Source organism: Salmo salar, chromosome ssa06, assembly GCF_905237065.1.
Source record: "Salmo salar chromosome ssa06, Ssal_v3.1, whole genome shotgun sequence".
Taxonomy (NCBI): Eukaryota; Metazoa; Chordata; class Actinopteri; order Salmoniformes; family Salmonidae; genus Salmo; species Salmo salar.
In genome coordinates, this window is record NC_059447.1 from 62,003,713 (window position 1) to 62,147,891 (window position 144,179).

Here is a 144,179-nt window from a genome sequence, read left to right on the forward strand (position 1 = left end):
TGCGAACTCCATGACCGTTGCTAAAGCAAGGGGCTATTAGCAGCACACAAGTAGACTACAAATGCATGCTGGGCCGGGCATGCCCTGAGCTCTGGAAGTGAGCGCTACTGGAGCAAAATTGGAGCGGGCAAGAAGGCAGACGCTCCAGCCTTTGGGAATCTAGCTCCACGCTACAGTCAAATTGGGCACGCTAAGCTCCTCGCTCCGCTCTGCTCACATACGCTGGCCCATACAAACCAATGGAAGTATGGAGGTAGTTTTGTGTAAAAAAAATTTTAAAATACAGTACCAGTTAAAGGTTTGGACACATGTACTCATTCAAGGGTTGCTGTTTGAATAATCTCAAATATAAAATATATTTTGATTTGTTTAACACTTATTTGGTTACTACATGATTCCATATGTGTTATTTCACAGTATTAAGGTCTTCACTATTATTCTACAATGTAGAAAATAGTAAAAATAGAGAAAAACCCTGGAATGAGTAGGTATGTCCAAACTTGAGACTGGTACTGTATATATATATATATATATATATATATATATATATATATATATATATATATATATATATATATATTACATATATACATATATACAGTGCATTCAGAAAGTATTCAGACCTCTACACTTCTTTTTACTTTTTGTTACGTTACGGCCTGATTCTCTGGTCTGATGAAACCAAGATTAAATTCTTTAGCCTGAATGCTAAGCGTCATGGCCTGAAAAAACCTGGCACCACCCATACAGTAAAGCATGGTGGTGGCAGCATCATGCTATGAGGATGTTTTTCAGTGGTTGGAACTGGGAGACTTGTCAGGATTGAGGGAAAGATGAACAGAGCAAAGTGCAGAGAGCTCCATGATGAAAACCTGCTCCGAAGTGCTCAGGAACTCAGACTGGGGTAAAGGTTCACTTTCCAACAGGACAACAACCCTAAGCACACAGCCTTGACAACGCAGGAGTGGCTTCGGGACAAGTCTCTGAATGTCCTTGAGTGGCCCAGCCAGAGCCCGGACTTGAACCCGATCGAACATCTCTGGAGAGACCTTAAAGAAGCTGTGCAGCGACGTTCCCCATCCAACCTGATAGAGCTTGAGAGGATCTGCCGAGAATAATGGGAGAAACTCCCCAAATACAGGTGTGACAAGCTTGTAGCGTCATCCCCAAGAAGACTAGAGGCTGTAATCGCTGCCAAAGGTTCTTCAACAAAGTACCGAGTAAAGAGTCTGAATACTTATGTAAATGTGATATTTCAATTTTTTATTTTTACTACATTTGCAAAAAACAAAATCTGCAATTTTAGCATTAGGCTTTAACATTACAAAATGTGGAAAATTGAAGGGTGATAACTGAAATATTGATAACTGAAATATTTTCAGTCAGGGAAAATTGTCCTGTAGATGACATAAAGTAGTTATTCTCAACAGATTACCTTCACAACTGTTCCTAAAAAAGGATTTCATCAAACAAAGCTAACAATCCAGGCTCTCTTGGCTGAGAGTTGAGGAAAGACAGTCTGCACCGCTTCTTTTTTTTATAAGAAACAATAATGTGTTGGAAATTCCAAATTATTTGCATAGTCAATTTACACACAGCACTGACACACATGCCACCAGACATGCCACCAGATGTCTTTTCACAGTCCCCAGGTCCAGAAGAAATTCAAGGAAACGTACAGTATTATACAGAGCCGTGATTGCATGTAACACCCTTCCATCTCATATAGCAAACCTGGTTTAAAAAAACAAATATAGCAACACCTCACAACACCTTTCCCCATGTGACCTACTGTTTGTGTGTATGTACTGACATGTATGTGTAACTGATAGATAACACACACACACACACACACACACACACACACACACACACACACACACACTACATGTTCATATTCTTAAATAGATGTAAATTGTAAAGTCTTTGGCCTGTAATGTCTTTTTCGTTGTGTCAGACTCCGGTAAGACTTTCTGTTGCCATTGTCTTTGGCTAATGAATCCCCAATCCCTTTCCTTTCCTAATGGGGATCCATTATATTTTATTTTTTCCAAGTTAATCGCCAACCATCTATCTCCACCATACTGTGGGAGATCAAATGAAATGGATACCAAATGCTGTCACGACTGCAGTTTGGTGAAAGCCAGACAATTGCCCTTTACTAAACTCCATAAAGCTCTTATTTTCCCACTGTAATCTTCTGAAAATGACACATCAGTTTGACAGCCTTCGTCATAGTGAAATGAAGAGACCTTTTTTTTCTGCTGTGTGATGCTCCAACAGTCCTAGCTGCTCTTCAGCTTCAGCCCTGCTAAACACAACAGCTGTCCTCTGGAGCCCCAATCCCCCAGCCTGCACATTGAGCCTGGGCTTGGATCCATGTGACTCACTAAGAACTTAACACCAGCCAGCCTTCAGACCCAGGCCCTCAGCTGAGGCTTCAGGGGGAGAAGAGAGGACAGGGAGGTGGAGAGGACAGACATCTGCGTCCAGATGCACCTCGACCTGGGCCTAGACAAGTTCACAACCTTGGATGCCCTTTGTGTCATGAAAGAGCTGCCAGCTGAGGTTAAAGAGGTAGTCTATCATTACTTAGGGTTGTATTAGAGGCAGTTTGGTTCCAGAAGCAGTTTGGAACTTGGTAGTGAGTGTTGCAACTGAGGACAGATGATTTTTATGTGTTACGCGCTTCAGCACTCGGCAGGCCCGTTCTGGGAGCTTGTGTGGCCTACCAATTCGCGGCTGAGCCATTGTTGCTCCTAGACATTTCCACTTCACAATAACAGCACTTGCAGTTGAGCTCTAGTAGGGCAGAAATTTGATGAACTGACTTGTTGGAAAGAGGACATCCTATGACAGTGCCACGTTGAAAGTCATTGAGCTCTTCTGTGAGGCCATTCTACTGCCAATGTTTGTCTATGGAGATTTCATGGCTGTGTTCTTGATTTTATACACCTGTCAGCAACGGGTGTGGCTAAAATAGCCAAATCCACTAATTTGAACAGTTGTCCACATACTTTTGTCTATATAGTGTATGTTGATGTTGGGGTGGTGCTGGAGATGATAAATATGAAGATTAAACATTCTGAAATTTCCCTTTTACATCTTCCTAAAATCTACTCTGAGCTGGGAGTTTTTTTTTTCCTAAACAGTTTTTTTCAGGATTCCGAGGACATTTTCTGAGATGCTTTGTGTTTACAGGCCCCGTTCTTCTGTCTCAGAGAAAGACCTACAGATAGAAAATGATGCCTTCAGAGAACCAACTTCGTATTTCTTTCTAATATAAAATGTATAAAATATACCCACAATGAAGAATACAAACAGCGCAAGAGCTGTTACTTAAGACACCGTTATCTCTCTATTTGTCTGTTGATGGATGATGCAATCTCAGACACTCTTGCTGGGTTTTCTTCCTCTCACAGAGACTTGGTAACTCTATTGACGAGGAGCAGACATGCCTTCATATAGGCTGGCCACTAATTTAAAGCCACATAAACTTTCCACCAGACTTAATAAACTGAGCTCACTTACATACTCCTTGTTAGCAGACGAGAGGTGAACCAGTACAACACAGCACTATATCACCATTTCTACAGCAGCTGGGTCTATACGGAGTGTACAAAACATTAGGAGCACCTGCTCTTTCCATGACGAATTTAGACTGTTCTGAACGCAAAACGGGGTGCAACTCAATATTAGGAAGGTGTTCTTAATGTTTTGTCCACTCAGTGTATATCATACAGTCATGTTTTGGATGGGCCTGAGCCCTTTTTGGTATGGTGAAAATGGCTTTACACATTACGACCTGCTAAAAATATCCACTCCACCCTCCTAAAATGTTGGCTTACTTGAGAAAGCAAAAAGGTTAGGGATTGGTGTCTACTCTACCTTACATGCCGTTTGAATGGGACGGACACAGTGCACGCCTACTGTAAGTTCATCGTTTTCCACTAAATCTACTTCTAAATCATCACACCTTTCTTTCCAGTTGTTAATGCTGGGATTATTAATACATTTTGTTACAACTTTACAGCCACTCCATTTTGAAGAAAGTGACTCATCTGCGCCTTAAACCATCACCCAGGTGTATTAGTCTAATAAAAAACGTTGAAATGTAAAACTCAGCTAGGGCCTGTGGTGAGGGTGACATGGGGGCTGGAGGGTATCCTCTTGTGGCATAGCCACGCTGTCCCTGGCTGGCCCACTGTCCACGGGCCAAGCACACCCAGCAGGTGATGCTGGTAGCTACTGTTTATGAAGCTGTTTTGTGGGCAGTAAAACCCAAGAAGAGGGTTATTAAGCCCTGTCTATGTCTGAGAGACCCAGGCCAAACGGTTCAGTAATTACAGCATATAAATGTTCAACTGCTTTAATTTTCATTACTTATTGCTGAGCCCCAGCAAAAAATAAATATTGTTGGACAAACATACCTAGTATGTAAATTACTGAATGGCTGTCCTCCATCTATATTGACTCAACTGACTCTGATACAGTTCCAATGTGGGAGATTGGTTTTCCAAACCAATAATGTATGATACTGAACCAGGATACTGTGATTGGGTGACACTGTTGCCCCCCAAAACATGAAAGAATTTGTTTGGAAGAGACTTGGCCAAGCCCACCTGATTGACTTCCTCTGAAATACCGTGGGAACATAATGGTGGGAATGTTCAAACTGAAAAGGTGAAAATAATAATTTCCTCAGTAATTATGTTTAGGCAAAACAAACCCGAACCATACATAGAATCACATGATGCGTTGACAGCATAACATATGATTTCATAATCATGGAGTAAACTTTGTCTGGGTTCAAGTTCATGAACATAACATCATTTTATTAAAAACTCATGTTGTGGGCAAAGAATGAGCTTAGTCTTCTTGAAAAACAAAAGAATGCCAAATTTCAAGGTTTGATGTGGGATTTGAATTTCAGATCTTTAAGAGAAGTGTACGTGGTTGGTAGTGTAATCCTATTTTCCACAGATACAGTGTTTCTGTTCTGATTAAGTCCAGATCAGTTTGTGTACCAATTGTTGCTGTATTGCTATTGTAATTAATTATCATAATGCTCCTGGTTGAGGGGGTGTGTCAGGTCGGTGGCGATTCTCGCTGCTGCTCTACTTGACAAGTTTAATGCTATATCACATTTTCCTCTTCTGCACACTTTTTTATTCACACGTGGTGAGAAAACACTATTTTTATGATCTGAAGTAAATCATGAAAAGATGTGCAGGTCTTTCCTCTAGACTAGACCTAAAGGCTATCAGAACATTGTGCGAAGAGTGTTTGTACATACAGGAAGGAAGGATATAACATTTGATGAAACGGACAGCGAGCCAAATTAAACACTTCTCTGATTTGCTATGGTTACCGTTCTTCACACTTTTCTATTGCCTGTGGAATATATTGGTACAAAGGGGTGCAGACATCAAGAGCTTAGTGCACTCACCTCTAGTACGTGGAGGGATGAACCCAGTCTCCTGGAGTGCACTTTCTGTCCATTAGCTTAGTTAAATGGTACTTAATCTTACTCTTACATTACTACCATAAATCATTTTCCATCTGAGAAACTATTTCAAAGTATACATACATGTATGTACTACAGCTGAAGTAATTATTGACCATAAAAATGACAGAAGCATAAAGATGTGGCCATGCCCTAATTTATATCCACTTCTCTAGAAGACATGAGCTCATTGCTTCTGCTGTGCATTTTTTAAATCAACCCATAGAAATGATAATTGCTGTATAAATACATACAGTACTTTTGGACTCAAAGGTGTTTCTTTTAAAACCTTCATAAAAAGCATACAGAGCTTGGCAGTGCATTTAAGTATGTGTCCAACTCTTTGTTGCCAATATCCCAAAGACTGACAGCAAGGCATTCGGAGGCGTGCGAAGCAGAGGTGGGGTTGCGTAGGGAAAAAATTCCTGATTTGGGCTCATGCGGGGAAAATTTGAAAAAGCAAAACACATTTAGTTGCGGATGTGGGAGGGTGTCTCTGCAGTTGTGCGCCATTTTGTCTTTCCATCAAACACATTGAGACTAAATCTTGCATTTCTTAGGTCTGTCACTTTACATGCTACTGTCAAGGGCAATGAGAGCTCATGTGCATGAAGTATAAATCCTGAATGTGTGCCTGGGTACACAGCTCCATTGTTAGTAAATAGACTTTGAATGGGCCTTCCCTTGAGTAAGGGCTTGGTTTTATTTGTCAGCATCATTTTGAATCAGCATTTTCAGCTGATTAGTTCTGGCAGTGGGATTGGGTTGGAACGTTAGACATTTGCCAATATACTTTGGGTGAGGAAGGATCTCTCTCTCTCTGGCTGTACTCAAGTCAAAGTGAAGGATTTGACGTCTCTGCTGAATCCTGGAGTTAGGTGCATTGCTTGCAGTGGTACCTACTCCTCTGTCCCCAATCCCTGTGCATATTAGCCGTTACATCCAGGTCTAATCCAGTGCATATGCTTGGAGATAATGGGGGTCGCCAAGGTAACACCTCATTAGCTTCACTTCAAAATAACAGAATAATTAACAGATTAGACATACACTACCGGTCAAAAGTTTTAGAACACCTACTCATTCAAGGGTTTTTCTTTATTTTGACTATTTTCTACATTGGAGAATAATAGTGAAGACAGCAAAACTATGAAAAATAACACAGATGGAATCATGTAGTAACAAAAAAAGTAATTTGACCATGAAGGCCTGGTTCACACAGTCTCCTCTGAACAGTTGACGTTGAGATGTGTCTGTTACTTGAACTCTGTAAAGCATTTACTTGGGCTGCAATTTCTGAGGCTGGTAACTCTAATGAATGTATCCTCTGCAGCAGAGGTAATTCTAGGTCTTCCATTCCCGTGGCGGTCCTCATGAGAGCCAGTTTCATCATAGCGATGGTTATTGCGACTGCACTTGAAGAAACTTTCAAAGTTCTTTACATTTTCCGTATTGACTGACCTTCATGTCTTAAAGTAATGATGGACTGTCGTTTCTCTTTGCTCATTTGAGTTGTTCTTGCCATAGTATGGACTTGGTCTTTTACCAAATAGAGCTATTTTCTGTATACCCCCCTACCTTGTCACAACACAACTGATTGGCTCAAACGCATTAAGATGGAAAGAAATTCCACAAATTAACTTTTAAGAAGACACACTGTCATACGATTCGCCTTCTGATGAAGAGTAAGAAATATCGGACCAATACGCAGCGTGGTAAGTGTCCATACTTATATATTTATTCATACGTGAACACTGAAACAAAACAAGAAAACGCACGACAGTCCTGTAAGGTAACCTTGCCTATACATGGAACAATCACCCACAAACACAAGAGAAAATAAACTCATATAAATATGGCCTCCAATTAGAAGCAACGAAAACCAGCTGCTTCTAATTGGAGGTCGTTCCCCAAACTAACATAGAAATACAAATACTAGAAATACGAACATAGAAATACAAAACATAGAACAATACCCCAAAAAACCCAACAACACAAAACAAACACACCCCTGCCATGTCCTGACCAAACTACAACAACAAATAACCCCTTTTACTGGTCAGAACGTGACACACACCTGTTAATTGAAATGCATTCCAGGTGACTACCTCATGAAGCTGGTTGAGAGAATGCCAAGCGTGTACAAAGCTGTCATCAAGGCAAAGGGTGGCTACTTTGAAGAATCTCAAATATAAAATATAATTTGATTTGTTTAACACTTTTTTGCTTACTACATGATTCCATATGTGTTATTTCATAGTTTTGATGTCTTCATTATTATTCTACGATGTAGAAAATAGTAAAAATAAAGAGAAACCCTTGAAGGAGTAAACTTTTGACCGGTAATATATCTAAACTGCTTTTATTGTTATGACAGGACACAAATCCTCAATTATTTTCACTGTGTGATTGACCTGATTGAGATTTGATTTGGGAAGATGGCTGGCCAAGAGACTACCATGGGTAGTAATAGGGTGGCAAAGTCCATTCTGCAAGAGGTTGTGCCATTTCCAAGCCTCTTCAAAGAGTTCTCTGTGAGTTGATTACTAATTAGCGTCTTGTTGGTTCCCGGTTTAACATGTCTGTTGTTTTTGTTGTTGTTTGTGCCTGGCTTGGTTGCTGAAGGTATTTGCCTTGCTTGGCCTTCTCATCGTGCAGTACGTGTTTAGCTCTTGTTCATACAGTACCTTCATACATTTCTAGAACTCTCTTTCCATAACTCTCAACCCAACCCACTTGGCACAGACGTCAATTCAACGTCTATTCCACTTTGGTCCAATGTAATTTCATTGATATTACATGGAAACAATGTTGATTCAACCAGTGTGTGCCATGTGGGAAGTTTTTTGTTGTTGTACTTCCGTTTCGTAATTCCACTGCAAGATGCTGTGGAAAAGATGACAAATTATTGTCTAACAATCCTTAATGAAACATTTGGTATTTGTTGATGTTTTAGTACACAAAACATTCCATATGGTCATTGTATGTGCAGTGTTTTGGAAAATAGCTTTGAGTTCATTTAAGAACATAAACCAAATGGATTATCACATTAGTCCTGAGTACAATTACCATTTGTCTAGGATGATGGAGAGGAAATATGGCAGTATCTCTGATGTTTGGAGATCTCATCACTGTCATTGCCCCAAGGTAGTGGCACTAGCATCTTACATTTTTTTGTCCTCTGTTTTAAATGCCATTTAATCCTGTTCATTTGTGCTGCGTCCTCCTTCCTTCCCTCTTGAACATAATAGTTTGTTCCACATTGGGTATTTTTTGTTCTGTCCAAAAACACTTGGGATTGTCTCCTTTCTATCACAGCGTGAACATTTTGAGAGTCTCTTTTTATTGAACAAAGGATGTTGAGGGTTCCCAAAAACTGTCTGGATGGTATGCAGGAACTAGCAGGATCAACATCCTCTGTCTTCTTTCATTTTGCTTTGCAAAACCTGTCCAGTCCCCATTGTTGGAAAGCACACGTACCCTCCACTTCCTGTTCAATTTCCGCAGTGGCCTGTCTCCTCCTTTTCTACATGAGTTGCTTATGCTCTTTTCCTCTCTTTTCATTCTGCTTCATCCAGCTAAATGCCCACGTCCCCAGTGTGCAGGTTTGTATGCTAATAGAAAAGCAGTATGCTCTAAGAATGCGTGACTCATTACCAGTAGCAAAGACACTGCCCCGGTAAATCTACTACAACTACAATCGCTTGAGAGGCAAGACAGTAGCCTCTCATCTTTACATTTCATATTCATTACATCTTCAACATAATCAACTGCTTATGTACATAGCCTTATATTGCGTAATAGCTTGCCAATGAAAACAAGTTCAGTTTTGAAATTGGTGGATGTGTTCTTCAACTTGTTTGTTGATTGCGTCCACAGCTTTAAGGTGGTGCTATGTCATACTCAGCATGTTGTATTGGCCTCTGAAAGTCATTTGTAGTCCTCACTAATCTACTGAATCTAGTTAGCACTTTCTTGCAGTCAATGACCAAAAGCGCTCTATTTGGCCTCATGGGTGGAATGTTATTAATGTTTTCATAATTTCATAGTTAATACATAATTTTTTTAAATGGTCCACAAAAATCCAGTGTTTCTATGTTACACAGTTTTGTTATATTTCAGTCTCAAAATGTAACAAACTCAAAATGTAACACATTTCAAGTGTAAATCTGACATTGTACAGGTGTCTTCTTTTTTAAAGCCCATAACCATGTGTGTGAGGTGTATACTTGTGTTTCAAAGTAGATTTGTTTAAGACTACCAAGAAACACTGTGTGGCCCTGATTTAGCCCACTGCAGTAAAAGGCTAACTAACCAGCCTGGCCTCGGAGCCATACAAAGCATACTGTATATATTTGTATGTACCTTCAAGACGAATGAAATGTACTAATGGTCTAGTTAATTTGGTAGGGAGGTCGGTTGGGGAGGATGGGTGGGCGTATACCGTGACAGTCTAGCAATCCAAACATTGTGTGTTCGAGTCAGGTTGGAAACAACTGTAGTATTTTTTACCTAATTCTCCTTTTTCATTTTAGTTCTCCTAACCTTTTACGTAAGTTATCCCAACCTTTGTTGTTAGTTCTCCCAACCACCAACCTAAATTGTTCCCCTTTTTCTTCTTTGTTGTTATGATGCAACAAGCAACCTGGTCTCAGAGAAATATGTATAATATTATACGTCCTACAAGATGTATGATACATCGCTTCATCCAATTCATATGCTATTCTCGACCAGGTAAGACGAATGATACTATACATCCTCTAATTATTATGATATTATATGACCGCTATTACCTTCATAATGTAACCTAACGTAACCTAATACAGTATTACATACTAACTGGAGGTAGCAAATTTAAAAGTCCTACAAATTGCCCTGAGACAAGGTTGATCTACCATGTTATGGAAAACTCCAAAGAGTAATATAAAAATAAATATAAATGTCAGAGGGTTTAAGGGTTTGCATTCTTGGTGTGATTGCAAAGTGTTTATGAGTTGTATCTTGTGATATAAGCTACTGTGGTGATGAATACTTGGGCAAACTAAGGACTGTAGTCATTTGGGTGAAGGTAAGCTTTAGCTATTGCTATGAGTTAGTGCAAATCCAGATTTAGCTTAAACACCGGACTTAACTGGTTCTGATTATCAATCATAACAGAATGATAATCAGAAAGTTTTTTTTCCTAAAGGAGATTTGGATCAGTTTACAGTGAGTAACAGTTTCCACTGGGCAGTCTGTTCTGCTCTGTACTCCTCCTACTGTCTTAAGCCATCTCACTTGCTTTGGGATTAAGAATTATATGTTACTACCAACTGGTCTTGTTTCGTTTCATTTGCATGAGAGGCCAGGTGGTATACAGTATGTACTGTAGGGTCTTTATTTTGTTATGCAAGTGAGAGGTTGACTTTGGGCCTGACCCAGTGACTCTCCAAGCCATTAATCACACATTACCTCTGGTTATTTCACTCTGTTCCCTCAGCGAGAGCAAGCGTATAACTGCTTACAGACCTCTCCCGGTGAAATTATTGCTTTGGCGAATATGTACAGCATTGCCAAAAGAATCTTGTGCTTCAATGTGAAAGTGATTCAATCTCAAGCATATTAGGTATGTGAAATATAATGTAGAACTCGCCATTCCTGGCTTGATTTTTGAGATTTGGATCTTTCCATGGAAAACCAGGACCCAACTGGCTAAATATAGACTAACCAGCATTGCCTATGCACCAACCAGGCTACGTTGTTAGCGACTGCTGATGTGGAAGTGTTAAGAAAGTATACAGAACAGTATTTAGTGAGATGTGGAAATACTTTGTGTGTGCCAGTAAAATTAGCTGAGCTTAACTTTTTTTGTACATAATGTCTCCGCCATAAATTCCTACGACCGAAAACAGCTTCTGGACATCAGAACAGCGATCACTAAACTCAATTTGGATTACAATTTCTACTTCAACAAGTCGTCAGCTCTGGACGATCTGCTTACTCTGGACCAGGTCCTAATCCCCGGGACTAGAAAGAGAAAGCGACGGCGCAAGAGAGGCAGACGAGCCGGCATCCTGACTTGACTACGTTGGTGAGCAAAAAAGACCCTTCTACCCTCCGTTCTATTGGCAAACGTACAGTTACTAGAGAACAAACTGGACGAGCTCCGTTCAAGACTATCCTATCAACGGGACCTGAAGAACTGTAATAGTCTATGTTTCTCAGAGTCGTGGCTGAACAAGGACATGGATAATATACATCTAGCTGGTTTTTCCATGCATCGTCGAGACCGGTCGGCAATGTTCCCTCTAAACTGCACACGGGCGCACAGCTCCTGCCATGCAGAAGAAATATAAGCCAGCGCAGGGAAGCACGAGATAGAACTTCACTCAAATTTCTAGAGTTTTCCCCTTTAGTTAACACTATCAACATTTCCCTTTACAGTGGGAATTAGGATCAAATCAACACAATATTAGCCACTTTCAATGCATCAAACCGAAACAAAATGAACTCTGGAACACTTAGTATGCAAACTAACTATGCAAGAGATTTTGTAGAAGGCCGAGAGCATCGGAATAGGATTCTATTGCATTGACAGGCTCAACTCAGGCCTCAACTCAGGCGCTATAACCAATCAGAGCCAGAATAGGCCTATATGCAAATAGACCATTGCCATATATGGATCTGTGCCATTCACTTTGAACTGGACTGTTTTTACAGCATGACCGGTTGTGATTAGATGCATTTGTTTTGAGATCAAAGTGAGAAATACATGTAGCCACATGTGCACATTTGTTCATATCCTTTGCTAGTTAGTGAGTTATTATCCCAGTTATAGCGAATTTGTAGTCAGCAATGTGGGAGTGATTGCTTCCTACAAAAAACACAAAACGTACATTTCTAGCCGTCTTTAAAAAGCGAGTCAGGTAAAGATTTTTTTTTTCTTAAAAGGGCAGTGGTGTATTTTGAGACAGGCTTGAATAAACTAAGTAGCTAATAGGCAGAGGGTAGCATAATTTGTCAGATTTTCTGTAATAATGGTATTGGAATAATAATGAATTGTATTTTGTAAAGTGGTTTCTTGCATCAAACAACACAACAAAATGTTCAGTCACCTCGTTGTCGGAAGGACAAGTGGATAAACAAGTTCATGTCAAGACCTGCATGTTTTTTTCAAAAATCTCAAGTAATTTGTCACGGCTTCCGCCGAAGTCGGTCCCTCTCCTTGTTCAGGCGGCGTTCGGCGGTCGGCGTCACCGGTCTTCTAGCCATCGCCGCTCCACCTTTCATTTTCCATTTGTTTTGTCTTGTTTTCCTGGACACCTGGTTCACATCTCCTCATAATTACTATGTGTATTTTGCCCTCTGTTCCCTCCATGTCTGTGTGGGGTATTGTTTATTGTCAAGGTTGGCACGCTTCCGGCTGGTTTGCATCGGGTTTTGTTTTGTACCCGTGCTTTGTGGCAGCCGGTACTTTGTACTTGGTTGTTGTTCTTTGTGCTGCCACACTTGTTCTTTGGGCATTTGTTTTTGTGACGCGGTTGCGTGTGTTCTAATAATTGCCTCAGTAAAGTGCTTTGTCCACTCATCTCTGCTCTCATGCGCCTGACTTCCATGCACCAGCTACACCCACCGTTTGAACACCACACATGGTAGGCCTACATTATGATCAAATAGCCACAGTAGCCTACTTGGCCACAGTTAAAACACTAAATTAAAAATGATAACGCACGTTGGAAGTTGCATAGAAGTTTGCGCTCAGCAGACCTGAAATGTTCTCAGTGCCCGAATTTTTTTGGGGTGAACATTACCAGTCGGCAGCCTTTGGTAAGATGGAGTGGGGAGAGGTGGGTCTCTTTGTTAAAAACAGCTGGTGCGCAATCTATAATGTTAAGTCTCAAGTTTTTGCTTGCCTGAGTTAGAATACCTCATGATACGATGCAGACCATACTATTTACCAAGAGAGTTTTCATCTATATTTTCCGTAGCTGTCTATCACAAACTGATGCTGGCACTAAGACTGCACTCAATGAGCTGCATAGGGCCATAAGCAAACAGGAACATGCACGTCCAGAGGCAACGCTTTTCGTGATCAATGATTTTAATGCAGAGAAACTGAAATTTGTTTTACTTCATTTTTACCAGCATGTCACCTGTGCAACTAGAGGCAACAAAACTCTAGATCACATAGATTACTCCACAGACAGAAATTCATACAAGGCTTGCTCTCACCCTTCCTGACAGGCCACCCTCAGGTGGTGAAGGTGGGCAACAACACATCTGCCACACTGACCCTCAACACTTTGTCCCCTCCTGTACTCCCTGTTCACCCACAACTGCGTGGCCGTGCACGACTCCAACACCATCGTTAAGTTTGCCGACTACACAATGGTGGTAGACCTGATCACCGACGACGATGTGACAGCCTAAAGGCAAGATGTCAGTGACCAGGCAGCGTGGTGCCAGGACAACAGCCTCTCCCTCAACGTCAGCAAGAGAAAGCTGATGGTGGACTACAGGAACAGGAGCACGCCCCATCCACATTAACAGGGCTGCAGTGGAGTGGGGAGAGAGCTTCAAGTTCCAAGGGTTCTACATCACTAAGGATGGAACATGGTCCACACACACCAACACAGTCGTGAAGGCACAACAATGTTGCTTCCCCCTCAGGAGGCTGAACAGATTTGGCATGGGCCCTCAGATCCTCAAAATGTTCTACAGCTGCACCATTGAGAGCATCCTGGCTGGCTGCATCACCACTTGGTATGGCAACTGCTTGGCCTCAGACCGCAAGGCGCTACAGAGGGTAGTGCGAATGGCCCAGTACATCACTGGAGCCGAGATTCTTGCCATCCTGGACCTCTATACCAGGCAGTGTCAGAGGAAGGCCTTAAAAACTGTCAAAGACTCCAGCCACCCAAGTCATAGACTGTTCTCTCAGCTACTGCACTGCGAGCGGTACCGATGCACTAAGTCTGTAACCAACAGGGCCCTGACCAGCTTCTACACCCAAGCTTTAAGACTGCTAAACAGTTAACCAAATAGCTACCTGGACTATCTGCATTGACCCTTTTTGCACACATTTGTGTAAGGACAGACGCTAGGAGATGAGAAGCAAGTGCAGGGAGTGAACATTTCATAAACAACGGACATGAAACAGAACACGGACAGTGTCTGGACAGGGGGAACAAAATAACATTAATGCAGACGCGGGAAGAAACTGACGAAGTGACAGATATAGGGGAGGCAATCAATAAAGTAATAGAGTCCAGGTGAGTCCCATGAAGCTCTGATGCGTGTAACGATGGTGACAGGTATGCGTAATGATGGGTCTCCTGGCGCCTTCGAGCGCCAGTGAGGGGGAGCGGGAGCAGGCATGACACTTTTGACTCATCACATACGCTGCTGTTACTGTTTATTATCTATCCTGTTGTCTAGTAATTTTACCCCTACCTATATGTACATATCTATCTCAATTACCTTGTACCCCTGCACATCGACTTGGTACTGGTACCCTGTGTATATAACCAAGTTATCGTTACTCATTGTATATTTATTTCTCATGTTATTACTTTCCTTTTCTTCTCTATGCATTGTTTGGAAGGGCCTGTAAGCATTTCACGGATAGTCCACACTTCTTGTTTACCAAGCATGTGACAAATAAAATTAGATTAGATTTGATTTTGATTTGATTCCAGCTACCTGAGAGATCCTGTTTTTGTCCTCAGTGCTTCTTCTCTGCATATCTCTCTGCCTTAGGCTCCAGTTGTGTGGGACAAGGAAGCTCATTAACCATATGCCTCATATGCTGTTCACAGACTTCAAAAGCAAAAATGTCTGGGACACAGCTTTCTGCAATCTGTGGTTTATGTGCCTTGAAATAAAGGCACATAAAAATATGAATGTGTGTGTGTGTGTGTGTGTGTGTGTGTGTGTGTGTGTGTGTGTGTGTGTGTGTGTGTGTGTGTGTGTGTGTGTGTGTGTGTGTGTGTGTGTGTGTGTGTGTGTGTGTGTGTGTGTGTGTAATGTAATAAAAAAAAGAATGCATTAAGTTTAATGAAGTGATGTTTTATGGCTGATATTATGGTAAGAACCCCTAAGAATGCTTTTAGCTTTCAGTGTCTGGTAACTTTTCAACAATTATTCAACTCTTCTATTTAAGTCAGTTCATAAAAAAAGGAACTAATAAAAACACATAGTTCAGATACAGAACTGTTTACCTTGTGTTTTTGTGTCCTTTTCCGTGGGAGGAAACCCTGGGGGCACATGCTCTTATGCTCTGGGACCCCACATTTCAGCACATACATCCTGCTATGGCTCCACTTATGGTGGACACTTCCAGGGCAGATCCCTAATAGATTGGGCATGGTGGTGTGTGCTTGTCTAACTGACAGTAAAAGTGCATTAGCACAAACCTACTTTGACTCAGTGCATGTCCTCGTGTTCATTAGACATGTTCGGAGCAGCTTTCCCGTGTTTAATAAAACAACAGTGCTCTGGTTGGGGGCCTCCGTCCGGCAGAGGAAAAATTCTAAGAAAATGTATTGGGTATGAATCCAATTTGCAACCACAAAGAAAGCGGAGACCATTTGAGATCTGCTACTCTTGCCATTTAAAATTGGAAGCATCCTAATGTTTTCCTTTCCTTATGCTTATATAAACAGTTAGGAGTTTGTAGACAGCTCAGGAAACATGACTGAGCATGATATCTGCACTCACTGTGGATCTGCCCATTAAAGAAGATCTGAGGTTCCAGTACACAGGTAGCACATACAGTGACTATGTGATCTCCTACATTTTTCTCACATACATGTGGAAGGGTTGGGTTTATCCAGCCTGGGTTTATACTCTCTGTGCTCGGTTTGAGTCTGATGAAAGACCTGCTTGAAGGGATGAAACATGATGTTCTGTTTCACCTATAATCCCTGCAACTGCCAGCTAGCAGCAGGTGGGATATTTCCATGCTGTGATTTTGAAAGAGCTACATGTCGAAGTTTGTTAGCTGACCCAATAACGGTGACTGTAAAGTAAATAGGGTCAAGTCTGTGTTGTGGCCACAGCTTTGTCCTAACAAGAGATGGGAAAGTGAAAGGCATGTAAAAAAAAAACTCCATAGGTCAGTTAAGAGGTGAATGGTATACTGTCTAGTCAGTTCCATAATTATTGGCACCATTGATAAAGATGAGCAAAAAATATTTATACAAATAATGAGCTGTATTGTATGCTAAAATATATATATATATTATTTTATACTAATACAATTGCTCAGAGAAAGAGATTTTGTTGAACAAATAATGCAAAATCTTAAAAAAGAAAGGGGTCACAATTATTGGCACCCCGTTGTCTATACTCCAGAACCCTCTCCTTGCCTTTTCTAAAATCTTTTATGAGATTGGAGAACGCGTTGCGAGGGATCTTAAAACCATTCCCCCATACAGAATCTTTCCAAAATCCTTAACACTACAGTATCACTCCCGAGACCCCAGCAAAAATTGTATTTTCATTCATCTGACTTTAATTTATCTGCATGTCCAGCTCTTATATTTAGCCTCACAATTAAGTGTTTTACCATTTTATTTTCAGGACAACCAGGGCTACAAGTACAATACAAAACTATTTGACATAAACAATAAAATAACGTCTGCCAGAGCAAAAGCCTGATAAAAAGGAATTTCTATGAATGCTGTAAGTACAGAAATGGTTTGATCAGTGGGGAAATGAATATTCAACTAGTCAATGACAACTGTGTGGAGTTTGGAGTTTGTGACAACCACTATGTGAGCTTAATACAGTATTGTAGGGATTTCCTATGACAATCTTCTATGTAGAAGAACCCTTTATCTTCTCACAAATCTCGTGTAGCTTGTGAGCATCACAGAGGAAAACATACAGTATGTGTATTCGTGGGATTCTCAGCTTTTCATAGATAGTTTTTAATAGTTTGTAGCTCAAACCATTCAGACTCTACAGATGATTTTATAAAAAGACCCAGCCACAGGCCCCTTTGGGATACGTCCTTGTCTCACAAACACCGCTTTAGCTAAGCCCCCATTAATCACACTGACTAAGGCAGAGGTAACCAGGTTTTTGTCCTAGCACTGGGTAGAATGTCCTAGCACTGGGTAGAGTTCATGATGCCCTTGACCTTAACAAGGGCCCCAGGACCAGTGGAAGCAAAATATCCCCATAACGTCAAAAATTCATCACCATATTTTACCGTAGGTATGGGGTACTTTTCTACATATGATTCTGTTTTTCAACGCCAAATCCACCACTGGTGTGCGTGGCCAAAGAGCTCTATTTTCATGTCATCTGATCATAGCACCGGTTCCGATCGAAGTGGTGTATTTGGCGTAGAAAAACAGAAGCATATGCAGAAAAGTACCTCATACCCACTGTAAAATATGGTGGTGGATCTTTGATGTTATGGGAATATTTTGCTTGCAATATGCAATACAGCTCAGTATTTGTATTATATATTTCATACAGTCTTTTTTGCTCATCTTTATCAAAGGTTGACAATAATTATGGACCGGGCTATATCTACCATAGACAGTACAGTAGATAGTTTATCTCACTTTTTGATGTGTTGTGCTACCCATTCATCTGTAGTTTTCCTTTAGAGGACAAGGGAATGGCTAATCTGTCAAAGATGCCTAATAAAACTCATTTCCACCCCACTGACATGATAAAAGGAATAAATAACTTTTAAAAGCTTATTTTGTGACGTGAAATATCACGTGAGGTCTACACCAGGCACCAGCTGTTTCTATTAGCTTTACTACAGTATGTATTGGTAGCACCGCCCTGGCCTTGTGGTCTGAACGGTTGAACAGGCGGTGGAAATGTAACTCAGACGTTGAGGTTTACAGTAGTCTGTGAAGAAAATAAAGCTTAACGCGCTGTAAAGCTGTTCTCATTTGAATCCTTGTTGTCTAAAAAGAAGCATGCATAAACACAGTAAAATGTTGTCTTTCTAACCTGACCACTGCACCAAGTGCAGTTACAATCACAGGACTTTATTTGACATTTATCAAGTATGCATGTGGTTAGCATCTGCACCAGAGAGTCAGAAGTTGTAGTACTATAGATTTCCATCACCTTCTGAATGCTTTCAAATGTGCTAGGACGACTGTTTGAAATGTGAAAATGCTGTGATTTAGTTTTGCTAATTTTGTTTTACGTTTGAACTATTTCTGCCATTTAGTACTCAACAGTAATGTATTTGCTTTTAAACAGAGAATACAGATTGTTGAAACACATTTTAGATAACTTTATCTTAATTGAGTAAACTGCTGCTCTGTTACTTTTCAAACTCTGGCAATAGTTCTTAATTGGTATCTACTGTTATGTAAATGCATTATGTAATAAATATTTTTCTTTTAAATGGTGTGTTTCAACTGTTTTTGTGTCTTACAGTGACATCTTGTTTAAAAGTCCTGATAAAAAAGTCATTGTTAAATTAAAAATGTAGATTAATTAGCATTGGATCAAAGTCGAGCTTTTCTCCTCGGCTCCAGCCACATGTGGTCTACAGACTGGATCCAAACATGTGGTTTTATTTAGCTTTGTGGAAAGGTTAAATAGGAAACTTGGATAAGAGAAAAAAGTGCTGAGTCTTTGCATATTATGAAGTTTTCAAAGTCTCCAAGGCATTTTCACTACATATACTATATAGTACTTATCATTCTCTTAATATCCACGAGCAGGGGATCATATATGATCATTGGGGGGGGGGTGTTACCTATGATAGAAGAAAGGCTACTCTGTAGTCTCAACACATGACAAATGTATCTTTTGACCATAATATCTATTTCATACCTATTTTTAAGGCACTTAGGTTCTGGTGGCCCAATGAGTCTAGACTATAGACACATACTGAATCAAGAAGAGGAAAGGCAGAATGAGGTGCATATGATGCCAGACTTGTAAAGAAAGAAAAAATCTTTATTGGTTAAAAAAAGCCTTTCACAGATATAATTAATATTTTTTTTTTCTTGCTCTCATGCACTTACACACTGTACAACAGTGGATTTCCATGGAATGACATTAGCTGACCACATTATTAAACAAATGTACACCGAAGTGTGTCTTGTATTCTGAATGGAGGCCCTTTGCTTTAGCCTTTTGAGATCATTGAAACCAGCGGTCACAAAAAAAAAAGCCCTGTCTGAATGTATGTACTCTAGTGATTTCTGCCTGGTGTATAGTAAAATAAATTAGTAACATGCATATCAGAAAACATTTGCCACTTTTTTTGCCTCATATTACACCGTAGTCAAGATCTCAGTGCAAACACCATTGTAGCTGAATAACCCATGAAACTCTCTGTTGACGTACCGAAATACCATGATGCAATATTGGGAGAGAAAAAAACACAGAAAACATGAAAATGTCCAATTGAAATCCCATCTACAAGTGTTTGGTAGTTGTGGAGCTACATTGGCATATACCTTTTAATATATTTGACTAAATATTAGTCCAGCTCTATAAGCAGTCTTCTAAAAACTCACATTGGTGAAACAGTTAGCTTGATTTACAGTACTAAAAATCTATCTCTCAAGCAGAAATGATTAAATTGAGTTAAAAAAAAAGAAAAATGTCACTCCAAAGGTAAAACACAAATAATCATTCTACTGCCCTCCTCTACCATCCTACAGGAAAGAAAAGAAAAAGCAGACATACACTTTAAAATGAGAAGAAAATAAAGGTTTCTTTCAAAGATGCTTCGAGACCCAAAATAAAAAACTGTTGCTCTGTATTTCTCTTACAGCAGCTTGAGTCCACAATCTGAAAGCAACCACTTTCCCACAAAACCCAAAACAACAAATATCAAATAAAACAACCGACACCACATAAATTCAAAGTTTATCAGGAAATGACAGTCCACGATAATAAAAGCAACCTCTTATTTGTTGAGAAAATGGTATTGTATTAATCATTTTTTATTATTATCAATAAATATGCAGTTGGGTGTGGTGACTTTATATCATTTCTATGGATATGACCTTGGATAGTAGTACATTTTTTATCTAGTGGTGGATGTACTTTTACTAATAAATAAATATTAATTCATGAAACTGAGCATCCTTCTTACAATCCTGTTTCACAAGACAGACTTGGAAGTCATACAGAAGATGAGTGTGACGGAGACATACAAGCCAAATGTTTTCAAACTACTTGCAAAGCATGGAAAAAAGACACATTGCTGTTATACTGAAGTGCAATCTTTCTAAATGGAATGTAACTGTGTGAGGCCATATAATGAAACCTACAGGTAAAAACATGATAACTAACACATCGCCAAGGCATATTCTTCTAAAGTGAAACGTGGGCACAGTTATCGGAACAGGGTCACGTGTTCTTCGCCCACTAGATGTTTTTGTTGTTAAAGCTTGTTAGCTCCACTAGTTTCAAAGTCATCAATAAATGTATAGTACCTCCAACAGTGTAAGTATTTTAATGTCTCTTTATTGACTCTCTAGTTAGGACAGTGAATGGGCTATGCCCCGCCCTGCCCCGCCCTGCCCCGCCCTGCCCCCGCCCCCCTTGTACTCTCTGTTCTCTGGCGCCAAGGCCACCGACAGGGGGGGCTGGGGAGGGGCTAGACATCTAGATCGTCTGGCCTTGGCCGACTGCTCATGCGACTGCTGGCTCGACTGCAAGGCCTGGGGTCCATCAGGGCCAACGGCTGCAGCTCGTGCCCTGGGGTCATTTTCTTACTCTCCTGGGTGTCGTCAGGGAAGTCAAAGGCCTGTGCGTGGGAGTTGGAGATGGTGCTGCCATTATGGCCCAGGCGGTTCTGCTCTGTGCTGTAGTTGGCCCAGTTTTGCTCGTTGGCTTGCTTGTTGTAGTTGCGAACGGAGTTGGTTCTCTCCCCAGTGGCCAGCTTGTACCCCGGGGGTGACATGGGTGACAGGGGGGCAGTGGGAGAGGAACAGCCATTATAGTATGCATACTTAGTGGTGGACAGATCCTTGGGAGTGGGGCTTAATGTCCCAGTGCCAGGGTAGTGGACGGGCGGTTGTTTCCCTTTCACGCGGTCTTTGATCCTCTTGAACGTCACGTAGAAGAGCTCAATGACATTCAGAACCAGGGAGACCAGAGAGACTACCAGCATGAAGATGATGAAGACGGTTTTCTCAGTGGGTCTGGAGAGGAAACAGTCCACTCTGTGAGGGCAGGGGGACCTCTCACAGGTGTAGACAGCGGCCAAGCTGAAGCCGTAAATGTACCACTGTATGACCAGGAAGCCCACCTCAAAGATGGACTTAAAGAAAATGCTGACAATGTAGGTTCTCAAGAGGGCTCCCTTCATCTTAACCTTCCCATGCTCCTCCAGCCCATGCTTGAGCTTTTTTAACTCAATCTTCTTCAGAGGTACGTCCACGTCGCCTCCGTCGTTCTGGATGGTTTTCAGCCCTTCCTCTTTGCGGTTAATCTTCTGCTCTATTCTCAACAGGTAGAACACATGGGCAAGGTAGAGAAGAGTCGGCGTCGAGACAAAGATAATCTGTAACACCCAGAACCTTACATGTGATATAGGAAAGGATTTGTCGTAGCACACGTTCTCACAACCAGGTTGCTGGGTGTTGCACTTGAAGGCGGACTGCTCGTCCCCCCAGGCAGACTCCACAGCCGTCCCCAGCACCAGGATCCTGAAGATGAAGAGGACAGAGAGCCACACCTTCCCTCCAGCCGTGGAGTAAGCCTGAACCTTGTCCAGTAGCCTCCCCAAAGCACTCCAGTCACCCATGATGGAGTTTTAGCTGCAATTAGACAGAAAATAATGAATATACTGTAAGTGTTCAAACATATTCCTATATACAGTAAACACGGTTATATAGCACTATATCTCAAGTTACATTTGTGAATTGGATCAAATCAAATCAAATTTTAATTGTCACATGCGCCGAATACAACAGGTGTAGACCATACAGTGAAATGCTTACTTACAAGCCCTTAACCAATGATGCAGTTTTAAGAAAATACAAGTCAAAATAAAAGTTTCAAAAAAGTAAGAGATAAGAAAAACAAATAATTAAAAAGCAGCAGTAAATAACAATAGCGGGGCTATATACAGGGGGTACCGGTACAGAGTCAATGTGTCAAACACATCTCAATGTTTGAGGAAAATCTTGTGATGGCTGTAGTGACGCACAGAACAAATCCAATTGCCGGAAAAGACCTGAACAAGACCGATGTCAAGCGCCACCTTTCACTATGCTTAATGAATCGTCAATCCGGAGAGCCATTTTAAAGGCTATTGTCTTCCTATTGGAAGTAACGAGAGGAGGATCACATTGTGTGGTCCTACCAGTGTTGATGGAACTTTTTAAAATACTAAGTAAGTGAACAGTGTAATGGTAGATGATAGGACCCAGGTTGGGGAAACACAAGCGCAGACATTTGTTTCCCCTTCATCGGCAGGGTATGAAAACATGCGCCGGGGACCTGTTTCTCATCAAACCATTGTTTGTTAACAACTGTAATAAACATGAAACAACGCAGAAATAAGAGACGCCGACCAAATTAAAAGATGTCAAATAGCGTGTATGTAAGCATTTGTCAATGTTAAATTGTGCCGTACTGTGTAATCTAAGGATTGCTATGTAAATACCCCCCCCCAGTCTCAAAGAAATGTCGTGCAGTTGTAGACACAGTTACTGTTCCTAACATAACACATGCATTTACTAGTCAGCTGAGAAAATAACTATACGGTCTTCAGAATAGATGCCATTTTCTTATCCTCATTAACTATCATCCTCAGTAGATATCATTCCCAAAATCTGGTAGAAACTCTACCTATACAGCCTATGAAGGAAGTGGACAGTGTACTAAGGCGCGATACTGTACTAAGGCACGATACTCTCTGCTCTCAGTGCAAGCCTAAGACTGGGGACCAACAGCTCTCCTGCTGGGGAGTGTCTGGAACACGCTCTCTCTGAGCCTCTGAGTCTGGAGCACAGGGCCCCAGTTCATTGTATGCATTTTAGTGACCTGCCTAGCTCCGCTACAAAGACCCAATTCTTACAGATACTAATGACACTGCATGTCAGATAGGAATCAAGTTTGTAAACATGAATACTACCCGAATAAAGATCCCAGGAATGACTGCACAATTAACAAACATGGATCAGTAGAAGCCATCTGTTGGAGGGTGTACCAACAGCATGGCTTCACTTAGCTAATGCTGTACTCCATAGGCTACTGTACAGGATGCCTACAGTATAGTGGAAAATAACCAAGGACTGCTTCTTACTCAATAATGATGGTACCATGATGTAAAAAAATATATTTAAAAAATGTTTCACTGAGTCATTTATAGGCCTATTTAATATCACAGTACCATTTGGAAACTAGAAGAAGAAGAAACACGTCCATGTAGACGTTGCTGATCTACAGTAAGAAACCCACTGATGCCATCGTCCCCCTGAGATCTCTGATCTTGACATTATGTTATTACAGCAATGAAACGAGAAGTTGGGTGAATAAAGCAATTTGTAAGGTTGTAAGCACATCAGCTCAACTTCAAGATCTCCTTACATTGGAAGAGGATTTAAACTGTGCTCTCAAGATGCAAGGAAGACGTTTAAAAATCCGAGTAGCCCAACTCGATCACATTTCATGAAGATTTTCTATAAGGCCAAAGAAAAATATCAATGAAACATGTCAATATGCTTGGTTACGATGTAGCTTGTTTTAAAACAAATCAATCCCCAGTTTACAATTTATAAACTGTTCAGTTAAAGTCCTCTATAAAGCGTGTAATAATTATTCATTCCATGCTGCTTTGAGTAATTTGCCGCAGGTTACTCGTTTATCTTAAAAGCACCAAACACACGAAATTGGAAAAATAAAACAGCAAAAGAAACAGATGGATCATTTAAACTTTTCCTTGTTAAACCCTGAAAAAATTAAATGTTTTATAAAGGATCTAGTATGGACCATACTATATCGGATAGCCTATAGAAATACAATGCGTCTGGATTGGCACAGCGTGCCTGGAATCTGAGCGCAAATTAGTTTCTTCTGACAGTGACAAAAAACATATATAGATACGAATTTTTACTTCTTCATGTCAATAATGGCAGTTGATATAGCGCAAAGCTTACCTGGAAAGTTACTGAGAAGTCAGAAGAGAGCCCTTAGGGACTTTCTCCGTCACTTCTTCAAAACAGTCACCGCTTTCTTGAAATCCAAGTTTGGGACCACGGAGAATCTGAGACTGACTTGTCAAACTTTCCTTGCTTATAACAGTCCACATACGGGCTGGGGGAGAGAAAAAAAAAGTAACGATGGAGAGAAAAGTTTGGAGTCAGTCACCTGACCCCTACGTCAAGACTTAGACATCCTTACGCTCTGTTTCTGTACTTTTCTTCTACTGAAATGTAATTGTGCTATAGAAAAATGAACCTTTTTTATAACAAAGATTAATAACACCTTTTTCAGACCAGTATGGATTTAAAACTTTACCAAGACCAAGTCTACAGCCTATACTAAAGCGTTCTGTATTAGGTCCTGTGGGCAAACCTGTAAACTAGTAGCCTAGTTGTGGAATATGCTATGTTTTAATGGGTGAAAATAATTCATATTAATCGCATGTAGATCAAAACATGTTTGATCATCTTGTTTTTCATCATTTCTTATGCCATGTTATGTTGTTGTCATAGGTCTCCCTTTATGTCGTTTTGTGTTGTCTCTCTTGTGTTTTGTCCTACATTTATATTTCATGTATTTTTAATCCCAGCCCCCGTCCTCGCAGGAGGCCTTTTGCCTTTTGGTAGGCCGTCATTGTAAATAAGAACTTGTTCTTAACTGACTTGCCTTGTTAAATAAAGGTTCAATAAAAATGACAGACCGAAAGTGTCAAACATGAATCAAGATGAGAGTTTTTTTTTTTTTTTTAGTCATTTAGCAGACGCTCTTATCCAGAGCGACTTACAGTAGTGAATGCATATATTTCATTTTCATTTCATACATCTTTTTTTTTTTTTTTTTCTTCTTCGTACTTGGCCCCCCGTGGCAATCGAACCCACAACCCTGGCGTTGCAAACACCATGCTCTACCAACTGAGCTACGGGGAAGGCTAATTCATCAAGAAACCTACCGATTTTATGTTGCACTGTAATATGGAACTTTGACATGAAAGGTAACTTGTGTTGCGTGTGCTTATGTACATCGAACTAGACCTATAGATAAGACTATAACATATAGCCTATACTGCAGATCAGCAGTGCTGTTAACGTGATCTCAATCACCAAGTTTATGCTGCCATCTAGTGTATGCTCTGGGAATGAGCGGCTGTGTGGTGTTTTTCTAATTTCTTTTTAACAGTATACATAGCCTGCCAAACATTTGTCATTGCACTGTCAGCATAGAAATGAACTGTAATATGAACAAATACATACTGAATTCACTGGAATGTAACTTTACACTTTTTATATTACTTGTAGGCCACCCATTACAGTATGTCACTTCACAGAGCAGAATATCATCAAGTGAAATCTATTGGAAGCCTAACACGTGTTTTTCTGTTCCTCCAACAGTTCAGCTTCGCTCTGGAATCTGTGAAGGCATGAGTGAGTGATCTTTATGTCTATCCATGATACAGTACCATGCTGGTGCTTCATTGTAGAGGGTGGCTGTGTTCTCAGACGAGTTAATATGCAGTGGGCACTGTTTCTTGGCTCCACATTTTACTCTAGTGCAAATCAAATAAAACACCTCGACCACATTCAAAAGCAGAGACACACAGGCCACAACAAGCATGGATATTATGAAAATGGTCTTCTCTGTAGGACGGGACATGAAGTATTCAGCATCCAGTTTGGAACTGGGCTCTTGTTGACATTGGAAGAAGGATTTCATGACAAACCCGTATAAGTAGTACTGTCCCACAATAAAAGCGAGCTCTAACGCTATCTTAAAGAGCAATTGGGTCATGTAGCTACGCAGCAGTATTACCTTGATTTAGATTTTCCCCCGGTCATCTGTGTATTTGGGCTTCTTCAACTTGCCATTATCTTCTTGGTTGTGCAGTATGACTCTTAGCTTGTTCTCCTGGCTGATGACATGCATGGCATGGCCCAGGTACAGAAGAGTTGGAGTGGAGATGAAGATGATCTGCATGACCCAGAAACGGATGTGTGATATGGGGAAGATCCAGTCATAGCAGACATTTTCACAACCAGGTTCTTCGTTGTTGCAGAAGAAATCAGACTGTTCGTCGCCCCACACGCTCTCCGCTCCAGCACCCAGAACCAGGATCCTGAAGATAAACAGGACACTCATCCATATCTTCCCAATCACCGTTGAGTGGGACTGCACCTTGTCCAGTAATTTAGAAAGATATGACCAGTCCCCCATTGCGGCTGATTAGTATCTATGGAATAAGAAAAGGAGTAGTCTAACATTTTATTCAGGAATCCCTTCATAGAGAAATAGTTAAATCCTACTAAGATTATACTTTGACTTTGATAGTAGACTAGTGAGCTGTCAACCCGACTGGAGAAGTACATTTGTTTCACAGGACTATTTTAAAATTAAGTTTAAATAATTTCTAATCAAAATCTATGATAGTTTATTGTATATTTCTATTGACATCTACGTTTACATGATATACTGTATTATCCTCAGTTTGTACAAAACTGATTTACTCACCAGTTTTGTTGCTTAGGTCAGAAATACATTTTAATCTACAAGCCGGAGGCGAGGAATAATGTTTGTGCCCATGGATTAGGATGTTGAAAGACTGAAAGGGTAGGCCATTCTTATAAACCTGACGGTTTGGTCAGCCTGACTCACAGTCACACTGCATGCTTGTTGTCACACTTTTACACCAATCAGACTTCACTTATGAATTTGACCCATGCAACAATGGGTCATTTCCTTGAAAAGTGGATGACCTTTTGATGCTCCACCCTCACCTCATGTTAACTTCAGCACAAAGAAGATCTAAACATGTGAGATCCAAACACACTCCGTGGAGTCATTCAACCCTCTCTGACTGTATTGTCTGCAGAAAGTTAGTGGTTCTTACCGGATGTTTGTCTTATCTGAATGTTTGTGTCAGTACTTGAAATGATTGTACACAGCTGAGATCCTCCATGAGTAAACGCATCTGTTGATGTTAGACATCTTTGAAAAGTACAGTTGCCTACTCTCTACAGTAGGTAAGAACCAAATACCATGGGTCGTGTTTGATAACATCCATGAATCCACCATGGCCTTTTGGATTTACAGACACTTGATTCCTTCACAGGGATGAGACATTGGGTGTTGACTGACCAATGATAACATATTTAGTTGAAAAAGCAGTTCTGAGGAAGAACATGAGTTCCACCTTCCTTGGTTTAAACATTTGTAAAGAGGAATGAAAATCATGCAGGGTGTCAGTGAGTATCGGGGTGGACGGTGTTGACAACATAATGATACAAACCGATGTCAAACTGTAAGAGGAGAGAATCCAATTCATCAAGAGAGTTCAGTAGAAAATAACTGGCGTGAAGAGACGGTGCTCACCTCTGAGGTAAGAAAGCTGCTTTGGTTTAACAGTTGTATTCAGGTGGTACTGTATCCTTGAGCTTACGTGGCAGCAAAACATGTTACATAGAACATCGGCTGACTACTTTATTTACATTTGTAATAACACAATTATTATCACGTTTTCATTTTTTTGTCTTCCCTTTGACCAATTAGCCAAACTTCAATCACGGAGGACTGGTCCTTTCTTGCCTTCCTGTTGGACAAAGTACAATCCCACTCTACGGTTGTCGGGAAGGTTTGACTGACTGTCCTGTTTGTGTTTAGACTGCTGGTACTGGTGGCAGGGATCGACAAAGTATGGGGAGATGAACAATCCTATATGGTCTGCAAAACACTTTTATCGGGCTGTAAGAGTTTGTGCTAAGACCGGGCTTTCCCCATCTCCCACATCTGCTTCTGGGTTCTTCAGATCGTCTTCATCTCCACCACCACTCGGGTTTACCTGGCTCATGTCATACACGTCATCCGCAGGGAGAACCAGCTAAGACACCAACAATCAAAAGGAAATAATGGAATTGTGAAATCACCACGAAATACACTGATGCCAAGGAGAAAGTTCACATATAGGGGACCTTGCTTGTCAGTAACATGTTCATGTGTTTTTTTAAGATTCTATTTGAGGTTGGATTCATAGTGGGTCAGTATTCCCTGTATGGCTTCGTGTTGCCCAGTAAGATTAAATGCAGTGGATACCCATGTAAGGGAGACCGTGTAGAGTGCTTCATGTCATGGCCCACTGAGAACGCTATCTTTATCATCTTCTTGCAGGTGATGGCTTGTGTCTCTTTGCTCCTCAATGTGGTTGAGATGTTCTACCTGATTGGGTCAAAGGTTAGGCAGGGGCGTAGCAGCCCTTCAGCAGCTGAGATGTATGCACTTAATGACAAACACAGTTTGATAAAGATGCGTTTTGCTAGATGTCCGGTTGAATCGCTGTCTATCTTCGTAATTAGTTTTCTCATGTATAGATATCCATGCTGATGAAAGCCATGCAGTGTAGACCTCACAACTATAACAAGAGATCCCAAATACAGTAGAATGCTGTTGATTTTACCAGTGATCTCTGACTCTGTTGTGTAACACTGATTGAATGTATTGCATAGATGTTTCATTTGTGTTACACCCTTTTACCACCATGGGGTGTGGCATATGCAGGTAACACTGGGATGTTGTAATGAATAATGAGACATTGCTGAGTTGTGACTTAAATATCTCATATGTCTAGGAATGTTAGAGGAGATTAGATGCATAGGCTACCGACATCTGGGTTAACGGCGGCAGGTAGCCTAGTGGTTGAGAGCGTTGGGCAAGTAACTGAAAGGTCGCTGGTTTGAATCCCTTAGTCGGCTAGGTGAAAAATCTGCCTATGTGCATTTGAGCAAGGCACTTAACCCTAAATGCTCCTTTAATTTGCTCTGGATAAGACTGTCTGCTAAATGATTAAAATGTGACTGAATTCGTTGTTTTTTGTGTGCGTTTCTTGGGTGACACCTAGCCAGGTGTTGTAACCAGAATGTGAACCCCAACCTAGCAAGGGGGCAGGAGGCAAACCATGCCAGCTCGGCCGAGGGCCACGTGTTGGTTGTGGAAAACAGACACGGTTTTAGATACAAACTGTTTGATTGATACAGGTTCCACGGGGTGCATGATCACAGAGAGTTTCTTTAAAGAAACCTACACCTTGAAGCTGAAGGTGTAGGTCTGCTGTCAGATTGTGGTTGGCTTGTGCTGAAGCAGAAAAGGGTCTAGACATCCCTTATGTAGGCAACCTAGAGTTGGATGTACTGGTAATAGGTAAAACCCTTTCAAAACCAAAATTATTTTATTTTATATTTATATATTTTCTCCCCAATTTCGTGATATCCCCAATTGGTAGTTACAGTCTTGTCCCGTACGGACTCCGGAGAGGCGAAGGTCGAGAGCCATGCGTCCTCCGAAACATGACCAAACCCTCCCCTAAACCGGACGAGCTGGGACAATTGTGCACCGCCTTATGGGTCTCCTGGTCGTGGCCGGCTGCAACATCGAACCCGGGTCTGTAGTGATGCCTCAAACACTGCGATACAGTGCCTTAGACTGCTGCCAATCTCGGGAGGCCAAAACAGGGAATTCTGTCATGTCTGCTCCCGGTCTTCCCCCTGGGCGCACGAGGGCGCCGGCTCCCCAGCATTACGCACTCCTGCCACCATCATTACGCACACCTGCTTCCCTTGTCACGCGCATTAGCAATTTATTGGATTCACCTGGACTCAATCACCTGTTTATTACCTCCCCTATATTTGTCAGTTCCCCAGCTCTGTTCCCCGCTGCTGCATTGATTGTCGTCTGTCTTTGTATATCCGTGTGCTGACGCTGTTCCTGTCTTGTTCCATGTCTGTTCCTAATGAAATGTTGACTCCCCGTACCTGATTCTCGACTCCAGCGTCGGTCCTTATAGAATTCTAGTTGTCAAGGACTCCATGGACCCAGATATCAGGGAGAGAAAAGGGGAGGTTCCAGGACCAGTGGGAATGAATGTAATTCAAAATTATTTCAGCATTCTCAAGCAGCATCATGGTCCACAATACTGCCAGATACCAGTGTGAAGCCACATTTAGGCAGGCCTTAGAGGTATGTTGAGCCTAGGACAAACAGGACAACAAGTTTGTAAATCTTCTCTCCCCTGCAGACCTTTTAATCCCACTATGAAGTTGGTCTCAGCCACTGGCTGCCAGGATGGGCTGAGCTCAGGGGTACCAGTACTGTTAGAATCTTTGACACCAGAGGAAGGTGACTTACCAGCAGGTATCTTGATCACCTTTATAGCTCAAGAAACAGGCCAGTTAATGATGCCAGTTATGAATGTGGGGGTAGCGAATGTGTATCTGGAACCAGGTATGCATTTAGCCTCCGCCCAGTCAGCAGAGGTGGTGTTTAGCAGTTCAGAAACAAAGGTTATGTTTACAGGTTTTCCCGATGAGAGTAGGTCTACTGTATTCATAGAACATATTCAGGTGTGTTCAAAACCAGATAAACCATCCATTTCACAACAGGTGAACGATCTACAGTTTCACAAATTGAGTCCATCTCAGGAAGAACAGGTCAGGGGTTTACTGCGTAAGTACTCGGATGTTTTTGCTAAAGGGGATGGAGATGTAGGATACACTGACCTGATAGAACATGAGATTCCTCACATAGATGATGTTCCAGTATGTCAGAGGTACAGATGTTTTCCACCAAGTCAGTAGAAGAAGGTCAAGGCTCACATCAAACTGCTGTTAGAGCAGAAGATTATCAGGGAGACGGCAAGCCCGCATTCCTCACCTACAGTTATTGTTATGAAGAAGGATGGCTCAATAAAGATGTGGATGGATTACAGGAGACTGAATGCTACAACGAGACGAGATGCTTACCCACTCCCAAGAAGTGAAGAATCCTGGATGCACTGAGTGGCGCCTGCTGGTTCCCCACCCTGGAGCTGGTGAGTGGCTTCAACCAGGTGGAGGTGGCAGAGAAAGACAAACACAAAACTGCTTTTTTCCCCCGGATGCCTGCGACACGGGACTAGGGGCCCAGGTACACGATAGAGGGGAGCAAAAATAAAATAGCATTCAAAAGTACCAAAACATCAGCAAAGAAGCATAGGAACTGAGAAGTGGTCTGTGGTCCCCACCTGCAGAACCACTCCTTTATTGGGGGTGTCTTGCTAATTGCCTATCATTTCCACCTGTTGTCTATTCCATTTGCACAACAGCATGTGGAATTTATTGTCAATCAGTGTTGCTTCCTAAGTGGACAGTTTGATTTCACAGAAGTGTGATTGACTTGGAGTTACATTGTGTTGTTTAAGTGTTCCCTTTATTTTTTTTGAGCAGTGTATATAATGTTTTTTATATATGCAGTACATCACAGTCATATCCAACATTATTGGCACCCTTGATAAATACACACTCTATAAAATAAATAATACAAATCTAAGCTACAGTATATTGTAATATTATTTTATGCTAATAGAATTGCTCAGAGATAAAAATAAAAAAAAATATTGCTCAGTCATTTAAAAAATCTAAAAAAGATACTGGTCAAAATGACTGGCAACCCTGTTTTCAGTACCTTTCAATACCTCATCTTGTGAGGATAATGGCACTAAACATGTCCTGGTACTTGGTAAAGGGCCCAAGGACAAGTGGAAGGCAAAATAGCTCCATAACATCAAAGATCCACCACCAACATATTTGATGTTATGGGGCTATTTCGCTCCACTGGTCCTGGGGCCATTGTTAAGGTCATACGCATTATGAACCCAGTACCAGGACATTTTAGACCTGGTTGCCTCTGCAAGGAGGCTAAAACGGACAAAAGTGCATCTTCCAGCAAGACAATAACCTCAAGCAAACATCAAAATCCACAGAGAAATGGTTAATTGACAACAAAATAATCTCAGTCTCTGGACTTGAACCCCATTAAAAAGCTGTGGTTTGAATTGAAGAGGGGATTCCAAAAGCACAGACCAAGGATATCAAGGATCTGGATTCTGATAAAACACCTCGACCACATTCAAAGCAGAGACACACAGGCCACAACAAGCATGGATATTATGAAAATGGTCTTCTCTGTAGGACGGGACATGAAGTACTCAGCAAATCCAGTTTTGGAATGGGTTGTTGACATTGGAAGAAGGATTTTCATGACAAAACCCGTATAAGTAGTACTGTCCCACAATAAAAGCGAGCTCTAACGCTATCTTAAAGAGCAATTGGGTCATGTAGCTACGCAGCAGTATTACCTGATTTAGATTTTCCCTGTCATCTGTGTATTTGGGCTTCTTCAACTTGCCATTATCTTCTTGGTTGTGCAGTATGACTCTTAGCTTGTTCTCCTGGCTGATGACAGCATGGCATGGCCCAGGTACAGAAGAGTTGGAGTGGAGATGAAGATGATCTGCATGACCCAGAAACGGATGTGTGATATGGGGAAGATCCAGTCATAGCAGACATTTTCACAACCAGGTTCTTCGTTGTTGCAGAAGAAATCAGACTGTTCGTCGCCCCACACGCCCGCTCCAGCACCCAGAACCAGGATCCTGAAGATAAACAGGACACTCATCCATATCTTCCCAATCACCGTTGAGTGGGACTGCACCTTGTCCAGTAATTTAGGAAAGATATGACCCAGTCCCCATTGCGGCTGATTAGTATCTATGGAATAAGAAAAGGAGTAGTCTAACATTTTATTCAGGAATCCCTTCATAGAGAAATAGTTAAATCCTACTAAGATTATACTTTGACTTTGATAGTAGACTAGTGAGCTGTCAACCCGACTGGAGAAGTACATTTGTTTCACAGGACTATTTTAAAATTAAGTTTAAATAATTTCTAATCAAAATCTATGATAGTTTATTGTATATTTCTATTGACATCTACGTTTACATGATATACTGTATTATCCTCAGTTTGTACAAAACTGATTTACTCACCAGTTTTGTTGCTTAGGTCAGAAATACATTTTAATCTACAAGCCGGAGGCGAGGAATAATGTTTGTGCCCATGGATTAGGATGTTGAAAGACTGAAAGGGTAGGCCATTCTTATAAACCTGACGGTTTGGTCAGCCTGACTCACAGTCACACTGCATGCTTGTTGTCACACTTTTACACCAATCAGACTTCACTTATGAATTTGACCCATGCAACAATGGGTCATTTCCTTGAAAAGTGGATGACCTTTTGATGCTCCACCCTCACCTCATGTTAACTTCAGCACAAAGAAGATCTAAACATGTGAGATCCAAACACACTCCGTGGAGTCATTCAACCCTCTCTGACTGTATTGTCTGCAGAAAGTTAGTGGTTCTTACCGGATGTTTGTCTTATCTGAATGTTTGTGTCAGTACTTGAAATGATTGTACACAGCTGAGATCCTCCATGAGTAAACGCATCTGTTGATGTTAGACATCTTTGAAAAGTACAGTTGCCTACTCTCTACAGTAGGTAAGAACCAAATACCATGGGTCGTGTTTGATAACATCCATGAATCCACCATGGCCTTTTGGATTTACAGACACTTGATTCCTTCACAGGGATGAGACATTGGGTGTTGACTGACCAATGATAACATATTTAGTTGAAAAAGCAGTTCTGAGGAAGAACATGAGTTCCACCTTCCTTGGTTTAAACATTTGTAAAGAGGAATGAAAATCATGCAGGGTGTCAGTGAGTATCGGGGTGGACGGTGTTGACAACATAATGATACAAACCGATGTCAAACTGTAAGAGGAGAGAATCCAATTCATCAAGAGAGTTCAGTAGAAAATAACTGGCGTGAAGAGACGGTGCTCACCTCTGAGGTAAGAAAGCTGCTTTGGTTTAACAGTTGTATTCAGGTGGTACTGTATCCTTGAGCTTACGTGGCAGCAAAACATGTTACATAGAACATCGGCTGACTACTTTATTTACATTTGTAATAACACAATTATTATCACGTTTTCATTTTTTTTGTCTTCCCTTTGACCAATTAGCCAAACTTCAATCACGGAGGACTGGTCCTTTCTTGCCTTCCTGTTGGACAAAGTACAATCCCACTCTACGGTTGTCGGGAAGGTTTGACTGACTGTCCTGTTTGTGTTTAGACTGCTGGTACTGGTGGCAGGGATCGACAAAGTATGGGGAGATGAACAATCCTATATGGTCTGCAAAACACTTTCATCGGGCTGTAAGAGTTTGTGCTAAGACCGGGCTTTCCCCATCTCCCACATCTGCTTCTGGGTTCTTCAGATCGTCTTCATCTCCACCACCACTCGGGTTTACCTGGCTCATGTCATACACGTCATCCGCAGGGAGAACCAGCTAAGACACCAACAATCAAAAGGAAATAATGGAATTGTGAAATCACCACGAAATACACTGATGCCAAGGAGAAAGTTCACATATAGGGGACCTTGCTTGTCAGTAACATGTTCATGTGTTTTTTTAAGATTCTATTTGAGGTTGGATTCATAGTGGGTCAGTATTCCCTGTATGGCTTCGTGTTGCCCAGTAAGATTAAATGCAGTGGATACCCATGTAAGGGAGACCGTGTAGAGTGCTTCATGTCATGGCCCACTGAGAACGCTATCTTTATCATCTTCTTGCAGGTGATGGCTTGTGTCTCTTTGCTCCTCAATGTGGTTGAGATGTTCTACCTGATTGGGTCAAAGGTTAGGCAGGGGCGTAGCAGCCCTTCAGCAGCTGGAGATGTATGCACTTAATGACAAACACAGTTTGATAAAGATGCGTTTTGCTAGATGTCCGGTTGAATCGCTGTCTATCTTCGTAATTAGTTTTCTCATGTATAGATATCCATGCTGATGAAAGCCATGCAGTGTAGACCTCACAACTATAACAAGAGATCCCAAATACAGTAGAATGCTGTTGATTTTACCAGTGATCTCTGACTCTGTTGTGTAACACTGATTGAATGTATTGCATAGATGTTTCATTTGTGTTACACCCTTTTACCACCATGGGGTGTGGCATATGCAGGTAACACTGGGATGTTGTAATGAATAATGAGACATTGCTGAGTTGTGACTTAAATATCTCATATGTCTAGGAATGTTAGAGGAGATTAGATGCACAGGCTACCGACATCTGGGTTAACGGCGGCAGGTAGCCTAGTGGTTGAGAGCGTTGGGCAAGTAACTGAAAGGTCGCTGGTTTGAATCCCTTAGTCGGCTAGGTGAAAAATCTGCCTATGTGCATTTGAGCAAGGCACTTAACCCTAAAATGCTCCTTTAATTTGCTCTGGATAAGACTGTCTGCTAAATGATTAAAATGTGACTGAATTCGTTGTTTTTTGTGTGCGTTTCTTGGGTGACACCTAGCCAGGTGTTGTAACCAGAATGTGAACCCCAACCTAGCAAGGGGGCAGGAGGCAAACCATGCCAGCTCGGCCGAGGGCCACGTGTTGGTTGTGGGAAAACCGACACGGTTTTAGATACAAACTGTTTGATTGATACAGGTTCCACGGGGTGCATGATCACAGAGAGTTTCTTTAAAGAAACCTACACCTTGAAGCTGAAGGTGTAGGTCTGCTGTCAGATTGTGGTTGGCTTGTGCTGAAGCAGAAAAGGGTCTAGACATCCCTTATGTAGGCAACCTAGAGTTGGATGTACTGGTAATAGGTAAAACCCTTTCAAAACCAAAATTATTTTATTTTATATTTATATATTTTCTCCCCAATTTCGTGATATCCCCAATTGGTAGTTACAGTCTTGTCCCGTACGGACTCCGGAGAGGCGAAGGTCGAGAGCCATGCGTCCTCCGAAACATGACCAAACCCTCCCCTAAACCGGACGAAGCTGGGACAATTGTGCACCGCCTTATGGGTCTCCTGGTCGTGGCCGGCTGCAACATCGAACCCGGGTCTGTAGTGATGCCTCAAACACTGCGATACAGTGCCTTAGACTGCTGCCAATCTCGGGAGGCCAAAACAGGGAATTCTGTCATGTCTGCTCCCGGTCTTCCCCCTGGGCGCACGAGGGCGCCGGCTCCCCAGCATTACGCACTCCTGCCACCATCATTACGCACACCTGCTTCCCTTGTCACGCGCATTAGCAATTTATTGGATTCACCTGGACTCAATCACCTGTTTATTACCTCCCCTATATTTGTCAGTTCCCCAGCTCTGTTCCCCGCTGCTGCATTGATTGTCGTCTGTCTTTGTATATCCGTGTGCTGACGCTGTTCCTGTCTTGTTCCATGTCTGTTCCTAATGAAATGTTGACTCCCGTACCTGATTCTCGACTCCAGCGTCGGTCCTTATAGAATTCTAGTTGTCAAGGACTCCATGGACCCAGATATCAGGGAGAGAAAAGGGGAGGTTCCAGGACCAGTGGGAATGAATGTAATTCAAAATTATTTCAGCATTCTCAAGCAGCATCATGGTCCACAATACTGCCAGATACCAGTGTGAAGCCACATTTAGGCAGGCCTTAGAGGTATGTTGAGCCTAGGACAAACAGGACAACAAGTTTGTAAATCTTCTCTCCCCTGCAGACCTTTTAATCCCACTATGAAGTTGGTCTCAGCCACTGGCTGCCAGGATGGGCTGAGCTCAGGGGTACCAGTACTGTTAGAATCTTTGACACCAGAGGAAGGTGACTTACCAGCAGGTATCTTGATCACCTTTATAGCTCAAGAAACAGGCCAGTTAATGATGCCAGTTATGAATGTGGGGGTAGCGAATGTGTATCTGGAACCAGGTATGCATTTAGCCTCCGCCCAGTCAGCAGAGGTGGTGTTTAGCAGTTCAGAAACAAAGGTTATGTTTACAGGTTTTCCCGATGAGAGTAGGTCTACTGTATTCATAGAACATATTCAGGTGTGTTCAAAACCAGATAAACCATCCATTTCACAACAGGTGAACGATCTACAGTTTCACAAATTGAGTCCATCTCAGGAAGAACAGGTCAGGGGTTTACTGCGTAAGTACTCGGATGTTTTTGCTAAAGGGGATGGAGATGTAGGATACACTGACCTGATAGAACATGAGATTCCTCACATAGATGATGTTCCAGTATGTCAGAGGTACAGATGTTTTCCACCAAGTCAGTAGAAGAAGGTCAAGGCTCACATCAAACTGCTGTTAGAGCAGAAGATTATCAGGGAGACGGCAAGCCCGCATTCCTCACCTACAGTTATTGTTATGAAGAAGGATGGCTCAATAAAGATGTGGATGGATTACAGGAGACTGAATGCTACAACGAGACGAGATGCTTACCCACTCCCAAGAAGTGAAGAATCCTGGATGCACTGAGTGGCGCCTGCTGGTTCCCCACCCTGGAGCTGGTGAGTGGCTTCAACCAGGTGGAGGTGGCAGAGAAAGACAAACACAAAACTGCTTTTTTCCCCCCGGATGCCTGCGACACGGGACTAGGGGCCCAGGTACACGATAGAGGGGAGCAAAAAATAAAATAGCAAACAAAATAAAACATCAACAATATGACCATACATTGAGAAGTGGTCTGTGGTCCCCACCTGCAGAACCACTCCTTTATTGGGGGTGTCCTGCTAATTGCCAATCATTTCCACCTGTTGTCTATTCCATTTGCACAACAGCATGTGGCATTTATTGTCAATCAGTGTTGCTTCCTAAGTGGACAGTTTGATTTCACAGAAGTGTGATTGACTTGGAGTTATATTGTGTTTTTTAAGTGTTCCCTTTATTTTTTTGAGCAGTGTACTTGCGTCTCATAAAATTAAACCATAATTGACTTGCAATATACTGTACATTCCTGCAGATATACATACAGCCTGTAGTCTACAGCCTCATTGCACACACATTTGCTATAGTCCATTATTACCATGAAGATTTTGTTGCACCTCTTGACCGAAGAAGACAATGCTATATTTACGGCTTGTATTTTTTTCTGAGTCATTCAAATCACTGATACAGTATACACATCATAGTCTAGTTTTGCTGCACGATTTACTTTTTTATATGCTGTACATACAGTATATTGACAGGAGAAAATATGATGGTATAAAACATCACACCAGTCGCCTGTTTATAGTTATTTAAATGTTTTCCTCATCTTATAACATAAAATACACTCTAGGCAAAGCTCACATTTTTTACATTTTATTTACAACCACATAAAATAAATACAAAAATCAAACTGACATATTTACAAATATTGAAAGTCACAAATATTTTCTGGATTTTGTTTTGGTCACTTTAGGTCAGTGTGGTTTCAATAACCCAAACAATGTATGATGAATCACATTATATTAAGATTCATACATGATCACACTGAGGAGTGACAAGACCGCTGAAAATTAGGTTGCAATCCATTTGATTTCCTTCTATTGCACACCATGAACAAATACAACATGTTGGCTTGGTTAACCAGAGGACAATAAATTAAAGCTCAAAGTTTTGGTCCTGTTACACGTACTGCATTGTATTAACCCATACTTATAGAATCAAGCCGAGCCTAACAATATTTTTTAGACACTGCATTATTTTAGGACTGAAAAGTTTCAGTGTCATCCTTTCTCTGCCACTGAATAGCTGAGTGGTGATCAATGATTTCAGGCAGTGCTGCCTCCATCCAGACAGCTGTGCATTGCGATGGCTGGGACTTGTTTGGCTCGTCTTCTTGAGCCAGAGCCACACGTAGAGCAGATCAGATAAAATATCTCCACCACATTCAGCAGCAGAGATACACACGCCACCACCAGCATAAAGATGATGAAGATGGTCTTCTCTGTTGGTCGTGACATGAAACATTCTACAGTGAACGGACAGGGAGCTTTGCTGCATTCAATCTTGGGTTCCAGAATAAACCCATACAAGTAATACTGACCCACTATAAACGCTATCTCAAGCAGAATCCTGAACAAGATATTGACTGTGTAACTAGCCAGCAATTCACCTTTGATTTTGACATGACCCTTCTCATCAGAATACTTAGGCATTTTCCCCATCTCATTGCCTGCCTGACTCAGCCATTGCCTCAGTTTATTCTCCTTGTGGATGACGTGCATGACATGTCCCAGGTACACCAACGTTGGGGTGGAGACGAAGATGATCTGAAGGACCCAGAAGCGGATGTGGGAGATGGGGAAGGCGTGGTCGTAGCACACGTTCTTACAGCCGGGCTGTTTGGTATTGCAAATCATATTGGACTGCTCATCGCCCCACACCTTCTCCGCCCCTGCTCCGAGGACCATGATCCTGAAGATAAACAGGACGGTCATCCAAACCTTTCCAATGACCGTGAAGTGCGACTGCACCTTGCCCAGCAGTGATGACAGGAATCCCCACTCTCCCATTTTTGCTGTTACCTCTGGCTAGAAAGAAGCTGGAAAAAACATAAATACGTTTGGTAAAACAAAGCGAAAGGTTGAGTTACACTATTGGCAACATTCTGACAAATGATTGGAAATCTATGATGAGATTGAATGAAAAAGGATTAAATGGGTAAAAAAAATCACAGAGTAGATGAACAGAGAGCGGTCTGTGTTACGGGGAGAAGAACACAAGCTGTTTATGGGATATTAAGGCTATTTCTTTGAGTAAAGTAAGCTATAAAACACATTGCCTGACTGGAGAGATTTCACATGCTGTCTGTTATCAAGAGATTAACTGTATTCTGAGTCAAAATCTGACGTATAATATTTTAGCATCAGACATTATAATTCAGTTTTTTTTCAATAACCAAATATACTGCTCAAAAAAATAAAGGGAACACTTAAACAACACATCCTAGATCTGAATGAAATAAATAATCTTATTAAATACTTTTTTCTTTACATAGTTGAATGTGCTGACAACAAAACCACGCAAAAATAATCAATGGAAATCCAATTTATCAACCCATGGAGGTCTGGATTTGCAGTCACACTCAAAATTAAAGTGGAAAACCACACTACAGGCTGATCCAACTTTGATGTAATGTCCTTAAAACAAGTCAAAACGAGGCTCAGTAGTGTGTGTGGCCTCCACGTGCCTGTATGACCTCCCTACAATGCCTGGGCATGCTCCTGATGAGGTGGCGGATGGTCTCCTGAGGGATCTCCTCCCAGACCTGGACTAAAGCATCCGCCAACTCCTGGACAGTCTGTGGTGCAACGTGGCGTTGGTGGATGGAGCGAGACATGATGTCCCAGATGTGCTCAATTGGATTCAGGTCTGGGGAACAGGCGGGCCAGTCCATAGCATCAATGCCTTCCTCTTGCAGGAACTGCTGACACACTCCAGCCACATGAGGTCTAGCATTGTCTTGCATTAGGAGGAACCCAGGGCCAACCGCACCAGCATATGGTCTCACAAGGGGTCTGAGGATCTCATCTCGGTACCTAATGGCAGTCAGGCTACCTCTGGCGAGCACATGGAGGGCTGTGTGGCCCCCCAAAGAAATGCCACCCCACACCATGACTGACCCACCGCCAAACCGGTCATGCTGGAGGATGTTGCAGGCAGCAGAACGTTCTCCACGGCGTCTCCAGACTCTGTCACGTCTGTCACGTGCTCAGTGTGAACCTGCTTTCATCTGTGAAGAGCACAGGGCGCCAGTGGCGAATTTGCCAATCTTGGTGTTCTCTGGCAAATGCCAAACGTCCTACACGGTGTTGGGCTGTAAGCACAATCCCCACCTGTGGACGTCGGGCCCTCATACCACCCTCATGGAGTCTGTTTCTGACTGTTTGAGCAGACACATGCACATTTGTGGCCTGCTGGAGGTCATTTTGCAGGGCTCTGGCAGTGCTCCTCCTGCTCTTCCTTGCACAAAGGCGGAGGTAGTGGTCCTGCTGCTGAGTTGATGCCCTCCTACGCTGACAGACACAGCAAACCTTCTTGCCACAGCTCGCATTGATGTGCCATCCTGGATGAGCTGCACTACCTGAGCCACTTGTGTGGGTTGTAGACTCCGTCTCATGCTACCACTAGAGTGAAAGCACCGCCAGCATTCAAAAGTGACCAAAACATCAGCCAGGAAGCATAGGAACTGAGAAGTGGTCTGTGGTCCCCACCTGCAGAACCACTCCTTTATTGGGGGTGTCTTGCTAATTGCCTATCATTTCCACCTGTTGTCTATTCCATTTGCACAACAGCATGTGAAATTTATTGTCAATCAGTGTTGCTTCCTAAGTGGACAGTTTGATTTCACAGAAGTGTGATTGACTTGGAGTTACATTGTGTTGTTTAAGTGTTCCCTTTATTTTTTTGAGCAGTGTATATAATGTTTTTTATATATGCAGTACATCACAGTCATATCCAACATTATTGGCACCCTTGATAAATACACACTCTATAAAATAAATAATACAAATCTAAGCTACAGTATATTGTAATATTATTTTATGCTAATAGAATTGCTCAGAGATAAAAATAAAAAAATATTGCTCAGTCATTTAAAAAATCTAAAAAGATACTGGTCAAAATGACTGGCAACCCTGTTTTCAGTACCTTTCAATACCTCATCTTGTGAGGATAATGGCACTAAACATGTCCTGGTACTTGGTAAAGGGCCCAAGGACAAGTGGAAGGCAAAATAGCTCCATAACATCAAAGATCCACCACCAACATATTTGATGTTATGGGGCTATTTCGCTCCACTGGTCCTGGGGCCATTGTTAAGGTCATACGCATTATGAACCCAGTACCAGGACATTTTAGACCTGGTTGCCTCTGCAAGGAGGCTAAAACGGACAAAAGTGCATCTTCCAGCAAGACAATAACCTCAAGCAAACATCAAAATCCACAGAGAAATGGTTAATTGACAACAAAATAATCTCAGTCTCTGGACTTGAACCCCATTAAAAAGCTGTGGTTTGAATTGAAGAGGGGATTCCAAAAGCACAGACCAAGGATATCAAGGATCTGGATTCTGTATGCAGTAATGGTCTAAGATACCTCCCAATGTGATCTCTAATCTAAATCTCTAAACTACTGTATATCTATTTCTCTGAGCAATTGTAATAGTATAAAATCATTTCTATATTTGTTTGAGCATACAATATAGCTCAATATTTTATACTCCCTTTTTTGCTCATCTTTATCAAGGGTGCCAATAATTATGGGCCTGACTGAACATTCTGTTTTGAGTATCATTTTTTTACAAATTATTTATTTTTATTTTTATGATATGCCCAAAGTATGTAAGTGTAAAATGTCCCAAATACCACAAAATCAATATTTAAATAAAAACTCAAACTTTTGTTTGTAGGTTAAAGATATGTTTAAGCCTAGGTTGTCCATCTTACAATGGTTTAAGCTTATCCATAAATCATTTTGGTTTTAGTGATGTTAGATTTGCATTCTTATGTGTTTTCATGTAAAGTGAAAACAACAAAATAGTTCATTAAATATGTCTTACCTTAAAACAGACACCTTCTGGGCAGAACACAACATCCACCAGTTGTAGTGGCAAATGTTGAAATGCTACGTACTGCTACTAGTTTACCTTGAACTTTAGTTTTGTCGAATTACACAATTGTCTTGTCGTGCGAGCTGACACATGTTGTACATGGAAATGATACATCTGCTGTTTAGAATTATGTGTTCCTGGGAATGATTGTACAAGTTAATAATTGGCAAAACAATGATAAGGTACATTTTAAAGTTGAGTCATTTTGTATTTCCAAATGAGTCAGTAATAACCATGAAATTGCATTGTAATCTAAGCCATAGACTTTGCTAATGATTTCTCATAGAAAATGTGGGTGGTCTAGGTCTAGGTAGGCAAAGGGTAATATAAGTTCATGAAATCTTAAATCAATATTTTGAAGGGGTGGGGGATTTCTTTGGATAGTTTTCGGAGTATACTGTATGAAATTGTATATTTGTTGTTGACAATGCTCTCTCAGAATATGTGCCACGATTGACATTAATAGAGTTCTGGCAAAAAATAAGGATACTTATTTTATTATACTATAGCTATAAGCCCCTTTATTGTGAGGGTTGGAGGATGTGCCATTCCTTATTTTCAAGTTATGCCTATAGCAATATTTTCATATGCAGTGTACACAGTCTAGCACTCCTAGAACATTTGTCTGGATTGGTATTTTTACAAAGTTCTGGTATAATAATAAGCCACTTTATTTTGAGAGTTGGGAGACATACAGATGTAGGATCTTAATTTGAGCCAGTTTGCTACAGCAGGAAAATAATCCTGCAGCAACAGGAAATGTGAATTATTAGGTTATAATTTTAATTAATGTATTTTTGTAGGTGTTGATAAACCTTAAATACACTACAGCAAGAAAATAGTGATCAAATTAAGATCTTATTCTTCAGTGATGTTCATTTAAAAGCAATATTTCCATAAATGCTGTCCAAAGAGACTCAACTATTCCTTCATGTGTATTATTGTAACATGTTTCAGTGATTGTTTGATGAGTTTTCAGTCTCTAAGGTTCATGCAACCACCATTAATACAAATATTTAAAACATTTTTTTTTACAATATATTTTATTTATTCCTTCAAACAAATAAACACTGCATATCTAGATTGTATTGTAGGATAGACAATTTCTCGGTTGTTAACATTCATCAGGCAATATACAAATAATTTCAAGACCCCAGGTGGTATGGATTTTGGCAATGGGGCCCTTTATCAACTTCTCAATGCTAGCAGATACCCATAGACTCCCATTCATTGTGCTAACGCTAGTTAGCATGGGCTCACTAAACTACCTCTAACTTCCTTCATACTGGACACGGAGACATAGAAATAGTATCCACAAATTCATCTGACTGGGGAAATAGATTTCCAAAATCCCAAAGCTTCCTATGACAGAAAATGTTACATAGAACATACCATTGGGATATTATAACTGAATTACATTTCTATTTCACAGATATCAAGGTGTATTGGCATTTAGGGGTAACATTTCATTTTGTAGTAGTTCACAATTGAACAGTAAACATTCAACATCAATACATAAAATACACTAATTACTAGTGCACTGCGTTTAAATCAATAAACAAAAGCAAGCAAAACAGGTAGTGTATTCATTCAGATTTTCAACAATACAAAAGATTCGACATCAATACATAAAATACACGAACTACTAGTGCACTGCGTTTAAATCAATAAACATAAGCAAGCAAAACAGGTAGTGTACAATCATGGCTAATTAACTTTCAAGTGTTTTAGTGGTCACCTAGCAACCTTTTCTCTTGTGTGGCTCCATCCAGACTACCCCCTAAACTCTGGCCACTCTCAAACTCCAGGTTCATCTTGTTCTGTCTCAGTGGGTCCATCTCAGTATCCACGCGACCAGACCACCTATGGGAGCGGAGGGAGGCAGGGTTCGCTGCTGAGGTAGTGTGATGAGTGCGCCCCTTGGAGCCGCCACATCTCACTCTTGTGTAAAGCAGATAGAAAACCTCAATCACATTCAGAGCCAGAGACACACAGGCCACCACCAGCATGAAGATGATGAATATGGTCTTCTCTGTGGGACGGGACATGTAGCATTCTACAGTAAAGGGACAGGGAGATTTGGAGCAAGGGAACATGGGGACCATGACAAACCCATACAGGTAGTACTGGCCCACAATAAAAGCGATCTCTAGAATGATCTTAAAGAATAGCTGGGTCATGTAACTGCCCAACAAATCTCCCCTAATTCTGACCTTCCCTGCTTCATCTGTGTATTTGGGCTTCTTCAACATGCCATTATCTTCTTGGTTGTGCAGTATGACTCTTAGCTTGTTCTCCTGGCTGATGACATGCATGGCATGACCCAGGTACAGAAGAGTTGGAGTGGAGATGAAGATGATCTGCATGACCCAGAAACGGATGTGTGATATGGGGAAGATCCAGTCATAGCAGACATTTTCACAACCAGGTTGTTGCGTGTTGCATATGAAACCAGATTGTTCATCGCCCCACACGCTCTCCGCTCCAGCACCCAGAACCATGATTCTGAACAGGAACAGGACACTCATCCATATCTTTCCAATGACCGTTGAGTGGGACTGCACCTTGTCCAGTAACGTGGAAAGAAAACCCCAGTCTCCCATGTTTGCTGATGTTAAATGGCTTTCTGAAGAAGAGAAGAAAATAACCAGTTAATTAATTTGACAGTAGAGATGAGAAGTGGTCTGTGGTCCCCACCTGCAGAACCACTCCTTTATTGGGGGTGTCTTGCTAATTGCCTATCATTTCCACCTGTTGTCTATTCCATTTGCACAACAGCATGTGAAATTTATTGTCAATCAGTGTTGCTTCCTAAGTGGACAGTTTGATTTCACAGAAGTGTGATTGACTTGGAGTTACATTGTGTTGTTTAAGTGTTCCCTTTATTTTTTTGAGCAGTGTATATAATGTTTTTTATATATGCAGTACATCACAGTCATATCCAACATTATTGGCACCCTTGATAAATACACACTCTATAAAATAAATAATACAAATCTAAGCTACAGTATATTGTAATATTATTTTATGCTAATAGAATTGCTCAGAGATAAAAATAAAAAAAAATATTGCTCAGTCATTTAAAAAATCTAAAAAAGATACTGGTCAAAATGACTGGCAACCCTGTTTTCAGTACCTTTCAATACCTCATCTTGTGAGGATAATGGCACTAAACATGTCCTGGTACTTGGTAAAGGGCCCAAGGACAAGTGGAAGGCAAAATAGCTCCATAACATCAAAGATCCACCACCAACATATTTGATGTTATGGGGCTATTTCGCTTCCACTGGTCCTGGGGCCATTGTTAAGGTCATACGCATCATGAACCCAGTACCAGGACATTTTAGACCTGGTTGCCTCTGCAAGGAGGCTAAAACGGACAAAAGTGCATCTTCCAGCAAGACAATAACCTCAAGCAAACATCAAAATCCACAGAGAAATGGTTAATTGACAACAAAATAATCTCAGTCTCTGGACTTGAACCCCATTAAAAAGCTGTGGTTTGAATTGAAGAGGGGATTCCAAAAGCACAGACCAAGGATATCAAGGATCTGGATTCTGTATGCAGTAATGGTCTAAGATACCTCCCAATGTGATCTCTAATCTAAATCTCTAAACTACTGTATATCTATTTCTCTGAGCAATTGTAATAGTATAAAATCATTTCTATATTTGTTTGAGCATACAATATAGCTCAATATTTTATACTCCCTTTTTTGCTCATCTTTATCAAGGGTGCCAATAATTATGGGCCTGACTGAACATTCTGTTTTGAGTATCATTTTTTTACAAATTATTTATTTTTATTTTTATGATATGCCCAAAGTATGTAAGTGTAAAATGTCCCAAATACCACAAAATCAATATTTAAATAAAAACTCAAACTTTTGTTTGTAGGTTAAAGATATGTTTAAGCCTAGGTTGTCCATCTTACAATGGTTTAAGCTTATCCATAAATCATTTTGGTTTTAGTGATGTTAGATTTGCATTCTTATGTGTTTTCATGTAAAGTGAAAACAACAAAATAGTTCATTAAATATGTCTTACCTTAAAACAGACACCTTCTGGGCAGAACACAACATCCACCAGTTGTAGTGGCAAATGTTGAAATGCTACGTACTGCTACTAGTTTACCTTGAACTTTAGTTTTGTCGAATTACACAATTGTCTTGTCGTGCGAGCTGACACATGTTGTACATGGAAATGATACATCTGCTGTTTAGAATTATGTGTTCCTGGGAATGATTGTACAAGTTAATAATTGGCAAAACAATGATAAGGTACATTTTAAAGTTGAGTCATTTTGTATTTCCAAATGAGTCAGTAATAACCATGAAATTGCATTGTAATCTAAGCCATAGACTTTGCTAATGATTTCTCATAGAAAATGTGGGTGGTCTAGGTCTAGGTAGGCAAAGGGTAATATAAGTTCATGAAATCTTAAATCAATATTTTGAAGGGGTGGGGGATTTCTTTGGATAGTTTTCGGAGTATACTGTATGAAATTGTATATTTGTTGTTGACAATGCTCTCTCAGAATATGTGCCACGATTGACATTAATAGAGTTCTGGCAAAAAATAAGGATACTTATTTTATTATACTATAGCTATAAGCCCCTTTATTGTGAGGGTTGGAGGATGTGCCATTCCTTATTTTCAAGTTATGCCTATAGCAATATTTTCATATGCAGTGTACACAGTCTAGCACTCCTAGAACATTTGTCTGGATTGGTATTTTTACAAAGTTCTGGTATAATAATAAGCCACTTTATTTTGAGAGTTGGGAGACATACAGATGTAGGATCTTAATTTGAGCCAGTTTGCTACAGCAGGAAAATAATCCTGCAGCAACAGGAAATGTGAATTATTAGGTTATAATTTTAATTAATGTATTTTTGTAGGTGTTGATAAACCTTAAATACACTACAGCAAGAAAATAGTGATCAAATTAAGATCTTATTCTTCAGTGATGTTCATTTAAAAGCAATATTTCCATAAATGCTGTCCAAAGAGACTCAACTATTCCTTCATGTGTATTATTGTAACATGTTTCAGTGATTGTTTGATGAGTTTTCAGTCTCTAAGGTTCATGCAACCACCATTAATACAAATATTTAAAACATTTTTTTTTACAATATATTTTATTTATTCCTTCAAACAAATAAACACTGCATATCTAGATTGTATTGTAGGATAGACAATTTCTCGGTTGTTAACATTCATCAGGCAATATACAAATAATTTCAAGACCCCAGGTGGTATGGATTTTGGCAATGGGGCCCTTTATCAACTTCTCAATGCTAGCAGATACCCATAGACTCCCATTCATTGTGCTAACGCTAGTTAGCATGGGCTCACTAAACTACCTCTAACTTCCTTCATACTGGACACGGAGACATAGAAATAGTATCCACAAATTCATCTGACTGGGGAAATAGATTTCCAAAATCCCAAAGCTTCCTATGACAGAAAATGTTACATAGAACATACCATTGGGATATTATAACTGAATTACATTTCTATTTCACAGATATCAAGGTGTATTGGCATTTAGGGGTAACATTTCATTTTGTAGTAGTTCACAATTGAACAGTAAACATTCAACATCAATACATAAAATACACTAATTACTAGTGCACTGCGTTTAAATCAATAAACAAAAGCAAGCAAAACAGGTAGTGTATTCATTCAGATTTTCAACAATACAAAAGATTCGACATCAATACATAAAATACACGAACTACTAGTGCACTGCGTTTAAATCAATAAACATAAGCAAGCAAAACAGGTAGTGTACAATCATGGCTAATTAACTTTCAAGTGTTTTAGTGGTCACCTAGCAACCTTTTCTCTTGTGTGGCTCCATCCAGACTACCCCCTAAACTCTGGCCACTCTCAAACTCCAGGTTCATCTTGTTCTGTCTCAGTGGGTCCATCTCAGTATCCACGCGACCAGACCACCTATGGGAGCGGAGGGAGGCAGGGTTCGCTGCTGAGGTAGTGTGATGAGTGCGCCCCTTGGAGCCGCCACATCTCACTCTTGTGTAAAGCAGATAGAAAACCTCAATCACATTCAGAGCCAGAGACACACAGGCCACCACCAGCATGAAGATGATGAATATGGTCTTCTCTGTGGGACGGGACATGTAGCATTCTACAGTAAAGGGACAGGGAGATTTGGAGCAAGGGAACATGGGGACCATGACAAACCCATACAGGTAGTACTGGCCCACAATAAAAGCGATCTCTAGAATGATCTTAAAGAATAGCTGGGTCATGTAACTGCCCAACAAATCTCCCCTAATTCTGACCTTCCCTGCTTCATCTGTGTATTTGGGCTTCTTCAACATGCCATTATCTTCTTGGTTGTGCAGTATGACTCTTAGCTTGTTCTCCTGGCTGATGACATGCATGGCATGACCCAGGTACAGAAGAGTTGGAGTGGAGATGAAGATGATCTGCATGACCCAGAAACGGATGTGTGATATGGGGAAGATCCAGTCATAGCAGACATTTTCACAACCAGGTTGTTGCGTATTGCATATGAAACCAGATTGTTCATCGCCCCACACGCTCTCCGCTCCAGCACCCAGAACCATGATTCTGAACAGGAACAGGACACTCATCCATATCTTTCCAATGACCGTTGAGTGGGACTGCACCTTGTCCAGTAACGTGGAAAGAAAACCCCAGTCTCCCATGTTTGCTGATGTTAAATGGCTTTCTGAAGAAGAGAAGAAAATAACCAGTTAATTAATTTGACAGTAGAAGGCCCATCTTTTCAATGAGTCAAGTTGTCAATGTTTTCCACTTCTCTTTTTATCCTTAATCATTAATTTGATTTTTGGGGCACGCACTCAACAGCATCAAGACCAAGTTCCTAAAACTGATATCCCTCTATCATTATTAAGACTCTCTGGTCACCCCCAAAGCCAATTCCTCCTTTGGCCGTATTTCCTTCCAGTTCTTTGCTGCCAATGACTGGAACGAACTACAAAAATCTCTGAAACTGGAAACACTTATCTCCCTCACTAGCTTTAAGCACCAGCTGTCAGAGCAGCTCACAGATCACTGCACCTGTACATAGCCCATCTATAATTTAGCCCAAACAACTCCCTCTTCCCCTACTGTATTTATTTATTTTATTTTATTTGCTCCTTTGCACCCCATTATTTCTATTTCTACTTTGCACTTTCTTCTACTACAAATCTACCATTCCAGTGTTTTACTTGCTATATTGTATTTACTTTGCCACCATGGCCTTTTTTTTCCTTCACCTCCCTTATCTCACCTCTTTTGCTCACATTGTATATAGATGTATTTTTCTACTGTATTATTGACTGTATGTTTGTTTTACTCCATGTGTAACTCTGTGTTGTTGTATGTGTCGAACTGCTTTGCTTTATCTTGGCCAGGTCGCAATTGTAAATGAGAACTTGTTCTCAACTTGCCTACCTGGTTAAATAAAGGTGAAAGAAATAAAAATAAAATAAAGACAATATATATATATAACAACATTGTATGTAATAACCCTTCTATATTGAAAGATAACCCTCGTTCCAAAAAAAACTTAAAATGTAAGCAGTTAGTCACATAATGAAGAGCAACAAAAAGCACATGACAGGCTAGATCATAGTTCATGTCTAGTATGTATTGATAATGAGGAAAAGTTGATGTATGCCTTATTTACTATTAATAATATGTTCATATTTTATGATATTGCATGGTAGTCAGTACACCCCAAACACCTTACGTACTGAACAGTCTACTACTATAATAACTTCAATAAAAATTCATTAGATCCAAAAGAATTACAGAACAAACTATTACTTGTTTTTGTTTTTTAATGACTCAAAGGATAGGAAAATGTGAAGTGAGGAGAAAAAAGTTGCCTCCTACCTGGTCCTGACTCTATGGAAAATATACCTCTAAGACCAACTGATTGCTAACATGAGTTGAACCTTGAGTTTTGGAGGATGGTGGTAAGGATTGCGTCAGGTTCCCTGTCACGTTGTCATAATCAGCAAATGCCATTTTAAAAGTTAACCTGTACAGGACTGACAGGAAGGGCCATATATAATGACTGACAGAAAGATATATACCCACAACAATAAGAAGCATGCACTCAACAGTCTTAACAGGAACACATCTAAATAAACCATTTTGTCTTGTAATGAATTGATAACACAGAGCCCAGAGTTTTTCGTAAAATAGGTATCATGGTGTCCGAAACATTCAAACCAAACACAATACCAGCCAGAATAATTTCCTTATAAAATAATAATTTATTAAATCAAGATTATTGTGTTATATGAATGACATCTACTTATACATGCAATGTCACAACCAATTATACAAATCCCAAAGAAATATTTAGAAAATTAAGGAATGCATCTAATATAAAGAAACATATTTATATTAGACAATATTTGTCTGTGGTACAAGCTCAAACATGAATCCTTTATCACATAAAAACATGATCAATATGTAATTTAATATTTAGGAGAAATATGTATGGCTGTAGACTGGCATGCGAATCATTGAGTCAACAAACAAGCAGGTTGTGTGAAAAAGAATGTGTTCAAAAGCTGACACCTTAGATGTGGACCTCCCCCATGTTAGCAGTGTTTTCCTCAGAAGCCACACTTTTCGTCACCCCACTGCCTAGCTTCCTCCCCTGCAGCTCCAACTCCAGATTGACCCAGTTCTGGATCATCTGGTCTTTGTTCTCAAAGGCCTTCCTCTCCAGGACAGGGGTGACCGGGGTCACCGTGTAGTCCTGCCTTCTGTCCAGACACTCTTTGACCAATTTGACAAACAGGTAAAAGAGTTCAATGAGGTTGAGGAGTAGAGACACACAGGCTACAACCAGCATAAACCAGATGAAGACGGTTTTCTCTGTGGGTCTGGACAGGAAGCAGTCCACCTTGTGAGGGCAGGGGAAGCGAACGCAGACAAAGCGGGCCTGGAGGGTGAAGCCATATAGGTAGTACTGTCCCACAATGAACCCCACCTCTAGAAGGATCTTCACCAGTACGTGCAGTACGTAACTGCGTAATAGACGGCCACGCAGGTTAATCTTTCCATTGTCGTTGCTGTACTTGGGGACTTTGTAGCCCTTCTTCAGGAAGTTATTTGCTTGCTCATCCTGTGCTTGCTTCTTCATCTTCTCCCTGACTTTCTTCTCTACGTGGATGATGTGGAGGACATGGCCCAGGTACACCAGGGTTGGGCTGGAAACAGAGATGATCTGAAGCACCCAGAAACGGACGTGTGAGATGGGGAAGGCGTGGTCATAACAGACGTTCTCACATCCAGGCTGGTCTGTGTTACAGACGAAGTCTGACTGCTCGTCCCCCCACACCTTCTCTGCCCCGGCCCCAAGGACCAGGATCCTGAAGACAAACAGGACAGTTAGCCAGATCTTCCCTATGACCGTGGAGTGGGACTGCACTTTGTCCAGCAGCCGGCCCAGCAAGTCCCATTCACCCATTTTGATCAGTTAGACAGTTTGCTGTGGAAAAACATAGAATTGATTTATCACATGGTAGATTACTGTTGCGACTACAACAGTAAAATGTATTTAATGTTTTAAGCAATGTTTTAGAGAATGAATAGATCTCATAACAGCATGAATTAAACAGTACTAATTAAAATGTACCAATGAGTCGTCAATCAAGGACCTTCTTTATCGGTTAATTTGAACCATTGAGTACATTGATAAGTGAAGGCCAATGAGGCCCAGATATCAGGAGCCATTACAACAACAGACCTTTCCAATCTGGTGGGAACCAAGGACCCGACCTTGTTAAACCCCCAAACATTGATTGCTTTATTCAGAAGGCACAAGAAGACATTACAATTATTTCCTGCCTTTCCATTACAGTTTCCTGTGCCGCAATTTAATTCAGGGTCATTTATTGAACGCATACTCAAAATTGAATTTTTGCCTATCAACGTTTTCTGAGGAAAAACCTCTCACTGCAGATAGTTTTTCATCAAAGATGTACGTGCAGTCTAAGTATTGTTAAACAGGTATGTTCACATGTTATAAATACTATAATTATAGGCTATGTCATTACTTTTTAGTCATGGTCAGCAAATCTCATGCACCCTTATAAAATATCCCTTTAATGTAAATGTCAATTGATTAACCTCACTGTCTATGCATTATGACTGTCTAGTATAGTATTACCAACAACTAATCAGACACAATGTACTTAACTATTTTAAGAGACCCTTGCATTTCCGTAATAAAGAGACCATTTCATCTCACTTTCTAATGTCATGAATGCAATTTGCACAAACCTGGTATTTGATTATGTAATGATCATAAGTGAATTGCTTGCTTTTTCAACTTACCAACGGACAAGACTTGAAGAACGTTTGGAGCGCTCAGTCTTTCAGGAGGGTGATGTCAGAGTGAAGCCGAGAATCTTCTCAACCTTCCCCTCTTATGGAGGCACCATCCAAACCACAACAAAGACTACATATCCCACCTCTTAGTCATGACACCATTCAATGACCTGTGGTAGTGTTGTTGCCCAAGGTCAAACCATAAAATGATCATTTAGGTTCATATGATATCTACTGTATGGCTATACCAAACATAGAGGCAGGGTATGCTAATATCCGAGAAATTAAGCTTAAAAAAACTAAAGTGAGACACTGCCAACCTGCAACAAAATTGAATTGACTACAGATCAAATATTGATATTTATACACAATATGCATTTTATGTGTCTAATAATTAGACATTTTGCCATTTCTTTGTCAGTTGTTACTTTCCAATTGTTCCATCAATTGTTTTGGTTTTAACAGCAGACTTTGCTTCACATGTCCTTGTGAGGATTACAGACAATGACTGACCACATTTTTTCGAAATAATATTCCATATGTCAAGATGGTTGATCTTTCTAAATAAAAATGATTTACAAAACTATCTTGTCTTTGTTGTTAAACACATAGATATGTTATGTTCAAAAATGAAACCCTGATCAAGTACATCAACAAATAGTTATCTAGTAAGGACCATATTTATTGAGATGCATAGCATAATAAAAAATGTATAACATATGCATATTCACCAAGCATAGACTACATGAAAAGTCATTCACAAGCACACAAGTTGTTTCTGCAATCATATCACCAATAATTATAATCACAGCACATCACTAAATAAAAAATAACCCATTTCAAAATCTATTCTCAAGTATACTGTCCGTTGTATCAAAACAACTCTTTACATAGGAATGCCAGTTAAACACCTCAATGATCACAGTTGGTCAAATAAACCTCAAATCACTGCAAAAAATATCTCCATCACCTCCCATATCTGTGCATTTCACAGACGTCATCAACATAATTTGGGCACTACACTCCTGGAGATTCTTTAGTATTATTATAAACTATGAATAAATATAATTTTTTATGCAATTCAAGATACAATCATTGCACACACTAATTCACTCATTAGTGTAATATTATCTGTATGATACTAGTGTAATATCATCTGTATGATGACTGTATGACTACCAGCTAGACATAACTTTGTTGTCATGAGTTCAGCTGCTGGAGTTCCGTTTCTGGAGACCTTTCAGCATGAGCTTGTGAGCATACGTGACCCCAAGACCCAAATCCATTCTGGCATTGACTGCACAAGTCGAAACTGGAAAAGATAACACCAACAAGAGAGTCATGGTTAGTCTATAGTTTAAAATGGACGATGGCTACTAAATGTCTATCCCTCAAATCTACCAAGACCCATTTTAATCAGCACTGATCTGTGTACCTGCAGTGTATGGGGCCAATAGCCTGTGGTCCTGTGTGAGATGCCCAGGGTGGAGATGGCATGACGGGCATACACATCTGACTGCGGTATTAGCCACCCGCCTGCTGATGCTCCATGGGGCGCCACTTGGAAAGGTACCAGACTTTGCACAAAGATTCCCTGACGACCATATTCATGGTGCAGAGCCCGGGAAAAGTTGTCAAGGTAAGCCTGAGAAAAAAGAGAAGAATCACAGCCATTTCAGTTCAACAAAACAGTAAGCTGATAAGGCCACAACGCATTTAAAAACATGAACGTCATTAGGGTCACACACACACACACACACACACACACACACACACACACACACACACACACACACACACACACACACACACACACACACACACACACACACACACACACACACACACCTAATAGGGTGTATGTGTGTGCGTAGAATCTGACCGTAGACGCAGAGAGAGCAGCTTTGCTTGGAGAGGGTCTATAACATGCCCCAGAAGAGATGTTCACTACTGCTCCACGTCTCCTCTCTACCATGCCAGGTAGAACCAGGCGCGTCATCAGTGTGGTGGCAGCAATATTTCTGTTGATTACGTCCCATAACAGGTCTTCAGACAGACCAGTAAAGTTTGGCGAGTTGCGAAGGGAGTCATCCACACAGTTAACCAGAAAGCCTATGTCTTTGTCCCGCAAAGCGTCTTTGACAGGCTTGCAAGCTGCATGGCCCTGACTGAAGTCTGCCACAAGCACCATTGTATCCACTCTGTGAGTCTCAGATATGGCCTTGGCTGTGTCAGTGACACTGGCACCATCTTGGCTTATCAGGATGATGCAGATGCCCTGCCTGGCAAGCTCCTCTGCATAGGCTTTCCCTATGGCCTCTGAAGCACCTGCAATACATGGGCATAGAAGACATGATGAGAACCATAACATAAAAACCCTCTATGTGAACTGTGGAATTATTCGCTGTCTATTCTATTGCATTTACCTTACCATAAATGACAGCCCATTCACCAAAACGGCGGCCAAGGCGCACGCTTGGCATCAGTCGAGGAAGGAAATGCACCCTGACAAAGCTGTAGCAGTCCCGCACGAGGATGACAGCTTTGCTGGCTGTATACAGAGCACCCACAACGGCTAGGGTTTCCACACATGAATTGCATGACCGAGCAATTTCTCTATACAAAAGCTCAAAACTGTCAACAGCAGCCATAGCAGTCACGGGTTGGTTTTTAGCTAGCTAAACTAAAAGAAACTACAAACAATGGTTTCCAATCCTAGCCAATCTGTACTACTTATGTACTTCAATAAGCTAGCTAACGCTTTTCTGATTATATACTTTACTTGATACTTAGTTAAACTTTGTATCGTATTATGCCATCTAGATAAATAGCAATTCTGACAGGTGCAATCTTGAGCTAGTTTGGCTTTTGACAAACGATCCTTTCCCGGAAGGGATTGTAAACATAGGGACCATGTGACACCTAACACAGGAACGGGATTTAAAGGCACAGTAACAAGCATAACGTCTGAAAACCTTTTACAAGTAGTAGCTGTAATTTATTGCATATCATCATTGTCAATATTAACTTTATAAATATTCAAACATCCTTAAACATCCTCCACCATTGATGTTTGTTTGCAACCCTTTTCTCAGCATCATCTTTGCCTGTGACCTTCATCTGCTTTGAATATCCCACAATGCACGAGTGTGAGCTAGCTACCTGTTTCCATAGAGACAGTGGTCCAGCCAAGCTGCAGCAGGTACGAAATGTTTACAAACTATTCAACTAGCTAACGTTAACTAGCTATAATGACTAAATAAGCTGTACCATATGTAGCTAGTAAGTCCTACACCGTTTATTACAATGGGATACATTTGCTATGGTTTGGGAAAATGTTGAACGAAGTTAGGTCATGCAAAGGACTTTATCTAATTTCCTTCGTTGCTAGCAAGCTAACGTTAGCAACCGTCGTTAGCAAACTATGTTAGCGCCCTAATAGCAGAAATGTCAACAAACACAACATCAACTAGCTACATAGCAAGACAATGCGTGTACAGGTTTTTAATACAATTACATCGCTTGTCTAACTAGCTAGTTATCGCATTGAAGAAGCACTGTAGGAGCTAGCTAGATAACTAAGTTGGCACATTCTAATCTGAATTCTGCAGATAACGTTACTGTATTTCTGCAGAGAGTGAATCCACATCAAGACTATGTCTCAGTTCTCAGCTGAGGCTGAGGCTGAACTTCAGTCTCTGTTGAGGCAACTTCTAAAAAGCATCAAAGACAGAATCTCTGGTGCACCATCCATTGAATGTGCAGAGGAAATCTTGCTTCATCTGGAGGAGACAGACAAGAACTTCCATAAGTATTCAGAAATGAATTGCTTTCTCGATTGTTACCATCAAATCTGTAGTAATTTGTATCCATTTTCATATAATTCTTGTTTATTATTGGTCTCTTTTTTAGTTATGAATTTGTTAAGTACCTGCGGCAGTATGTGGAAAGCTCTCTGGGAGCAGTCATCGAGGAGGAGACCGAGAGCTGTGCCCGAGGAGAGGGATATGCTGTTGGGTCTGTTCAGGACACCTTGGTCCATGCTGTTACAAGGAAGACAAGAGAATCTGGAGAGTATGTATGGTCTCTCTCTCCAGTGTCCATAAAGCATTCCCAGTGAAGACGAGATGACTAACATGACTCGCCACTTATTTCACTGAATATTCCACTGCTTACAGGGGGAATCTGTATGTGCTTGTATGCTTCACAACGAATACAATCTTGAAGCAGGAGTGTAGACTAGATCTGACATTGCATTCACCCATCACATTTACTTTCTCATATGTAGATACAAGCAAATGATGCAGACATTGAAGAACACGATGATGGTAGTCGTTGAATCATTGATTAATAAATTTGAAGAGGACCAACTGAGAAAGGAGGAGATGCACAGGGAGAGCCAACATCAGCAGTCAAACAGCCATTACACAGACAACTGCTCTGACAGTGATTCGTCCTTCAATCAGGTAATAGCATGTAAAATAAATAGCCTACAAGTCACTCTTGATGCCCTAATTGAAATTGGTCTGCAACTCTGTGGTCTGCTACTCAGCATTGCTATATAAACGCATGATGTGTTTTTGTTTGTGCTGGCAGAGTTCATATTGATTTATAGGGGGTTTAATCTAGTCCAGGACAAAGTGAGGATCCACCCAACTATCCACTGAATGGCTTTTTATACACTATCAGAGCAGTATCATTATACCTTATTAACATATTTATTTTGGTTTGGATAAGTAATACTATTAAACGTGTAAATCATTACGTTATAGGCAACATTTGTTTGTGTTGCCTCTGAGTTGCGTTTGTAATCAGTGTAATTTATGCTGTCTAATTATAGCTTACCGAGCTCAAAAAAGTGAATGTACAGTAATTACACATTAACTACAGTTGCAAATGCTTCCATGTTTTTATACAGAGTTATGCATTTATCAAACAAGAACAGCTGCAAGTTCTTGCTGAAAAGCTTGACCCTAGTAGGCCTAAAGAGGTAAAAGGATTTCAATATGATTTCTATCCTGTATAATTTGCTAGGTTATTACTAGTGGCAGAGATTTAATTGATTGGAGCCAATGTTGTGTGGTCCCTGAGAATGAAAGTGATGTGTTGTGCAGGTGCGCTGGGAGGCCCTGCAGGCTCTGTGCTGTGCCCCGCCCTCGGATGTGCTAAGCTGTGAGAGTTGGAGTGGCCTGCGCAGGAACCTCTCTGCTGCCTTGGCTGACCCAGACCCTGACCTCAGTGTAAGTCACTGAATAATGCTCACAGAAAAGTTGGCTCCTATGAGTGCAGATAACATGTTCTCAGAGAGATGCCTGTCTTATGACATTTTGAAAATCATATTAAAGAGCCAACAAAGGAGAATGAATACTGTCATCCTTGTTTTGCTTATACAAGGAAAAGAGCTGGCCAGCTTAGTTTGGCAGCTGATGATTTCTAATATATAGTGAGGGAAAAAAGTATTTGATCCCATGCTGATTTTGTACATTTGCCCACTGACAAAGAAATTATCAGTCTATAATTTTAATGGTAGGTTTATTTGAACAGTGAGAGACAGAATAACAACAAAAAAATACAGAAAAACGCATGTCAAAAATGTTATAAATTGATTTGCATTTTAATGAGGGAAATAAGTATTTGACCCCCTCTCAATCAGAAAGATTTCTGGCTCCCAGGTGTCTTTTATACAGGTAACGAGCTGAGATTAGGAGCACACTCTTAAAGGGAGTGCTCCTAATCTCAGCTTGTTACCTGTATAAAAGACACCTGTCCACAGAAGCAATCAATCAATCAGATTCCAAACTCTCCACCATGGCCAAGACCAAAAAGCTCTCCAAGGATGTCAGGGACAAGATTGTAGACCTACACAAGGCTGGAATGGGCTACAAGACCATCGCCACGCAGCTTGGTGAGAAGGTGACAACAGTTGGTGCGATTATTCACAAATGGAAGAAACACAAAAGAACTGTCAATCTCCCTCGGCCTGGGGCTCCATGCAAGATCTCACCTCGTGGAGTTGCATTGATCATGAGAACGGTGAGGAATCAGCCCAGAACTACACGGGAGGATCTTGTCAATGATCTCAAGGCAGCTGGGACCATAGTCACCAAGAAAACAATTGGTAACACACTACGCCGCGAAGGACTGAAATCCTGCAGCGCCCGCAAGGTCCCCCTGCTCAAGAAAGCACATATACATGCCCATCTGAAGTTTGCCAATGAACATCTGAATGATTCAGAGGACAACTGGGTGAAAGTGTTGTGGTCAGATGAGACCAAAATGGAGCTCTTTGGCATCAACTCAACTCGCCGTGTTTGGAGGAGGAATGCTGCCAATGACCCCAAGAACACATGGAGTTGGAAACATTATGCTTTGGGGGTGTTTTTCTGCTAAGGGGACAGGACAACTTCACCGCATCAAAGGGACGATGGACGGGGCCATGTACCATCAAATCTTGGGTAAGAACCTCCTTCCCTCAGCCAGGGCATTGAAAATGGGTCGTGGATGGGTATTCCAGCATGACAATGACCCAAAATACACGGCCTAGGCAACAAAGGAGTGGCTCAAGAAGAAGCACATTAAAGTCCTGGAGTGGCCTAACCAGTCTCCAGACCTTAATCCCATAGAAAATCTGTGGAGGGAGCTGAAGGTTCAAGTTGCCATACGTCAGCCTCGAAACCTTAATAACTTGGAGAAGATTTGCAAAGAGGAGTGGGACAAAATCCCTTCTGAGATGTGTGCAACCTGGTGGCCAACTACAAGAAACGTTTCACCTCTGTGATGGCCAACAAGGGTTTTGCCTCCAAGTACTAAGTCATGTTTTGCAGAGGGGTCAAATACCTATTTCCCTCATTAAAATGGAAATCATTTTATAACATTTTTGACATGCGTTTTTCAGGATTTTTTTGTTGTTATTCTGTCTCTCACTGTTCAAATAAACCTACCATTAAAATTATAGACTGATCATTTCTTTGTCAGTGGGCAAACATACAAAATCAGCAGGGGATCAAATACTTTTTTCAATCATTGTATTAACTCAAAGTAAAGTAAGCCATTTTCACATATAGTTACACATTGTCGGTTTTTCTTGTAGGCATACTTAGAGTAGACATTTGAAACCTCAGATGAATACAAGGTCCTTAAATAGAAAAGGATACTCTGATATGGGAATTCACCCCCTAGGGAACTTGTGTACAACTTTAGCTGTTTTCAGTCTGATGAACATTTGTCACAGTGAAATTGCAACAATTCACATCTGTATGAGTCCTATTTCCCAAAGGCTGTCTGTTTCTCTCCTCAGATTTCTAAGTATTATTTTGTTTACTCTCTACTCAGGATAAGGTCTTGCGCTTTTTTGCAAAAACATTCTCCTGTTCTCCACTGAATGTAACAAGGGAGATCTACACCAGTTTAGGTAATTCATTTGTTTTTCCCATATATGTTTCTGAAATGTATTGTTTCTTTTTTATTCAAAGTCTGATGTGGATAATGCATATTTTGCCTTCTGATAAATAGCCAAAAGTCTGGAGTCTGACTTCCTGTACCATAAACTGAGCCTCCCTACTGGATCAGCGGGGATTGATGTAAACAGACAGGACATTACCCGTCTCCTAAAACAAGTATGCACCCTCTCTAATGGGATACTTTCATGGCAGTTATACCTATATGAAAATTATGTCATTTTTATAAATACTGAATACTTTTTTTCTTTTTGCCAGATGCGATTAATGAATGATTTTCAGAAGGAAGTAACAACCTTTTGGATTCGGCACCCAGAGAAGTGAGATGTTTGTTCTATTTTATTAAGTGATCCAAATTAATAGTTTCATCTAGAATTCGATTTAGTATCTTCTTTCTGTCACTAGGTACATGGAGGAGATAATAGAGAGTACTTTCTCCCTCCTGTCCTTACACCCTGAACACGGGTTAGAGACACAAGGGTCAGAGAAAGCCTTGAAGCCCATGCACCTCATTGCCTTACTGGATATCAAAGCCACCTGGTTTAAGAAGTGGATGGTGAGCACAATATTAACCTTCTCTAAACACCACAAAAAAACAATCCCCCTCATAGTAGTCAAACCAATTGTCAGTGCTGAGTGAATATGATGTCATTCCTGTCTCTTCCAGCATGGTTACTACAGCAGGACCGTGGTCTTTAGGCTCCTGGAGAGGAAGTACAAGTCTCTGGTGAGTGAGTGATGACTCATCTTTATGGTTCTGTGACAGTGAGGGTGGTGGTGATGCGATCGGTGACGAGCTGATGATTGTCTCTGATTGTCCTCCTTCGTGATGATAGATTTGTTTCCAGTTTTATTAAGATTAAAGTCTAGATTGCCTTTATATCTATTAAAACCTTGCCATACATTTCATTATTGTCTTGCAGTATATAGTTGATGGATGTTGAAGACATTAAACTTTCTATATATCGAGTTAAATTCTATTCGCAGGTAGAGTGCTGGAAAATGTATTACCCTCAAACAAATGATTTACTTTACAGGTCTTCAGTTGTATTTTTTCAGTGTTTTCAACATTCCTTTGATGATTGTAATGAGCGCTGTTCTATCCCAGATTGTGGCAGCTCTTCAGCAGTGCATTCATTATTATGACTCCTGTGAACCAGTCAGAGATGAGACGGCTGAGGTCATCCACTCTATGGAGCACCAGCACATCGGTAAATTGAACTTTCATCTACACTGGTATTTCTCCATTTTATTCAAATGATATTGTAACCAAGATCTACTGTAGCACAACACCAATAATCAACATGTAGACCTATTTTGTATTTGGTTGTTGGAGAACATTTCTAATTATTACACAGGACATTTTAATCAGTAGAGGCTAATAGCTTTTTTCTGTGGCTTCTCAACTGTTGTACATCCCTTGAGAACTCAATGCAGGCGCCAGGCCCTCCCTCCCAGCTCGCCTCCACCTCTCCCTATTCACCTGGTTCACACGCCTCCTTATCCCACTGAGTGTGGGGTGTTTCGATGCTGAATAAGTCAAGTCTTGTTGAGGCGGCCCGTATCGGCAGTTATCAGACACCCGGTGGTTTGTTTTCCTCTGTCTGTGGTCTTACGGTCTGTCCTCCTCCTCTCCAGGCCCGATGGCTCTGCTGCTATCTATCTATCGCCAGGGCCGAGGAGGGCTCCCATGCTTTGAAAGAGATTACCACTGTGTATACTGTGTAGTCTGGGGAAGAGCAGAGAAGCTGCATAGTGAAATACTGTTAGGGATGGTGGGGATGGAGGAAATCACTGACTGGCCAAGCTCAGGGAGTAGAATAGCATAATGTCTATAATATCAGCCAGAGTATATTCAAGTCTGGTCTTTCAAGTCTTGAGAAGCCCAGATTATGTATGACCATGTGTTATGTATTCATCATTTGGTCCATGATACAAATAATGACTTGTGTGGACTAGAGCTCACCTGTAATGAATATGCAGTGAGTCAGGAAGCAGGTGCAGAAAGAGTGTTTAATAATAAGACAAGGCAGATGAACAAACGAGGAGTAGTGGACTGAACGTGAAAACAAACCAATTCTGCCTGATGACTGAGGCTACTGAGAGCTAAAGAAAGGGAAGGTAATCTAGGTGATGATGAAGTCCAGGTGTGGGTAATGATGGGGAGCAGTGTGGGTAATGATCGGGAGCAGGTGTGGGTAATGATGGGGAACAGGTGTGGGTAAGGATGGGGAGCAGGTGTGGGTAATGATCGGGAGCAGGTGTGGGTAATGATCGGGAGCAGGTGTGGGTAATGATGGGGAACAGGTGTGGGTAAGGATGGGGAGCAGGTGTGTGTAATGATGGGGAGCAGGTGTGGGTAATGATCGGGAGCAGGTGTAGGTAATGATGGGGAACAGGTGTGGGTAAGGATGGGGAGCAGGTGTGTGTAATGATGGGGAGTGGGTGTGGGTAATGATGGCAAGCAGGTGTGGGTAATGATGGGGAGCAGGTGTGGGTAATGATCGGGAGCAGGTGTAGGTAATGATGGGGAACAGGTGTGGGTAAGGATGGGGAGCAGGTGTGTGTAATGATGGGGAGTGGGTGTGGGTAATGATGGCAAGCAGGTGTGGGTAATGATGGGGAGCAGGTGTGGGTAATGATGGGGAGCAGGTGTGGGTAATGATGGGGAGCAGGTATGGGTAATGATGGGGAGCAGCTGTGGGTAATGATGGGGAGCAGGTGTGGGTAATGATCGGGAGCAGGTGTGGGTAATGATGGGGAACAGGTGTGGGTAAGGATGGGGAGCAGGTGTGTGTAATGATGGGGAGTGGGTGTGGGTAATGATGGGGAGCAGGTGTGGGTAATGATGGGGAGCAGATGTGGGTAATGATAGGGAGCGGGTGTGGGTAATGATAGCGAGCGGGTGTGGATAACGATGGGGAGCGGGTGTGGGTAATGATGGGGAGCGGGTGTGGGTAATGATGGGGAGCGGGTGTGGGTAATGATGAGGAGCAGGTGTGGGTAATATTGGGGACCGGGTGGGGTTAATGATGAGGAGCGGGTGTGGGTAATATTGGGGAGCGGGTGTGGGTAATGATGGGGAGCGGGTGTGGATAATGATGGGGAGCGGGTGTGGGTAATGATGAGGAGCGGGTGTGGGTAATATTGGGGAGCGGTGTGGATAATGATGGGGAGCAGGTGTGGGTAATATTGGGGACCGGGTGTGGGTAATGATGAGGAGCGGGTGTGGGTAATGATGGGGAGCGGGTGTGGGTAATGATGAGGAGCAGGTGTGGGTAATATTGGGGACCGGGTGGGGTTAATGATGAGGAGCGGGTGTGGGTAATATTGGGGAGCGGGTGTGGGTAATGATGGGGAGCGGGTGTGGATAATGATGGGGAGCGGGTGTGGGTAATGATGAGGAGCGGGTGTGGGTAATATTGGAGAGCGGTGTGGATAATGATGGGGAGCAGGTGTGGGTAATATTGGGGACCGGGTGTGGGTAATGATGAGGAGCGGGTGTGGGTAATATTGGGGAGCGGGTGGGGTTAATGATGGGCAGCGGGTGTGGGTAATGATGGGGAGCGGGTGTGGGTAATGATGGGGAGCGGGTGTGGGTAATGATGGGGAGCGGGTGTGGGTAATGATGAGGAGCGGGTGTGGGTAATATTGGGGAGCGGGTGGGGTTAATGATGGGCAGCGGGTGTGGGTAATGATGGGGAGCGGGTGTGGGTAATGATGGGGAGCGGGTGTGGGTAATGATGGGGTGTGGGTAATGATGGTTGCCAGGACCGGTGGTTAGTAGACCGGCAACATCAAGTCCTGGAGAGGGGGAGCGGGTGTAGGCGTGACATCACCATGATTGTGCTAAACAACTAATTGTAAGCTATGTAGGAGGTAATTAGGTAAGGGAGACTCTGGGGTTATGGAAGTGCAGAAATTATTTAAGCATCCCTTAGGCTTTTTGAAAAAAAACTAAGCCTGTATTCTAATTCAGACTAGCTTCTCTCTCTTCTCTCCCAATGCTATATCCACTGAGACCTAAGAATGGCCCACTATTTCTCTCCCATACGTTGTTTCTCCTGAATACAGTGCCTTTGATATTTCCTACAGCCTCATGTATAGTATGGAAGGCCTAATAAAAAAGATGCCTAATGCCTCTCTCCCTTATAGGTCTCTTTAAAACAGAGCGTGCCTCGTGTTGTCTTCTGTGGGGCAGCTCTGCTGTAGAGTGAGGCTGCATTCTTGACCTTGCATTGGATGAACACAGATAAACTGACCCTGTTGTCAGTGATTGTGCAAAAGGCTTTTTTGTCCCTTGTTTGAACCTGTATTATCAGCACTGCCCATAGTGTTTTATTGTTTCAGCATATGCTAAAAGATAGGTTGGTGAAGAAATTGTATTTTGTTTCATATGAAATTACATCAGCATGCTATTTGTTACATGTCGTGAATGGAGTTTCACCTGAATAAATGTTAAAGGAGTTAAGACAGCATGTTATCTCTTTTGTTCCCACTGTTGAAGCATAATCTTGTTTCTGTCCAGGCACTGCTCAAAGGACTCTCTACACTACCAAGGAGCTGGAATATATGTATTTCGTTCACTCATTATGTGTGCTTGGAAGGCTTCTCATGTACACTAATGGGAGAAAGCTCTTTCCCATCACAGTGTGGAAACGCAAAGGTAAGAACAGAAATTAATACTTTTTTAAATGGAAAAAACATAGTGTGACAGTTATTTCACAGAAGTTACGTAGACCCCATCCTGGAGGAAGAGCTGTTGCATTTCTCTAGGTTGCCACCCTAACTGTCTGATACATGTGTACTTTTCTTCCAGATCCAGTCAGTCTGACAGACATGGTTGTCATTCTGATTAGCATCATGTACCAACACCCCAAGCCTCCTCACAGTGACTCATCACATGCAGGTGTGGTTCACATTGCCTCTCCCATCCCATTGACTCACTATCAAGCCTTCTTTTACACATGCTTCCCACCCTCTCATTAAGATGATGAATTAAAACTATGCAAGAAGGTGCAACAAGAGATGAGTTGTTCCACGAAATGATGCCTTTTGCATCCCTTTGATATTTTAAGTAGAAATATTGCATTTAAAAGCAAGTTATATTAATGGAGAATTCAATGCATCAGATTTTTATAATGACTGAAGTCCCAAAATGCAGCATTTTGATATGTCCCTCGGTGCACCCTTTGTGACTTCTAGGAAGATTTTTTTTTTCACCTTCATTGGCCCTAGTTCTTTTGCTGCTTTGACAAAGTCATTTCTGAATAGTATTATTTATTTAATTGTTCACGTCTGTCTGTCCCTCATTTTAAGGTCAACCCTGTTACGTGAACTGAACTCTTGTTTTAATGTGGTGAAACTATTTCTTTTTAAATATATATTTTAAAATGAACATTGAACATCTAATCCTGAAACCATAGTGTAAAAGCAGCTGAGCTGGTTCTATGATTTTTTGGGCTGTGTTCTGGTATTTTGTGGTTGAAAAGTGAGAGGGTTAAGCATAACTTGTCAACCCTGCTACCCATTGATAGACAAGCTAGAAATGTTTTAACAATACAGCCATTTTTGGGAAGCTTTCTTTCAATTGCCCCTCCCTGTTGCCAACGGCAAACTTCCAATTCCCCTGTCATAAGGGGATTTATGGCTGTTTTAAGATGAAATCGTCAACCCTGTTACTTTATTTGGCACTTTATAGGCACTTACCATATTCATTTTTTTATTTAACCTCGTGAGATGGGAAACAGTGTTTTATTTTTTTAGTTCTTTATGACAGAATGTAAAAATTACGTGAAATCTAAGTTTGTTTTTGCCCAGTTACACTACTCAAAGGCACCCAATTGGTGGAACAACTCAGATACTCCAGTATGTGGCTTAGTTTTTATGACAGGCCTTTATCTTGATATGTGTGTTCTAGAGTACACCCACTTTGTGTCTGTCAGACCTTTGTCTAGAGAACACTGTGATACTCACTGAGACGAGACATAACATCACTGAGACTCAACTTGTGTTGAGCCATTATATGCTGAGTGTACTACTGCTTTTTCTATGATGCAGACTGACCAGGTGAAAGCTATGATCCCTTATTGGTGTCACCTGTTAAATCCACTACAATCAGTGTAGATGAAGCGGAGGAGACAGGATATAGAATCATTTTTAAGCATTGAGACAATTGAGACATGGATTGTGTATGAGTGCCATTCAGAGGGTGAATGGGCAAGACAACATGTTTAAGTGCCTTTGAACAGGGTATGGTAGTAGGTGCCAGGCACAACTCAATATTAGGAAGGTGTCCTTAATGTTTTGTACACTCAGTGTATATTATCTGTTGGTGACACCAACACCCATTTTATTGCCCCTACACTTTCATGAGCAACACTACAATACCTTTACCCCAGTCAAATGATCAATAGTAATGTACCTTCCCTGTCTAACAGCATGTCCTTTGCCAGTGCTCCACAGCTAAAGCCACAAACTTTAGCTTAAAATAAACATATATTTTATGGTCCTTGTTCAAATAATGATTACTGATACTTAGGAATTTTCGTTGCAGTGTCGTAAGATCTTAAACTGAGCTGTCCCGTGTGTTTGTGTGCGTGGGTGTATGTGCATGTCTGCATGTGTGTCGTTGCAATTGTGTTTCTAGACACTCTCTCTCCCACCACTCTTGTAATGGAGTTGCTGAGGACCCTGGGTGACCGCACAGAGTGTGCAGTGGAGTGCCTTTACCAAACCCCTGTCATAGAGACACTGCTGGCTCCCATCATCACTCTGCTCAAAGGAAAACAGGTCAGTATAAAACAGGTCATCATAAAGCAGGTCAGTATAAAGCAGGTCAGCATGAAACAGGTCAGCATGAAACAGGTCAGTATAAAGCAGGTCAGTATAAAGCAGGACAGTATAAAGCAGGTCAGCATAAAGCAGGTCAGTAAAAACCAGGTCAGCATAAAGCAGGTCAGCATGAAGCAGGTCAGCATAAAACAGGTCAGTATAAAGCAGGTCAGTATAAAACAGGTCAGTATAAAACAGGTCAGTATAAAACAGGTCAGTATAAGACAGGTCAGTATAAAACAGGTCAGTATAAAACAGGTCAGTATAAGACAGGTCAGTATAAAACAGGTCATCTTGCATTTTAGGTTACTTGGTACAATATCACTAAATAACTACACTAAAATAATACAATCTTTCAGCTCTAATGGTTATAAACCTGTATGTATTCAATATATGTAATGCAGTGTAAGCTGGGGTAAATCCAGGTGTTTATTTGGACATAATGTATACAATATTTCAGTTCAGTTCTATATACAAATGAATCAACCAACATCCCCAGCAATATGTTTATTAGTATTGTAGAAATGTGTTGATGGTATGTGATAAGTTAGTTACATTTGCACTGTATGAGTTGTCTGTGTTATTTTGTATTAATTCCGCAATGTGCCCAAAGCCATTTCAATTAAGTGTTTTGTGTCACAGGCTAAATTAAACTCCCCAGAAACTACATTGATTCATATAGCAGACACTCTCGCAAGAATTGCCACCACTGAGCGAGGATTATCACTTTTCTTATATGAAAGAAATCTAGTTTCTGGTGAGGGGGAAGGGTAAGTAAAAATGTATTTTATACACAGGGTACTTATTCATTGTTTATTATTATGAATATTGCACTTTCAGTATCTTAAGTATACTAAACAAGTATGATGTTTTTTCTCGTGTACTTACAGAGCACAACAATTTATGTTGGATTGTTAATCCTTGTACATCAAACAATTGAATGGTATACCAGTATGAGTGACGGCTCATGTAATCGATCAGGGTATTTTATTTGTGGTCTAGTATTTCAGCTGCCCATGTAATCGTTCAGTTCACCCAGAGGCTCCTGGCTAAAGAGCTGCCATTGTTACGGAATGCAGAGACATCCTATGGCGTGAGCGGGGCCTTCATCTTCGTGTGTCGGCAGATGTACAACACATGTGAAGGACTGCAGGTGCTCAGGCCCTATGGCCTGCATGAGTGCATCGCTGCAGCTTGGAAAAAGGTATGTTTTTACTCTACCGAAAAGGAAGCAATTTTTCCATCATACTAATCAAATCAAAATGTATTGGTCGCATACACAGTTTAGCAGATGTTATAGTGGGTGCAGCAAAATGCTTATGTTTCTAGCTCCTAACAATGCAGTGAAATGTCAAACAGCTACACAAATAATCAATAAAAAAATAAAAAAATGATGACTATGAGGTTAAATTGCAGACTGTCAGCTTTAGTTACAGCACTTTTTGTACATACAGTGGTTCTTCCTTTAAAAGTTGCGGCGTACTGCAGCACAGCTTGCGGGGTGCCGCAGAGTTCTATTGGACGTTATTTAAATCTCAGCCATTGTTGCCAGAATGATGCAATTTACCACAATCTGCCACCATCTACCACAAATGGTCGCGGCATAAGCTCAAAACTTTTAAAGGAAGAACCACTGTAGTCCCCCCGTTTTAGGGGACCAAAAGTATTGGGACAAAAGTACTTCCACTGAGATGGAACATCACTGAGACCTAACTTGTGTTGAGCCATTAAACACTGAGTGTACAAAACATTAAGGACACCTGCTCTTTCCATGCCATAGACTGAAGAGGTGAATTCAGGTGAAAGCTATGATCCTTTATTGATGTCACCTGTTAAATCCACTTCAATCAGTGTTGCCAAGAGTCAAGAACTGCCATGCTGCTGGGTTTTTCATGCTCAAAAGTGTCCCGTGTGTTTCAAGAATGGTCCACCACCCGAAAGACATCCAGCCAACTTGACACAACTGGGAAGCATTGGAGTCAACATGGGCCAGCATCCCTGTGGAACGCTTTTGACACCTTGTAGAGTCCATTCCCTGACGAATTCAGGCTGTTTTGAGGGCAAAAGATGGTGCAACTCAATATTAGGAAGTTGTTCCTAATGTTTTGTACACTCAGTGTATACTATATATATATATATATATATATATTTATATATATAGTAAAAGCCAACAGCATATCATACATGCTAGCTGGCAAATGAGTAATCAAACTAGTAAAACTGCTGATACACTGGGAGTGTCTTAGGATAAGTTTAAGATCTTGCTTATGTAACCTTATATATATCAAATCTACACTCCCAGTGTATCAGCAGTTTTGCTAGTTTGATTACCCATTTGCCAGCTAGCATGTATGATATGCTGTTGGCTTTTATGAGCCATTGTCTACGCCTTTATCAATAGGAATTCTAAGTACTCCTTATCCCACATTCAGATACCAAACTCCACCCTCCTAAAATGTTCTCATACACATAACATGTGAAATACAGTATTAACTATTGTACTTGGTGGGTGGAAAACATCAGAAAAATACTATTTTACCATATACAGCAGCCCTATACAATATTTGGAGTCATTAAATGACCATGGATGCTGGGGTTTACCGAAAACCATACTTTATGATGGACAAGCTGTATTTTCTTGATCGCAAACCTCCAGCATCTGTGGTATCTTAAAAATCAAATCAAATTGTATTTGTCACATGCCCCGAATACAACGGGTGTAGGCTTAACCATGAAATGCTTGCTTACAAGCCCTTCCAATGATGCAGAGTTTAAAAAAATTATATTAAAAATAAAAATAGTAATACAAGAGGAATAAAATACACAAGAATGGAGCTATATACAGGAAGTACCAGTCCCAGATCAATGTGCAGAGAGAGGTATGAGGTAGATACTGTACAGTCATTTAGTCATTTAGGCAGGTTACCTTGGAATTCTTGGGAACAGAGACAATGGTGGTCAGCTTGAAACATGTTGGGATTACACACTGGGACAAGAAGAGATTGAAAATGTCTGTGAAGACACTTGCCAGCTGGTCTGTGCATGCTTTGAGAACCGGTCCTGGTGTTCCGTCTGGCGGCCTTGCGAGTGTTAACCAATTCTCAATTAGAGCTTCGCAACTACCCTCACCATCCCAGAACAAAACGTTGCCTTCACAATAGCACCTCCACAAACCAAATACCATGAAAGTTTAAACAAAACCATATTGTCTAAGGCCATTGTTTTGTGATGGGTGTTGCGTATCAGGCAGGCAGCTACAGGAGACAGAGAACTTTCTACACTGCTAATAATGAATCCCTGTGAGCCCTGTGCCTCTATGGAGGAAGGTAGAAAGACTGGAGGAATGAGATGCAGAGCCTCTAACATGACTGCTGAACTCCTCATTATTGAAGTTCAGTGTACGGGTTCAGGGGAGAAAAACAAAGGCTTAAGCTGAAGGTTTCTTTTCTCTCTCACAGACAAGCTCCCTGTCAGAAAGAGTTCCCACACCGGTTCCCGGAGCCATCCCCGGCACATCCTCTCAGGAGCTGCAGAATGTGTAAGTTTCTTTGTGTCTCCCCCTGCAGGCAAACAGCATCTATTAAAATGATGTTGTGATTTTATTTTCAGTCACCCCTCTAGCAAGTTGTTAGGAAGGATAAATAAGATGGAAAATAATGAGTCTTCCCATCAATCTTTCCTTCTGCTGTCTGTTCACACAGAGTGGTTTGGGAGGAGACATTGCTGGACAACCTGCTGAACTTCGCTGCCACACCGAAAGGCCTGCTGCTCCTCCAGCAGACTGGAGCCATCAATGAGTGTGTCACCTACATGTTCTCCAGGTTTACCAAGAAACTACAGGTATGGAGAGAAAACACCATGGTAGGGATGAATAGGCAAAATTGAGTCCACTACCCTACTTAGTATTTATAACGCCCAGCTATATACAGTTGAAGTCGGAAGTTTACATACACTTTAGCCAAATATATTTAAACTCAGTTTTTCACAATTCCTGACATTTAATCCTAGTAAAAATTCCCTGTCTTAGGTCAGTTAGGATGACCACTTTATTTTAAGAATGTGAAATGTCAGAATAATAGTAGAGAGAATGATTTATTTCAGCTTTTATTTATTTCATCACATTCACAGTGGGTCAGAAGTTTACATACACTCAATTAGTATTTGGTAGCATTGCCTTTAATTTGTTTAACTTGGGTCAAACATTTGAGGTAGCCTTCCACAAACTTCCCACAATAAGTTGGGTATTTTTCCTGCCTCATGGTGCCATGTATTTTGTGAAGTGCACCAGTCCCTCCTGCAGCAAAGCACCCCCACAACATGATGCTGCCACCCCCGTGCTTCACGGTTGGGATGATGTTCTTTGGCTTGCAAGCCTCCCCATTTTTCCTCCGAACATAACGATGGTCATTATGGCCAAACAGTTCTATTTTTGTTTCATCAGACCAGAGGACATTTCTCCAAAAAGTACAATCTTTGTCCTCATGTGCAGTTGCAAACCGTAGTCTGGCTTTTTAATGGCGGTTTTGGAGCAGTGGCTTTTTCCTTGCTGAGCGGCCTTTCAGATTATGTCGATATAGGACTCGTTTTACTGTGGATATAGATACTTGTGTACCTGTTTCCTCCAGCATCTTCACAAGGTCCTTTGCTGTTGTTCTGGGATTGATTTGTACTTTTCGCACCAAAGTACGTTTATCTCTAGGAGACAGAACGCGTCTCCTTCCTGAGCGGTATGACAGCTGAGTGGTCCCATGGTGTTTATACTTGCGTACTATTGTTTGTACAGATGAACGTAGTACCTTCAGGCGTTTGGAAATTGCTCCCAAGGATGAACCAGAATTGTGGAGGTCTTGGCTGATTTCTTTAGATTTTTCCATGTCAAGCAAAGAGGCACTGAGTTTGAAGGCAGGCCTTGAAATACATCCACAGGTACACCTCCAATTGACTCAAATGATGTCAATTAGCCTATCAGAAGCTTCTAAAGCCATGACATCATTTTCTGGAATTTTCCAAGCTGTTTAAAGGCACAGTCAACTTAGTGTATGTAAACTTCTAACCCATTGGAATTGTGATACAGTGAATTATAAGTGAAATAATCTGTCTGTAAACAATTGTTGGAAAAATGTCCTAACCGACTTGCCAAAACTAGTTTGTTAACAATACATTTGTGGAGTGGTTGAAAAATGAGTTTTAATGACTCCAACCTAAGTGTATGTAAACTTCCGACTTCAACTGTACATATGCTGGTACCCCTACGCTGAATTTGATGTATTAATGTCTCATTATGTAGCCTTACTGCCCAATGTATACATCATGTACTGCAAACGTGGGCACAATTCCCTGCTGATTTAATTGACTAGAATTGTTAACATGCACTTCCTAATTACCTTCCTTGTTTTGCGTACATTTTGCTCCAGATTGTAATTAAGCTAATCTATTTTTAATTTGCGCCATTGTTTTGTAATTAGTTAAGAATCTTTACGCATGAAATCACTTTGTATTCACATTTATAAATGTTTTAAATCTTGCATTTCAGATTTTAGTCCTATCTGTAGTTAATGCTCATTACTTTGATTCATCCACAATATTGGTGAAAATGTGTTTGGAATCTGAGGCTTAATAGGCTTAAATTCTGTAGGTCTTTCTTGCATTTTCCACTTGTTATTTTACTTTCATCGTTATTTTCGATCAATTGTTTGAGCTAGTGATTTACATCAAATCAATTAACAGAAATACGATGTATTTATACATCTGAGTGCCATTTCGATAACCCAGAGTATAGAACAGTGCCTCTGGCCTAACTAATGTGTTCCCATTTTCAGAATAAACAAATATTCTTCACACAAAGACACACACATACACTTTTTGATTATGCAAGATAGTAAATAGCATTGGGCCAATAGTAATCATGGGCTATTTTAAAATCTGTGAAAACGCTTTCCTCCAGGTCAGCCGATGTGAGAAGTTTGGCTACGGTGTGATGGTAACACAGGTAGCAGCAACAGCCCCCGGTGTGGTGGCTTTACACAGTTCTGGTACAGTATTACTACTAGTAAAACAGAGCATATTGTTATACAGTGTTAACACATGAGTTACCCCTCAGTATGTCCTGGCAGGTTTTGTGCAGGCCTTAGTGGTGGAGATATGGTCGGTCCTGGAGTGTGGGAGAGAGGATGTGAGGGTCGTTCACCCCAAGTCCACCCCCATGGACCCCATTGACAGGAGCTGTCTGAAGGTAAATTATTTTGCTCAGATCTTTACAGTGCCGTGTGCTTCAACGTCCATGGTTTCCTCATGCAGCCTCCTGAGGATAATCAGCAGGACAACTCAGCCGTGGTATTCACAGTCAGCCTTTCTCGGTCATCAGGTCAGCGAGAGGACTTACTACAGAGAGTGCTCATGAACGGGATGGATGGTTTATTTCAGTGAGCAGTCCTCTGATTGACATTGGTGTTATGACTGTGGGCCCTGTTCTGTTAGCTATTCATGGTGGGTGGGTCAAAGGTTGAGTGGTAGGTCTATACTGTATTCAGATAGGATAGGAACCAGAATAGTAGAAGACCTGCAAGAATGACAATGTTTATTTATTTTTTGCTGCCATTTATCCCCTAAATTAAATAACGGTATCTAACAGAAAATAGCCTAGCTCTTGTTTTCTGATGTTTTATTTCAATACGGTCTTTTATATTCACCAATCTACAGGAAGTAATCTACTCAGGTATTCACAGTTGGTGTTCATCAGTTTGAGATGATCTAGCAATATGTCAGTCCTCTGATACGCCTCAGCAATACACACTGTCTGGAGCACATGTGAATGTAATTGTCATCCCTTTGATCCTTTTTTATTGAAATGCAGTATAGATCTTTAGACCTATAACGTTCCAAGTTCCATTTTCAGCAACAACAAAAAAGCTCTTTGAATAAATAGAATGTAGGAAAGAAACAAAAAAATTGCTGTACCCCAACCTTGTCATAAACCCAAACTCATTTCATCTTGACCTTAGCTTTTCAGAACAACCAAATGACGTGACGTATGACTGTTTGATGTATGATGTATGACTGTTTTGACCCCACCCCTCCCCTTCCCCCCAGTCGTTCCTGTCCTTGGTCAACCTGCTGTCCTCCCCCCATGCTGTGTGGGAGCTCCTGGGACAGCAGCCTCTGCCCAACAAGGCTGAGTACAACCTAAGGGAGATGCCCACATCCGTTACAGTCAGTCCCGACCCTCACACCCTACCAGGAGAATGCTGGACTTGACATACACTTGTATCTGTTTCCTATGTTGGATATCATTTTAACATCAGTTTGTTCGGATTATGCTACCCATAAATAAAATGTATTGTTTCAGATATGTGAAAATGTGAAATATAAGATTATGCAGACAATGTTGAAGATAAGGTAGTACCAAAAGGTGAATACATGAAGATAGTTCACTCGGGCCGTTTACCATTGGAAAACAATGGTCAGTTCCGGTCTGCTTAACGGGGTGGTTCTCTCATAGACACCAATGCAATATCAGCTGGGTCTGGTCTGCTTAGTTTATTAAATGTAATGTAACCAGCTAAAAATGAGGGAATGGGGTGTGTCGCTTCCTCTTCTGTCTCTGGTAGTACTTTTAACTGTGGTTGCAGTTCCAGGTTTTGCCATAGGAGGCCACACTTACATTGTAACATAGTCCTACATGTGTACTTCTACAGGCATAGCCTAATCAATAACTACTGCACACGATCAGGATGTAGGTAGAAATGTAATTATCTACCTTTCACATCATCACAATCTTTTCAGCATTTTCACTCTGTGTTGTACCTCTTTGCCACAGGATTTGATTGATAGGCTGATTGCTGTGAACTCAGATGTGAAAATTCATTCACTGTTCAACTACGAGCAATCTCACACGTTTGGCCTGAGGTAAGATCAATACTGTTCTCCGATCTTTCTTTCAGAATGAATGGGGGGCGGGAGCACAAAGGCACAGCAGTGCATGCATTGTGTGGTTTATCATCTGATTGGCCTGATTAGCCTGATCAATATGAGATTGAGTCTTTGCTTTATGCTATTTTTATGCGACATCGACTGTCTGAATAATTCCACTATATAAAAAGAGCTTTTCTCAGAATTGACTCGTATGTTTTCTTAGTTGAATTAAGGCTGTGTTACTGAGTCACTATTTTAGACACAGAGAATGCAAATTAATATAACACTAAATAATTTGCTACAGATTAGACCCCACGACTGTTAAAGCTACCACAAAGGATATTCTTATTTTTGAAGTATTTTTTTTTTCATTCTAAACATGATTTGATGTGAATGTTTTGTTTTGTTTATATTGCTCACATCTTTTGTGAACTCTCCGGAAAATAATCTTCCATCAACCTAGTGATGTATATGGATTGGAAAGGGCAATGTATTCCACATCGACTTCAAACAAACACCAGGCTGCCTCAGTGTTAACATGGCTGGCTGGTTCTTTCACTTTTACACACTTCTAGTGGTTATAGACTTGTCACTGGATGACCTCTGCCTGTCTCTCTGGGGAGAGGTCATCATTACTGAGCCACTGTCCCTCCTCACGTCCTCATTTCACCCAACAACTGTCACAGCCGTCTGTGTGTCGCTGGAGTGGCTGGCAGGATATCACAGGGAGGACTATTCAGAGTGACGTGTACGGTGTCCATAGGACAGTCGAGACATGTCTAGTCTCTGACAGCACAGTGTAGATGTAGCAGCTGCTGTGTGTTTATGGGTGAGTAAACCAGTTTCCTAGTGGAGGAAGAGTGGATAAATAATGCAGAGCACTGTGAGTACGGACCACCTGGTAACCATTTCTCAATGCTGGGGGGCTGTATTTCTTCTCTGGCATGGAAGTAGCTCTTGGAAATGAGGAAAGTATTTTTTGTTCCACTTCCAAGCTGCCTTACTCAGGCTTGACTGGGTGTTAGCTCACTCACTGTTTGTTAGGGTTTCTCCACGCTAATTGTCCTTGGAACTGAACACAACATCTACATCTTGAAAAAGAACTGTAGATATAGGTTAGATGTTGACCTGCATGCTAAACAATGAGTTGGGAAACGGACAGCCTTCAGAACTCACAAAGCCATTCTGTCTTCCAATGGACATCAAACTGAATGACTGAAGGTGTCCATCACACTGAGGGCATGATGACAGTTGACAGCATCACAGAAATGAATCATCTTGCTTTGACAGAATGCTCCATCACAGCAACAACTCACACCTCTCCTTGCTTAACCAGATCACATCTCTGTGTACCGCATCTCAAAGGGCTGTCTCTAGATTGTTCTCTTACAAACACCTTATTGTTTTTTAACACATTGCCCCTGAATTTTTCACTACTTTAGACTATTTTCTTTCTGCTGTTTCGAATGTTCTGTACTTTTCTGCCAGAGGGACACACTGGTTTTGAAGTCAAAGGGAATCCTTAGCGATGGCCGCCCCAGTCAGAAGGAGGGCAAGTCAGTGTTGGTGTTTCAGGGAGCGTGGCGGAAACTGCAGATGAAAGAGCCTGAGCTACATTCTCTTAGGAGGGCCCCACTCAGCTCCACCAAATATGCAAAATGGATCAATTAGGAGACTCTTGTTTTTGAAGAGGAAGGCTTCCTGTTGACAAAACGCTGTGGCTGTGTAATTTGCTTGAATGGTTTTATTCAGTGTTCATTTCACAAGTGTCTCAGCAGCACGTTGGCTCCCATTTTTCATGCTTAAAATAATGATAATGAATTGCCCTCACGCTGCACTCCTTATCAGAGCCTGTAATGGTATGAACAAAGATGGAGCTCCTTGCTCCCTGAATGCAGAACAAGCATTTATAATGTTTACTGCCTCCTGGCTGGCTTCTACACAATCTTTCACTTGTAGTTAATGATTTGACTGGTAGGATTATTTCTGCTCAAGGACTGGATCTTTTTTCCTGTTTACAAGAACTTGCATTCCTGCAGTTTGGTGTCTGTGTTGAAACAATTATATCTAGAATTGCTCCAAGGGTCCCAAGATTGTTTTGGTCTTAAGTTAAAGAGCAGGCTGCAATGGAAGAACCATTTTGGTTGAGTACAGCTTCAGTACAGTATGTTGTGTTGCTGCCCAAATCCTGTTCAGTAGGCTTGTGTCACTGTCACTGTAAAATGACCAGGCTGATATGAACTGACTGCTAGGTAGGAAATCCCTTCATTATAGCTATTAGAGAGGGACATCTCTGTCACTTAACAATATAACCCAAGGGTGTCATATTTTACTGTTCACTTCCACCTGCCTGTTTTATGTCGCAGCTATGTTCTCCAAAAATACACAATGTCTCCGTCACATCACTGCTGCATCCGCTTTCAGGATTTATTACTCTCACAACTGCTGCATTAATGTTGAAATCTATTTCCACAAATCAGTTAGGGATTCTTTCTCCCTATTATGCAAAGCACTCTGGCTTGGTCCTCTGTGGAGTCTGTTAATATACAAGGCAATAAGGCAGGCTACCAGAAACAAATGATAGCTTTCATAAGCCCTGGGAAAAAGACAACATGCTGTCCGTTGTAGGTGTGTAAGCAGTAGGCAGCTAGACCCAATGGGTTGTCAGAGCAAGCACTCGAAATCAAGTGGCTGAGTCATGTTATAACGATTACGTCTGTACGATCTGTAATTCTGTCCTTGAGAAGTAAAAATGTGTTTATCTATGTATTTTGGTGTACTTTCAGATTACTTAGTGTGATGTGCTGCAACCTAGACTCCCTCCTTCTTCTGGAGTCACAGTACAACATCTCCGACATGTTGCTGCAATGTCAGAAGGACAACATCACCGATCCATCGTCTGGTGAAGGGTATTTGAAAAGGGTTTTGATTTCCTGTGCCTCATAATGGTATGGCAGGCTTTGGTTCCACCGTTAGAGGTTAATCACAACAAAATAAGAAATGGATCATTTGCCTTGTCATGGAAATAAAGCGTAAACAAAAGGCAATTTCCAAAAGGGTGTTTTGAATGCCTCAATGGATATTGCAACTGTTCATGAATTGAAATGCTCCATATTGTCCAGTCACAAAATAAATATATCTGCATGCACGCTAGTTTTATTTGTGAAGTGGAGATTTCTCCTCCCATCTTTCATTCCCCCCCTCTCCTCTCTCAGAGATTTCATCATTGATGGTCTATCTGTGGAGAGGAACCACATCCTGGTGCGTATGAGTGTGATTGGAGGACCATCGGAGAGGAGGCTTCCCCTTAGGGTCCTCCAGAAGGTCAGTTCCCTTCTACTCACACCCCTTGGCCTCACATCAAGTCGAGGAAGTCCTGATGACTGAAGGAATGGTTTTCCAGAACTGTGTGTTACATTTAAATGCTATCATCTGCATACAAAAGGTTCATCATGGTAACCTGTTCCAGGGATGCTGTGATATTCCGTGGCTTCCGTGACACACATGTCTTCAATGAATGTAAATAGCACAGACAAGATGATAAGGATTAGCAAACAAAACCCATTAACATTTAGAGTACACTGAATCTGAAAAGTAAACCATGGTTCATATGTGATTTATATTCTAAATCTTTACATGTGGAATAGCTCAGATTTCACTTATTACATAGCATCTACAGACAATCAGTAATACACCATATTTTTATTAGGTGTGTGAATAATATGAGATACGTACGCTTGTAGGAGTTTGTAAACAGAGAGATCACATATATTTTAACATAATGATTATTAATATTTTTTTAGGGCACTGACCCTTATCCATGGCCGATGTTTTCATCATACCCTCTGCCCAAGTATTATATACTGAATCTTCCAAAGACAACCCGAGGTAAACAGGGTAAGTGTTACATACTGAATCTTCCAAAGACTACCCGGGGTAAACAGGGTAAGCATTACATACTGAATCTTCCAAAGACTACCCGGGGTAAACAGGGTAAGAATTACATACTGAATCTTTCAAAGACTACCCGGGGTAAGCAGGGTAAGAATTACATACTGAATCTTCCAAAGACTACCCGGGGTAAACGGTAAGAATTACATACTGAATCTTCCAAAGACTACCCGGGGTAAGCAGGGTAAGAATTACATACTGAATCTTCCAAAGACTACCCGGGGTAAACAGGGTAAGCATTACATAGTGAATCTTCCAAAGACTACCCGGGGTAAGCAGGGTAAGAATTACATACTGCATCTTCCAAAGACAACCCGGGATAAATAGGGTAAATATTACATTATACATTGTCAGGAATTGTGAAAAACTGAGTTTAAATGTATTTGGCTAAGGTGTATGTAAACTTCCGACTTCAACGGTATGTCAATGTTGTTTTAAAGGTCAGGGTCACAAAAGAAAATATATCTCCGATTGCATAATGGAGGCAAAAGACTCCTGGAAGTTAATGAGAATGTGAATAAATGCATTTGGTAGTCGGAGTGAACAATGTATTTTTGTTTTGTCTGTAGACTGTGAGATAAGTGCCTTCCTGGCCTCCACCAAGAACACAGAGAAGGATGGGAGCTGGATGGATACCTGTAGGAGACAGTACTGCAAAGTCATGACCACCAAGTCCAACATTGTCTCAGGGAACGGTGGGTGATATACAATGATGTTATGTGTAGGGCAATATGTTTTTCTAGACCACATGGTCTAACCAGGAACAACTCTGGGCCCTAGATACGATACAGAGATATTCCCGGTAAGGTCACATGGTCAGAAGGGAAAAAACCCAGACCTAGACTTCTGACCTTGAATAGTTTATCAATAAAAACCCTGAATCAACATTTGAAAGTTCTTGCCATTACATGATATGCTACAATCAATACGTTACACACAGTATTTGAGAACGATAGTTCTGTTGGGTTATAACTCATCTGTTTTATATTCAAACCACAGACGGAGGACACAGTATGTTAACATTTGATAGTCCGTTAAGTTCCCACAAATAAATGGACGATCAATTTGTCAGTGAATGATCAATTTGTCAGTGGATGAAATGATAGACCCATATTGAGTGTCCTGACTACTAGATAATGAAGAACCAATAGCTCTCTGCATATAACTGCAAATGTATCAATGACCAATTTGTTAAGATTCCTATCTTTCCCACATAAGATTTTCATTTACTGTACTTGTAATTGACCATACTTGTCATGTGTCAACTGTTGCGGTCTCTGAGGGTGTTCATGTCATTTATTGGTTGCTAATCATCGAAACCGTCATGATTCATTGTGTGTTCAATTGCTTCCTCTGAATGTCAATCTAAAATAGTTACATTTTGAATTATTGCTTGTGAAGGGATCACGGAGTGCAGAGTCAGAGACTTCATGATTTCCTATTTAATTCAGAGACAAAGAAGCGCCCAGGACGAGGGCCTTTGATGTAGCTTAAATTATAAAAATTGTCTACACAGAGCTTCCTTTCTTCATATATTAGATAAACAAGATGCTTGATTACCTTCCTATTTTCCCAGCTGTGTGTACAGTAAAAGCAGCTCAATTTGTACTTGCATGATGTATCATTGAAGACTTTTCAAAGGCATCTGTGATGTTCCTTAAACCCACTATGTGTTTCCTGTATCCGCCCCCAGTCCTGGCTGATCTACTGGAGAAGGCTGTGTCGCACCTTTCTGCTTTGCCGTCAGAACGTTTCTTCCCACCTGCGGACTACATAGGTCAGTGTGGCCTAGTGAGTGAGTGAGGGATTCATCTTGCATTTTTGTGGATTTTGGCTTGACGCTTTCCCAGTGGTGACACATTTATCAATCAAAAGTAAAGAGCAAATGATAAAATGCTGCCATCGGTGTCACATTCACAGTTTTGTTATCTATAATTAACTGTTTTAATTAGTGATGATTCTCTCATCTACAGTTGAAGTCGGAAGTTTACATACACTTAGGTTGGAGTCATTAAAACTCGTTTTTCAACCACTCCACAAATGTCTTGTTAACAAACTATGGTTTTGCCAAGTCGGTTAGGACATCTACTTTGTGCATGACACAAGTCATTTTTCCAACAATTGTTTACAGACAGATTATTTCACTTATAATTCACTGTATCATAATTCCAGTGGGTTAGAAGTTTACATACACTAAGTTGACTGTGCCTTTAAACAGCTTGAAAAATTCCATAAAATGATGTCATGGCTTTAGAAGCTTCTGATAGGCTAATTGACATCATTTGAGTCAATTGGAGGTGTACCTGTGGATGTATTTCAAGGCCTACCTTCAAACTCAGTGCCTCTTTTCTTGACATCATGGGAAAATCAAAAAAAATCAGCCAAGACCTCAGAAAAACAAATGTAGACCTCCACAATTCTGTTTCATCATTGGGAGCAATTTCCAAATGCCTGAAGGTACCACGTTCATCTGTCCAAACAATAGTACGCAAGTATAAACACCATGGGACCACGCAGCCGTCATACCGCTCAGGAAGGGGACGCGTTCTGTCTCCTAGAGATGAACGTACTTTGGTGCGAAAAGTACAAATCAATCCCAGAACAACAGCAAAGGACCTTGTGAAGATGCGGGAGGAAACAGGTACAAAAGTATCTATATCCACAGTAAAACGAGTCCTATATCGACATAACCTGAAAGGCCGCTCAGCAAGGAAGAGGCCACTGCTCCAAAACTGCCATAAAAAAGCCAGACTACGGTTTGCAACTGCACATGGGGACAAATATCGTACTTTTTGGAGAAATGTCCTCTGGTCTGATGAAACAAAAATAGAACTTTTGGCCATAATGACCATTGTTATGTTTGGATGAAAAAGGGGGAGGCTTGCAAGCCGAAGAACACCATCCCAACCGTGAAGCACGGGGGTGGCAGCATCATGTTGTGGGGGTGCTTTGCTGCAGGAGGGACTGGTGCACTTCACAAAATAGATGGCATCATGAGATCGGAAAATTCTGTGGCTATATTGAAGCAACATCTCAAGACATCAGTCAGGAAGTTAAAGCTTGGTTGCAAATGGGTCTTCCAAATGGACAATGACCCCAAGCATACTTCCGAAGTTGTGGAAAAATGGCTTAAGGACAACAAAGTCAAGGTATTGGAGTGGCCATCACAAAGTCCTGACCTCAATCCCATAGAACATTTGTGGGAAGAACTGAGAAGGCGTGTGCGAGCAAAGAGGCCTACAAACCTGACTCAGTTACACCAGCTCTGTCAGGAGGAATGGGCCAAAATTCACCCAACTTATTGTGGGAAGCTTATGGAAGGCTACCCGAAACGTTTGACCCAAGTTAAACAATTTAAAGGCAATGCTACCAAATACTAATTGAGTGTATGTAAACTTCTGACCCACTGGGAATGTGATGAAAGAAATAAAAGCTGAAATAATTCGTTCTCTCTACTATTATTCTGACATTTCACATTCTTAAAATAAAGTGGTGATCCTAACTGACCTGAAACAGGGAATTCTTACTTGGATTAAATGTCAGGAATTGTGAACAACTGAGTTTAAATGTATTTGGCTAAGGTGTACGTAAACTTCCGACTTCAACTTTATGTGGATATCTAATGTCAGGACAAATCAGCATCCATCCCCCACTCATATAGAATGGAACATTTTAAATCCAACTCAAATATAGTTTTTTCCCCTAGTGTTATAATCATTTATCTCGTACAATGTGCTCCATCATGACATCTGGCTCTTTGTCCAGAAATCCAAAGGCAGGTTATTTACTGTTCAGTGAGCACATTCTCTCCATCTCATCACTAGTTATTTAACTAACTTTCCGTTGAAGCTCAAAGGATCCTCAGTGCTTTGGTGTTCTTTTAGCCGTCAACACACATCAACGTTTTCAGGGTCCAATGAGACCTCACTGCCCATTATCTATTAATGGGAGCTAGCTAGTAACTTTAGACCAGTCAATGATGGTCTGTCATTTCTAAAGCATTGGTGCTGATGTTTTCTTGGAGCTTAGTTTTAGTGTTTCCTCAAACCTAGGCTAATATACCTTTATCACCGTTTGAGACCCCTTCCCTTATATATGTTCCGTTATGTGTTCCTGTAGAATTCTGTTAATAAATGTCTAATAATATAAGGTTGACTTGGTAACATGCAGAGGTGCGTCAGTGTTTCTCATTGAGCCCCCTGTGTTTTAGTCCTGATCAATAGCATGAATGTGGCAGGGCTTGCAAACTATTGTAACGGCTGCCGTAGAGAGGGGACCAAAGTGCAGCGTGTTGATTGCTCATGATGAATATTTATTTAAACTCAGAACACAAAATAAAAAAATAACAAAGAGAAAACGAAAGCGCACAGTTCTATCAGGTACATAAACTAAACAGAAGACAACTACCCACAAACACAGGTGGAAAAAAACCCTACTTAATTAAGGTAATCTCCAATTAGAGGCAACGAGGACCAGCTTTCTCTAATTGGAGATCATCCCCCCCCAAAAAACATAGAAATAGAAAACTAGATCCTAAACATAGATATACAAAACATTGAAAAACACAAAACACCCCATGTCACGCCCTGACCTACTCTACCATAGAAAATAACATCTTACTATGGTCAGGACGTGACAACTATCACAGATTACAAAGGGAAACCCAGCTGAGAGATGCCCAGTGATGTGAGCCTACCAGATAAGCTAAATTCCTTCTATGCTCGCTTCAAGGCAAGCAACACTGAACCATGCTGTCCCCTGACAACTGTATGATCACACCTCTCCGTAGCCGATGTGAGAGAATTCTAAGTGCTTTTAACAGGTTAACATTCACAAGGCCGCAGGCCCAGAGGGATTACCAGGGCGAGTACTCAAAGCATGCGCTGACCTGCTGGCAAGTGTCTTCACTGACATTTTCAACGTCTCTCTGACCCAGTCTGTAATGCCTACATCAGGGCTGCCCAACCCTCTTCCTGGAGATCTACCGTCTTGTGGGTTTTCAGTCCAACCCTAAATTAACACACTAATTAGCTGCTCAACAAGACCTTAACTAGCTGAAACAGATATGCTAAATTAGGGTTGGACTGAAAACCTACAGGACAGTAAATCTCCAGGAAGAGGGTTGGACTGATAACCTACAGGACAGTAGATCTCCAGGAAGAGGGTTGGGCAACCCTGACCTACATGTTTCAAGCAAACCACCATAGACCCTGTGCCTAAGAATGCCAAGGTAATCTGTCTAAATGACTACCACCTCATAGCACTCACATCTGTAGCCATGAAATGCTTTGAAAGGCTGGTCATGGCTCACATCAACACCATCATTGCAGACCCACTCCAATTCGCATACTGCCCCAACAGATCCACAGATGACACAATCTCTATTGCACTCCACACTGCCCTTTCCCACCTGGACAAAAGGAACACCTATGTGAGAATGCTGTTCATTGACTACAGCTCAGAGTTCAACACCATAGTGCCCTCCAAGCTCATCACTAAGCTCAGGAACCTGGGACTGAACACCTCCCTTTTCAACTGGATCCTGGACTTCCTGACGGGCCGCCACCAGATGGTTAGGGTAGGCAACAACACATCTGCCATGCTGACCCTCAACACAGGGGCCCCTCATGGGTGCGTGCTCAGTCCCCTCCTGTAATCCCTGTTCACCCAGGACTGCATGGCCGCACATGACTCCAACACCATCGTTAAGTTTGCCGACAACGTGACGGTGGTAGGCTTGATCACCGACGACAATGAGACAGCCTATAGGGAGGAGGTCAGAGACTTGGCAGTGTAGTGCCAGGACAACAACCTCTCCCTCAACGTCAGCAAGATAAAGGAGCTTATCATGGACTACAGGAAACAGAGTGCCGATACGCCCCATTCACGTCGACGGGGCTGTAGTAGGTCGGGTCGAGACCTTCAAGTTCTTCAGTGTCCACATCACTAAGGACCAATCATGGTCCAAACACACCAACACAATCGTAAAGAGGGCACGACATCGCCCCCGTCCCCGTCCCCCCGTCAGGAGGCTGAAAAGATTTGGCATGGGCCCACAGATCCTCAGAAAGTTCTACAGCTGCACCACTGAGAGCATCTTGACTAGCTACATCACCGCTTGGTATGGGAACTGCTCGGCATCCGACCGCAAGGGGCTACAGAGGGTAGTGAGTACGGCCCAGTACATCACTGGGGCCAAACTCCCTGCTATTCAGGACTTTTATACCAGGCGGTGTCAGAGGAAGGCCCTAAAAATACTCCAGCCACCCAAGTCATAGACTCTTCTCTCTGCTGCCACATGGCAAGTGGTACCAGAGTGCCAAGTCTGTGACCAAAAGGCACCTGAACAGCTTCTAGCCATAAGACTGATGAAAAGTTAATCAAATGTCTACCAGGACTATTTACATTGACCCTTTATTATTATTTATTTATCTTAGTTGTTTTGCACTGACTCCCTTGCACTGGCTGTATGCACACTCACTAAACTACACCCACACACTCACACTACATACGCTCACACACACAAAACACACATACACACATGCATATTGATGCCATACACACACACTCACAGATTGACACTTTCACACACTCTGCTGCTACTCTGTTTATGGTATATCCTGATTGCCTAGTCACTTTTACCCCTACCCACATGTACATACTGTATTACCTCAACTACCTCGTACCCCTGCACATTAACTCGGTACTGGTACTCCTTGTATATAGCCTCGTTATTGTTTTTATTGTGTTACTATTTACTTTTTTATTTAGCAAATATGTGTCTTACTTTTTAACTCTACACTGTAAAGTAAGCATTTCACTGTAAAGACTACACCTGTTGTATTTGGCACATGTGACAAATTACATTTGATTTTGATTTGAAGTGTTCTTTCTCCGCTTCGCTTGCTTAACTCAAACAAACACTGGAGTCTCTTTGTGCGAGACATGCTCATTAGAGCTGAGCTGTACTCGTGGGCTGTACTGTAGCTCACAAAGGAGGGTGAATCGTAGAAAAAGTCTAAAGAAACTTGAAAAGTCAAGAAAACCATTTCTCTCTCACGCTCTCCCATCTCCCCCTCAGACACACATGCACACACACACTCCCATGCCCTGTTTTCCCCTTTTGTCCTTTCCTCCGTGAAGTTATTCCTTTCACCAAATGGTCCATTAGGGGAGCAGTTGTCATAGCCTGTGCGGTTTAGCTCTCTTCCCCTTTCCTGTCATGGCGTGTGATTGACATTAACAACAGGCTCACAGATTTGCTCATGTCGAGGGGCTGCCATTATGTGGTGGAGAGTCATTTGCTGGAGTTCCTTCACCTCACTCCCAGGCCTTTCTCAGGGGCTCATCTATCAAGAAGAAACAATGGCCGATGGGAGAGAGAAGCCATTCATCTCCATTAGATAGTCATTTCAATCAGGGAGTGGCACTGATATTAATAAGGAGGGAAGAGTAGTTTCCACAGAGCTGCAGGTTTACTTCACTCTCATCAAGGCCATTTTCTCAATTAAAGCATGCATTGGTTTCTATGATGAATACAGAATGCTCGTCTGATCATCTCTGCAGTGTAAGTCGCTCTGGATAAGAGCGTCTGCTAAATGACTAAAATGTAAATGTAAAAAATGTATCACTTGATGCGAGATTAGGGTTTGAGTCATTTCGCCAAATGAGCGAGCATTGCCAAAGGCACAGTCGCTTTGCTTTGCCACAGTCATTGAATTGACATTTTTATTGATGGCTGGGGAGCGCTAGTGAGTAAACCCCTGGTAATTTCCAGTTCCTTTATTGCGTGTTTTATAGCGTCGGGGAGCGGCATAAAGACTGGCAGCCTGTCGTCTGTGGACCAGCTGGGGATTCAGGCCTCTCTCAGGTAACGCCGTCTGCATCCTCAAAGTCTGAACCTCCCAGCTTTGTTCCAATCCCCCCAGTAAGCACCAGCCATTTTCTCAGATAGGGCAGGTACTCAACGGCCAATAAAGATAACAAAAAAACGATTATTACAGAATGATATGGTGATCAGCACTATTGCAGAGATATTCTAGAACAATAGATAAACTTTCTATAAACTCAAATAAGATATTGCATACTCTTTGGGCAATATGCTAATGAGAGATGAGTGTTAAGACAAGGCTCATTTAGGCTAATTATATCCTTCTATTAACCCTAATTGTTCTGATTGAACACCACATAATTTGTTAAATAGATGAGTCAAAGTGTGATCTACAGTAGAATCCTGAATGTTTGAATTTGTGTCTGTTTGTTTGTAGGTATGGGAGACATCTGAACTTACTGAGGGATAACTCTGAGCAGGACCTCTGTCTTTTGATGAAACATTGCCAAGAGCTCCTATCGCAACAGAGAGCCAAACTCACGTCGGAGCTTTGTATCCTTATCAACTATGTTGGATAACCTTACGAATCACAATGGGACTGACTAAGCATCCGCTGACTATTCCAGAGTCAGTCAAGTGATATCTATTATTTTCTCTCAGAGGAAGAAAATATATTTTACACCTGCTTTTTTCAAGGACGCAACATGAACCCTCAAGAGCCTTTCAGAAACTTACATTTTTCTCAAATGAATGATACTTGAAGTTCTGCTGAGATTCCTCTCTTTATTCCCTGATAAGAGCCTCTCATGACTATGCTCTGTTTTAAATTTAGATTCATACGTCTATGTTTATCATCCTCATCGTCTACTCCCCTACAGTATGTGTCTGTCAATCACATTAAGGAGGCCCACTGCATCCAGCCTCGGGCCCCTCAATCTTTAACCCCTCTCCTGCCTGCTGAGACTGACCTGTGGTGCTCTAGGTGTGGTTTTTATAGTGGCCCTGACATTACCCCTGGTCTGGCTGTTCTGCTGGGGGGCCATGGTGATGTCCAGTCAGACAGGCCCGGATGTTGCACTCTGTCAGAGCCTCTCCATAACTCCCCTCCACCAGACACTCTGCAGGGAGCCTACCCCGGTCATGACTGGTTCGCCTCCACCGTGTTCCTCATCATGGCTGGAGACATGGAGAGAGCCCTCCGCCTCCTCCTCCACCTCTCCACCCTGCTCACATCAGCCTTCCTCTGGCCCGCCAGGCTCCACGGATCGGTGAGTCCAGCAGCCCACCTCTCGTTCTTCCAGGAAGGGACTGAATACTAAGTTGCCTCCAGTCTGACAGATAGAGCGTAGCTCTTTTCTCCCCCTGCTCTCTCCCTCTGTTTCTCCCTGCCTTCTATTTTCATGCAGCTGTGGAAGTAGTCAAGGAAGAGGACGGTTAAAAGTATGTAAGGAGATAAACACGTCTTTCATTCGGTGGGAGCGTGTAATGAATCCTGCTGCAAAATTGGATTCTTATGAAATACTGTCATTTGTATGGCCATACGTTGGAAAGATGAGTTGCGTTTTAATGCTAAATATTCTCACCCAATTTATGAACCACAAGCCAAATCATACACGTTTGAGTTATGTTATCGTTTGTATCCATGTAGACTAGGGATTCTTAATACTGCGTGTTTTCTTGATGGAAATGGTGAATATGATAAGATTATGCTGGAATCGTCATTATCAATGTCCCCACTTACATTTGGAAACAGCCATCTTTGGCTGCTGATGACGTTGAATACTCAGCCGTTAATAGCGTTTCAGCAGTAAGAATATGTCTTGGAAATGGTGGAAGCGTTTGTACAACTGATTACAAATCTTCATGGCTCTGCCATCCGAACAGCAGTGCATGCAAATCAGGATGTACGCAGGCAGATGGGAGTAAGCACACCATGTTGCAGATGAGGGAGAATTACTAAACAGTGGCGGCACAATCCTCTGTAAGTTTTATGCGGTCGATGCTGTCAATACCTAGAAGAACAGAGGGACAAGTGATTAAGTGATAGTAGCAAATTTACACAGTGTACCCAGTGAAACACATACACGCACGCACACACACTGCGTTCTCCGAAAGCATTGGGCTCTAACAATTCTGTTTTGAGGAAATTGAGGAGTGAAAATCAGACCAATCAGCTGTCTGTTTGTGTGGCATTTGGTGTTCACATTTGGCAAGTTTAGCTATTAACCTACAGAGCTTGGCTTTTGTAGTTAGTTACTATGCTTTGTAAATCTGAACTTCTCTTCACCTTTTAGGTTCACCTGCCCATGGAGATTGCTCAGTCTAGCATCCATCCGGTCTACTCATGCACAACACACTATGTAGAGATGCTGCTGAAGACTGAAGTGCCTCTAGTTTTCTCTGCCTTCAGGATGTCCGGTTTTACCCCCTCCCAGGTATAATATCACCCTCCGTCCTTTCACTCGTCCAAATGTTTTGCTCATCAGGATGGTATTATAATGAAATGGACACCCTAGGAGACTATTTTGACCATGCTTATGACCATTAAAATGGGATAGAAAATGAGTTTTCATGAACCGGCATAATACGTTTTCCTCAAGGTGACAGTAGTACTTATTCTCCATATAAAAGTTCAGAACTGAGGCTGCGGAATCCCTCTGTTGTTCAGGCTTGCCACAGTTGATTCCCTTGACGTAAACTTTCATCCTCAAACAAAAAGTTCACCTTGAAAAATCTTCCTTTTGATCTCATCTCCTTTTGGCTCAGTGTTTCAGGCGGACTGTCATCTCAGACGTAATGTGTGTCAACAGGGACTATAAGCCAAAGAGTCTCTCACAATAAAAAAAGTTTATAATATAGCTTTTAAGTCAAAGTCATTGGGTGCAAACTATTGAATGCACTTCCTCCCAGTTTCCCAATCACAGCTCTATATATAAATCCAGTATATTCTTTGCCATAAATGAAAATATACCCTAATAAATTGAGTTTTGAAAACATGACAAATCAGGAATCACGTCATGAATCTGACAATCGGATGAAGGTCAGATTCATTCCTCCATCAGGAATGGCAAGATATTATTGTGCTCCTGGGTGCCTCGTTAAAATTCCAGCTGCAGCTACGCCACATCCTTTGGAGTTGCTAGGAAAGATATTCAGAGAATGTAAACATACAGAGTAAATTGCAGTGTGGAGTTGGTGGGCAGAGGTGAAGGGCCTAGCAGAACAGGCTGGGACTTGAGTTAGCTCTGTCTTTTATTTATTTTTTATTTATTTCACCTTTATTTAACCAGGTAGGCTAGTTGAGAACAAGTTCTCATTTGCAACTGCGACCTGGCCAAGATAAAGCATAGCAATTCGACACATACAACAACACAGAGTTACACATGGAATAAACAAAACATACAGTCAATAATACAGTAGAACAAAAGAAAACAAAAAGTCTATATACAGTGAGTGCAAATGAGGTAAGTTAAGGCAATAAATAGGCCATGGAGGCAAAGTAATTACAATATAGCATTTAAACACTGGAATGGTAGATGTGCAGAAGATGAATGTGCAAGTAGAGATACTGGGGTGCAAAGGAGCAAGATAAATAAATAAATACAGTATGGGGATGAGGTAGGTAGATAGATGGGCTGTTTACAGATGGGCTATGTACAGGTGCAGTGATCTGTGAGCTGCTCTGACAGCTGGTGCTTAAAGCTAGTGAGGGAGATATGAGTCTCCAGCTTCAGAGATTTTTGCAGTTCGTTCCAGTCATTGGCAGCAGAGAACTGGAAGGAAAGACGACCAAAGGAGGAATTGGCTTTTGGGGGTGACCAGTGAGATATACCTGCTGGAGCGCGTGCTACGAGTGGGTGCTGCTATGGTGACCAGTGAGCTGAGATAAGGCGAGGCTTTACCTATCAGAGACTTGTAGATAACCTGTAGCCAGTGGGTTTGGCGACGAGTATGAAGCGAGGGCCAACCAATGAGAGCGTACAGGTCACAATGGTGGGTAGTGCATGGGGCTTTGGTGACAAAACAGATGGCACTGTGATAGACTGCATCCAGTTTGTTGAGTAGAGTGTTGGAGGCTATTTTATAGATGACATCACCAAAGTCGAGGATCGGTAGGATGGTCAGTTTTACGAGGGTATGTTTGGCAGCATGAGTGAAGGATGCTTTGTTGCGATATAGGAAGCCGATTCTAGATTTAATTTTGGATTGGAGATGCTTAATGTGAGTCTGGAAGGAGAGTTTACAGTCTAACCAGACACCAAGGTATTTGTAGAGGTGCACCCATGACCAGCTCTGAAACCAGATTGCATAGCGGAGAAGGTACGGTGGGATTCGAAATGGTCAGTAATCTGTTTGTTAACTTGGCTTTCGAAGACCTTAGAAAGACAGTGTAGGATAAACTGAATAGTTCTAGTTGAATTCACTTCTTTCCCTTCAAAATACTGTCATTGAAAATAACTTGAAAAGACAATGCATTCTCAACATGCTCTTGGAGGCCCAGTTAGAAAGAACTGTAAAGGGTGTCCAGCGTACTGGTGATTCTGACAGGAAAACCAATTAGGATGTGTCATTATTTTTATTGGTGCATTATATGAGCTTGATAGTAATCCATTATGCATTGAAAATAAACTCAGCAAAAAACAAAACATCCTCTCACTGTCAACTGTGTTTATTTTCAGCAAACTTAACATGTGTAAATATTTGTATGAACATAAGATTGAACAACTGAGACATAAACTGAACAAGTTCCACAGACATATGACTAACAGAAATGGAATAATGTGTCCTTGAACAAAGGGGGGGTCAAAATCAAAGTAACAGTCAGTATCTGGTTTGGCCACCAGCTGCATTAAGTACTGCAGTGCATCTCCTCATGGACTGCACCAGATTTGCCAGTTCTTGCTGTGAGATGTTACCCCACTCTTCCACCAAGGCACCTGCAAGTTCCCGGACATTTCTCGGGGGATTGGCCCTATCCCTCACCCTCCGATCCAATAGGTCCCAGACGTGCTCAATGGGATTGAGACCCAGGCTCTTCGCTGGCCATGGCAGAACACTTACATTCCTGTCTTGCAGGAAATCACACACAGAACGAGCAGTATGGCTGGTGGCATTGTCATGCTGGAGGGTCATGTCAGGATGAGCCTGCAGAAAGGGTACCACATGAGGGAGGAGGATGTCTTCCCTGAAATCCACAGTGTTGAGATTGCCTGCAATGACAACAAGCTCAGTCCGATGATGCTGTGACACACCGCCCCAGACCATGACAGAACCTCCAGCTCTGTCTTTGGCGTCTCACAGTACAGACATTGCCATTTATTGCCTTGGCCACATCTGCAGTCCTCATGCCTCCTTGCAGCATGCCTAAGGCACGTTCACGCAGATGAGCAGGGACCCTGGGCATCTTTCTTTTGGTGTTTTTCAGAGTCAGTAGAAAGGCCTCTTTAGTGTCCCAAGTTTTCATAACTGATCTTAATTGCCTACTGTCTGTAAGCTGTTAGTGTCTTAACGACTGTTCCACAGATGGATGTTCATTAATTGGTTATGGTTTATTGAACAAGCATGGGAAACAGTGTTTAAACCCTTTACAATGAAGACCTGTGAAGTTATTTGGATTTTTATGAATTATCTTTGAAAGACAGGGTGCTTTACCTATTGTCCTCTGTGTGCTTCAGTATCCTAGGTAGAGTGTTAAAGTCAGGTCATTATGTCAGTCAGACTGTCCAGTTGTTTTTCATGTAACCCCAGTTATTAAAGCACGTGGTAGACTTACAACCACTCTGCATGCTCCACAAAGCTACTGCCTCAAAGCCTTAATACTCTTTTCTCCAAGTCATTAGATAAAAAAAAAAAAAAGCATAACCCTTTATTTTCATCACTTCAACCATCTAATTTTATGGTTTACATTCTTAATATAATTTATTCAATGTGTGGGCGGGTGTTTTTCCAGATGTGTGTGCAGTGGCTAGGCCAGTGTTTCTGGAACTACCTGGACTGGTCTGAGATCTGCCACTACGTGTCCACCTGTGTGGTGATGGGGCCGGACTACCAGGTGTACATGTGCGTGGCTGTGCTGAAACACCTGCAGCAGGACATCCTGCAGCACACACAGACCCAGGACCTGCAGGTCTTCCTCAAGGTGAGTCTGTTTGTCTACCTGGGGTTAGTGAATCGGTCTTCAGCAGATAACAGCAGAGTCCACGCTCCATCGACAGACTCTGACAGTAGTTTGAATAAAAGATCATGTTATGGCTGTATCTGGAGATATTCTTGTGATGAATTGTAGCATGCATTTTTGTAGCAAATACAGCTTGACAGAAACACACTTAAGCAGTCTCTTCACTGTCCCCGGTTCAACTTGGAAAGTTTGAAACGTGCCGTCTTGTATATGTCCCGTGTGGCTCAGTTGGTAGAGCATGGTGTTTGCAACGTCAGGGTTGTGGGTTCGATTCCCACGGGGGACGGGTACAGGGAGAAAAAAATGTATGAAATGTATGCATTCACTACTGTAGGTCGCTCTGGATAAGAGCGTCTGCTAAATGACTAAAATGTAAAATGTAAATGTATATGCTCATTGAGGTTCACACTTTGAATAATAGGAGAAGGGTTTAAGCCGGACTTCGGATGGGTTTGTTGGGTTTTTACATATCTACACCTTCTGAGTCTATATTTCATGTAAATAAAACATTGAAATGGAAATGACTTGTTACAATTGTTCTTGATGTCAGTCTGCAGCTTGATGCGGTGGAAGACACAAAGTGAAAAAGCATCGTCATTGACTCAGAAGTTACATGAAAAACTGAAAATAAAGCCTTTCTTTGTTTGTGAAAATTCTAAAGGAAATGCCTGTCATTACATAATGCTGCCATAGGTTTTCAGCCAACATAGCTTGGCTTTTTCAAAGAACTGCTCCGAAACATTTTCTAAAGTGCCTTCCAACATGTCCACTTCTTCCCCTACTTACTTCTCTCTCACTGTAACAATAAGATCAAGGCTGCAGTACAGTTGGTATACCTTCTTGCAGTATGAATTCTTATCTGTTCACTATTTCCACATGTTTGACGGTGTTTACAGCTCTTTTTTCTGGGTGATAAGTGATAAAGGGAAATTGCATTGGTCATTTTGATGGATTTTCAAACAACGATTGGCGTTGTCATCTACAGAGAAAGAAACAGGATGTAGGATGTTCTTCATGCTAATCTCACATTTATCATGACGGCACTCATGTTTTGACAGGGTGATTAAGTGAATGTACTCCTGAACATACTGTAGATAACAGGTCTACCTTATGTCTGGCAATGTACTCAGACACAAAGACCTTGTACCTGTACCTCTCTGCATCATTTAAAGTGTGAATTTAAGAATGTGAAATTAGCTTTGCACTTGTTTGATCAGGGTTGTTCATGAAAAAGTCATGAAAATAAAATGTGCTTTTTGATCTTAATTGAAGGTTAGGGTTAGGCATTCAGATTAGGCTTAGCAGTATGGTTAAGGTTCGGTTTAAATCAGATTTTATGATTTTGTGACTGTGCTAGCTAGTGACCACACTGCATAGCTGCCTCCAGGGCAAGATTCATGACAATAAATGCCAACCTGCCCTTTGGGTGCTGTGTTCTGTAGGTAGCAAACAGAATACACTTGCACACCGAGTGTTTTTCATTTTCATTGTCTGTGAACTTGAGAATCACCATAAAAGATGTGTCACTCCGAGAGTAATTATAATACCTTAAGGTAAATTGCTGACAGTACAAATGACCAAATTAAATGTTATCTTCTTGTCTCTAGCATTTTGGCCTTGATCCAATTGGGGTTGTTAAATTGTCCTTGCAAATTAGGTCATACCACATACTGGCTGCACTATTACAGGTTGTTAAGTCCACGTTGTTGTTAGTTGTATATTGCTATGCCACCCTCCTTACCACACACACACACACAGCCCATAAAACTCTGGACTAGGAGCCTAACCAGAGTTGTTGTGTTTTCTTCTCTCCCCTTGATTCCCATCAGGAGGAACCCATCCAAGGCTTCAGAGTGAGTAATTACCTTGAGTTCATGGAGGGTCTGGAGCGCAGTTACAGAACAATGGTACTGACAGACATGAACAATATCTCCCAGAGAGTCAGCTAGCAGTGCTAAGACAGACAATAGTCTCCACTCACCAGGCTGCACTGGGACTGGTTATAACAAGGTAAAGGATTCTCAAGACGGGTTAAACATGTGATATTGTGTATGCTTTCTGTAAATGTTTGATTTATTTTTTACCTCTAAGATCTGTCAATATTTCTCGCCATATTTAAAGATGTACAGTGGCATATAATGTATGTATGACATATTATTTAACGGATTGAGATAATGTTATGAAATACATGGTAATTAACTTCTTGCTTGATGTACTTTCTGGTCTATCTTCATGGATCTTCTTGAAATGTTATGATCATTCTCTATATTAATCCAACCTTAAGGGCATAATGATATTTACCTGTAAACCTACTGACCTCTCCTATCCGATACAGCCACTACTAATACCTCCACTAGACAATGTGATGACTGTTTGTTCACACCTTTTAATTCTACTTCTACTCGTCAATGCATTACAGATCGTACGCTACTAACCGTAATGGGAGGTGTAGGGTCTGTGTACGTGCCGCAAGTGTAGCTTACCAAGTGGTTCTACGTTGTGGGTCCGATCTCCTCGTTGAGAGGCTTGATGGTGACAGTGGAGAGGCAGCGTGTTGTTGTTACAAGTCTTAGTAAACAGCCCATCTCTCTCTTTCAGCTGAACCATCTGATATGAACGCCTCTGAATAATGAATGAGATCATTAAAGCCTTTGGTTACTCCAACACAACTGTTAAATATTATATACTGTTTACCATCTACGTAGGGCAGAGGTTGACAGACGAGATAGAAATCAGTGCCACCAAATGTTTACCCGATAAGCACTTAAAGTGAGGTTTAAAATGAGTTTGACTTTTATTTCTTTATCTTTGATCTCCATGTGTTAAATAAAATTGAACATTCAGTCAAGGTTTGATTGTCTGTCAGTGTCCCTTGTCCCCTGTTGGTACGTCCCATAATTCCGTTGTGCTAAATCAATTAATTTCAGTGTAATGAGCTGTTTATTTAAATGTGAAAAATCTCATCGGCCAACACTGCTGCATCTGCTGGAGATGGCGCTTAGATTACATTTTAGAAATGACAACAGCAACCTTTACAGTAATGATGACTCTAATAGTTCATCTCAATGATAGACTTGAAATTACAGGAACTAATTTGAATTGGCTAATTAGTTATCATTACACTGATTGTGGTAATTAAGGCACACCCTCAGCTGCTGTGCGACACTACCATGCCAAGCCTTTTCTTAGCAGATTCCCGATATTATTATTTACTTATTTATTTATTTTTTACTAGCATTTCGGTGGTTACTAATGCCTATGTTGGTGCGGTATACTGTTGAACTTGCATGCGTGTGGAGCAGGGTGGTTTGGGAATAACAACTCAATACCTCCCACCATTACATCAGACATATTGATGGGCAACCAACTCACAGAATAGCATAGGTCATTGGATGCCATCTGAACTTAGTATTTTACAACCACGTCTTTGCTGACTATAACAATTTGCAATTGTTTATTGATCCAAAAGTGCATTAAACAGCGGTAGAAACTCCATAACTTGAGTCTCCATTCCACTGCTGCCTCCCCTTTAATTTGAAATGGGCTGGTGTTGATTAAAATGCAAGAGGTAGACTCTCGTAGTCCCTCTGCCTAAACCCTGCTTACGTCAACCCCTAGATTTGACAGTTTGTCCCGTCTGAGAGAGAACAGAACGACGGAGAGAAAATAATACATTCTGTTCTCTTCGTTGGATAGAGGTGGAAGAAGGAATTGGATGGAAAGGACAAGATAATAGGGAGACCAATCAAGAAACTTGAAACAACTCTTGAAGAAAGATTCTTTGTCATGGGCACAGGTTCTGAATTGGTAGATATTCACGAGGCAACATTTTGCTTGGTCTTTTAAGATTGTAATGGCTTTGCTGTCCCTAACATAGTGGCTAAGTGGTTGGCTATATATGCCCTACCCATTTCTCCACATCTAATCTAATGCCTCCATGATCTAACATTTCATAGTTGTATTAGTCCACAGTCACACTTCGACTTCATCACTGTTGATCCGCATTATTGTTTGTTGCCGTTTGAAAAGCAGTTGTAGGCGTTTGTACAGAGATTTGTATAGAGCCCATGAGAGAGTAGAATGGTTTGAGAACCAAAGGCAATGAGTGAACTGTAAATGATAACCCGGCCGATCAAACTCCCTCTAAGTGTCTATCAGTTGTAATCGCTGCATTGGCCACACTCCCAAAGCGTTTATTCCACTCACTGGTCCCAGGTCAGTGGAGGAGGACTGAACTAGAAAGGTGCAGAGGCGCGACTGTGGCACCTGGCTGGCAAAGAAGTCAGCTTTGCATGTTTTCATTCTGTGTCATCCAAGCCGTTGCACTCTGACCCTTTGGGAGACTTTGTGAAGGAGAACTGTAAATTGGCCTGTAGATTGCTTGTGGAGACTCCTCGCTTTAGAGAGGAGAGGTGAGAGGATCGATAACGCATTAATCACCCTGGTCAACTTGCTCTTATTACTCCCCTTTCACACAAATAACACTCTGCCACAGCACCCTCATATTCTTTATAAAAGATTCCAGATTCCACACCTCCTTGTTCGGCTGTCTGTTGTATCTGTCAGGGCTTGGTGACACAGGCAGAAGTGTAGTAATGAAGAGCTTCCAACAAGACATGTTTGGTGATGTACAACTGAGAGGTGAGGGATAAAGGTTAACACTAATTTAACACTCATTTAATTAGTCAAAACTCTGGTCTCTTTTGCTTTCTATTTATATAAAATATATGGTTTTCAACTTCTGCTTCAACTTCTGCAGTTGAAGGACATCTTTCCAAAGAACACACAACATGCACTGGTCCATGTGTCCTGTTAGAATACTGAACAAGAGCCCTGAAAGAAAATAAATGAGAAATGGCAAAGAAACCCAGACCTGAACTGCAATACAGAGAGGAACACACACTGATAACAGCGCGCACACTCTCACTCTCCTGCACGCACACATAAACACACACACTCACCCGCAAACATTAGGTTTCCAACCAACACTCAAGTAGCACTTATCCATCCAAAACAATGAAACAGGAAATCAAGCTGCAAACCAGTCATAATTAATAGGCTGGCAGTTGCAGAATAAGAGATGCTGCTATGGTGACCACTCTGATACATCCGTTAAATGAAGGGGCAGTACCTGACTAACAGGCACTGTGTAATGCGTGTGAAGGGCAATAAGTCAGAGCAGCTCCTCACCATACATCACAGCAACATGATAGCAGGGACACTACCTCACGTCTCAGACACCCGCGGAGAAAGGTCACTAGCTGGAGACATCATTAGAAGGGCCTGACCGCTGTGCAAATAATGGATAGATCCTCTCATTCTGACTCAAGTGCTCTCATCACCTCAGCCCTCATAATGGTCAGCATTGAAACATGATTTAATCGTGTTGTGTTGTATTCGTCTCAGCTGTGCTTCATTGGGATTCACATGTTGCGCAGGCTGTAATGAATGACAGATGATTATGGCTAACCAATAACAGTCATGTTTTTGGACCATGCTCCGTACTAGCAACAAAGCAGCATGTCAAACAAAAACGTACAGTATATTTTTTTTGTTTTTTTTACCTTAATTTAACCAGGTAGGCTAGTTGAGAACAAGTTCTCATTTACAACTGCTGTAAGGGGTGCGTACTGGCGGCAGAGAAGTCAGACGCAGGAGAGCAAAAACTGTGTTTCCAACGGCACAGTTTAATAATAAAAACCCACCGGAAAACGGAACAATCAATAAATGGGTACATAACCCGACGCACACCAGACATAACGTGCACAAGCACTTACAATAAACAATACCGGACAAGGACATGGGGGGAACAGAGGGTTAAATACACAACATGTAATTGATGGGATTGAAACCAGGTGTGTGATAAAACAAAACAAATGGAAAATGAAAGGTGGATCGGCGATGGCTAGAAGACCGGTGACGTCGACCGCCGAACGTTGCCCGAACAAGGAGAGTGATCGACTTCGGAGGAAGTCGTAACAACTGCGACCTGGCCAAGATAAAGCAAAGCAGTTCGACACATACAACAACACAGAGTTACACATGGAATAAACAAACATACAGTCAATAATACAGTAGAAAAAAGTATATATACAGTGTGAGCAAATGAGGTAAGATAAGGGAGGTGAGGCAATAAAATAGGCGAGGTAATTACGATATAGCAATTAAACACTGGAGTGATAGATGTGCAGAAGATGAATGTGCAAGTAGAGATACTGGGGTGCAAAGGAGCAAAATAAATAAATAAATAAATACAGTATGCGGATGAGGTAGTTGGATGAGCTATTTACAGATGGGCTATGTAGAGGTGCAATGATTTGTGAGCTGCTCTGACAGCTGGTGCGTGAAGTTAGTGAGGGAGATAATAGTCTCCAGCTTTAGCGATTTTTGCAGTTCATTCCAGTCATTGGCAGCAGAGAACTGGAAGGAAAGGTGGCCAAAGGAGGAATTGGCTTTGGGGGTGACCAGTGAAATATACCTGCTGGAGCGCGTGCTGCGGGTGGGTGCTGCTATGGTGACCAGTGAACTGAGATAAGGCGGGGCTTTACCTAGCAGAGACTTGTAGATGACCTGGAGCCAGTGGGTTTGGCGACGAGTATGAAGCGAGGGCCAGCCAACGAGCGTACATGTCGCAGTGGTGGGTAGTGTATGGGGCTTTGGTGACAAAACAGATGGCACTGTGATAGACTGCATCCAATTTGTTAGGTAGAGTATTATTTTGTAAATGACATCACCGAAGTCGAGGATCGGTAGGATAGTCAGTTTTACAAGGGTATATTTGGCAGCATGAGTGAAGGATGCTTTGTTGCGAAATAGGAAGTCGATTCTATTTTGGATTGAAGATGCTTAATGTGGGTCTGGAAGGAGAGTTTACAGTCTAACCAGACACCTAGGTATTTGTAGTTGTCCACATGTTCTAGGTCAGAACCGTCCAGAGTGCTGATGCTGGACGGGCAGGCAGGTGCGGGTAGCGATCGGTTGAAGAGCATGCATTTAGATTTACTTGCATTTAAGAGCAGTTGGAGGCCACGGAAGGAGAGTTGTATGGCATTGAAGCTCGTCTGGAGGTTAGTTAGCACAGTGTCCAAAGAAAGGCCAGAGTATACAGAATGGTGTCGTCTGCGTAGAGGTGGATCAGAGAATCACCAGCAGCAAGAACAACATCATTGATGTATACAGAGAAGAGAGTCGGCCCGAGAATTGAACCCTGTGGCTTCCCCATAGAGACTGCCAGAGGTCCGGACAACAGGCCCTCCGATTTGACACACTGAACTCTATCAGAGAAGTAGTTGGTGAACCAGGCGAGTTAGTTATTTGAGAAACAAAGGCTGTTGAGTCAGCCGATAAGAATGTGGTGATTGACAGAGTCGAAGGCCTTGGCCAGGTCGAGGAATACGGCTGCACAGTATTGTCTCTTATCGATGGCAGTTATAATATCGTTTAGGACCTTGAGCGTAGCTGAGGTGCACCCATGACCAGCTCGGAAGCCAGATTGCATAGCGGAGAAGGTACGGTGGGATTCGAAATGGTCAGTAATCTGTTTGTTAAAACCTCTCTAGGCTAGGCGGGACGAATTCGTCCCACCTACGTAACAGCCACTTGCAGCCTGTGGCGCGATTTTCAAAACATTAAAAATCCTATTACTTCAATTTCTCAAACATATGACTATTTTACAGCTATTTAAAGACAAGACTCTCGTTAATCTAACCACACTGTCCGATTTCAAAAAGGCTTTACAACGAAAGCAAAACATTAGATTATGTCAGCAGAGTACCAAGCCAGAAATAATCAGACACCCATTTTTCAAGCCAGCATATAATGTCACCAAAACCCAGAAGACAGCTAAATGCAGCACTCACCTTTGATGATCTTCATCAGATGACAACCCTAGGACATTATGTTATACAATACATGCATGTTTTGTTCAATCAAGTTCATATTTATATCAAAAACCAGCTTTTTACATTAGCATGTGACGTTCAGAACTAGCATACTTCCCGCGGAATTCGCTAACATTTTACTAAATTACTCACGATAAACGTTCACAAAAAGCATAACAATTATTTTAAGAATTATAGATACAGACCTCCTCTATGCACTCGATATGTCCGATTTTAAAATAGCTTTTTGGTGAAAGCACATTTTGCAATATTCTAAGTACATAGTCCAGGCATCACGTGCTCGCTATTTAGACACCCGGCAAGTTTAGCACTCACCATAATCATATTTACTATTATAAAAGTTTGATTACCTTTTGTTGTCTTCGTCAGAATGCACACCCAGGACTGCTACTTCAATAACAAATGTTGGTTTGGTCCAAAATAATCCATCGTTATATCCGAATAGCGGCGTTTTGTTCGTGCGTTCCAGACACTATCCGAAATAGTAAAGAAGTGTCGCGCGCATGGCGCAATTCGTGACAATAAAATTCTAAATATTCCATTACCGTACTTCGAAGCATGTCAACCGCTGTTTAAAATCAATTTTTACGCCATTTTTCTCGTAGAAAGCGATAATATTCCGACAGGGAATCTCCTTTTCGGCAAACAGAGGAAAAAATCCCAAAGGCGGGGGCGGTCGGGTCACGCGCCTAAGCCCAGTGTCCCTTGATCGGCCACTTGAGAAAGGCGATAATGTGTTTCAGCCTGGGGCTGGAATGACGACATTCTGTTTTTTCCCGGGCTCTGAGCGCCTATGGACGACGTGGGAAGTGTCACGTTAGAGCAGAGATCCTTAGTAAATGATAGAGATGGAAAAGAAGTTCAAGAAATGGTCAGACAGGCCACTTCCTGTAAAGGAATCTCTCAGGTTTTGACCTGCCATTTGAGTTCTGTTATACTCACAGACACCATTCAAACAGTTTTCGAAAATTTAGGGTGTTTTCTATCCATATGTAATAAGTATATGCATATTCTAGTTACTGGGTAGGAGTGGTAACCAGATTAAATCGGGTATGTTTTTTATCCAGCCGTGTCAATACTGCCCCCTAGCCCTAGCAGGCTAACTTGGCTTTTGAAGACCTTAGAAAGGCAGGGTAGGATAGATATAGGTCTGTAGATGTTTGGGTCTAGAGTGTCTCCCCCTTTGAAGAGGGGAATGGCCGCGGCAGCTTTCCAATCTTTGGGGATCTCAGATGATATGAAAGAGAGGTTGAACAGGCTAGTAATAGGGGTTGCAGCAATTTCGGCAGATCATTTTAGAAAGAGAGGGTCCAGATTGGGGGGGTCTGGCTGATTTGTAGGGGTTCAGATTTTGCAGCTCTTTCAGAACATCAGCTATCTGGATTTGGGTGAAGGCGAAATGGGAGAGGCTTGGGCGAGTTGCTGTGGGGGGTGCAGGACAGTTGACCGGGGTAGGGGTAGCCAGGTGGAAAGCATGGCCAGCCGTAGAAAAATGCTTATTGAAATGGTCAATTATCGTGGATTTATTGGTGGTGACAGTGTTTCCTAGCCTCAGTGCAGTGGGCAGCTGGGAGGAGGTGCTCTTATTCTACATTGACTTTACAGTGTCCCAGAACTTTTTAGAGTTTGTGCTACAGGATGCAAATTTCTGTTTGAAAAAGCTAGCCTTAGCTTTCCTAACTGCTTGTGTATATTGGTTTTTAACTTCCCTGAAAAGTTGCATAACACAGGGGCTATTTGATGCTAATGCAGTACGCCACAGGATGTTTTTGTGCTGGTCAAGGGCAGACAGGTCCGGAGTGAACCAAGGGCTATATCTGTTCCTGGTTCTACATTTTTTGAATGGAGCATGCTTATTTAAGATAGTGAGGAAGACACTTTTAAAGAATAACCAGGCATCCTTTACTGACGGGATGAGGTCAATATCCTTCCAGGATACCCGGGCCAGGTCGATTAGAAAGGCCTGCTCGCTGAAGTGTTTTAGGGAGCATTTGACAGTGATGAGGGGTGGTCGTTTGACCGCAGACCCATTACGGATGCAGGCAATGAGGCAGTGATCGCTGAGATCTTGGTTGAAGACAGCAGAGGTGTATTTGGAGGGCAAGTTGGTTAGGATGATATCTATGAGGGTGCCCGTGTTTACGGATTTGGGGTTGTACCTGGTAGGTTCATTGATAATTTGTGTGAGATTGAGGGCATCAAGCTTAGATTGTAGGATGGCTGGGGTGTTAAGCATGTCCCAGTTTAGGTCAGCTAGCAGCACGAGCTCTGAAGATAGATGGGGGGCAATCAATTTACATATGGTGTCCAGGGCACAGCTGGGGGAAGAGGGTGGTCTATAGCAAGCGGCAACATTGAGAGATTTGTTTCTGGAAAGGTGGATTTTTAGAAGTAGAAGCTCAAATTGTTTGGGCACAGACCTGGATAGTATGACAGATCTCTGCAGGCTATCTCTGCAGTAGATTGCCACTCCGCATCCGTTGGCAGTTCTATCTTGTCGAAAAATGTTATAGTTAGGGATGGAAATTTCAGGGGTTTTGGTGGTCTTCCTAAGCCAGGATTCAGACACGGCTAGGTTGGCAGAGTGTGCTAAGGCAGAATAAAACAAACTTGGGGAGGAGGCTTCTAATGTTAACATGCATGAAACCAAGGCTTTTACGGTTACAGAAGTCAACAAATGAGAGCGCCTGGGGAATGGGAGTGGAGCTAGGCACTGCTGGGCCTGGATTAACCTCTACATCACCAGAGGAACGTTCGGAACAGAGAGTAAAAGGAGCAGGTTTCTGGGCGCGATAGAATAGATTCAAGGCATAATGTACAGACAAAGGTATGGTAGGATGTGAATACAGTGGAGGTAAACCTAGGCAAAAAGTGATGATGAGAGAGATATTGTCTCTAGAAACATATTTTAAACCAGGTGATGTCACCGCATGTGTGGGAGGTGGAACTGAAGGGTTAGCTAAGGCATATTGAGCAGGGCTAGAGGCTCTACAGTAAAATAAGACAATAATCACTAACCAGAACAGCAATGACAAGGCATAGTTACATTAGTGAGAGGCATGCGTAGCCGACTGATCATAGGGGTCCAGTGAGTAGCTAAGCTGGCTGGAGACACGGCGATTCAGACAGCTAGCGGGACGGGGCTAGCAAGCTAGCAGAAGGGCCTTTGAGGGAGGTCGTGACGGAAGACGTTTGTTGTAGCCTCCTCGTGCTGTTCCGTCGGCAGACCAGCCGTGATGGATTAGTAGGGTTCCATGTAGTAAAGGTGCCCAGTCCAATTGGCAAAATAGGTATAGTGGCCCAAGAAGTTGGCCGATGGACCTATTCAGCTAACAGTCCGATGTGCTCTAGACAGATAGCCGGGCCGTGGCTAGCAGGCTAGCAGATGCGCATTCAGGGGACGTTGCGACGGAGGGTCCTGTTGGAAAAAGAACCCTCGGGCAGATTACGTCGGTAGTCCAGTCGTGATGGATAGTGTTGGCCTTACAGGTAGTTAATATCTTTAACTCTTCACAATGCATGCGTTTAACTCGCTGTCATAGTATTATGCACCTGCGGCTCAGGCGTTTTGAGTTCAGATGATGTCCATGGGCATTAGTGTGCAGACGAGGGCTATTTCTGACAGCTTGTATTGGTGTGAGGAAATGTCAGGCTAGTGTCAGAGTGTTCATAGCTGCGTTAGCTGCTCTGTGCTGTTGAATGTCACAACTCCAGAGACATTGTTTGGAGCGGAGCACGCCCGGTCAACAGCTGATGCTAAACTTTACGGTAACAATGGCTCCCTTTAAAGGTCAGAGCTGAATGTCATTCATTTTTTACAGGGGTTTGGTAGTGTACGTTGAGAAAGAAACCTGTCGGTCTAGAAGTGACATTATTTGTTGAGTGTACCACTCTATCATGCTTAAAACATATTTTATCCAGGGTTGGCGATGCCAGTGATATAGTGCTTTATTTATTGACATGAATACAGTTTGTGTATACTGTGCATAGTGATACCCTTATAAAGGTGTCCATACAAAAGCAATGTGATTACAGGAGACACTTTTTCTTACTGATCACCATGATTTATTACAGTGAAACAAGGCAGTAAAAATAATCACTGGCCTGCTTTGCTGGGGATGTGACAAACAACATCGGGTGAAAGATAGATGAGACCGATGAATTGGGATGCAACTGTTCTCTATTGTATAGCCTTGACTGGGCAGATCAAACAAGCTGAACTTAGTGCTCTTCATGCATCAATACAGGCCCCTCAGGGGGAGGGAGACACAAGAGTCCAGGGACAGTTCCAGTCAAATATTAATCATAATGTCACAGAGTATGAGTGCACTCTGCAAGCTCCCAGTCATGGAAAAGTGGTCCACTCTGCAAGTCATGCAAAGAGATTAGATTGATAATGACAAGGCTTTGCAGACTCACTAAAAGTCTGAATTTAGCTCTTAGCCAGGCAATCTATAAAGCTAAACAAAATCTAATAATAATGTATTAATATTAATAGCTACGATGACTAACCGAGGGCGTTTTCCCATGCCGTCTTGTTGGCTGTCTTGATATTCCCCTTTGGATATGAGCAGTTTGGCAGTTTGAGAGAGAGAGTGTGATAAAAGTGCAACAGTAAATGAGTTTGGCCTGGTGAGGTGCAGGAGTTCTCCCTGTACAGAGGAGATGAAAGGTCAGTAAGCGAGATGGGCTGAGTAATCAGATCAAATGGGCCGGTGAGCTCAGCCATGAAATAAACATGACCTCTGTCATCTAGATTTTTTCACCAGCGACAGACGGCCAACAGCATCTCATCTGCTGATTAAAAAAAAAGAGATAACAAAAACAGATCACACTGCACCTGTAAAAGCAAGTCCTGGAATCACCCCCTAGCACCATACTGCAGGCAATGCATTTGAACTAATATTTAAATACAATAATATGACATAAGTAAAACGTCCAATGCTGTTGTGTGCAGAGGTGTCCCGGTCAGGATGGAGTGAGTCAGGGAAGAAATAGAGAAGATGAGATGGAGAGATTGATTATTCAGTGGGGACGCTGACATGCATGGTAAACGCAGCCTGTCTCTTTCCTCGTATTACCATTTGAAATATTCCTCCAGTTTCATTAACCCTGGCAAGTTCACATTCGTCATGCTGCTATTGATCCCACTGGCATGACCAGCAGAGGAGAGGAGAGGAGAAGGGGAGGGGTGGCCCTCACATCGAGAGCTAGCGTCAAGCTACATTATCTGGATGCATTCATTAGCAGTAGGTAGACTTGTAAACCATCTGTTGTCATGGTCAAAGTCTGTCCTTGTGCCAATCAATAACCTTAACCATATTCGTATCATGCTAAATCAATGTTTTGTGTACAGTTTCTACTTACGTAGTTACCAAAATTAGTTGTGTCAGGGATTATGCAATAAGTGTAGCTTCACTTCTTGAATGGCAGCTAAATGAGCATTAGAGCCACTGATGTCTGTGAGGGCAGTACAAAAATAGGAGACGCTCATTTACATCCACATACATTGACATTAATTTGGTGGCAGCTGCACTAGCCCTGAAATCCCTGCAAAGTTCAGCATGTGGCACAGATTATACCAGCTCTAATTAATGATGTGGCCCTGGAGCCTCAGCAACCAGTGATCAGAGTGGCAATGAGCTCACATGTCAATCGACAGAGCACGCGACACACACACACACACACACACACACACACACACACACACACACCCTGTAGGCACACACACACACACAGTATGCCCTCATTACCCTCATATACATTTGGATGAGTGCTCATTACTGAGGGCAAATCAAACTAACTTATCAACGATTTTACAGATCCTACCACCTGAGCTTTTTGTAGATTACGAATTTTCATAACCATAGCCACTACAATTAGAATATGATTCCCACCTTCCAGACATACTATATCACAGTAAATAGATACTGGAGAAGAATATAATAAAAAGTTGCCTAGGCTTTCAAGAGCGCTTGTCACCAAACTATGGATTGATTGCAACACATTTTCCTCCCAGACAAAGGGCGCCTTAAGAGAATTCCTCATCTTACTAACAAGCATCCTGTCGAGAACTTTGCAGTTCATCTGATTTAAATTACACATTCCATCATCCAAAATTTGCATCTGCACAATATCAGTAATTAAAGAGAGAGCTAGCGAGGCAAGTTGGTAATAATTTCAGCCTTTCTCACACTGAATGAGACACACAGTCGGAGAGGGAGGAATTATCACTTCCATCCCAGCCTCCTTTCAGCACATTCACAGACCTACAGTGTTGCTCTTTAGAATATACAAGAGCAGAGGTTATGTCCAAGCACACATAGCTAGTGAATTACCCTGAGTCATGGTAGATGTCTGTTTATGGTTAACAGTAATAATATTGTTAGCAGTAGCCAAGGATACCGTGTCTATTTATCTCATTTACCTTTTCATCAACCCATCGTCTTCTTGAACTGTCATTAGCTAGGTTTCCATCCATTTGGGGACAGATTTGAATGCAAATACTCTAAAATCTGCATAAAAACATTTTCAACTTTACCGATGGTTGTCACAAAAACTGTTGTGATTAATAAAAATGTGCTCACTCTGCTCTCTAGACAACAGTTTGTTGATAAAGTGGACAGCTAATATGATGAGATATGGATAAGAGCAAGATTATTTTATTTGATAACTGGCACCCAAGCACTGATCATAATGTCACCATCATTAAAAAATAGCCTACCCTCGCTATTTAGCCTATTGGAAACGAGCATGATCACAAAGCAACTGTTCTTTCATCTGAAGTTCATCATAACATGTTTAATCTGCCTTGAAACTCTTCATGCTTTTCCACCTCATGGAGGTATGCCTACAACTTAACATATCATTTGCATGACGCCACATTTTTGTTGTTGTTGATATTATGGTTATTTTAGCAATATTTGCGAATAGAGGCGTTTCCACGGCAATTTCTCTCATAATACATTTTGCCATGTCGAACGAACAAATTGTCTGTCGACGTCTATGAATTTGAACCGACATTTCCGGTTTCCATCAGCACTGTAGTGACTTTCTTTTTATGTGTCAGGTAATTCATCCGCATGAAAAGGTTGGATGGAAATCTTCCTAATGGCACTTCAGAAAGGCTTGAATTGAAATGTATAAAAAGCGGACAAGCCCAGATGGTCTCCATGGTGGCTGGGCACACAGTGCAATGCTCATGATGACATTATCATCGTCCTGAGAAAGGACCGTGGTTTATGTCTGTGGTTGATGGGGACAGTTAAGGAGGTGATCTGCCTTGACTCCATCACGTGGTGTCGTTATCGACACCTCAGATGATGTTCTCTCTCTCTCTCCTGTCTCTCTATCTTTCTCCTGTGGAGGTTCTGTAGGAGAGAGATCACCTCATCACCTGCCCTGACAGTGGTCCTTGTCTTCATAGATGAAGAGGGGGCTTGGGTAGTCATGCCTGTCCATTCGGATTAAATGGGTGGTTTGTAAGGGGCTGATGGGCGCATTTATATCACCTTGGAGGCTCTGATTTAGCCTACTGTGCCCAGGGTCTTCCTGCTCAGCAGTAAAACAGTCATATCTGATGAGCAGGCCCAGTATTGGACTTGGGTGGAAGTGTTCTTTAACACCTATTTTTATATCTGAACAATGGTTGTCATTTGAAAGGGTGTCATTTTATAGGGTTAGAGCAGGAGTCAAATTCATTTTGTTTCTGACATAGCTGTTGTGAGTGACACTCAAACCTCTGTTAGGAAAGTTTTGCCCTTTCCCAGTGATGGTGTATCTGGGCGGAATAGAATATACTGTACATTCCTAGTGACAGTTATGGGGGCACAGTGTCCCCTATTTCCTGGTTATTGTGGCAGAGTAGAATATCTCCATTACCGCCATATTTCTGGTTGACAGTAATGGACCAATACAAGTGCCTGAGACCAGAGTCCAGTGACAGGCAAAAGACAAGGTCCCAGCCAGCCCAGGCTAAAATAGTCAGTGGAGGACCTCGGGCCCCTAGCAGCCCCACTCTGTCTTCTCTGACGTAGCCTAATATGATTTGAGTCTGGTACTTTGAGAGGGGAGGTGTGTGTGCACGTTTGAGGCATTTGCACTGGCGTAATTCCGACAGCTTTTCTGTGATGCAGACGGCCCCGCTTGAACTTGTCACTTCACCGTTCTAAAATACAGAGCAATAATCACAAACACAAGAGCTATTTCAGTATCCACAGGAAGCATAACAGATGCCATTATTTCCATTTGTGCGAGACGTTTCGCGCAGTCTTCTCTGAAATGCAAAAATGAAAGCTCAGAGCAGTGATCTGTGTATTCAAATGAATAGGTTGTGGATTTGTCAGCTAAGGATGGTAGTCTAGGCATCAAAATGCCGCCTTGCTCGAACACAAAAGGGCCTTCACATTGGTGTATGGTGTGGCATGAAAAGGTGCCTACTCTCACAGATTGAAATTGTAAGGCATAAATTATAGATAATAAGGCGATTTTTGAAAATGTACCAGTAGAACAATTAGTCATCATGTCTAGACATGGCTTATGCTTTGTTTTTTAGCTGTCAAACAGAATTGGAGGCAGAATGTAATAATGAGAGGCCGGGTGTTTGCTCTTCAACCTTCCTGTCTTGAGCAGTGAAACCCCACCTCTTCAAGGAATACCTGGGATAGGATAAAGTAATCCTTCTAACCCCCCCCCTTAAAAGATTTAGATGCACTATTGTAAAGTGGTTGTTCCACTGGATATTATAAGGTGAATGCACCAATTTGTAAGTCGCTCTGGATAAGAGCGTCTGCTAAATGACTTAAATGTAAAATGTAAATGTTAAGTATTCTTCTGTTCTCTTGTTGCTCACCAGGTAAAGCAGAACATATAAGGAGGGGATTTGTAGGCTCAGTTGGATTCATCATTCATCAATGTCATGTCAAATTATCAGATGGAAGCAATCTCTGCCTAGCTATTTTCAGAGAAATAGTATTTTCTGACTAACACCTTCAGAAAATACTTCAGTGTTTTTCGACATAAACAGTCAGCGAGTGGATTTGCCCAATGAGTCCCACCGTGGTGGACTTCTATCCCCTTTAAAAATATTGCCTAGGGGTTAAGAGCGTTGGGCCAGTAACCGAAAGGTTGCTGGTTCGAATCCCTGAGTGAAAACTCTGTCGATGTAAACTTGAGCAAGGCACTTAACCTTAATTGCTCCTGTAAATCGCTCTGGATAAGAACGTCTGCTAAATGATAAAAAAAAGGACTAATAATAAGAAGAATTAACAGGGGCTGAGCTCGAGCGTGCTTGTGAAACAAGGAAGGATCCCAAAGGGGTCCGGGGCCGGGTCTTTTTACAAAAACGTCTGTAGAGTCTGAATGGTTTGCGCTACAAACTATGAAACGCTATCTATGAAAAGCTGAGACATGTTTTGCGCTATGATGCTCACAAGCCACACAAGAGTCGTTAGAAGGTAAGGGGTTCTTCTGCATAGATCACAGGAAATCCAAGGACATAGTGTCTATAGTACTGTAATAAGCTCACATAGTTGCTGTCACAAACGCCAAACTCCACACAGTTGTCACTGACTAGTTGAATATTAATTTCTCACTGAGCAACCTATTTCTGTACTTTTCTGTACATTTTTACAGCTTTGGCTGACCTTTTCTTCTGGACATTTGTCAATAAAACTCATGAATGTAACTATTTATGTCAAATTCATTTGTGTTCTACTTGTAGCCCTGGTTGTCCTGAAAATAAAATTGTAATTGTAAAATTGTGAGGCTAAATATAAGGGCAGGTCATGTAGATAAATGAAAGTCAGATAAATGAAAAGCAGATTTTTTTTGCTGTGGTCTCGGGAGTGATAGGGTTAAATTCACTGATCAGCGATGTAAAAGGTTAACATTTCATTCACTCTATCAGGAATTAACAGAGAAATGTGACAGTAACATAACTGTTGGTTACTGTTGTTCAGTTCTCCTCTCCCCTCTTGTTCATATTCCCATGTCACTCACACATAGCCAGTGTTCCCGCAAACCATATTCAGCATGAAAACTGACACTCCATTTATTATACAACGGTCATATTTGACTGATAAACGATAATGGTTCTAAATAAATCAGAACTTTCCAGCGACAGAGGCCATTTGAAAAACGTGTTTCAGTTTTTTGTTGTTGCTGTTGTCTCTTTCATTTCTCTATGTCAGAGGGGGAGAATGATGGTGGAAGGTTGTTGAAACAATACACTCCCAGGAGGGGATGTCTGTCCTGTTTTTAATGGATTCCTTCAAACAGTCCGATCGGCCGGTGCCCGCTGCTCGTTCAGCTCCGGAGCGCGTGCAACATATATCCACTGCTCACTCAACAAGATGAAATTCTGCCACCTCAGAACGCCACGCCATAGAAAATATCAACAACAGACAGCAGAGGGATTGCTGCTTTCACTGCTTGCTAGAACCGCTGTGATTGTTTCTTAAGCATTTTCACTCAAAAGACAAAGATTAGGACTAGAGGAGAGGAAGCAGACAGCATCAATGAAGTGATAGCAACGTGTTTAATAACCGGCAGTTAAACAGCAGGATTGTGACTTGCAATTAAGTGCTAGAATCTGTCAAATAATCCTGCTCATAAAGGAGAAGGGGAGGACATTTTAGAAATCCTACCTTCAGAAACTTTGAGAAGCTATGTTTTTGGAGAACATTGTTTTTTAATAAAGAGATCTTTCTACTCTCACAGTGGAGAACCGTCTTAGTCAAAACTTTCACAATAAAGTTCTAGATTAGCAGTGGAGTCCACATTTGCTGGTGTGACAAGTTTATCAAGCAGTACTGAAAGTCCTTACAACAGTTTTTTTAGGCTTTTGAATTGCCTCTTGAAGCATACAGCTTTTACAATATGTCTATACTGAACTAGTATGAAAATGTATTTTAAAAAGACTATGCTAGATAAATCAGGGAATTACCACTAATACTGCAATATTTTTGTAATACTCATGTCCGGTGTGATATCACAATCCAAAAGTAGTAAACACTGGAGGGTAACTACTAAGGAATGCAGTACCGTAATTTCCGGACTATTAAGCGCACCTGAATATAAGCCGCACCCACTGAATTTAAAAAAAAGTATTATTTTGAACATAAATAAGCCGCACGTCTATAAGCCGCAGGTGCCTACCGGTACATTGAAACAAATGAACTTTACACAGGCTTTAACGAAACACAGCTTGTAACAAAAATAAATAGGCTTTTAACGAAACACGGCTTGTAACAAAAAAAAATTATAATTAGCAGTAAACAGTAGCCTACCAAGAAAGTCATTGCTCCAGACCAAGCTCCCGTTCAGCAGCTCTATTTCCTTTTCCAACAGCCAGATCAATCGCATTCAACTTGAAAGCTGTATCATATGCATTTCTCCGTGTCTTTGCCATGATGAGGGTGACAAAATGACTACCGTAATCAGAATGATGGGAAGTTTGAGAGCGCTCGATTTAATCTAAACAGTAAACAAAAAAGGTGCTTGACCTTAATCCGTTCGGCAATTTCATTGGTCTAATGAAAGCTTCATGCCGCCAAAAAACTGAGCACGTCACAGAATGTGTTTTTTTTTTACATTTTTATTTGAAAGCGGGAAAAATCCATATATTAGCTGCGTCATTGTTTAAGCTGCGAGGTTCAAAGCATGGGAAAAAAGTAGCGGCTTATAGTCCGGAAATTACGGTAGTTTGTGGTGAGGCCATAGCAGCATGCTTATGAAGAAACCTTTGTGAGCACAAAGCCTAGGAAGTGTTTGAGAGCAGAATTGAGATGAGACAGAGGAGCTTCTTGGCCTGAACGCATCACAAAGCATACACACTCTGAGACCTCCATCTCAAACATGTAAATCTCAGTGAGCCACATCCTCCAGGGACGGAGAGAGAGAGGGAGAGAGGGGGGAGCAAAGAGGGAGAGAGTTTCACTGAAGTCAGCCTCTCTGACTCTTTGCTCTCCTTGGGGAAATCCCATCCTCTGCATAGTATAAAACTGCAGAGGTATGCAATAAAAAATCATGTAAAATACATATAGCTAGCTACATACGGTATGTCAATCTTTATCTATACTTCATGCTGACCCCAATCTAACCAACTTGCTCAAAGACACCGACCCAATTTTTTTTATCTGCATACAGAAATGGATTTCTTGTAACAGACTCTCTAGAAAGTAAGAGAATTCTCCCGGGATCTCTAAGACGACCAATAGTTGGGAAACAACTTCAAAGGAGGATTTTTCCCAATAGCTGCTTATGTAGGCATCAAAGGGACTGTATTAAAGACATGCTCCGGAATTTTAACGACTACTAAGTAGTTTTTAAACCTCCCGCTTTGGGCTGGATGTGTCAATGTGTAGTTCATACATGCATAATCTATGAGCAGAATTGCTGTTTTACCTCAATTAGCCACGAAATCCCCTAGTTTAAAAGCGACTGTTTTCTGGAAGGTGTGCAGCGCCATTTTCCCTACATTTTCCCCACATTGCTAGCCCCCTAGTAATTTCAGCCAATGAGCTTGAGCCCCTTGCCATTTGAGTGACAGCTAGCAAGAGCACACACAGCGGAGCGCGAGAGAGCTCTGAAGTGGTGCCCATATCTGCACATATGTGACGTAGTACACAATTTTCAGGGACCACTTTTGGCTCGTGAGCAATACTTTCAGAACTACTGGCTAAAAAGTATACAAAAGTACCGGAGATAAAAATAAAAATAAAATAAAAAATCATTGCAGCCCAACAGGCTTTAATGTCAAGATTTCTATATGAAGTTGTGGGAATTGTTGAAATAAAATATAAATTATGAATGCCTTAAGATACAGATGTGTATGGGTAAGATTGTTGTCAATATTATATTGTCAATGAATGTAATATTCCAATGCCTTTATAACAATACGTTTGTGATGTCCTGCAATGATTTTGATTTTATAGTCATGCACCGGTAGTGCCAAAGCATAGTCATTCTAGGTACCTTGAGTGACCTTGAGTCATTAATCCTCATGTCCAGTAAATTCATGTAATGCAGTATTAATTGCTCTACAGCACATTAGATTTTTTTACATCTCCTGTGTATTCACCCACATCTCAGTGGATTTAAAAATATATATATGTTCTGTGCTGTGGTTCATTGACAAGTTTATGTTTTCCAAGCTCCATCAATTCATCTGAAAATATGAAAAAAAATGTTTACTGTGTTTGTCAATAAAAATGATATATCAAAAGATTCCCAACTCATTTGAATTCATATTCCGGTAGCAAGTAAGTGAAATAACCATGACACTCATCACCTGCAACAAAACATGCAAGGAATGTCAAATAGTGCACTTCATAGATCCAGTACTGTATTGTTCTGCAGTCAGAGGATGCAGGGCACAGTATCTATTAGTGAAGATGTGGCCGTCTGTTCCCCTTCCCTGGGTTCCCTTGGATCATTTTCACAACGGTGTGTCTGCTTTAAGGAGAGCTCTCCCCGGGAAGAGTAAGAAGAGACAAACGTCAGGCCAGATTAAGGCAAAACCACAGCCATAGAAGAAGAGCCTCATCCACTCCAACACTACACTCCTGAGTGCACTTACTCACCCTCATCCAGTCACTTACTCAGTTTCAAAACTCTCTGAGACAATGGAGACCTTACTGTCAGTGACAGCGATATGGACTACAGCTAAGAATGAAAAGGCCCAAGACCCACTGCAGTCTGCCCAGTTTGCTCACTCCTACAAGCGTCAGATCCAAGATTTTTGTGGATTATGGATTTTTGGAAGCAGTGAACATAAATACTGTACAGACTATAGGAATTTTGCTTTGGTCATTGGAGAAAATAACCACAAGAAAAGCAATGCGAAAGAGATGAAGAACATAGCATAAAACATGGATAGGGAGTTTCACACAGCAACAGGGATCTTCTACCTATGATCTCTACCACACTGATCCAGAATAACCCTGCTGTGATCCCCGGAGATTATACCAGCACCCTAAGAGTGGGAGGTTCTGATCCCAGATCAGTGGAGAAGGACGCCCTGTTGGAACAGATACATTATGGGATTCCTTTGAATGTCCTCCCAGGGATACGCAGTCTAATCTGTTTTTACCCTTTGAAGCATCTGCTGACAAATGAAATATTAATCCAAGATGGTTGAAGTAATTTCAATATATTCTCAAGTGCAACGCCGGATGTGATCTGTTGCCAAGAGCAACAGCGTATTCATATTTCTTGTAAACATGAACTGATTGTCGAGGGAAACGCATACAAAATAAGCTGTCAACTTCTTGATTATTCATCTTTATTTAGATGGAAAATGGTGATGATTTCTATTATATTTCCATCTCAGCACTGTGAGCGGCTCTCAACTTCAGTCAATCATTCTGGAAAATATGTAAAACTGTGTTATATAGTCAGTAGGGGACAAAACAGTTATGAAAGACAGAATAATGGTCAGAGTTTGAAAGGTTTCTCAAATATATGCACTCAAGGAAAAAAGTGGAACCCTCTATCTACAGTGAGCTCCAAAAGTATTGGGATAGTGACACATTTTCTGTTGTTTTGTGTCACGTCCTGACCAGTGGGGGGTTATTTGTTCATATAGTTTGGTCAGGACGTGGCAGGGGGTATTTGTTTTATGTGGTTCGGGGTGGTTGTGTATGTAGAGGGGTGTTCGATTTATGTATTCCGGGGTTTTTGGTTATTGTTCTATGTTAGTTTATTTCTATGTTCTGTCTAGTCGTTTGTATTTCTATGTGTTGCTAATTGGTGTTGGGGCCTTCAGTTGGAGGCAGCTGTCTATCGTTGCCTCTGATTGAAGGTCCTATATTTAGGAGTGTGTTTGTTTTGGTGGAGATTGTTTCTTGTTTTGCTGTATGCCTGACGAGACTGTCTAGTTCGTTTGTGTTTTTCCTTCTTCACAAATAAAAAGAAGATGAGTATACATTTTCCCGTTGCATTTTGGTCTACACCCTGTGACATTTTGGCTCTGTACTCCAGCACTTTGGATTTGAAATGATACAATGACTATGAAGTGAAAGTGCAGACTGTCAGCTATAACTTGAGGCTATTTTAATCTGTATCCGGGGAACCGTTTTGAAATTACAGCACTTTTTGTAAATAGTACCCCCATTTTAGGGGACCAAAAGTATTGGGACAAATTCACATAGTACCAGTCAAAAGTTTGGACACACCTACTCATTCAAGGGTTTTTCTTAATTTTTACTATTTTCTACATTGTAGAATAATAGTGAAGACATCAAAACAATTAAATAAAACATATGGAATCATGTAGTAACCAAAAAACTGTTTAACAAATCAAAATATATTTTAGATTTTAGATTCTTCAAAGTAGCCACCCTTTGCCTTGATGACAGCTTTACACATTCTTGGCATTCTCTCAACTAGCATTTCAATTAACAGGTGTGCCAATCAGTTGTGTTGTGACAAGGTAGGGGTGCTATACAGACGATAGCCCTATTTGGTAAAATACCAAGTCTATATTATGGCAAGAACAGCTCAAATAAGCAGAGAAATACCAGTCCATCATTACTTTAAGACATGAAAGTCAGTCAATGCGGAAACTTTCAAGAACTTTGAAGGTTTCTTCAAGTGCAGTCGCAAAAACCATCAAGCGCTTTGATGAAACTGGCTCTTATTAGTACCGCCACAAGAGAGGAAGATGCAGCGTTATCTCTGCTAGAGAGGATAAGTTCGCTAGAGTTCCCAGCCTCAGAAATTGCAGACCTAATAAATGCTTCACAGAATTCAAGTAACAGACACATCTCAACATCAACTGTTCAGAGGAGACTGCGTAAAGCAGGACTTAATGGTTGAATTGCTGCAAAGAAACCACAACTAAATGACACCAATAACAAAAAAAGACTGGGCCCAGAAATACGAGCAATGGACGTTAGACCGGTGGAAATCTGTCCTTTGGTCTGACGAGTCCAAATTTGAGATTTTTGTTTCCAACCGCCCTGTCTTTGTAAGACGCAGAGTAGGTGAACGGATGATCTCCGCATGTGTGGTTCCCACCGTAAAGCATGGAGGAGGAGGTGTGATGGTGTGGGGTTTCTTTGTTGGTGACTATCTGTGATTTATTTAGAATTCAAGGCACACTTAACCAGCATGGCTACCACAGCATTCTGCAGCGATACGCCATCCAAACTGGTTTGCACTAAGTGGGACTATCGTTTGTTTTTCAACAGGACAATGACCCAACACAAGAAGAGTGATGGAGTGCTGCTTCAGATAACCTGGCCTCCACAATCACCCTACCTCAACCCAATTCAGATGGTTTGGGATGAGTTGGACCACAGAATGAAGGAAAAGCAGCCAACAGGTGCACATGTGGGAAGTCCTTCAAGCCTGTTGGAAAAGCATTCCAGGTGAAGCTAGTTGAGAGAATGCCAAGAGTGTGCAATGCTGTCATCAAGCCAATGGGTGGCTACTTTGAAGAATCTCAAATATAAAATATATTTCGATTTTTTCAACACCTTTTTGGTTACTACATGATTCCATATGTGTTATTTCATATTTTTGATGTCTTCACTATAATTCAACAATGTAGAAAATAGGAAAAATAAAGAAAAACCCTTGAATGAGTAGGTGTGTCCAAACTTTTGACCGGTACTGTATATGTAAAGTAGTTAAAAGTGTAGTATTCGGTCCCATATTCCTAGCACGCAATGAATAGATGAAGCTTGTGACTACAAACTTGTTGGATGCATTTGCTGTGTGTTTTGGTTGTGTTTCATGTTATTTGTGCCCAATAGAAATGTATGGTAAATAATGTATTCTGTTATTTTGAACTCACTTTTATTGTAAATAAGAAAATATACACTATATGACCATAAGTATGTAGACCCTTGTTCATCAAACATCTCTTCCAAAATCATGGGCATTAATACGGAGTTGGTCCCGCCTTTACTGCTATAACAGCCTGGGAAGGCTTTCCACTAGATGTTGGAACATTGTTGCAGGGGCTTGATTGCATCAGCCAAAGGAGCATTAGTGAGGTCGGGCACTGATGTTGGGCAATTAGGCGTGGCTCGCAGTCGGCGTTCCAATTTATACCAAAGGTGTTCGATGGGGTTGAGGTCAGGGCTCTGTGCAGGCCAGTCAAATTCTTCCACACCGATCTTGACAAACCATTTCTGTATGGACCTCACTTATTGCACAGGGGCATTGTCATGCTGAAAAAGGAAAGGGCTTTCCCTAAACTGTTCTCACAAAGTTGGAAGCACAGAATTGTCTAGAATGTCATTGTATGCTGTAGTGTTAAGATTTCCCTTCACTGGAACTAAGGGGCCTAGCCCGAACCATGAAAAACAACCCCAGACCATTATTCCTCCTCCACTAAAATGTACAGTTGGCACCATCCATTTGGGCAGGTAGCGTTCTCCTGGCATCCGCCAAACCGGATGGTTTGCCACCAAACCTCGGTGGATGGTTTGTCTTCTGACAAATCAACTGTACATTTTGGTGTTCCTCAAGGTTCCGTTTTAGGACCACTATTGTTTTCACTATATATTTTACCTCTAGGTGATGTCATTCGGAAACATAATGTTAACTTTCACTGCTATGCGGACGATACACAGCTGTACATTTCGATGAAACATGGTGAAGCCCCAAAATTGCCCTCCCTGGAAGCCTGTGTTTCAGACATAAGGAAGTGGATGGCGGCAAATGTTTTACTTTTAAACTCAGACAAACAGAGATGCTAGTTCTAGGTCCCAAGAAACAAAGAGATCTTCTGTTGGATATGACAATTAATCTTGATGGTTGTACAGTCATCATAAAACTGTGAAGGACCTCGTGTTACTCTGGACCCTGTACTCTCTTTTGACGAACATATCAAGAATACTTCAAGGACAGCTTTTTTCCATCTTCGTAAGATTGCAAAATTCAAAAACCTTCTGTCCAAAAATGATGCAGAAAAATGGATCCATGCTTTTGTCACTTCTAGATTAGACTTCTGCAATGCCCTACTTTCCGTTTACCCAGATAAAGCACTAAATAAACTTCAGTTAGTGCTAAACACAGCTGCTAGAATCTTGACTAGAACCAAAATGTTTTATCATATTACTCCAGTGCTAGCCTCTCTACACTGGCTTTCTGTTAAGGTCTCCTATAGAGGTCAATTTTTATGGAATGGTCTGCCTATCCATGTGAGAGATGTAGTCTCGATCTCGACCTTTAAGTCTTTATTGAAGACTCATCTCTTCACTAGGTCCTATGGTTAAGTGTAGTCTGGCCCAGGGGTGTGAAGGTGAACAGAAAGGCACTGGAGCGATGAACCGCCCTTGCTGTCTCTGCCTGGCTGGTTCCCCTCTCTCCACTGGGATTCTCTGCCTCTAACCCTATTACAGGGGCTGAGTCACTGGCTTACTGGTGCTCTTCCATGCCGTCCCTAGGAGGGGTGCGTCACTTGAATGGGTTGAGTCACTGATGTGATCTTCCTGTCCGGGTTGGCACCCCCCTCGGGTTCGTGCCGTGGGGGAGATCTTCGTGGGCTATGTATACTCAGCCTTGTCTCAGGGTAGTAGGTTGGTGGTTGAAGATATCCCTCTAGAGATGTGGGGGCTGTGCTTTGGCAAAGTGGGTGGGGTTATATCCTGCCTGTTTGGCCCTGTCCGGGGGTATTGTCAGACAGGGCCACAGTGTCTCCCGACCCCTCCTGTCTCAGTCTCCAGTATTTTTGCTGCAATAGTTTATGTGTCAGGGGGCTAGGGTCAGTCTGTTATATCTGGAGTATTTCTCCTGTCTTATCCGGTGTCCTGTGTGAATTTAAGTATGCTTCCTCTAATTCTCTCGCTCTCTTTTTCTCTCTTTCTCCTTCTCTCTCTCTTTCTCTCTCTCTTTCTCTCTCTTTCTTTCTCTCTCTCTTCTCTCGGAGGACCTGAGCCCAAGGACCATGCCTCAGGACTACCTGGCCTGATGACTCCTTGCTGTCCCCAGTCCACCTGGTCATGCTGCTGCTCCAGTTTCAACTGTTCTGCCTGCGGCTATGGAACCCTGACCTGTTCACTGGACGTGCTACCTTGTCCCGGACCTGTTGTTTTGGACTCTCTCTCTACCACACTTGCTGCCTCTAACTCTGAATGATCGGCTATGAAAAGCTAACCGACATTTACTCCTGAGGTGCTGACCTGTTGCACAATCTGCAAACACTCTGATTATTATTATCTGACCCTGCTGGTCATCTATGAATGTTTGAACATCTTGGCCATGTACTGTTATAATCTCCACCCGGCACAGCCAGAAGAGGACTGACCACCCCTCAGAGCCTGGTTCCTCTCTAGATTTCTTCCTAGGTTCCGGCCTTTCTAGGGGGTTTTTCCTAGCCACCGTGCTTCTACATCTGCATTGCCTGCTGTTTGGGGATTTAGGCTTGGTTTCTGTACAGCACTTTGTGACATCGGCTGATGTAAAAAGGGCTTTAAAAATAAATTTGATTGATTGATTGAAGCGGGATTCATCACTCCAGAGACCGTGTTTCTACTGCTCCCGAGTCCAATGGTGGCGAGCTTTACACCACTCCAGCTGATGCTTGGCATTGTGCATGGTGATCTTAGGCTTGTGGAAATCTATTTCATTAAGCTCCCAACGAAAGGTTATTGTGCTGACGTTGCTTCCAGAGGCAGTTTGGAACTCAATAGTGAGTGGTAGCATTAATGTGAATGCTACCATGATTACGGATAATCCTGAATGAAGCGTGAATAATGATGAGTGAGAAAGTTAAAGGCATAAATATCATACCACCCCAAAAATCCTAACCTCCCCTGTTATTGTAATGGTGAGAGGTTAGCATGTCTCGGGGGAATGATATTTGTGCATCTAACTTTCTCACTTGTCATTATTCACGATTCATTCAGGATTATCTGTAATCATGGTAGCATCCACGTGAATGTAGAAACATATTATATTCTTACTTAAGATAAAAGTGACTCCAAAATGACACCATTATTTACCATACATTTTTAATGGACCCAAAATAATCTGAAACACAACCAAAACAAACAGCAAATGCATCCAACAAGTACCGTAAATTCCGGACTATAAGCCGCAACTTTTTCCCACGCTTTGAACCTCGCGGCTTAAACAATGACGCGGCTAATATATGGATTTTTCCCGCTTTCAATTTTTTTTCCCCAAAAAACACATTCTGTGACGTGCTCAGTTTTTTGGCGGCATGAAGCTTTCATTAGACCAATGAAATTGCCGAATGGGTTAAGGTCAAACAGTGACGAGAGCGACAATGAAAACGATCCAATATCGGATGAAGCAATTCTGAGGCTATTCAACTCCGACACCGAAGGAGATGACTTCAGTGGTTTCAGTGCACAGGAGGAGGAAGATAGTGACCAATGACTTTCTTGGTAGGCTACTGTTTACTGCAAATTTGTTATTTTTTGTTACAAGCCGTGTTTCGTTAGAGCCTATTTATTTTTGTTACAAGCCGTGTTTTGTTAAAGCCTGTGTAAAGTTAATTTGTTTCAATGTACCGGTAGGCACCTGCGGCTTATAGACATGTGCGGCTTATTTATGTTGAAAATAATAATGTTTTAAAAATTCAGTGGGTGCAGCTTATATTCAGGTGCATTACGATATGTAAAGTCACAAGCTTGATGTAACTTTTTACTACGTTAATACACGTATAAATGAATTTGTCCCAATACTTTTGCTCCACTAAAATGGGGGGACTATGTACAAAAAGTGCTATAATTTTTAAGCGGTTCACCCAATATGGATGAAAATACCCTCAAAGCTGACTCTCTGCACTTTAACCTGGTAGTCATTGTATCATTTCAAATCCAAGGTGCTGGAGTGCAGAGCCAAAACAACACCAAACGTGTCACTGTCCCAATACTTGTGGAACTCACTGTATTTCATTTCTGAAACACATTTAGGTTAAAAAAACATCCACAAAGCAGTCTGTACACTTTGTTCCCACCATTCCAGTGCCTGGCGTGGGTATAGTTCTGTATATGCTGCTGTAAAGAGCATCCTCACAACGGATGCACCAATCTAAATTAACAATTGAAAAGAAGGTACTCTACATAACTGGTGCCCCCTGTGAGGACTATTCCTTTTCACAGCTTTACTCTTTACTGTTTAAGATGCTGCCGTCCCCTCTAGTCACCCTTTCTATTTTAACTATGGACATACTCGTTTGGACGAGCTGCTTTACATTTTCAATGCGGAACACTGTATTTTTCTTTCTGATTTCATCTTTCCCATCCAATTTTACAGTGTCAATAACCCCCAGCCATTTAAGCCTAAGGCAGTGGTTGGAAGAATATCCTTGAACATCCATATGATGCATCAGCCTTTTCAAATTTAATGAGAGCAGGAGAGAGCTGAGTGACAGTATCTGCAGGTGGGCAGGGAAACAAGAACTGGTGCTGAGAGCCTCTTTTAACACCCTGGTTGTGTGAAGTAGAAAACACCTCCTCTGGTGTGTCTTACAATTGGGGATATCATGTAAATATCAGAAAAGCTACTGTCTTTGATATCTACTCATTCCAGTAAGTAAGTGCTAGCCAGCTTCATTATTAGTGCTGTGTGTCTCCCTATGGGAGTGATCTTGTAGTGGTTTTATATAGCATCCCCATCTGAATCACACAACAGGGGGCTGATGGGACATGAAGGTGTAGTAGATGGATTTATAACTCCAGGCTGTGGCACACAACTTGGCATAGGTGGTGTGTGAGTTTTGGGAAGCTTACCGATCAGTGATTTCCATATGCGCATTTTTGTGGAATGGTTTCATTTTAATAATTTGTTTCTCAAAATCATTATCAGGTGTTTAATTATATAAATCAGAATTTAAATGATAAAAATCTAAAAGTTAAAATGAACTAATGCAAGCGCAACAGCCTGTGCCATATGGACACATTGATACACCGTGAGCCATTGTCGGCTAAAGAAATTAGCTTATGCAATGCAGCATGCCTATAACTTCCCTTGTCAACTAAGTAAAAATACATAAAGCCGACAAATAAAAACATTAGAAAATATCCTGATGAAAAAAGATCTTCTATATATCACATTGACTACAAATGGCAATTGGTTCAGATTCTTTCAATCGCATTCATCTCTCTATTCCGCCTGTCTACCTCCCTTTCTGTCTGTGTTGACTTGAGCTATCGCTGGTGAATGTGCAACGTTGTATCAAATCAATCAACAAGGTCCTGCCCGAAGCTGTTGCTAGTGAACTTGCAACTTAATATAAAGTGAGTCAGTCCCGAAGCTGTCTAGCGAACTTGCAACATTGTATCAATTCTATTCTGGGCCCTCAGAGTTTTACATGCCAGTGAGCTCGGGACAGACACAGCTGTATTTGTAAGGGAATGTGCAAGAATTGGTGGGAGACAGCTGAGAGCATTCTGAAGAGACACACCTACTGTACGTACGTTTGCCACACACCTCTCTCCTTCTTTTTGTCTCAACATTTTTTATTATACTCAAGACACGTTATCTTTCAGATGCTTTTCACTGACAGCTGCAACTCAATAATCAGCTAGGCCTATTGCCGTGCTCCCTGCCCAAGTTGCGGCCTTCCCAACTGTAGACTATATGTGCTTGAGATTTGAAACAATCCACAGCTATTTTTAAAAGAAGCAAATTATCCTCTGTGGCTAAGTCATGCTCTCTGGTGTAGTACTTAGAATAATATTTAATTTATTTCTGTATAGACTGGGGTAATTATATAATTTTGGCAAATGTATTTCAATTTACTTTAGGGGAAGCGTAGTTTAGCCTATTGGACGCACCGCCTATGCCTGGTGGTAACAAAAAGTGAGTGATGCAACTCACTATTTGCCATTAATAGCATAGGAGAAGAAGGAGATTGTGCAGTAGTGTTTTTTTTAAATGATTTATTCTGTTTATTTCCCCCATAATAGGTCTACTAGGGTGGAATAAATGTATTTCTGATTCAGGTGTGTTAAATTAGTCTTAGATTTTTTTTAACAACCTCCCCACATAGTGATATTCAAACATAAACCCTTATTTGTTAAGTCCCTTGTTTATATGCAGTGTTTGAGATCCTTCACTCCCCTGCTAAACTGAACAAATAACAAATCTTCGGAAACATTAAAACCCCAGCTAAATACTAACATTTTCCCAATATTGTTTTGATGTGAAAGATACTTTAGGCTTGTCTTAGTTGTTATAAATGGAGATTGATTTCTTTCTGTCTGTGTCCGCTGCTAATTGGCCAGCCAGTATGTGTGTTTTAACGTGGCTGAAGAGATTGACAGGTATACAGCCCTTTTGTGCATCATGATCACAGAGTCGTCGTGGTGTCAAGCTGCATCTGAATGAACTGAGCTGCTGCTTGTTAAATGGGCTCCACTTCATTTAATTACCAATTTTTGAAGGTAATTACATGCACCTCCGGGAAAAAGTCTTCCACAGCAGCGGTCAATCATGATTTTTATTTTTATTTTACTTCGAACATAACATCCATATAAATTATGCAATCTCTATGAAATGTGTTCATACTTCAATTTACTAAAATCAACTTCAGCAAATCATACAGCACAGCATGCTTTCAAAACCTGTCTGTTGCCTGTAGCATAATTCTTCCTGCAGCAGAATTATGTGAGGAGCATACACATTGCTGTCGTCGGGTGAAAGAACAGGTCCATGTCAGCCAGATAGTTCTCCTTCATTACTGAGGCTAGCCCTCAGAGAGATAACCCAGCTCATTGGGCATTCATGTCCAGCCTCCTGCTCTGCTCCCACTTAACTCAGACCCTCATCTTGTGCATTGGACCTGCATCCCCGATCACTAATTACTTACAGTAAACATGGGCCTCAATCCTGGCATACATGGGGGAAAGGGGGTCAATACCCTGGCATACATGGGGGAGAGGGGGTCATTTTTGGCACTGCATTATGGTTTTCCAAGTCTGTATCCTTTCAAAGCTAATGAGGTGTGTTTTTCAAATAATATTTATCACAAAAGCTGACCTGAACAACAGAATAGCACCACACGCTCCTGGAGAGCTATAGTAATGGCTGTGTACAAACAGGAAGCATAGCGCTGATGATTAAAGAACGACATTCCACGTTACTTGATTAAAGTACATTTGAATCAACATACAGTTGTGTAAAAAGTAAATCCACAAATTTAACATCACTGTAAGAGTTACATTTTATTTCAAAGGCAACAGAGAGAAAGACATTGTTTACTGCAGGGATTTGAAGACGTGTACATTTGAAAATATAGTAAGAAAAACATGGTAATTGTTACAAGTATAACCTACTCTATTATCCCTGAGATACATTTCAAATGTGGCAGACCTTGTAGTACTGCATCTGAATGACAAAATGTATCTTATTAAATGTGTGTATCTCTGGATAAATGTAACATATACCAAAGCTTATGGGATTGAAAAGCATATTCAGTCATCTGTGTGCAAAATCACTGATTCTGTCATTCAGGCACATTATTTATAGCGATTCTACAGAAATAAATCAGAGAGGGAAAGCAAATCTTTCAGTCCTTGAGTTTATGTATTCCATTTTCCTCATTATATCATCAATTAATAATTCAGCGTTTGACGTGGTGAGACTGATGATTTCAACCCACTGATGGAGTCATTGCAATAATCAGCCATGCACTGGGGATGTGCAGTTACCTGAATTAATTTTATAATTGAATGGTTTTCATGTCGCTGTGTGCACTGGTGTCTGCTGCCTTCTATCAGTAAGTCCAGGGAATCTGTCACGCTTCCTCTGAGCCGGATGTAAGCCATGGGCCATATCCGAGCAGCCTCTCATCGGGGTGGGCCTGTCTAAGATCTCTCTCCCCACCAGGCTGCATCACTTGAAAAAGGCTCAGCAAAGCAGCATGGCAACAGGTAGATTTGCAAGGGATTCAGGATCTGCTTAGGGTTCCCAGACATGCTTGATATACACTCTGTGCAGTGTCTGAAAGAATCTGAGGGCCAAAAGCTGTCAGTCATATGCCCACTGTCTGTTATTTTCATTGTTGCATCCGTTTACTGTTGACAAATAAAGGAATATCCATCGTAAGGCTTGCCTGACGACTCAAACTGAATTCTTCCGCTGCTTTATTGTTCGCTACGTACTTCAGTCTGAGATTGCCATCATTGAAGTCGTTTGAGTAAATGTCATAATGAGGGGTGTTGTACAAAACAAAGTCATCAGCGATTGGATCATCTCTAACCAATCAGAGTATCAAAGCCAATGACAAATTTTCTAACCGCCGCTTTACCCACGTGTGTTCTAGATCTAGCTCAACCCATCGGTTTCTGGGACCAATCAGAACGGCTAGAATCGTTTTCTGTTCTAGAAATCGTCTAAGAGGTATTCAGATTCAGACTCGGAGAAGAAACTTACATCCTTGGGCGTGGTGCAGCGTTTGGCCGGCCAAGGAGTTTGGGTAGCCAGGCAACTGTAAGGCAACATCATCTCCAAGGTAACTGCTGAAAGGCTTCATAATTTCTAACATAATTCTCTGCTCTCTTCTGAAATGTGACTGTGGTGAAATATGTCCCACTGGGCACAGACATCAATTCAACGTCTATTCCACGTTGGTTCAATTTAATTTCATTGAAATGATGTGAAAACAAGGTCGATTCATACAGTGTGTGCCCAGTGGAGTAGCCTGCTATGGTAGAGGTAATGTAAAATGACAGAGTGAGGAGATTAGCATTACAGATATGATGATCAGGACATTTTAAGGTCTGAAATCAGCAGGTGAAAGACCGGTATCGGAGCCCCAGTTCTATACAGCTTTCATCTGCCAGTGATTATAAGGTGGCCGTGTTACAGCATCCCTCAGGGTACCACTGGTATCCAGAGACAGGAGAGGAAGTCACACTCCGACTGTTCCATTTGCAAGCCCCTTTCAGATCTGAGAATTCCCATCATGTAGCTATTCATCAGTACATGGCTGCCAGAATGGCTGAATGGTAGAGAGAGGGGACCCATTTTTATTCTCCTGGGGAAAGGAGAGCACATGCTGATATGTCACAGCCCCCCACTCTCATCACATAGATAAATATTTTTCAGGTTCATTACTCATAAGAGGTCTCTTATGTGGGAGCAGCGTGGATCCGTCTGCCCTGGTTACATAGTTAACCAGGATAAACATTGACACTGACAATACAGGTCACGGAGATTCTAGCTATATGTGCCGCACTCAGAATTTCAAACAGGGTGTGCTCACTTCTGTTGCTGTACACTGTATGTCTCCGACAAATCCATGTGCTATAGTGGTTGACTCGCCCTTTCCCTTTGTTCAGTAAGTATTTAAGCAGCTAGCCTATTCCCCAAAACAGCCAGTGACTGAAACTGGTGACATTTTTCAAATGTGTCCTGATTTTCAGTATATTCAGATACTAATATACACTGAATGTACAAAACATTAAGAACACCTGCCTAATATTGAGTTGCACCCCCTTTTGCCCTCAGAACAGCCTTAATTCATCAGGCCATGGACTCTACATGTTTCAAAAGTATCCCACAGGGATGCTGGACCATGTTGACTCCAATACTTCCAACAGTTGTGTCAAGTTGGCTGGATCTCCTTTGGTGGACTATTCTTGATACACATGGGAAACTGTTGTGTGAAAAACCGAGCAGCGTTGCAGTTCTTGTCACAAACCGGTGCACCTTGCACCGACTTCCATTCCCCGTTAAAAGGCACTTAAATATGTTTTCTTGACAATTCACCCTCTGAATGGCACACATACACAATCCATGTCTCAATTGTCTCAAGATTTCAAAATCCTTCTTTAACCTGTCTCCTCTCCTTCATCTAAGCTGATTGAAGTGGATATAACAGGTGACTTCAATAAGGGATCATATCTTTCACCTGGATTCACCTGGTCAGTCTGTGTCATGGAAAGAGTAGTGGTTCATAACACCCAGTGTATGTACAAAATGAATATGTAATGCAATCAAAGGCCAATCCCCAGTCGTTAGTCTAGTATCCCTAGTAGTTAGTCTAGTATCCCTAGTAGTTAGTCTAATATCCCCAGTCGTTAGTCTAATATCCCCAGTAGTTAGTCTAATATCCCAGTAGTCAGTCTAATATCCCCAGTAGTTAGTCTAATATCCCAGTAGTCAGTCTAGTATCCCCAGTAGTTAGTCTAGTATCCCCAGTAGTTAGTCTAATATCCCCAGTAGTTAGTCTAATATCCCAGTAGTCAGTCTAGTATCCCCAGTAGTTAGTCTAGTATCCCTAGTAGTTAGTCTAGTATCCCTAGTAGTTAGTCTAGTATCCCCAGTAGTTAGTCTAATATCCCCAGTAGTCAGTCTAGTATCCCCAGTAGTCAGTCTAGTATCCCTAGTAGTTAGTCTAATATCCCCAGTAGTCAGTCTAGTATCCCTAGGAGTTAGTCTAGTATCCCCAGTAGTTAGTCTAGTATCCCTAGTAGTTAGTCTAGTATTCTACGGGACAGCATCTCTTGCTCTCAAGATGAAAGTAGTGACTAATTGTATTAATGCATCTACATTCAAAGGAGAAATCAGCCCGTACACCCTCTCCTACTTCATCAAGTTTTATTTTCATTTCTCATTAGTTGGGGAGAACTCAAGGAGGAGTCGCAGTGTGCATCTCCATAAAATCCCATTGCCGTTAATACTCTAAATCTGCGTGGAGCTGCTGCGTGAAATCACAGTCGTGGGGGGTAGATTAGTTACAGTACCCCTCAATGAAAGAGAGAGAGAGAGAGAGAGAGGAGACCGGTTTGTCAGTCAGGATGTGTTGTTCAGCAAGCTAGCAAGCCACTCTGCAACCCATCATGAATGTTAACCTGCACAGCAACCCATCCCTGTATACATGTTGGAGATAGAATAACGACAGACTGGCAATCATCACTCCTGGCTAGACGTTTCATTATGTACTGATGTTTACATCTGAAATCTATAGTTTTTTATAGTCCAAAATTATAGACAAATTAAAATCCATAGTTTAGAAAAAATGTGTACAGGTTGTCCTGTCATCATGTCTTGCGTTCAGTTTTACAGGCCAACATTTCCTTTCATTCTCCACAAATAATAAGTATGTACAAAAAATGATTTTGGAGACCGCTGATAAATTGTAGCAGTTTTGCTGTTGGTTGTACTTGTTTGTTTGTTTGTACCAGCTCTGAGTGGTGAAGTCACAGACTTTACATGCCATTAAGATTTGTTGTTAATTAGAAGTGAGAGGTGATGAAAATGAGGGAAAACAAGCTGTCTCCTGGGAGAAGTGATTACATATTTAATGACAGTATCGTTGATGTTGGAGAGAGAATGATTGGCAAGCCTGTCGATACAGATATTTAAATACTTTCCTGAGATACCTTTAGTGTCTTTATTCAAGCCATTGCCGTTACATTGTCATTGAGTTGTATTTATTGCCATTGACCATTTGTATTTCTACTCTCTCCTCCTAGCATTTAACCGTACTTACCCCTATGTTACATCTGTTTATGAAGGATAAATGTAAAATAAGTACCGAACAAGTTTTACTTATTCATGAGTATAGCTCAAAACAAACTGTACTTAATTCCCTACAATAGCTAGGGTAATCAACATCAGAACGCTGAGTTTCCATAGTCACACATGACCACAGCAAGTCCTAGCACATCTAATATGATGTATGAGGCGCTAGCCAACCAGCTTACATAAAGTGATTAATTATAAATGGGATAGAGGAGCATATTTTCCATGCAGTAAACCAAAACAGGGAACGGTTTGATGCACCAGGCAGAAGTCATTAGTATGCTCACTAATCTCTGAAACACTGGTTTTCCTTGCAGCTACAAAAAAGCTAAAAGCTCAAAAGGCACGGGGAGTCAGACTTCAGCTCAGTACCGACGCTGAAGCAACTTGGGAAAAGACACTCAGCAAGGAGAGAAGAAGAAGTAGAAGAAGAACTTCAGTGCAGCCAGCCAAGTGAGAACAGATACTGTAGTCCTCATAAATTGAGGTCAACCTCCTGCGAATCACTCAGTGAACATACTTAATGCAAAATCCCAATGTGCCCGTGTGCAAAATTAGGCGGAAAAGTGTTTTACGTGCTTGTAATCATCACAATAGGAATGCATCTCATGGTGATTTATCCATAAGGTTTCTGATTTTGTGTGCTGTAAATCAGACTGTGCTTCTGGCTACTGCTGCTCGCCTGCTTTACAGCCTGCAGGCTGATAAGGAGACAGATTTATTGAACGTTTGCCTGCTTCTTTGGGGCATTTACGAGCAATTCTGTGCTACCGCAACGAAATTAGAACCAGGCTAGGATTATTGTTTTGTTACTGGCAAGGGCTGTGTAACAAGCTTTTTATATCTTACAGACACTGTGAAAGAGTCAGTCTCCTTCAGAGTGATGTGCGTTACTCTCAACAGGTGCTTGCACAACTCCAGCTAGACCTTGAGCCACAAGTTTTACAAACTTTAAATATACTCCTTCAGTTCTTAGATAAGCCAAATGTATTCAGCCTCATGTTAAATCAGAGTTGTTTTCACTCTCTCTACTTCATAACTTATTTTCTTTCATTGGGTGATGACTGACGAGGGAAGGCAGGCAGTGCTCAGAGCGGTGAAATAATTGTCAACCGTATGAGCCAACGCCGGGCGTAGGGCGGGGGATGTGGTGTCATGGGAGTTGCTACACGGATCAGTCAGAAGTAATTACTGCAGGCAGCCACAACACTGAGGAGAAACGCTACAGGGTCCACAGGTCCCCAACACCCCACTCACTTCCTCATTAGCACGACACCTCCCAACCCAATCTCACAAAACACTACCACACTCACTACCACAAACTAAGTGCCATCCATTCCTGAACAATTCAACCCACTCTCACACCAGAGCCTCTCCAGTCCAATCCATAGTCCATTAATCCACGGCTAATACAGCTACTGGCCACAGAAAGTCTGATGTTCATTAGAGAGAGGAATAATTGGTCTGGGGTGTTTGTAAAGGTGTTGTTATCTCCCCTGATTCATTTTGAGTATTAGGTATTTTCCAGTGGTGGAAAAAGTACCCAATTGTCATACTTGAGTAAAAATAAAGATACCTTAATAGAAAATGACTTAAGTAAAAGTGGAAGTAGCCCAGTACATTTCTACTTGATTAAAATTAAAAAAATATTTGATTGGAATATACTTAAGTATCAAAAGTAAATGTAATTGCTAAAATATACTTAAGTATCGAAGTAGAAATTCAAGTATAAATCATTTCAAATTCCTCATATTAAGCAAACCATACAGCACCATTTTCTTGTTTTTTTAATTTACGGATAGCAAGGGGCATGCTCCAACACTCAGACATAATTTACAAATGAAGCATGCGTTTAGTGAGTCCACCAGATCAGAGACAGTAGGGATGACCAGAGATGTTCTCTTGATAAGTGTGTGGATTAGACCATTTTCCTGTCCTGCTGAGCATTCAAAATCTAACGAGTACTTTTGGGTGTCAGGGAAAATGTATGGAGTAAAAAGTACATACTTTTCTCGAGGAATGTAGTGAAGTAAAAATGGTCCAAAATATAAATAGTAAAGTAAAGTACAGATACCAACAAAAAAAACGACTTAAGTAGTACTTTCAAGTCTTTTTACTTAAGTACTTTACACCACTGGTATTTTCACTGTTCTCTTATTCTAGCCTTGATTAAGAGATCTTGTATGCAGGAACTAACAGTCAAGTAGACCCACTGGTCAGCAAATGAACCAACATTAACATGAATAAGTCAGAGAATTGTCTGACAACTCTTTTCTGCTTTCCCCTGTAGAATATTGAGGAAGTACAGCACCGTATTGAGCTAATCATTTTTGCAGCACTGCTTTGATGGACTCTACCTTTATTGAAGTTATGAGCACCGTAAGCTGTTTTCGGAGCTCTAAAATAACATAAACGTGTATCTCACCGTGATTAATTGACTTAATCTGCTCAGATCCTTAGCAATGCTTCGATCAATATGAGGTTGATGATATGCATGTGAACACTCCACCAGTCTCATTCTCCTGCCACCGGTGCATGTCCCTATTAAGACATAATAAACCTTTTATTTCCAGCCCGTGCTCAGGGCTGAAGTAGGGGCTTGACAGAGATCATGTGAAAAGGTTGCACTTCAGGGATGAATGAAGGATGACTGAAGCAATAAGGCCCGGGGGTAGGGGGGGGGGGTTGTGGAAAATTGGCCATATACCACAACCCCCTGAGGTGCCTTATTGCTATTATAAACTGGTTACCAACGTAATTAGACGAGTAAAAATACATGTTTTGTCATACCCGTGATATACCACGTGGTATTGAACCACCCAGTTTATAACACTTGATTGGTACCTTTTGAAAGTTTGATCCAACCAAAACAATACACATGATCACACTGAAGTGGCTTTATGTACTGAAGGGCTGAATACTGCAGCATGGATGTGGGAGGAAAACGAAGGAGCAATTACTGCTCTGGGTGTACAACATGGGATGCCTTATTCAGAAGACAGATACACACGTTTGCCATGCAGTAAATTCATCTACCATGAGATGTTTCATACCTTCATGCAGTGCAATTTATCATAAACGAGTTGACCATACATAGGGCTACATATAAAATATCCGATAGGGACACTTTTAAGTGAGATTAAAAATAGCACACGCCAGGTGCCTATTTCATACACTCCGCTCACCACAACGGTGTAGAGGACATCGATATAAATAATATATGGAACATGATGTTAGACCTAGACCTAAATGTCCTAGTGTAGGTCTTTGTTAATAGTTGTAGCGATCATCTTGGATGAATTTCCAAGACAGGGGGACAGGGATATAGTGGATGAGCATTAAAGGTCATGCTAAGATCATTTAGATAGGACTGCTTGATGAAAAACCAGCAATGACATGATATAGCTTAGAGAAATGTGTTTTCTCCCCTCAGCACACACACACACACACACACACACACACACACACACACACACACACACACACACACACACACACGCACACGCACACGTACAGCATTGGCTGACAAACTGCAGCATTTTTGAAGCTGGGTACAGTGTGTTCCTCCCTGACAGGCCTGCATCATTCTCCCAGTGTGGCTCCTCCGTGTCTCCCTGAGGTCCTACTGATGTGGAGGAACAGCATGTTGCTGACAGAACCCAGATGAATTCCTGGAACCTCAGCTTTAAATAGGCCCCTGTATTAAAAAAAAACTTCACAGCCATTCTCCATGGGCTCCTTCATCACTCCATTCTGCTTTGAGCTATGGGAGAGGCACTAAGCTTTACACGTGATTAAGATCCTATATACCCTGGACACTCATGGTGGACATCTGGAGGTACACAGTAATGTTCTAGAAAACCAATTTTGTTTTCTTTGTTGCAGCCAGCACAGCACACAAAAGTTCTTTCCTTCTTGTTTTCCGTTGCAAAGTCGTGGCTAGTAGCTGCAGGGTGTTGTGGAGTTAGTGTCTCTGTGGCCAGCTGTATTGATCAGCCTGAAGTTTGGATGGAGCCAGAGGGTCCACTGAGCAGACAGATAACTGTCTATGCCTGAGAATCAGACTTCCTCTCTCCAAGCACACAGACTAATAACATCAAACCCTGCCTGCCTGCCTGCCTGCCTGCCTGCCTGCCTGCCTGCCTGCCTGCCTGCCTGCCTGCCTGCCTGCCTGCCTGCCTGCCTGCCTGCCTGCCTGCCTGCCTATCTCACAGAGTAGCTTCGAACCGGCCGTCCAAAACCTCCTTTGTCTCAACAACTTGCTTGGGAAATGCTGCTTTTACAAATGCTACACAAAAACGACATTGTTCTATAATTACAGCAGAAGATAAAGCATTCCCGGTAAATGTCATTCAGCCTTGGCCAAAAAAAACAGACAAAGCCTTTGCAGTACTCAGCGGAAACAGTCAAAAGACAGAGAGGGAAAGGTACTGTAGGACTGGAAAGTAGCTAAATTAATCATACCGCTTTGAAATTAACAGATTAATCTCACTGTGTTATCAATTTGGTGGTATTGGTTACAATAGATTTGCTGACATTAGAGAAAGGATGTGCATCTATTTCGAGGTACTCTCTCTCTCTCTCTCTCTCTCTCTCTCTCTCTCTCTCTCAGGGGTACAGTAGACGTTCTTGTGTTACATGGAGAGACGAGAAGAGGAGCCATACTGCCTCTGGGAAGTAATGCACAAATTATTGAGAATGCTGTTTCACCATGAACAGTTTGTGGATTGTTCTCCATGCATGACTTCAGTCATAGCTGCGCCCACTGAGAATACACATTTCAGGTAAATGCACTGATGGTGCAATCGGAAAGTGCATTCGACCCCTTCCCTTTTCCATATTTTGTTACGTTACAGCCTTATCTAAAATGGATTAAATAAAAAAAACACACAATACCCCATAATGACAAAGTGAAAACAGGCTTTTAGAAATGTTTGCAAATGTGTTGAAAATAAAAAACAGAAATACCTTATTTACATATGTATTCAGACCCTTTGCTATGAGACTCAAAACTGAGCTCAGGTGCATCCTGTTCCCATTGAACATCCTTGAGATGTTTCTACAACTTGATTGGAGGCCACCTGTGGTAAATTCAATTGATTGTAGATGATTTGGAAAGGCACACACCTGTCTATATAAGGCCCCACGTTCGACAGTGCATATCAAAAGCAAAAACCAAGCCATGAGGTCGAAGTAATTGTCCATAGAGCTCTGAGACAGGATTGTGTCGAAGCACAGATGGCCTCAATCATTCTTAAATGGAAGAAGTTAGAGCTGGCCGCCTGGCCAAACTGAGCAATCGGGGGAGAAGGGCCTTGGTCAGTGAGTTGACCAAGAACCCGATGGTTATTCTGACAGAGTTACTCTGTGGAGATGGGAGAACCTTCCAGAAGGACAACCATTTCTGCAGCACTCCACCAATCAGGCTTTTATGGTAGAGTGGCCAGACGGAAGCCACTCCTCAGTAAAAGGCACATGACAGCCCGCTTGGAGTTTGCCAAAAGGCACCTAAAGGACTCTCAGACCATGAGAAACAAGATTCTCTGGTCCTTTGGCCTGAATGCCAAGCGTCACGTCTGGAGGAAACTAGCCACCATCCCTACGGTGAAGCATGGTGGTGGCAGGATCATGCTGTCGGGGTGGTTTTCAGCTGCAGGGACTGGGAGACTACTCAGGCTTGAGGGAAATATGAACGGAGCAAAGTAAAGAGAGATCTTTGATGAAAACCTGCTCCAGAGCGCTCAGGACATCAGACTGGGGCGAAGGTTCACCTTCCAAAAGGACAATGACCCTAAGCACACAGCCAAGACAATGCAGGAGTAGCTTGGGGACAAGTCTCTGAATGTCCTTGAGTGGCCCAGCCAGAGCCCGGACATGAACCCGATCGAACATCTCTGGAGAGACCAGAAAATAGCTGTGCAGCGACGCTCCCAATCCAACCTTACAGAGCTTGAGAGGATCTGCAGAGAAGAATGGGAGAAACTCCGCAAATACATGTGTGCCAAGCTTGTAGCGTCATACCCAAGAAGACTCAAGACTGTAATCTCTGCCAAAGGTACGTCAACAAAGTACTGAGTAAACGCTCTGAATACTTATGTAAATGTTATATTTCATTTTTAAAAATATTTTTGTTTACCTGTGTGTAGTTGATGTGGGGGAAAAACAATTTAATACATTTTAGAATAAGGCTGCAACTTAACAAAATGTGGAAAAAGTCAAGGGGTCTGAATACTTTCTGAATGCGCGGTACATAATCAAGCAGAGAGAACAGTCTATGACTAGGGTGGCTGGAATCTGACAATTTTTAGGGCCTTCCTATGACACCGCCTGGTATAGAGGTCCTGGATGGCAGGAAGCTTGGCCCCAGTGATGTACTGGGCCGTACGCACTGCCCTCTGTAGTGCCTTGTGGTCGGAGGCCGAGCAGTTGCCATACCAGGCTGTGATGCAACCAGTCAGGATGCTCTCGATGGTGCAGCTGTAGAACCTTTTGAGGATCTGAGGACACATGCCAAATCTTTTCAGTCTCCTGAGGGGGAATAGGTTTTGTCGTGCCCACTTCACAAGTGGTGTGCTTGAACCATGTTAGTTTGTTGGTGATGTGGACACCAAGGAACTTGAAGCTCTCAACCTGCTCCACTGCATTACCGTCAATGAGAGCGGGGGCGTGCTCGGTCCTCTTTTTCCTGTAGTCCACAATCATCTCCTTTGTCTTGATCACGTTGAGGGAGAGGTTGTTGTCCTGGCACCACACGGCCAGGTCTCTAACCTCCTCCCTATAGGCTGTCTCATTGTTGTCGGTGATCAGGCCTACCACTGTTGTGTCATCTGCAAATTTAATGATGGTGTTGGAGTTGTGCCTGGCCGTGCAGTCATGAGTGAACAGGGAGTACAGGAGGGGGCTGAGCACGTACCCCTGAGGGGCCCCTGTGTTGAGGATAAGCGTGGCGGATGTGTTATTACCTACCCTTACCACCTGGGGGCGGCCCGTCAGGAAGTCCAGGATCCAGTTGCAGAGGGAGGTGTTTAGTCCCAAGGTCCTTAGCTTATTGATGAGCTTTGAGTGCACTATGGTGTTGAACGCTGAGCTGATTACAACTGTGAGTCTTTCTGGGTCTCTAAGACCTTTGCTCACCTGGATTGAACAACAATTATAATTTTTTTAATTCTTCAAGCTCTGTCAAGTTGGTTGTTGATCATTGCTAGACAACTATTTTAAATTCTTGCCATATATTTTCAAGCTGATTTAAGTCAAAACTATGCTACTCAGGAACATTCAATGTCATCTTGATAAGCAACTCCAGTGTATATTTGGCCTTGTGTTTTAGGGTATTGTCCTGCTGAAAGGTGAAAGGTCTCCCAGTGTCTGTTGGAAAGTAGACTGAACTAGGTTTTCGCTCTAGGATTTTTCCTGTGCTTAGCTCTGTTCAGTTTATTTTTATCCCCCAAAAATCTCCCTTGTCCTTACTTATTTCCCTCATTAAAATGCAAATCATTTTATAACATTTTTGACATGCGTTTTTCTGGATTTTTGTTGTTGTTATTCTGTCTCTCACTGTTCAAATAAACCTACCATTAAAATTATAGACTGATCATTTCTTTGTCAGTGGGAAAACATACAAAATCAGCAGGGGATCAAATACTTTTATCCCTCACTGTAAAGCATGCACGTTCAAGATAGCATGCATAGGTCATCGCAGGTCTGTGGAGATCTTCACAATTGCTGTAACAAACTGCGCAGAATCTCGAAACGGCATTGATCACCATGTTCTTTTAATGTAATCTTAACTGCAATCTAGGCCATTTGCTTCTGCTATTAGATGAAGCACAGCAAAAACACATTCATCTGTTGTATAAATAAACAAAATATCTGACATTTTATTCCCATTTGAACTTTAGTGTGCTTTTAAATGGTTGAAAGCACAGTGATGGACATTAAACTAAACTCAACAAAAATCTGACATTGTTTTTCCATTGGAGTTTGGTTGTGCTTTTAGATGGTTTAAAGCATAGTGATAACTTTTGCCTATCTTTTTGAGTGGGTGAATATAGGTTGTGATCTCACTGATCAACCAAATATTAGCCAATTATCCACGCCGAAATGACCTGGTGTGCCCAGTGGGTATGTACACTTGGTAAAAAATTCAATTGAAAGTTCACATTGTTCAACTCAAAGTCGGCCTATTAAAGAGCAAGAGGAAGTCAGTTCCCACTATTTACCAGCGAGAGCAGGCAACTAGATGCCAAGTCCAATATTTCACTTTAGACTAATCACAGTAATTCCTAAGTACTCATCATGCCAAGGCATCCTTCACAGTCCATGTTCAAGAGGATCTTAACAGTGTAATCTACACAACCACGTCATCCTGATCTATTTTGAGTAAACAGTAATCTCGTCTCCCAGTGACTATCCCTCAGGTTGACAATGTTTTTGCAGTCACCTTTGTACCCATAACCTGGGGCCACTAAATGTGGTGAGAGGTTTGGAGAATGGCGTGCAATTTGTGTGAATGTTGCAAACATCTTAGAGTGCCTTTTCGGAGTGCTGGAGTCACTGAAGCGTTCTTCTGCATCCTCTCAGCCTCCTCTCTCGTTGTCGGACAGATACAATCTCGGCATAGCAAAAGCTGTCCATGTGCTAAGGATGAAAGCATTCTGGACAGGCCCAAATGAAACATAATGGTAAGTCCATTGGTGAGTCAGTCACAGTGTTTTGGAGATCTGGGATGCTCTTTGCTGTGTTCTCTGGTGCACTTACCGTTTCGAAAGCCATATCCTAATTGGAGAGGTTTGCCTTTATGTAAAGTGCAATTTCCTGTGCACTTCCCCTGTCCTCTCACAAATACAGATGCTCCCAAATGTGTGTGCATTAGCATGTAGAGCGAAGATACTCCCATGGTATACTGTGAGATAGTGAGATAGGGGGTCATGTGAGTGATGGAGGGGGTCATATTTTCTTTTTAAACCCCCTGACATTAAGCCTTTTACAGCATGACATAATCACAGTCACTCAGTTCCCTGCATTACCCAGAGATGGCTCCTGTATTATAATTGGGATATTTTCCTTCTTCCATCCCATTTCTGGGGAAATAAAACTTTGGGAGCGGGGCTGTCTGTGTTATTGGCAACGCAGACTGTTTGTGCATCAGCTCACAGAAGCCAGCTGTCAGACCCAGAAAGTGATGAACTGTTCATGCTAAGTTGCTCAGCTCTTGTGCGATGAATTTGCAAATGAAGTAAATAATGAATTCCATTAGGATTTTCTAAATAGCTTTTCAACAGCAGAGTGTGTTCGTTGATGCACATTCTCAGCTTTTAATTCAAATCTGCGATTACGGCACGGAAACGGGCAAAAGCTGGAACGTTTAGACCTATTTGGTATCGAAAATGGTTTTAATAGAACTGGGGTTACTCTGGGATAGAGTTGCAAGCTCTGCTTAAATCCAGTCACACTTAACTGGCTCCGGCAGAGAACCCCCTTATAAGAGAACCATGCATTTCAATTGAGCTGCTTTACGTACTCCTAATTGGCCAAAAGGCTCACTCTGCCCCCTCTCTCATACACATTCATGATGGATACTTTTTGGGGGGTAAACAAAAGGAAGTTTTCAGGTCTTTAAAAGGTTACGGGACAGTGCAGAGCACACATTCTCATTATTAGTCAAACACTTACTGTGTTGACATCTCTCGGAAACCTGCAGTCTCATCGTTTCTTGTATCTCTGTCCCACTGTATTTGGTGCCTCTCTGTAGCAGCAAAAATGATGAATCATCTCAGCCATAGCAATTATGGCTCACTCAGCATAGGTCTCAGTGGGGCTCCAAACCTGTATGGCAGAGAAGAGGATTACGTTTTCATATAAATTTATAACAGCATCTCCGCTGAGGATCTTAGAGGCCAGCGGTGAAGCAAATGAACATTGTTTTCTATCTCTGCTAAGCGGTTCATTACTAAACACACCGTTGGAGCCCCCAGCACTTATCCTAATTGAGGGGGCCATGTTAATAATGTTTCTATCTATTACAGGGCTGAGCAGATAAGGCCTTTTTATATCCTCTTGTATGGGAGACACTGGAATGATATCAGTGTCAATACTCAAAGGACAGAAGGGTTCGGAGGAAGGGGGTGTAACATATAGATTCACATTTCTTTCAGTCTTATGCATCTTTATCTTTCAACGTCTGTCTCCTCACTGAATGAAGAGTAATTTCGAAATCCGTCAGCTGGAAACCGAAATATACCTTCCCTTGTGCAGATCTCCGGAGGAAAATATTTCATGAAGTACTCCTTTTTGAAAGCTATTCATTAGATCTAGATTTATACTCTGTTGTGGCTGCCAGTTTTCTACCCAAAGTCCTCTAAGTATAAGTGCGTGGTATAAATCTTGTGATTTAACATACCCTCTTTCCAGTTCAGAGAGTTGTTTAGGGTTATGACTCCACTCTGATATAGAATTTCTCTCACTCCGAGGTGTACGTTTCTAAACGTTATATACAGAATAGTAAGGCCCTTTTAAAATTGAAACTTCAAGAAATTGTAATCAATAATCACATAGCCAGCTTATTCTACTGTGAACAGGACTGAAACACAAAATCAGCCTGGGCTATGGCAAAAATATTACATTACAAACATATCATCCCTTGATCCCTCATACTTGATTTTTATTTCTACTTAAACTCAAATGTGTTGAACTGAGATATACCGTACTTCAGATATTTTTTGGTAAAAAAAAAACAAGTCTCTTCCCTCCAATTTTCCACAGAAACGGTCTCTTCACATACGAACAGAGAGACGGCGGTCGGCTTCAGAAGCCATCAGCGTGTGAATTACAGTGGTCGTGATTGAGGCAGGAAGAGAAGATGCCGGCTGAAATGAAATTTAAAATGGAGACACGTTCCCATCTTCAGATCTAAATCAGAGGTGGAGATTGGAAGCAGAGTGCTTCCTCTACATTAGCTGTCAGGCTGACCTTGGCCACTCTGGCTTTACACTCAGGATATGATTTTTTTTTTCATTGAGATTTACTCCCCAGCTCTCGCATGCTCATTTACAGCCTCTGCAATGTGCAGGTGTTTGCTTCTTGTTTGATTGACACCTCCTGGGCCAACGTATATGATTGGTGGGAGATTGATGTATGTGCTTGTGCATCCATTGCGTTTCTGGGAGGCGCTAAACACTCATGCAGAGAGCAGTGGTGCACATGTATTAATTTATGAATAAATCAGTCAATCAAGCCTTTAGCTTTCAAAGTTCAACAATTTATCAAACCACACCTGGCATAGATGACAATGCTTAGTTTCTGTTATTACTCATAGCCATAGCGAATAACATGCTAGTGTCTCTGACAACATGTTTATTTTTCTGTTTTCTATTCTTTTGCATCTGTCTTTGGGGGAGAGCTAAGGGAGAAGACGAGAGGGGGGGAAACTAAGACAAGCCCTAATTTGGTAGTTTTGAAGAGATTACAATGGAGAACAGTTATTTCATTTTCTAGCCTTTTGAGCAGTGTTTGTTTCCAGAGGGAAATTAGCAGTCTCTTTATTGAATTCAGATACACAGACACGACAAGGCCACAGCTCTTCTTTGCTATATTAATCAACATTTACAATTGAGTTGAATAAAAATAAAAGAAGCTATTTCCAAGGCCGAATCCAACATTAGGTTCACTATGGTCAGACTGTGCTATTGGTTCACCTTAGTCTATGGGGAGCTGATACCCTCTCACCTAGAAGGGGAGGGGAGGGGGAAATATTATTATTAAACTATATAACGAAAAATAGGTCTGAGTTGTTGAACTAGTCACTAGGGAAATATTATAATGAATATTCCTGTTTATAAGAATTATATCATACAATGCAGTTCAGCCATCTTAAAAACTTTCCATAGATTTCTCTCCTCATGAGCTCACACATTGATGCTCTTTGGCCCCCTGTGTGTGGCCAGGACAACTATAAATCAGTTAAAGGCACAAGTGATTAAAGTCAATGACATTTGGATGGGAGGGAACATTTTGGCTTTGGTGAGATAGTTATTGAAATCTTTAAAAGCATTAAAAGCAGCTAATAACAGCCTATCAGGTCCTGTAACATGGCTGTTATTAGTCCTCTCCCTCCCTCTGTGCTCTCTATCAGAATCCCTCAACAGCACAACTAGAGCTATGGAATACCATGGTGACAGTAACCCAAATGGCAATACTGTAGTTCTTGACCCTTACTGCAGTAAAGAAATCCGATTTTACATTCGGAGTCACAAATAGGTGGATTGTCTCTCAAAGTCATACATAGAATAATTTGAACTCTTTCTCCTCTCTCTTTCTCAGTGGCGATTTTAACATGTACATCTTGGTGGGGCATGCCAGCAAACCCACTATATAACACAACACTAAATAATACATTAATTGCACTATAACGGTGACAAACGGTGCCCACACACTGTTTGTGTCTACATAACGCTGTCCCAACAGCAGAGTCCCAACAGCAGTCCCAACACCTGACCACTGGCTACACCTGGCAGCGAAACAGTTAATTCAGCCTCATTTACTACCTTTAAAACAAACATAGCTGAAATGACTGACTTTCTTAAACAAAATGTGGTTTCTACTGACAATTGAGGTGTACAAACTATGGCACAAGGGGACAATGAGAGGATAAGAGGCAATACATAATTTCAATTAAGACATTAATGAGCGAGCTAGGATGAACAAAGTCAATATAACTATTTGTTCAGCACTTTTGAAATGTAGAGCGACAGATTTCAAGACATGGGCCGGTCTCACAGTATACTCCCTGTACACCAAGTCAGAACCGTAGGATAAATAAAGGGGGCAAATAAGCAGACAATGAAAGCTCTTACAATATTCAATGATTACATTTCTCTAAAACAGGCTATTGGCTACATGTGCACCACCAAGTCAGAACAGTACGTGAAATTAGGAGGGGAAACGGGACCAAATGATTAGGGTGAGGTACATGGGCTACTAACAGCTTATGGGCTACAAACAACATACACTTAGTATTACTTTCTTAGCTACATGCATATTACATCATTTATGGGGGGGGGGAGTTAAAGCTTGGTTGCAAATGGGTCTTCCAAATGGACAATGAACCCAAGCGTACTTCCAAAGTTGTGGCAAAATGGCTTAAGGACAACAAAGTCAAGGTATTGGAGTGGCCATCACAAAGCCCTGACCTCAACCCTATAGAACATTTGTGGGCAGAACTGAAAAAGCGTGTGCGAGCAAGGAGGCCTACAAACCTGACTCGGTTACACCAGTTTTGTCAGGAGGAATGGGCCAAAATTCACCCAACTTATTGTGGGAAGCTTGTGGAAGGCTACCCGAAACGTTTGACCCAAGTTAAACAATTTAAAGGCAATGCTACCAAATACTAATTGAGTGTATGTAAACTTCTGACCCACTGGGAATAGGAAAAAAAAAAATAATAATAAATAAAAGCTGAAATGAATAATTCTCTCTACTATTATTCTGACATTTCACATTCTTAAAATAAAGTGGTGATCCTAACTGACCTAAGACAGGGAATTTTTACTAGGATTAATTGTCAGGAATTGTGAAAAACTGAGTTGAAATGCATTTGGCTAAGATGTATGTAAACTTCCGACTTCAACTCTATGTATACTGTAGCAAAGAAAGTAATACTAAGTGTATGTTGTGTAGTAAGCTGTAAGTAGCCCATGTGCCTCACCCTAATAATTTGTTCCCGTTTCCCCTCCTAATTTCGCGTTCTGTTCTGACTTGATGGTGCACATGTAGCCTATACCTTGTTTTAGAGAAATGTATTCACAGAATATTGTAAGAGCTGTCATTGTCTGCTTATACCCCGGACGGTGGAGGAAAGGGAGAGGAGGAAAGGGAGAGCAGAGGGATGTTGAGATGCGGACCCTCAGTCTGCTGCTCTCGCTCTCCGCTGAGACTGACCATCCGATGCAGGCACCATCAGCCCAGTAAATAAAAATAAATAGCGAATTATTTAAATGTATGATCACTCAGCTGTGCTTCACAAGTAATATAACAACGGATCTATTACCGGTGTGATCATATAGCGCACCTTTTTTTTCCTTAAAGTCTCATGGAATGTAGGCCTACACTGAACACCACACATTAGCTGCTACTGTAGGCTAAATGATAGAACAGCTATTTCCATGTTAAAATGTTATGGGATGCAATTTCTCCATTGGTTTTGATAGTAGGATGCTCTGGTAGGCCTACATTATGATCAAATAGCCACAGTAGCCTACATGTCCACTGTTAAAACTGTAACATAAAGCGAGTACAGCCTAAGTGTTCACAGTAAACACATGCTGGAAGTTGCAGAGAAGTTTTGTTTTAACCTTTTATTTAACTAGGTAAGTCAGTTAAGAAAA

The 144,179-nt window shown here is 41.6% G+C and overlaps 7 protein-coding genes and 4 pseudogenes across 9 annotated transcripts; 3 read left to right on the plus strand and 8 right to left on the minus strand.

Annotated features, from left to right (window-relative positions):
• Window positions 1-19,408: 19,408 nt before the first annotated feature.
• LOC106607775 (gap junction alpha-1 protein) lies at window positions 19,409-24,828 on the minus strand. Its single transcript, XM_014205120.2, has 2 exons — window positions 24,598-24,828; window positions 19,409-22,251 (listed from the first exon to the last, which is right to left on the minus strand). Exon 2 carries the CDS (start codon window positions 22,236-22,238, stop codon window positions 21,087-21,089), a length of 1,152 nt encoding a protein of 383 aa, XP_014060595.1. The 5' UTR covers window positions 22,239-22,251; window positions 24,598-24,828; the 3' UTR covers window positions 19,409-21,086.
• Window positions 24,829-25,007: 179 nt separating this feature from the next.
• On the minus strand, window positions 25,008-26,861 carry LOC123743470 (gap junction Cx32.2 protein-like; annotated as a pseudogene).
• A 1,051-nt stretch (window positions 26,862-27,912) lies between these two features.
• LOC106607621 (gap junction Cx32.2 protein-like) lies at window positions 27,913-29,345 on the plus strand (annotated as a pseudogene).
• A 707-nt stretch (window positions 29,346-30,052) lies between these two features.
• On the minus strand, window positions 30,053-33,238 carry LOC106607620 (gap junction Cx32.2 protein-like; annotated as a pseudogene).
• Window positions 33,239-34,252: 1,014 nt separating this feature from the next.
• On the plus strand, window positions 34,253-35,253 carry LOC123743332 (gap junction Cx32.2 protein-like; annotated as a pseudogene).
• A 3,358-nt stretch (window positions 35,254-38,611) lies between these two features.
• On the minus strand, window positions 38,612-43,059 carry gja12.1 (gap junction protein, alpha 12.1). Its single transcript, XM_014205391.2, has 2 exons — window positions 42,871-43,059; window positions 38,612-39,852 (listed from the first exon to the last, which is right to left on the minus strand). Exon 2 carries the CDS (start codon window positions 39,821-39,823, stop codon window positions 39,080-39,082), a length of 744 nt encoding a protein of 247 aa, XP_014060866.1. The 5' UTR covers window positions 39,824-39,852; window positions 42,871-43,059; the 3' UTR covers window positions 38,612-39,079.
• Window positions 43,060-43,945: 886 nt separating this feature from the next.
• gja13.1 (gap junction protein alpha 13.1) lies at window positions 43,946-49,832 on the minus strand. Its single transcript, XM_045720800.1, has 2 exons — window positions 49,668-49,832; window positions 43,946-45,569 (listed from the first exon to the last, which is right to left on the minus strand). Exon 2 carries the CDS (start codon window positions 45,522-45,524, stop codon window positions 44,649-44,651), a length of 876 nt encoding a protein of 291 aa, XP_045576756.1. The 5' UTR covers window positions 45,525-45,569; window positions 49,668-49,832; the 3' UTR covers window positions 43,946-44,648.
• Window positions 48,044-50,936, minus strand: LOC106607776 (gap junction Cx32.2 protein-like). The gene is made up of 2 exons (XM_014205121.2): window positions 50,821-50,936; window positions 48,044-49,645 (listed from the first exon to the last, which is right to left on the minus strand). Exon 2 carries the CDS (start codon window positions 49,620-49,622, stop codon window positions 48,747-48,749), a length of 876 nt encoding a protein of 291 aa, XP_014060596.1. The 5' UTR covers window positions 49,623-49,645; window positions 50,821-50,936; the 3' UTR covers window positions 48,044-48,746.
• Window positions 50,937-51,242: 306 nt separating this feature from the next.
• On the minus strand, window positions 51,243-52,861 carry LOC106607914 (gap junction Cx32.7 protein). Its single transcript, XM_014205393.2, has one exon. The coding sequence runs from the start codon at window positions 52,412-52,414 to the stop codon at window positions 51,518-51,520; it is 897 nt and encodes a 298-aa protein (XP_014060868.1). The 5' UTR covers window positions 52,415-52,861; the 3' UTR covers window positions 51,243-51,517.
• A 1,077-nt stretch (window positions 52,862-53,938) lies between these two features.
• On the minus strand, window positions 53,939-56,184 carry hsdl1 (hydroxysteroid dehydrogenase like 1). Its single transcript, XM_014205122.1, has 4 exons — window positions 55,709-56,184; window positions 55,160-55,605; window positions 54,713-54,922; window positions 53,939-54,589 (listed from the first exon to the last, which is right to left on the minus strand). Exons 1-4 carry the CDS (start codon window positions 55,926-55,928, stop codon window positions 54,518-54,520), a joined length of 948 nt encoding a protein of 315 aa, XP_014060597.1. The 5' UTR covers window positions 55,929-56,184; the 3' UTR covers window positions 53,939-54,517.
• A 225-nt stretch (window positions 56,185-56,409) lies between these two features.
• tbc1d32 (TBC1 domain family, member 32) lies at window positions 56,410-96,287 on the plus strand. 3 transcript variants are annotated; one of them, XM_014205123.2, is made up of 34 exons: window positions 56,410-56,479; window positions 56,912-57,088; window positions 57,190-57,351; window positions 57,566-57,743; window positions 58,196-58,267; window positions 58,392-58,517; window positions 60,610-60,688; window positions 60,790-60,893; window positions 60,993-61,054; window positions 61,140-61,290; window positions 61,402-61,461; window positions 61,843-61,945; window positions 65,263-65,400; window positions 65,554-65,643; window positions 67,384-67,526; window positions 68,211-68,338; window positions 68,571-68,772; window positions 71,027-71,106; window positions 71,270-71,408; window positions 73,513-73,600; window positions 73,682-73,800; window positions 74,658-74,777; window positions 75,385-75,473; window positions 78,266-78,388; window positions 78,695-78,803; window positions 79,283-79,376; window positions 80,000-80,125; window positions 81,124-81,225; window positions 87,231-87,300; window positions 87,698-87,813; window positions 88,375-88,529; window positions 89,556-89,696; window positions 93,212-93,400; window positions 95,269-96,287. In XM_014205123.2, the coding sequence occupies exons 2-34, from the start codon at window positions 56,934-56,936 to the stop codon at window positions 95,386-95,388; spliced, it is 3,933 nt and encodes a 1,310-aa protein (XP_014060598.2). In that variant the 5' UTR covers window positions 56,410-56,479; window positions 56,912-56,933; the 3' UTR covers window positions 95,389-96,287. The 3 variants fall into 3 exon arrangements, 2 of the variants coding, with proteins under 2 accessions (XP_014060598.2, XP_014060599.2); XM_014205124.2 differs by having other exon boundaries at window positions 81,124-81,207; XR_001329286.2 differs by lacking the exons at window positions 89,556-89,696; window positions 93,212-93,400; window positions 95,269-96,287 and having other exon boundaries at window positions 81,124-81,221; window positions 88,375-88,528.
• The last annotated feature ends 47,892 nt before the right edge of the window (window positions 96,288-144,179 follow it).

What these genes read in the sequence shown, in the direction of transcription:
- gja13.1 (XM_045720800.1), bottom strand. Translation starts at nt 45,524, where the DNA reads ATGGGAGACTGGGGTTTTCTTTCCACGTTACTGGACAAGGTGCAGTCC.
- LOC106607914 (XM_014205393.2), bottom strand. Translation starts at nt 52,414, where the DNA reads ATGGGTGAATGGGACTTGCTGGGCCGGCTGCTGGACAAAGTGCAGTCC.
- LOC106607776 (XM_014205121.2), bottom strand. Translation starts at nt 49,622, where the DNA reads ATGGGAGACTGGGGTTTTCTTTCCACGTTACTGGACAAGGTGCAGTCC.
- LOC106607775 (XM_014205120.2), bottom strand. Translation starts at nt 22,238, where the DNA reads ATGGGTGACTGGAGTGCTTTGGGGAGGCTACTGGACAAGGTTCAGGCT.
- tbc1d32 (XM_014205123.2), top strand. Translation starts at nt 56,934, where the DNA reads ATGTCTCAGTTCTCAGCTGAGGCTGAGGCTGAACTTCAGTCTCTGTTG. An exon ending in TATGGAGCACCAGCACATCG is followed by an intron (nt 61,946 to 65,262) that starts GTAAATTGAACT and finishes GTTTCTGTCCAG; the next exon opens with GCACTGCTCAAAGGACTCTC. An exon ending in GGTTTACCAAGAAACTACAG is followed by an intron (nt 71,409 to 73,512) that starts GTATGGAGAGAA and finishes GCTTTCCTCCAG; the next exon opens with GTCAGCCGATGTGAGAAGTT.
- gja12.1 (XM_014205391.2), bottom strand. Translation starts at nt 39,823, where the DNA reads ATGGGAGAGTGGGGATTCCTGTCATCACTGCTGGGCAAGGTGCAGTCG.
- hsdl1 (XM_014205122.1), bottom strand. Translation starts at nt 55,928, where the DNA reads ATGGCTGCTGTTGACAGTTTTGAGCTTTTGTATAGAGAAATTGCTCGG. An exon ending in TGAATGGGCTGTCATTTATG is followed by an intron (nt 55,606 to 55,708) that starts GTAAGGTAAATG and finishes CATGTATTGCAG; the next exon opens with GTGCTTCAGAGGCCATAGGG. An exon ending in ATTGGCCCCATACACTGCAG is followed by an intron (nt 54,590 to 54,712) that starts GTACACAGATCA and finishes TATCTTTTCCAG; the next exon opens with TTTCGACTTGTGCAGTCAAT.